We start from the raw sequence: 121,290 nt of genomic DNA, 5'->3' as shown, positions 1-121,290 counted from the left end.
TGATGGGTCTTGATAATACACACGCTGGTCAACAATTGCACCTTCTCCTTATTAGACGCAGAGGCCAACAGCTATAGCTACTGACAGTATTGAAAGTGCAGGTGGAGTTTTGTTTGCAGTTTTTGGTGTTTTCATCCAAGATTGCAAAAAGAACGTTCCCCAAATTATGCAAGTCGTGTATGAAAGGCATCATACGTACACAAGAGTTTCGGCTACTTTTGTCAATTCGCCCTTTAGGAACGCATAGAAACTTTCATAGAGATTTCTGGTACCGCTCTCTGGTATTTCACTGAGGACTTCGCCGGTATATGACTAGCAGGGTAGGTGTTAAGTTTGGGTTGCGTACAACCATTTTTTGGCTACTATTGTGGTATTTAAGGTGCTGTGTTAGTATATAATCTTCACAAAAATTTTAAAGCCGTTCATCAGGCTTAAATAATTATTAACTTATCCAAATTTTGTCATTACTGTTATTATTGTAGATTTCTTAAAAAACGTGTAGTTGATTTACCATAGAACCATTTCATTGCTGCAAAGATTCGCAGCCCGATGATTTGAAATACATATTCACTACCCTGCAAGACAGGTACCCTCGAATTCTTCGGTGAAATGCCAGGGAGCGGTACCCGCAGTTTCAATGAAAGTTTCTATGCCATTCTTAAGGGTGAATTGACAAAAGTGCACGAAACTCTTGTGTACGTGTGATCGTTCATCCCTTTCTTGCACATTACATTCATCATTTAGCACAACTCTTGCACAATTTGGGGAATGGTATTGGTACAATCACGGATGAAAGACCCAAAACTGCGAACCAAAACTGCGCGTGCACTTTCAGTACTGCGACCCACAAAAGCCCAGAAACTATACCCGCTATTTTCGGTTAGTTCTACCAAAATCCCAAATGAGAATTTAATAACAAAATCATTAATTACACTGTGATAGTTTTTTTCAAAAAAAAAAAAAGACAAGACCAAATTCGACGGTTTCCCCCTATTTCGGGTCCTACGAATCGAACTGCATCATTACTTTTTTGAGTTACAATCATGGTTTCATACAAAAATTTTTGTTGAAGTTTTTCATCAAAGTTGCCCAATGTAAGAGAAAGGCACATTTTTCTTCGGTCTCTAACTTATTTAATGTTGACTTTTTTGGTAAACTTTCTTTGGCAATGCTTCTCAGAATAAGTCCGTCATTAAGTTCTTAGATGACTGTAAACCCCAAAATCAATGGTTTTTGTGTCCTTATAGTCAATATGTCGAAAAAACTGAAATTTAATCCATTTTTTTAATGTTTTTTCCCTCTATCTCTATTCTCTGTAATCTATGCTTAAATTTTGAGGCAAGGCAAGAATTTAACGTTAACGTTAACGTTTTTGACTATCACAGTGTTATATTTCATATGTATTTAAAATATCATGCCATTTAGGTGTTTATTATTATATTTACTTTATAAATGTATTGTCGTACTACACTATATACATATGTAAACGTATTGAATATTTGAACAATTTTTGCTATCTGACAAAGGCTGGAGGAAGAGTGGCAAATGTCAAATACCCCGAGCGGCCTGGAAGTGTAAGCTGCGCACATTATGTGAGGACTATTTTGGTTTGTTTAGGAGAATTGGAAGATCTGTTCTTTCATTAATTTCATTAGTACTAGATTCGTCCATTTTCTGGGAGGAGGGTTTCTATAAAATATAAAGCAAAATTAGAATTTTAACAACATAAAAGTTGGTAATAATTACCTTATGTTTCAGGAATTCTAAATCTAGCACGGGCAACGTGCTGTCTTAACAGCCATACTCTTGCTGTTGTGTTTCCACTGAACTAATTTCGTTGAATCCATGTCATTATAAAGCGATACCACAACGTTATGATTCCTTAATACAAGGTGAAAATTAATTAAAAACGTCCTCCTAATTGCACATACAAGAAGTTTTTAAATTTCTATTATCACAAACATTCACTCAAATTTACCCTTTAATTTCTGTGTTTTAGCTGCTAATGGCACGGCCAACTGAGGTGCCGGTAAGTCCAAAAATACTGCAACTGCTTTGCCCTTTTAGCTCATTGGCAAAATCCAGTTGGCACACGTCGCGATGATAAACGGTTACAAAATCACCTAAATTCCTCGTGCCTTGCTTCCTTCCAATTCTCGCGCTTGTGTTGACCAAAATTTTTAATTGCACGTAAAAAAGTGACATTAAACCTAATATCTGGTGTGTAAATGATTTGTGTTCGATGTAGCAGCGTTTGCATCCATAGTTCTGGATTTGTTTGCAGCACATATTCAATTGCTTCGAAAGTTCTACGCTGCTACCATAAGTGACACCAATTTGGTTGCGTACCTTAAACGCGCCGTATGAGGTTTGAAATATCTGTATGGAAAATTAATTAGAATTTAAGGTAAGACAATATTATTATATTCAACAATTATTTACGTATTCAATGGTTTCGTCCTTGATGTTGACCATTGTTGGCGTAGCTTCTATTGCGTGCTTCGAATTGACAGTGCGATGAAGTATTACTGTATCACCCTCTTCAATTCCGTATTTTGGCTTTAGAAAACTTTTATTTTACGTTTTACTTATTTAAAAATGCGTGCTTTAATAATTTACACTTTAATTAGGCTGCAGATCACTGATTAAAAAAAACACGCAAAATAATACTTCACAAGCAGCCATGACTCAAAACAAAACTTGTTCAAGCACGAGAATTTTGGTTGTTTCTTTCTATCATTCTTGGTGCTGTACGAAAGAAGAGTTGAGGTAAATGTTTATGCACATTTTGCCCTTTGTTGCATATGTGTGTATATAGTGGTGTTATAAAAATTTCTTTGAATGTATTGGAGTTTCAGTACCCATGACTTGCTGGGTATACATACTATTAATTAGGATCAGGACATATTTTTCATTGAAAATTATAAATTTTTTAATTATTATAAAATTTGTACCAGCATTGGAGATGTAAATATATATTACACTTAGGATACATGTTTCTTGTACGTTAATGACATAGTCCTCAACGACGTTTTGAAAAATCCCTTTCCGTATGATCAGCTGAACTGCCTGATAGTTAGTTTCAATTGAAACTCTCGATTCAAGAGGTACGCCGCATTTGGTGTCTTTAGTAGGGTGTTTGCTATATTTTAGTAAATATGATGTTACGAGAGCTTAGCGAAACTCGAGTTACTGCCACGTAGTGATGGGCGAAGTAGTGATTTTTCAATATCAGTGAAAAGAGTGATAGGAATATGTAAAACAGTTTTAACCCATTAAGGACAGAACGCTTAAAATTTATGTAAAATATTGAAATTTGTAGGACATACTAATTTTGAGCTGCTAAATTAAAATCCGAAAAGAAAAAAACTAAATGTTCATATTGCGTGCCAGGAGCCTGTGACGTATACGTCACGTTGGTCCTCATACATTTCACTTAAATAAAAAAGGAACATTCATATTTCGAGATAAAGTAAGGAAGAGTAAAAAAAATTAGTTAACATTTATAAAATGATAGCGTTTGAAGCATTTAGTGCACAGGACCACATTGCATTTTCCACACATCGTTATGCACACTGTATTGCAATTATGACCTTGGCAACGTTGACGTTTATTATCAGGAACTACCTCCACAAAGTGATCGATGCCATCGTATCTTTCGTTTACACATTCAGCTTCACTTTTCGGTCTTCGAAAACCTCCAGGTGGCTTTCTAACGCAAAGGCTACCACAATAGTGTCTGGACGAAAATCAATTTGGGTCATGCCTGAACTGCTTTTTCGATGCAGAATCCAAGCATTTTGAATTGAAAGGTCTATAAGCCACGTAAATACAGACCACCACCATTTTTTCCCCTAGCGGCAATTCTGTAAGCATTTACTTTCTGATCCATTCGATCTGTACCTCCCATTGAAGCATTGTACATGGCTACCGCATATGTCCGGCGGACGTCGATTTTTCAGCGTTGTTCTCGTGAATATCGACAGACCTTGAACACTGGATTTTTTCCGTAAATCGTTGAAGCTACAGTAACAACAGAGTTGTCAGTCCATTTGGTTATGTATATTTCTGCACCTTCCAGTTTTATGCTCTCTATGTGTCCACGATGTTTCTTTTTTAAAGCCTTTTTATCAGGCAAAGGGCAAGACCTAGGAATCATAATTTCTCGCATTGTTCCAGTGCCATCGTAGCCCCGCTTTTTTGTCATTTAGATCATCAAGCATGAAAAACATTGGCCCAGGATTCTTTCCGTACATTTTTGGATATTCTTCTGGTATACGTGGATTAATGCAAATGGTACATCTCAAAATTTACGCCTTGGGGCGTATTGAGACACGCAACGGTTTTCCCCTAATAAACAATCAGTTTTTCCCTAATAAATCAATATATGTGCTACCAGGGTATTTGGAGCAACGTAACGTGTACGTCACAGCAATAAAAAACTTAATCAGACACTAGTAAAACACGATAACTTGTAAGTTTTTATTTCGCACTATTTGTCTACACATATTTTTTAGTAATACTACATACATTATTTTTTTTTAGTTGTACGCAAGTAAAATATATATATATACTTACTGTTTGGCCTTTGCCCATCTCGACATTTTTCTTGTTTTCGATATACACACAAAACCAAACTAACGCCAAAGCATCTGTTCACAAGCAAAACTTAACTGCAACTGACACAAACTTGATCGTACCGCTTAAGAAGAGATTATGTTTCATTTTATATTAAATTTGCATTAGCCATTTTTTTACGGCAAATAAAGAAGGGCTATGCTGTCGTGACGTCTACGTCACAGGGGCGAACGCAGGAGGGGGTTTTGGGGTGTTGAAACCCCCTAAAAGTAATTGAATTTTTAAATAATAGAATTTAATTCTACATAGTCATTTGAAAAATTGTAATTTGTTGTTTTCAAAGCAATCTTTCTGCCGACGATGTATAAATATGTAAAATAAATGAATACATTAGTCAATAACAGCGTTGCCGTTTTGATACAATTGTATCTTTTTTGATACTTTTTTTTCTAAATTTTGTGATTTGATACTTTTTTGTTCACAAAAGGCCTATTTTGATAATTTTCTGCTGATAGAATTTAATTTTTTTAAACTATGAGAATGTTAAACTAAAAACAAACCTATTGTATCTGGATAGTATTAAAAAGTTGTGGGAATGTAGGCCAATTAAAAAACCCACCCCAAAAACCCTTATAACTCTGTGGCTGCTGAACTGGATTTTTTTTTGATTTAAGGGGAATTGTGAGTCGAAAATGGACTTCTTTTGAAAATTAGTTCTGAACTGAAAAGTCACCAATAAGGTTTCTATTATTTTTTTTTCGGTTTATTGTTAATCATAATACCGGAAAAATAAAAACTCATTTATTATGACTTTCAGTTTTCGTTCCATGAGCAAACTGTTGTGAAATAAATTTAAATTAAAAGAAATTAAGCTATTTGCAAAAAAATACTTGAGTGTCTTAACTAAAATGTCTATATTTTTAATAAAAACAACCAGAAAAAACTGGTCTGAATTAGATACACAACTTTACTTATTATTTGTTTTTCAAAATTGAACAATCGTTTAAACTAATTTTTGAATCAGTTAAAACAATAGCCGCAGAATTAGATTTAGAAATCAAAATTCCCCGTTTGGCGAAACGGCAAACTAATCGCGATAATTATGAAGGCGAACCGGAAGAATATTACCGCAGATCAATTTATATACCGTTTTTAGATCATTTTTTGGTCCAAATCAATGAACGATTTTTAAAACATCGAGAGCTGCTATGCAAAATTGAAAACATTTTGCCAAATAAATGCATAAATCTTGATGTTATTGAGATGCAGGAGACTGTTCGTGTTTTAGAAAAGCAATGGTCCGCTGATGTAGAAGATCCCGATGATTTCGTTGCTGAATTTAGAATGTGGAAAAGGTTAAAAATCTTTTCTTCAGATTATATTTTCTAACTAAAATTTTGAATATATTTTCAGGAACTGGTTAAATCAAACAAAGAGATCCAAAACTTTTTTAGACGCGTTGAATTGTTGCGATGCAAAAATTTTCAAAACAGTGCATCGTTTTTTAAAGATTGGAGCAACAATCCCTACATCTGTCGCTTCAAGTGAACGCTCGTTTTCCTCACTTCGCAGGCTTAAAACATATTTAAGAAATAAAACTGGAAAAGCACGCCTGAACGGAATGGCTCTCTTGAATATCCATAGAGATATAGACGTGACGGAGGAAGAGATTTTAAATGTTATGACCCAAAATAAAAGAAGATTAGACTTCAATTTGTGAATAAAATAATGAAACATTGTCCAATCACATATATTTCGGCCTAGCAGTCACTGTTGCTATAAGTGATTTTTCAGTCACAGCGATAAAATCACCGGTAGTGAAATATCACTCATCACTACTGCCACGCTTTCTTTCAATCAGCCAAGCGATCCACCAATCCGCTTTACTTTTGTTATTGGTGACAGTCCATGATAATTGGACGCCATATTTACGACATTATTGTTGTACCACTCAGCAATGATTTCTTTTGAGACCTTATAAACCAGCTCACCCCTAGGATTCTTCTTTATTTCTTTGGCGTTCATGAGGTCACAGTTTCACTTCAGTTTTCCAGGCGATTTTACTTAAAAGTTCCAGTCCCTCCAATATTATTTTCATGCAAATATTTCAGTTAAGGGAAGTCAGTGAAAAAATTGCTGAGATACTTATACAATACTTTACGTTTAATTGGTTTCCTCGTTTAATTGAACGGTGTTATCGGGCAAAAAATATAGCATATGAAACCACATGTAAATTTTCTCGGATAATTGGACTCGGTTAATTGATTTTCCCGCTTAGTTGGTTCAAAATATATGTCATCAAAAATCATTTTCCTTTTAAATTTCTTCGGTTAATTCCACCTAATAATATTGTTGAAAAAACTAGTATTCTAATCAACACTGTTTAATTTTTTAATAATAAATTTGAATAACAAATATACATATATATATGTACATTCGTACATACATAAATAAATTCATGGATACCTATGTATGTATGTAAGTATAATACATAAAATTGTTATTGCATTTTTTCCTATAATGGTAAAAAATATTCAAATATTTGTATGCAGTCTCCTTTAAGGGGTTAGGTGCGTTTAAGAGGTTGAATATTGGAGTAGATATATTTACATTTTTTTTAATGTATACAATTATATATTTCATTCAGCATATTAAAGATACATATTTAAACAGTGTTTTGTGAAATTTATGTTTACAAATTCCGAAAGCTTAGCCGTTGGTACCTAATCTTCCATGAAGTGTCCAAAAAAAATATTTGTTGTTAATGAACGAAGGAAAAAAGGAAATATTAAAAACTGAATTCTTGATAGATTTTGAACAAAAAAACTAACTATTGTGGTAAAATTTTCGCCATATATTGACTCGAAAAATAGTTGTAATAAAGAGTGGAAATTTTTCAACAGAATCGCTTCATAACTTTTCAAGAAATCGTGTCCACTGACTTCGAAATTCGAGTTTTGAGATAAATCCGTTTAAAATTTTACATTCTTGAAATTTTAATCATACAGATTTCATGCTTTTGAATACTATTTTAATATTGTACTATTTAATAAGACAAAAAACTTTCAAATTTTGATACCCACGTAATCACTTAATTCACCAAATGGTCCAAATAAGCGTGATTCCTGTAATTGAACAAACTGTTCATTTAAACGGGATTCTTTTAATTGAACAAATTGTTCAATTAAGCGAATATCTGTTAATTGATTCCCTGGATAATTGAACGAAAATTTGTGCAAATTTTGATGTGCAATTAAGCGAAAAGTACTGTAGTTTGTATGGACCAAGATATTCTGGTAACCTGGAGTGAAATTCTAAGCGGCACCTTAACCATATTCAGATTGCACCTGGTACTATGTCTCCCAAAATACGGCACAATGGTTTCGTTAATTGAAATATGTATGTGATGATCTTGCTTTAACGAAATTGGCAGTATGAATGAGCATATCAAAGTAGTCGAACCTTAGCAATTTATCATTTTGTGGTAAAGCTGTACTGTGAAAAACTGTGTATGAAAGTAAGTATGTAGATGTATTTCAAAGAATCGATTCCGTCTCATGCTGGAAGATACAAATTCAATATGGGCATCCGACTTTTTTCCACACATCATTCTCATATATTTGGGCGTTAAATAATCGGTTAGTAATAATATTCTTTCTTTTTCCTTTCGAGGCGGTTCTTGATTTTGAAGCTGTTCTTCGTCTTCCATTTGCAAAAGTAGTTATACACCGCTCCCACGCAAAAATAAAAAGTAACGTTTGGAACAATTGAATAATTTGACAGATGACGTGTGGATCAGCAAAATAACAAATATACAGCCCTATTCTGTGCACTTGACAAAATAACAAAAAAGTTTTAAATTCAGATTTTTATCAAGTAAGAACTTTTTTGGTATTCTGTGACAATTTTGATAAAATAAAAAGCTTCAGTACGCATAGCTTTTCCCCACACGTGTGGGAAACAAAATAATGTAAACAGAAACAGCTGATTCTGTCCAATTATATTCGAATTGAATTTAAAAATTTATTTAAATTATTTTTTAACGTAAGTTGTCAAATACATTTCAATATTTGTTGCAAAATAGTTAATAATTTAACTTCAATTTCACAATAAATCCATTGCTTTTGGTCTAGACTTTTCTTAGGGTGCGCAAATATTCTATGATCCGAAGCTGGCACTATTTTTTCATGCAAAAGACCGTTATTTGGATGAGTGTTTGTTTTAACCGAGCCTTCTTCAGTGTGGCTTCGTTGATAAGTTTAGTTTATGATTGACCAAAGAGTTATCAGCCTATCTATCCGATTCTGATGTCGAGATATCGACTGAAGTCTTTCAGACCTGTTGCAAAGTATTTGGTTTGGTTTCACAACTCCATTTACTCTATATAGATGACAGGGTTATACCTAACCAAACAGGGAGTGTCGCGCGTAAATAAAGTTGATTGATAATCAAATGGCAGAGCCAATTCACTTTTCCATCCCAGATCCTCCATAGTCTTTTGCTCCCCCGCAAAGCCGTAGAATACTTCATAATATAATACATATACATATGTCCTTTATAGTATATTTAAAACTGTTTGGAATGCAATTTTGATTTAGTTGGTTGTTATGTTTAGCTTCAGAAAAGTTCCTTGGGGACTACGAAATCTAAACTTTGTTCTTTGTTGGCAAAAATTTGCTAAGTTGTAATCGCATGCAATATATAGAAAACAATTTCGTCAATGTTACCCTCATTATCCTCATTTTTTTATACAAAAAACGGAAAAATAAACTTCTTAATATACTATAAAAACGGCTCAATAACGCGAGCCATCCACATGTTCATATTTTTCCTCTTTGTATAAAACTAACGACAAAAGTAAAATATCTCCATTGCAACAAATTCACTTTCACAACTATCCACAGCGAGATATTTTATTTGTCAAGAGCATTTTACTTCTTAACAACTTATAAAGAAAAGAGCTTTTTATTTTAGACACAGAATACGAAATGCTTGACAAATTTCAATTTTTTACAAATTAGAAATTTGTTGAATTTGTAAAGTGCACAGAATAGGGCTGATAGTATATATACATAAATAGTACTGGCTGTTGACTTTATGGTAGTTGCATATGTTTCTTATTTCTTATTTTGTGAGTTGTAAAAAATCTCCAATCTCTGTCAACTACAGGTGATACTGGGAATTAACGGGTTCGAGATCAGCATACCGCAGGCATTATACCAACTGACTGACAGCAGAGAACTAACATATAATAATCAGAGAACGTAGAAACAGGGAGTTTATTGATTTTTTACAGAGCTGACAAAAGACGAGTAGGGAAAATACCTGTCTGTGAGAAAATTAATGAAGCGTATGGGATATTGAGAAAATTATACAATGATAATCCACGCCCAGGTGGTCCATAAACTGCACAATTCCACGATCTCCACGAAAATGTGCCATTTAACACCGTTTTAACGAAGTTACAGAATAGCAGGGTAAAGTGTATCGAGCTAAAGGAATAATAGGCGACTTTTCGTTTTTTTTTCCAAAATGTTCGTTTTTGTAGGTGAGGTAGCAAAGTGAATTTTAAACTTTTAACGGGTGATGTGATATACTATGTATGTACACATCGTCGCCACTATTGCACTATAACACACCCAAAATATATCTCTAGCGAGACATTTTTTGACCTCGGCACGTACTGTACCTGAGGGTGCTAGTATAAACTTTATAAGCGAATGGCTCATTTAGTACAATTTCAGTAGTTTTTAAGGAATATTGTTATGGTAACGCTTCTTTTAATCGTCTAAACACTTACAAACTCGATTTTTGGAAATAAGAAAAACTCACACGGAGTCATGTCTGGCGATCGGGCAATGTCTGGCGCATCGTTACAGTATTGTAATTGGTCCGGAATTGACGAACAAACAACAAAGTATGAGCATTTAACAAACGAAAATCGCCAAGCTCATAAAAACACGTTTAACATGAGCGGTTGCTACAGACAAAGTAAGCAATGAGTACAACTAAAATTTTATCAAACTACTTCTGGGATATATCAATATCTTGTCCAAACCCGTCAAATTTTAAATTTTGAAATTTCTGTTATTTTTTGAACACACTACGTAATCTTGTAATATTTATTTTATTGTATCAGATATTGAATTTGGGTATATGGGGACATGGTGTACCAGACTTTTAAAGTAAAGTAATGTAGTATGTAAAGTCAAAAGTAATGTAATATTTTAGCCGACTACGATTACACAGCAATCATTGGCACTGTTGGAATTTCATCAGCTCGTTTAAAATATATATCATCAACGTCCCCAGCTTTCCAGTACAGGTATATTACCGCCAATATACCGTTTGATGATTTTCGCCTTTCTAATTAATTTTGGGCCAAATATGACTGTCAATATGTGAGATTTAATTAAATTGATTTATGTATTACACTCTACTTTATGATATTAACGAGTCTTAATGACGCCAATGATCTAACAACAGTATTGAACGAAATCAATACCCATACAAACATGTTTTTTTAATATTTATCGTTAAGGATACTACCCTACTCTCCTTCATTGTCCAGCTTTTGCTAGACTGCGGCGGGAATATCTTGACAGAACAAGAGCAAGAACCAGCTGAAGTGTCCCTACTATAAATTAGTTACCTGCACAAATTCATGAAAGGTTCAAAGCGCTTTGTCGTTACTTGAGTGTTTTGGGCATCAATTTTGAGGAGTTTGCGGCATCACATTCCTTCCTTCGGCTGAGTGTTATGTATCGGTATTAGTGCAAGATATCTTAATAAAATTAAGCGAACATACTTATGAGTAGCATTATATAATGATATCAGTATATACATTCCCACAGTACAAATAATGATGAATATATGTGTATGTGTGTGTAGTGTATTTATGTGATTCCCATTGCACTATGGCCGAAATTGGAATTTTAGCGGCAAAAAATACTTCCTGGCAAGCTAGCTTCACCAAATTTGGTGTGTAGACTTCTAATGATAAAAAAATCGATTTGAGAACAAAATGGGCGGGTCACGCCCCTTTTTTTCAAAGTAGTGGAAAAACGTACTTCCTGGTACAAAAAAGCAACTTGAGAAAAAATTGAACGGTCCACGCCCTCTTTTTCCTACATCCAAAACCCAAATTGTCGCCAAAAATGCTTACCAAAACGCTGGCTTCATCAAATTTTGAAAACGGACTTCTTCTGACAAAAAAAGCTTTAGAAAAAGTGGGCGACCCGCGCCCACTATTAAAAAAATATTGAATGCTACCAAGAAATTAATTTATTTTTTAATTCATAAATTTATAATTTTAAAGAAGTTGTAAATGCTTATGGACTAATCTTAATCTTCGTTGTACACAATACTTCATCTTGATATTCAAGAATTCTTTTAGCTGTGTGGTCTAACAAATTTTGCAACGACACTTCGACAGAGCTTTCATTCGCTTTGATTTCATCCGGTCTACATTTCAATTTGCTTTCATAAACTTTATCATAAGTCGGATAAATACTACAATTGTGTTTTATGTTTAATTGCCGCATATTTGAGTACACCTTTTTAGTTAATCCGTTTTCTAACACAAACATTAGAGCTTCATCAGGTGATACTGGCGTAACTTCTTTATGGCTAGTATTAAGAACTTCTCGAATTTTGGATGGGCGATTTGGAGATGTAGCAACTTACTGTAGGACAAATTTCAAATCCGTTGCGTGGGATTTTTTGGCAGATATAGAGGCAGCATGAACTAATAATTGCGCATTGTTTCCTTGCTGGGAAGCTAATTCGGAAGCTAATCTCCTTTTATTTCTTTCGCAGCTATCATCATACGTCAGTTTTGGTCGCCCAATAGTATTAATCTTTTTCGGTATTACAAAAATTGTTTCTCCACTCAACCATTTCTTATTACATTTTCTAAATGCATTCTCATTTCTGGATTGTTTATTCCATTTAAGTTTAATAAAATTAGATAAGTTCCGGGCTTTAGTATATATCAATTTAATTAATTCACTGTCAATTTCGTATGAAATCTTTCCTTTTATGTAATTCGAAACATTCCTGTTGTTTCTCAACCAAAACTCAAATAGTTCAGAATTTTTGAACCTGAGTGTTTCTACAAAAGTATTAAAAATTCGTTTATTAGCAGTCAAATGCATACACTTTTACCATGACATAAAACTTGAGTTTTCTACAAACAATCACATGTAAATAGTTCCAATGACACTTCAAAACATTTTTAGTTTTACTCCACGAAAAACGATAAAACTCTTCACAATTTCACAAAAAAATACATACAAAAACCCACCAAAATAAGTACGAAATAAAAACATTTAGCAAACTATATTTGTATATAGTAAAATTACTCACCTCGAGTAATAGAACTCATATTTACAAAGTTTTTTTTACAAGAATATATTATTAAAAAACAGTTTTTAATTTTATAAAAATTTTGCTGCTTCACTTGTATTAACACGTACTAAAAAATTTGTAAACATTACCAGCTGTTTGTACATTAACAGGGTTGCCAACAGTAATTTTTTTTTTTAATTTATTCTTATCAATATGTTGGGTATTGAACACCATCAAAATAATTGCAAAAATTTAAATTTGAAAAATTGACTTTTTGCCGCTAAAATCGCAATTTCGGCCATAGTGCATTGTACAGCGTTCAGTAGCCATTTAAATAAATTTTGAACTTCAAAAGAACGGTCAGGGCTAAGCAGTGATAACTGAAAACTTGTCTTTCAGGTTTCTTTAAAAAAATTGATTAGAAGTGCATACAAAGTCAACAATTCGCGATTCTCATAGCGCACATTCCAATAATATTTAAGCGACCTTCGCTGAATTTTGCTATGGCACACTTGGAGATACGAAAATCGCTAATAATTCGATTCGTTAAAGAACTGACTCGAAAAGCAAATGTAGCAACTCACCGAACAAATCAAGTTATAAATTGCTTTACCACTACATAGTGATATGTACTACACGCCAAGCATTTCTCCACCAAAGAATAAATCAGTATATTTCATCAATTGGTATAAATCCAGCTACAACAAAGGGAAGAAAGTGAATTGAAATTCGAAGAATGTCCGCCAGAAGAAAGAAAATAAAATTTTGGTTGTAAGATGTAGGGTTACTTTCTTTTTACTTTTTATATAAGACTAGCAGACCGCTCCGGCTTCGCACGGGTTTAAACAAACATTTGAAAAGTTATAAGTTTTTACACACATATATACACTCTCCAGTACGTATGTATGTATGTACTTTCCCGTTTCTTGCGTGAAAGTTAAGATCTAGATTAAACTGCCTTGGTACTAAATTATGCCAAAGTACTAAATTATTCGCTTAAGAGCTATAAAAATGTAATTCAAAAATCATAAATAATCAATCAATAAATCATTTAATACTCGAGTCGCTACGCTGTTCGGATAGTTAAATATTACAATATATTATTTACAGAAAAAATTAAAATAAGATGGATTTAGTTCTGAAAAGAACTGAATATTAGTTCTGATCATTTTTCATTTCCATAAAATATTCAGAGTGGTTCCCGAAGATTCTTCAAAATCAGATTTAGATAGTTATCATTACTTTAATTATCATAAGTCTTGAAAAGTTTTTAGTTTAGTTTAATTAAATTTGACTTAATCGCCAAACGCATCTACTAAGAAGAAGAATTTAATATTAGTGTTAAGAATATTTTAAAGTGAATATGTTTCTGTTCCATGTGTAGAATTGGTGTTTTACAAATTGGAATTTGTTTAACGAGTCATTTATCGTTCAGCGGTTTTAAATAATTTTTGGTTTATATATTCTTCTTCTTGTTCATTTCAGGTATATCTTCTAATTTTGAATTGCATTTTATCACTGCTACCAGTTGGTAGTTTGTACGAGTTTCTGAATCTGCAATGGTCTCATAAATTGACAAGTACCTATTCCTTAATTTCGCCATTTTGTTCCAAATTATTTAAAAATTTTAAAATGAGCTTCTTAAATAACTCGATTGTAACATGATTGATTGATTGATTTTTAGAAATTCTCGCATATTGTTCATGCTAAACCGTAAGAAGTTCTAGATTCTACAAAAAAATGTTGCGGAAGAGCGGGTGCATGTAAATTGGAATAAAAAATGGACAATGGTCAATGTGCGTCGCATTGCCCACTTTTGGAGGAAACCCACAAAGCTACTCTACGAATTTTAACCAAATTCGGTGCATGAATTATAGGTTATGAATTCGGTTATCTTGACGTTTTACGGTTTAAATGAGCGAAAACAGATAACACAATTTTTAATTCCATCAAATTCTTTTACTTTACAATAAAATATAAAACTTTGTACAAACGGTGTACAATCGAAATTTGCTTATAAAATTTCAAATCTCGAGTTACTGATTATACTTGAGTTTAATGCCAAAAGTAAATAAAATAAGTCCAGATTCTATTATTTATTCTATTTGTGTACCTTAATTCATTCATCTCGGTATATGTATGTACATTGATTGATAACAAAAAGGTGAATGAATTATTATTTTCTTTGCGCGAGTAAAAAAAATGTTTCGGAATTTACATACATACATACATATGTATGTATGTCTGATTTTGAATATTAAATATTAAACGTAATACTTAGACGCAAGTTTATAAATATAATACACATTCATACATATGTATTTTTAAAAAAAATTGCTAGTATTCTACCTTGTCGATTAAAAATATTGATTCTACAATACATATTTCTCAATACAATTATATACATACACATGTATACTTATGTATATATCAGCATATATTTGTATGCAATTGTATGTTTTCAATTGTTTGATTAAGTTGCTCGTTTGTGGTACTGCATTCGTCATTATCAAGTCCATCGCGGCACGGCAATAGATGTCAAGAGCTACGCAGCTGTCGCACCAAGGCAAATACAAAACTTAAAACTAGGTTGAAGTTAAACATTAATGTGCGTGTATTAGAGTATCAGTTCCTCATTGACTGATAAGAAGCAAATCGAAATATAAACAGACTGTTATTTAGTAGCGAAATATTTCTCGAATAATTAATACTCCGCTAAAAAGTTTTTCTTTTGTTTATGTACTAAGTATCAGCATATGTATTTATATTGTTGAACGTTTATATATTTGTTTTAATGGAATATACATATGTATGTCTTGCGCATCGTATACATATGCACATACATAAGTGAATATTTATACACTAAATTTGCTTAAACATATGCATATCTATACACTTACTTACGGAGTTGCATGAGATGCTGAACACATGAGCTCACACTCAGTTACGTTTTAGAACTGGTCAATTGATTTACTACAATAAAAGCAAAGCAAATGCAACTTAGTTATAGATTATTTTAAATAAATTTGCTCTTGGTGCTTCGTGCTTTAACCGAGCAGCACAAAAATACCCATAATCGCTTTGATACTTACACTCATAACGGCAGTTTATACAGATCTTTGTTTCGAAAAGGTTTTAAAGTGAAAAGCTTGTGGATAGGAGTGAGTGCACCTGTTTTTTTGTGAATATTTCGCGCATCTGGTGCGAATATTGTTACGAGAAAGATATCAAAATATGTATAGTGATATGAAAATATTCGGTCAAGCATCCAGAAAAATCGAAGCACTTTTTTAATATTCTTTAAATTTAACGAGAATGTGGGTTTCAGTCTTAACATAAAGCAATTTACAAAAAAAGAAAAGAAAACAAGTAAGGAAAGGCTAAGTTCGGGTGCAACCGAACATTTTATACTCTCGCAATTTATGCTATATTTTTATTAAGATAACACACAATTTGACTTATATATTCGGTATAAAAATCAACATATATGGTATATAGGCTGAGGTAATTCCTGACCCGATTAAACATTTTCATCACCAACATACATTATATCTAAGATAATATGCTCATTTAATTTAGATAAGATATTTCATATATTACCCGATTTATAAGCTATTAAGCCCATTTGGAAAATCCTATAATTAGCTATATGAGAGCTAGGGGAAGTTATGATCTGATTTTAACCATTTCTGATACAGAGACACACTATTAGAAGAAAAATATTTCCTCTGAATTAAATTAAGATATCTGAGAGTTTTACCGATATTTTCGGTGAAAAATTACCATAACTTCTTCATATTCGATATCCGGAGCATTGAAAAGTTAGAGTTCACTATATTCATTGGTTCCTTATATATTTATATATATTACAAAGTGAAGGAATAATATGGAATTCAAAATTGAGTTATATGGAAAGTTGTAGTTGTGAACTGATCCATTTTCCACACGTGTCATCAGGGTGTCAAGAAAATGTTATATACCGAATTTCCTTGAAATCGGTCGAGTAGTTCCTGAGATATGGTTTTTGACTCATAAGTGGGCGATGCCACGCCCATTTTCCATTTTGTAAAAAAAAGCGCCTGCACTCACGCTTTCTGGTATTTATTCTGTAAAATTTAGTGTTTCTGATGTGTTTTGTTAGTGAGTTTTGTAATTTTCGCACTTTTAGTAATTTTCAACCTAATCTTTGTATGGGAGGTGGGCGTGGTTATTATCTGATTTCTTTCAGTTTTGGACAGTATTAGAAAGTGGCTAAAAGAAACGATTTTGCCCATCTGCGAAAGCAACCTTCCTATGGTGCCAAGAAACAAGTGTTCCAAGTTTCATCAAGATACCTTAATTTTTACTCAAGTTACAGCTTGCACAGACGGACGGACGGACAGACAGACATTCAGATTTTGACTCGCCTCATTGTCTTGATCACTTAGATATATATAACCCTATATCTAACTCGTTTAGTTTTGGGTGTTACAAACAACCGTTATGAGTAAGAATTGAGATATCTTGACGAAGCTTGGTAGTTGAAATCGGATAATAACCACAACCACCTCCCATACAAAGGTTAGGTTGAAAATTACTAAAAGTGGGTTAACTCACTAACGAAAAACGTCAGACACACTAAATTTTACAGAAGAAATAACAAAAAGAAGCTGCCCTCAGATTTTTTACAAAATGGAAGTATGGGTCAACAATCATATCTCAGGAACTATTTGACAGATTTCAATGAAATACGGTATATGATATTTCCTTGACACCTTGATGACACGTGTGGAAAATGGATGAAATCGGTTCACAACCAGGACAACTTCCCATACAACTCAATTTTGAATTCCATCTTTTCCTTCACTTTATAATATATACATAAGGAACCAATGAAGATAGCGGAATACAACTTTCCACAAATACTGTATATGATCTGTGGCACACTTGTGAAACAATTGTCAAAATCGTACTATAACTTTTCAATGCCCCGGATACCGAATATGAATAACTCAGTGCTTTATGGTAATTTTTCACCAAACATATCGGTAAATCTCTCAGATATCTTAATTTAATTCAGAGGAAATCTTTTTCTTGTCATAGTATGTCTCCGTACCAGAAATGGTTAAAATCGGGTCATAACTTCCCCTAGCTTTCATATACCTAAATAGCAGACCGCTCGGGCTTCGCACGGATTTAAAGAAACATTTCAAAAGTTAGAAGTTTTTGCACACTTATACACATTCTCCATACATACGTATGTGTAATGAGGAAAAAAAATGCTCAGAGTTCGACGCCCTAGTGCGAGCTTTTATATTTGTAATATTTTGTTCTTCAAGCCTCTGCACACGCTCCGTACTCGACTCTCAAGATCCTACATGGGAGGTTTTGAAATTTTGTTCAGCCAGCAGCTGCGAGCGCTCGTTACTCGACTCTCTGGCCCGCGATTGCGATGCGAAGAGAATGAATTTCAAGACGATTTTCAGTTTCAGATTAAGATTCTCCATCACGGAGCCTTTTTGATACCCTCAACTGTGAATTATTTCCAGAAAGTTGAGATTCTAGCAATAAATATAGCCTATGTTATTCGAGGTGAATGTAGCTTTCCAATGGTGAAAGAAGTTTTGAAATCGGTACAGTAGTTTTTGAGTTTATTCAATACAAACATACTTACAAATCTTTCCTCTTTGTAATAGTAGTATAGATTATAGGATTTTCAAAAATACGATGGGCTTAGTAGCTTATAAATCAGTTAATTTGTGAAATATCTTAGGCAAATTAAATGAGCATATAATCTTAGATATAATGTATGTTGGTAAAATCGGTTCATGAATTACGTCAGCCTATATACTTTATGCCGAATATATGGTTCAAATTGTGTGTTATCTTAATAGAAATATAGGATAAATTGCGAGAGTATAAAATGTTCGGTTGCACCTTAGCCTTTCCTTACTTGTTATTTCTGTAAATAATACCGGCATTTAAACTCCGTTATTCAAGTAAAAAATAAAGTGTAAAGTAAGACTGATGAAATCACATCCAGCAATTGAGTTTAGTATCTAACTTATGAATTAGAATTTTATATACGAGAAAATATTTTAAATCAAGTAATGCTGGTAGCGAACCAAGAACCCCTTAAACTTACTATTAATAACTTATTACAAATAAGGAAATAATATAATATGATACATGTCTTCCAGAATCCATTAAAATGCCATCCATTGAAATTAAGCACGATTTAGATCTTGACTCTGAATTACCAGAGCAATTTCAAAAGATCGCTATAGAACAGGGCGAATGTGAAGATACAAAACACCAGATTATAGATGATTTCCGTAAACATATCTTGGGTAGGTATTGTAAATATTTAAGACTACTTACTGATTTTTTCAATCATCTCAAGAACAAGACGGCTGCAGACCTCACCGAACGGATGATGTGTATTTGCAGAAATTTTTACGTGCGCGCTTTTGGCGTATTGATGACAGTTATCAATTGGTAATTAATATTTATATTATAATCTAACAGACCGTAGCATACATAAGTTAAAAACAGGACTCTCTAAGCAAATTAGTGCTAAATTGTAGTTTTAAAAAGAAACAAAATAATAGATTATTTTATGAAAGACTTTCAAATGTTTTTTTTATACTTCAGTGTTTTTAATATTTACTTTTACTTGGTTAATAAAATAGTTGTATAGTACAGAAAATACAAATAATATTCAAGTTCTTTACATCGTTATCCGGAATTTCTTTTTTGTGTGTTTTGAGAGCACTGGCTGTTCCGGTTTTACAGAACAAGATAAATATCAAAGTGTGTTCCAAAAAGTAAACTAAGTATATGACATTTAATTTTTCTTTACCCGAATTTGACACCTATGTTGCCATTGATTTAACTCTTACATTTATTCAAAAATTCAAAATTTTAAATTCAAAAGTAAACAAATTTTAAACCAAAGAAGAATATATTTTTTTAAATAAATAAAAGAAAATGCCGAATACTTTCTGCTTGTGCAAAACAACTCATGGAACTAATTTACCAATGTTTTGTGCTCCAACTGACAAATTGCAACAAATATATGATATGTATTCAAGTGGCTTCATATTGTTCAAGATACAAAAAGACGGGTTAATGTAAACAAATACATATATATATATATACAAATATTTTATTGTTAAACAAGAGTATGTCAAATACTTAGTTCACTTTGTTGAATACACTTAGATAAATACAAGTTTTCAAGAGGAATAAATTTTTGAAGACATTACTCAACCTCATTTCAATTCGCATCAGTTTTAACTTAAAGTTGAACTTCCCTAAGTCAAATTACCATAATCCACAAAAAAACTTCGAGTTAGAGAGACTTCATTGTAAAAATAAATACTTTATGTAGTATAAACATGAATTTTAGATAAATAAAAACCACACAAAAGTGTGTGATCTTCCCAGATAATCAAGCTCTAACTGTATATATTATTATTGTTTTTACTTTTCGCTTCTACTACTTTTGAATACATACAATTAGATGGTTAATTATTACAAATTTCGTGGACAAAATAAAACATATTATGAAAAGGTGCGACCGTTGGAACTGAAGAGTTTAGGCGATGAGGATATTATATCAGTAACACCATATCGAGACCAAACGGGACATCGTATTTTAATCTATCGTTTTGGCGCATGGAAACCGAATAAAATCAGCGTTGATGACATCTTTCGTGCGACTATCATTCTGCTAGAATTGGGATCTCTAGAGCCGATAGCACAAGTGGTTGGCGGTGTGGGCATATTTGACTTAAAAGATCTGAGTTTGAATCATATATTTCATTTAAGCCCAAGCGTGGCACAAAAGATGATTGCTTTGCTGGTGGTGAGAAAAAGAAAAAAATATAAAGAAAACGCTTTACAAAGTAGAAATGTAAATATTTTCTTATTTCAGACGTCAATGCCTGTGCGGACTGCAGCCTTGCATATTGTGAATCAAAATTGGGCATTTAATGCGGCTTACAATATTTTTAAACCATTCTTAAACTCTGCAATGAAAGAGCGTTTGTTCATACATGGTTCGGATATGAAGTCTCTTCATAAGCACATAAGCCCAGATCATTTACCTAAAAGGTAAACATCATAATCGGATCAAATCTTCTTCATTTAATCTTGGTATATTTTAGTTGATTCTATAGAAGAAGGATAGTCCTAACTATTCGAAATTCATTTAGAACTAGTTCTCTATAATGTAAAATGCAAAATGAAAAAATCCGGTAGGAATGCTTATTTAAAAGCTTACAACTTATAAATATATATATGTATGGATAATTCTTTTTGGCTGTCATCGATTGGCTAACTGCTATAGACAAGCCAATCGAACAAACTTTCCAAATTTCCATACGAACTGGCAGCACTGAAATCGAATTGTCTATACTTGGTCGCACTGAACTCTTCTACCACCGTCCATGTCTTACGTTTTTTGCAACAAATTTAATTTTTATTCAATAAATTTAATACAAAAATACTGACGATTTATCTTCGCCTGCCATTTTCAATTTCAAATTTGTGTATAACAATTTTTATTATTTTGACAATGATTTGTCCTTTGAGCCGTTCATAATAGTAAAATGGTTCTAAAATGTGTAAAACAAAACTTTAAGCACTCAGCAAGCGGCGATTGAAATTTTAATGAGGTATTCGCATACTATACTGCACGAATTCAACTAGATAACTTTGTTGTTACTTTCACATGTAAAATTTTTGACAGGCGAGCAGCGCCCAAAGATAGCGAGCAGAGAAGTGACCAATCGATGACAGCTTTTGTTTGTTGAAACTATTAGTACATTTTTCTTGCATATTTGTATATACTAAATACATATGTATATTTTGTTTTTCAATATTTAAAGGTACGGTGGTGTGCACGATGATTATCCTTATCAACTATGGCTGGACAATTTGACTGATAATGAGAGAGTACATATTGAGCTAGGTCAATTAGGATACATATTTTAACAGTTCTATTCTGTGCACTTGACAAAATAACAAAAAAGTTTAAAATTTTTTCAGATTTTTATCAAGTAAGAACGTTTTTGGTATTCTGTGACAATTTTGATAAAATAAAAAGCTTCAGTACGCATAGCTTTTCCCCACACGTGTGGGAAACAAAATAATGTAAACAGAAACAGCTGATTCTGTCCAATTATATTCGAATTGAATTGAAAAATTGATTTGAATTATTTTTTAACGTAAGTTTTCAAATACATTTCAATATTTGTTGCAAAATAGTTAATAATTTAACTTCAATTTCACAATAAATCCATTGCTTTTGGTCTAGACTTTTCTTAGGGTGCGCAAATATTCCATGCTCCGAATCAGGGAGTGCCGCGCGTAAATAAAGTTGATTGATAACCAAATGGCACAGCCTATATATTCACTTTTCCATCCCAGATCCTCCATAGTCTTTTGCTCCCTCGCAAAGCCGTTGAATACTTCATAATATAATACATATACATATGTCCTTTATAATATATTTAAAACTGTTTGGAATGCAAGTTTGATTTAGTTGGTTGTTATGTTTTGCTTCAGAAAAGTTCCTTGGGGACTACGAAATCTAAACTTTGTTCTTTGTTGGCAAAAATTTGCTAAGCTGTAATCGCATGCAATATATAGAAAACCATTTCGTCAATGTTACCCTCATTATCCTCATTTTTTTATACAAAAAACGGCAAAATAAACTTCTTAATATATTATAAAAACGGCTCAATAACGCGAGCCATCCACATGTTCATATTTTTCCTCTTTGTATAAAACTAACGACAAAAGTAAGATATCTCCATTGCAACAAATACACTTTCACAACTATCCACAGCGAGATATTTTATTTGTCAAGAGCATTTTACTTCTTAACAACTTATAAAGAAAAGAGCTTTTTATTTTAGACACAGAATACGAAATGCTTGATAAATTTAAATTTTTTACAAATTAGAAATTTGTTGAATTTGTAAAGTGCACAGAATAGGGCTGTAAGTGTACATTAAATGTTTTTCTACTGTTTATATATATATATATACATGTGTAATTTTACTTAATTTACAACTTTTATTTTCTGAAAGAATAAGACAACAATCAAATAAATTGCTACCACCTTCTTCTTCTTCTTGACTGGGGTAGACACCGCTTACGCGGTTATAGCCGAGTCCACAACAGCGCGACACGTATCCCTCCTTCTGGCAGTTTGGCGCCAATTGGTTATACCAAGCGAAGCCAGGTCCCTCTCCACCTGGTCCTTCCATCGGAGTGAAGGTCTCCCTCTTCCTCGGCTTCACCAGCGGGTACTGCATCGAATACTTTCAGAGCTGGAGCACTTTCATCCATTCGAACAACATGACCTAGCAGCGTAGCCGCTGTGTTTTTATTCGCTGGACTATGTCTATATCGTCGAATAACACATACAGCTCATCGTTCCATCGTCTGCGGTATTCGCCGTTGCCAATGTTTAAGGGACCATAAATCTTCCGCAAAACCTTTCTCTCGTCCACGCTTCTGCACCGTAAAGTAGGACGGGAATGATGAGAGACTTGTACGTGTTTGGTTTTTGTTCGTCGAGAGAGTACTTTACTTTTCAATTACCTACTTAGTCCATAGTAGCACCTGTTGGCAAGAGTGATTCTGCGTTGGATTTCCAGGCTGACATTGTTATTGCTGTTAATGCTGGTTCCCAGATAGACGAAATTATCTACAACTTCAAAGTTATGGTTGTCAACAGTGACGTGGGAGCCAAGACGCGAATGCGCTGACTGTTTGTTTGACGACAGACCCATACGCTTCGCTTCCTATCCGATCTGGAAAAAGCAGAACTAATGGCGCGGATATCGATATCATCAGCGTACGCCAGTAGCTGTACACTCTTATAGAAGATTGTACCTTCTCTATTTAGCTCTGCAGCTCGTATTATTTTCTCCAGCAATAGGTTAAAGAAATCACATAAGAGTGAGTCACCTTGTCTGAAACATCGTCTGGTATCGAACAGCTCGGAGAGGTCCTTCCCCATCCTGACGGAGCTTTTGGTGTTGCTCAACGTCAATTTACACAGCCGTATTAGTTTTGCAGGGATACCATATTCAGACATCGCGGCATAAAGGCAGCTCCTTTTCGTGCTGTCGAAAGCAGCTTTAAAGTCGACAAAGAGATGGTGTGTGTCGATCCTATTTTCACGGGTCTTCTCCAAGATTTGACGCATGGTGAATATCTGGTCTGTTGTTGATTTTCCAGGTCTAAAGCCACACTGATAAGGTCCAATCAGTTTGTTGACGGTGGGCTTTAGTCTTTCACACAGTACGCTCGACAGAACCTTATACGCGATGTTGTGGAGGCAATTGCCGCAAATTGTGGGGTCTCCCTTTTTGAGTACACAGAGATTCCAATCGTCAGGCATGCTTTCTTCCGACCATATTCTGCAAAGAAGCTGATGCATGCACCTTATCAGCTCTTCGCCGTATTTGAATAGCTCGGCCGGTAATCCATCGGCCGCCTTATTGTTCTTCAAGCGGGTAATTGCTATTCAAATTTCTTCACGGTTGGGCAATTAAACATCTGCTCCATCGCCGTCGATTGGGGAATCGGGTTCGCCATCTCCTGGTGTTGTACTTTCACTGCCATTCAGCAGGCTGGAGAAGGGTTCCCTCCACAAACACAGTATACTCTGGTCATCAACAACTAGATCACTTCTGGAGGTCCTACAGGAGTGTGCTCCGGTTTTGAAACCTTCAGTTAGTCGCCGGATCTTTTCGTAAAATTTTCGAGCATTACCCCTGTCGGCCAGCTTGTCAAGCTCTTCATACTCACGCATTTCGGCCTCTTTCTTTTTTTGTCTGCAAATGCGTCTCGATTCCCTCTTCAGCTCTCGGTATCTTTCCCATCCCGCTCGTGTTGCGGTCGATCGCAACATTGTGAGGTAGGCAGTCTGTTTTCTCTCCACTGCGAGACGACAATCCTCATCATACCAGCTGTTTTTTTACTTTTCCGAAAGCCAATGGTTTCGGTTGCAGCTGTACGTAAGGAGTTTGATATGCCATCCCACAGTTCCCTTATACCGAGATGCTGATGAGTGCTCTCAGAGAGCAGGATTCTTGATGTCGAACCTTCCTTATGTTTGTTGACTTGTGCACTTTTCTACACAGAGGCGGGTGCGTATCTTAGCTGCTACAAGATAGTGGTCCGAGTGGATGTTGGGACCACGAAGCGTAAACACTGGAGACATGTCGTCCATCTATCACAACATGATCAAACTGGTTGCGAGTGATTCGATCCGGGGACAGCCAAGTAGCTTGATGGATTTTCTTATGCTGGAATCTAGTACTACAGAGGACCATATTTCGGGCCCCGGCGAAGTCGGTCAGCCTCAGACCATTTGGCGATGTTTCGTCATGGAGGCTGAATTTTCCGACTGTTGTGTCAAAGACACCTTCTTTACCCACCCTAGCGTTGAAATCGCCAAGCACGATTTTGACATCGTGGCGGGGGCAGCGCTCATAGGTACGTTCTAGGCGCTCATAGAAGATATCTTTGATCACTTCGTCCATCTCTTCCATCGGGGCGTTGGCGCAAATTAGCGATATGTTGCATAACCTCGCTTTGACGGGGATTGTGGCTAGACGTTCATCCACCGGAGTGAATGCCAGGACTCGGCGACGGAGTATCTCTCCCACCACGAATCCCACACCGAATTTGCGCCACCTACCTTTTTACTAATAATAATTATGGGCAAATATTTTCAGGGGTTGTCAAAACTATGTTATTATACAATTTTTCCATTGAATTTATAATTTATTATTCAGCAAAATCGGGAATAGGTTGCGATCATATATTATTTGGTATGATATTAACTTATAATATAGTACATATAATATACAAAAATTTGAAATTAATTAGTTTTTATCAAAGAAACGATATTTTTTAACGATATTATATTGGTAGAATCGAAGACGAAAGACATTTGAGAGACCATTCTAATCCCCTGTCTTCATCGGATTCCCCGTGAGTTTTGCTAAAACCTTTCTATTTGTCGACTTATGTCGATGTTTGCTTTTTGCTTCAGGTTTGTTTCCAGCTTTCGGTGAAGTAAGCATGCAAGAAATCTATAATATAACAAGTAAGGAAGGGCTAAGTTCGGGTGTAACCGAACATTTTTTACTCTCGCAATTTATTTATTTAACTTTATTTATATTATATAATACACAATTTGACCCACATATTCGTCATATATATTGTATAAAGTCCATTGAAAGTTGGAAACCATAATATTAGGTTAGAAGCACCGAGGTCCTCGTGTTCGATGTATGGGGCCTTAAAAACCTATGGTCCGATTTCGGCGATTTTTAGAATGGGGCTGCCACACTATTAACATAGTATTTATGCAAAGTTCTGCCCCGATATCTTCTCTAGTGCTTACTTTATATATTGTAAAGTAAACGATTCAGATTGTCTTCAAAGTTCTGGTATATAGGAAGCGATTTGGCCTATTTTCATAATATATCATTGGGATATAAGGAAACTATTACAAACCAAGTTTCATTAAAATCGGTCGAGTAGTTCCTGAGATATGGTTTTTGACCCATAAGTGGGCGACGCCACGCCCATTTTCCATTTTGTAAAAAAATCTGAGTGCAGCTTTCATCTGCCATTTCTTATGTGAAATTTAGTGTTTCCGACGTTTTTCGTTAGTGAGTTAAACCACTTTTAGTAATTTTCAACCTAACTTTTGTATGGGAGGTGGGCGTGTTTATGATCCGATTTCTTTCATTTTTGGACTGTATTAGGAAGTGGCTTTTTAGGTGCTACCTTACACAGTCCAAAAATGTTGAAAACTACTAAAAGTGGGTTAACTCACTTGTCATTGTTGCTTTGTTAAAATATGAGGGTTGAGGTAATTCCTGAACCGATTTCACTCATTTTCAACGCCCAGTTGTAATGGGAATAGGGGCAACTTGGCACCTGGTAGTAAGCAGACAAACGGCAATTCGGCCTTGAAATTACTCCTAAATTGCAAATCAACGAAACACCAGTCTGCAAAATCACCAAAAAAAGAGCTATAAAGAAGATTTTCCTGATATTCAAGTCGCTGGAGGTACTGCACAGGACTTTAAAAGATTCACGCGACAACGAAAATATTTTTGGTGAAGCCATGATTCTGTTGGCAGGTGATTTTCGCCAGACTATTCCTGGATCAACTGTTGCTGACGAACTAAACACATTCCTAAAATCATCTAATTTGTGGCGACACATAAAGAATCGCCAATTAACAAATAACAGACGAGTGTTTTTCCAACAATATCATACTGCGATTGTAGAAATAGTTGAAAATGGTAGCGACGCAGTTGACACCTCGATGGATTAATAACATTTTTAACGGGTTTCTGTCACTTCATGGCCTCGAAAGAGGAGCTTATTCATCGTGTTTTTCCTGACATGAAACCATAATATAATAAACATAAATGGCTGATTGAATGACCTGTGTTGGTGGTAAAAAAACAAGGATCTCTTTGATCTTAATGCGACAATTTAGAATATCGTTAAAGGAGAATTGACACAGCTACAAACCAGGATGACGTATTCAACTATCCCACAGACTATTTTAAAATGCTGGACTATCCCCACTCACTTGCAATTAAAAGTAGTGTGAGTTGTCATCATGCTGCGTAACATAAATCAGCATCAAACTTTGCAAAAGAACAAGACTGGCTGGGAAGAAGGTAATCAATATCGTCACCAAAGCCAAGATAAAGCCAACTATGAAATGTGGTCATTTGTTACTTTCTCCAATATACGATTAAAAAATAAAAGTTTTACAAATTATGATGATTTACGCTTAACACAGATCTACAATAATGTCTATCAATCATTTTAAAATTTATCGGCTATAACGTTTTCGTCTTTATGCGTAAGAATTTTTTCTCTGCATCGAAAGATTTACTAATTTAATGTATACCTTAGCCACAAAAACGTGTGGCCGGGTCTGCTAGTACTTAATAAAATCATGCTTTTAGTCAGAGAAGCGTTTATACGTAATTAAATAAAATTGGCAATAAGTCTTAGTTTTTTTGCTGAAGGTTCGTTTCAACGATAACGCTCTAGGTAGAAGCACATTATTACAATTTGTATACCCAATGGTTAATATTTTGTGTCCTAAGTGGATTAAGATTCAAATGTTAGAAGAGGATCCCATAAAAGCAAAGCAGGTAGTGGGTTTGCTGCTCTTGAAGTAATGATGCGAAAATTCCACAGATCCTGAGAAAACATTTCTCACTATTTGTTAATGCTCATTGATGTATAATATTATTTATATTTTTTTTTATTAAATACGAACATTGTAATAAATTTACTCCAACAAACCGTTGATTTAAATTTAAAATTGCTATCGTTTAACTTGCCGAATATAAATCGGGAAAATTAGAACGATTTCGATTTCCAGAAGAGGGCGACAAAATGATTTCCTTACGTTCGAAAAAACAAAAACGGAGCGATTTACAGATTTACGATTTGAAAATACGATTTACAGAACATGCCGAATAATACTAAAATCTTTTTTTTTTCAATATTTCTTTATTTATTGAATCTGTTTTGTTTAAAGCCTAACAATAAGTATTAAAATCTTAAATCTATTTACAACTAAGTAAGCTCAAGAATGTGTTTGAGCTTTTTGGCAGAACGTTGCTCTTTAGTAGACATGTAGATCTCTTCTTTTTAAAAGAGTTTGATTGGAATGTACCAAGGCGTTTGCCAATGGGTTTGGATGTTCACGAAGTTTAGAAATATATTTCTTTCTGCTGTCCTCTATTTCCTTCTTTACCATAGGAATATCAAGATCCTTATGGATATTTTCATTACGCATGTACCATGGTGAACCCGTTATTGTTCTAAGCATTTTAGATTGGAATCTCTGAATTATATCAATGTTGGTTGCACAGGTCGTACCCCACAGTTGAATACCATACATCCAAATCGGTTTTATGATTGCATTGTATAACAGGACTTTGTTGTCTAGGCTAAGTTTAGAATTTTTGTTTAGAAGCCAATTTAAATTGGCTGCTCTTAACTTCATGCAAGTTACTTTACTCGCTATGTGTTTCCGCCACGTAAGCCTTCGATCTAGGTGAATCCCAAGATAAGTTACTTCATTCGCTTGGGGTACTAATACATTGTTTATTTTAACTGTCCGACATGTTTCTGGCCTTCGAGAAAATGTAGCATGCTTGCATTTTTGCTCATTAATTTTTATACGCCAGTTGGCTAGCCATTCTTCGACACAAGTTAAGTGCTCCTCTAATACTCTTGATGCTCTAATGGGGCATTTGTTTCGGCTTACTATGGCTGTGTCATCCGCAAAAGTGGATGGCAATTCGTTATTAGCTATTGGAATGTCTGCTGTATATATTATGTACAGAGTGGGGCCTAATACACTGCCCTGAGGTACACCGGCCCTTATTCCTCGTTCTTCTGATATAAAATCTGCTACTTTAACCGTAAATTTCCTATTTCTTAAATATGACTCCAATGTTTTATGCAATTCGTAAGGTAAAACGTTTTTGATTTTCCATAAAAGGCCTTTATGCCAGACCTTATCGAACGCCTGAGCTACATCGAGAAAAATAGCTGAACAGTACTCTCTGTGCTCGAATGCTTTCCTGATTTCGTTTGTAATTCTATTCACTTGCTCTACTGTGCCATGTTTAGCACGAAAACCGAATTGATGGGTTGGTATTATATTATTTTCGTGGAGGAAAGGAGACATTTTTGATAGTAAAACTTTTTCGAATATTTTGGAAAGACATGGTAAGAGACTTATTGGTCTGTAGGAAGATGGTTGTGTTAAGTCTTTTCCAGGTTTATCTATCATGATGATCTGCGACTTTTTCCACGAAATTGGATTGTACCCGAAACCAAGAATTGCATTAAAGAGCAAAGAGAGCACTGATATAGCAATATTTGGCAACTCAATTAACATTTTTGGAGTAATATTATCGTGTCCTGAAGACTTTTTCGGATTTAGCTCTTTTAGGATCTTGATAATTTCATAAGTAGACGTCCTAATAGACACGCTTGACTCGTTTGCAATATTGGACAAAGTTGGCAACTTAAAGTTGTTTTTTGATCCATTGGGTTGAAATACCTTTTCTAGGTGATTTGCAAAGCAATTTGCCTTTTCCTCATTACTGCGCGCCCAATTACCATTCGACTGTCTTATAGGCATCTTGGAATCTACTGGAGGCTTAAAATACTTTTGTGCTTTCCAAAGGGAGTTTTTCTTGCTAGAATTTGGACACAGGTGCTTGATATAATTTTCAGTATTGTATTCTTCATCGCGTTTAAGTGCTTTTTTTAACTTACGTGCAGCCGATTTCAGTTGACGCAGAGTTGAAGGGGAACGACTTAACTGCCATTCACGTCTCGCTTGCCTTTTCTCAATTACAAGCTTTTCTATTTCATTATTAGTCATGTTTCTAAAAACCTTAACTTTTCTTTTAGGTGTTGCCAAGACAGCTGCATTTGTTATTACATCATTGAATTCCATTACGCTTTCATCAATATCTCTTCCTATACTTATTTTTAAATCGATATTAATGTGGCTACTGATATATTTTCTATATTTCAACCAGTTAGTTTTAAAAGATGTTAGAGATACTTTTGGCTCAACTATCATGGGCTGTTCGCATAACTTTATTAGTACAGGAGAATGATCTGAAGATAAGTCTGTACATGTATCTGCTGTTATTAGCGATCTATCTATATTTTTGACTACAGCAAAATCTATTAAGTCTGGTATTTTGTTTCTATCACTGGGCCTGTATGTCGGCTTACCAGGAGATATTATATCAAGGTTATTGTGCTTATTTATAATAGTGTAGTACAGCTGTCGTCCTTTCGGATTAATAAGACGTGAGCCCCAGTACATGTGTTTTGCATTATAATCACCACCTGCTAGAAATCTTGGACCTAGCGTTCCAAAAAAATCTTTAAATTCGCAGTCTGTAATTTTAAAACGAGGTGGACAGTATATAGCCGTCAGATTGAGGTCAGAACCTCGATTTTTATTATTGATATTGTTGTAGCTTGTAGCTGCGCTGTAGCATGTGGTTCTAAAGTATGGTGGTTTAGCCGATTTCTAACCAATACTGCTGTTCCACCGTGCGCCTTTCCATCTGGATGATTTGTAACATGAAGTCTATATCCCGCTATAAAGAAATTGTTTTATTTGTTAAATGAGTTTCTGATATCAGCATAACATCTATGTTTTTTCAGTCAGAAATCGTATTAACTCCAGTTTGTGTTGGTTTACACCGTTGGCATTCCATATACAAATATTTAGTATTCTCATTTTTTAGATAATAAGGTTTGTAACATTTGATTTTGAGATTTGATCAAATCTTGGATCATATTTTGCATCGTAGACATGAATTGTGTCATACATTGAGTCAGATTTAGAATCATATTTTCAATACCTCCACTTGGTGGATTTTGCGGTTGTTGCATTTGCACAGCGTTGCCTTTTACCACATTTGCATAGCTTCCCTGGACAAGGATATCCTTAGAATTACCAGGTTTCGAACTCTGGTCTGTAATTACTACATTTTCGTTACGAGGGATATTCAACATTTGGTTACGACGAGCTTGAATTCCCAGTGACAATTTTGATTTCAAGTCTTTATATACAGGGCAGCCCCTGTAGTTAGCAGTATAATCTAAAATCTATTCAGATATATGTATGCGAAAAAAAATGTACCAAAAGAGAAGACATATAATATTTTGTTTAAATGGGGCGAAAGTATATTGGATCTAGACCGATTTCATTATAATATTTCATTGGAGCTAGGCCAAATTAACACTGGAGAACATGTTATCACACAATTTCATTAATACCCCTGACAGACGGCGGCGTTAATTCGGATAAACTCCGTTTGCTAACTCCCATTTAATCCTCAAAATTTTAGAGAGTTAGTGGGAGTTCGCAGCATTTAGTTGGCAACATTGATAAACCTGGCCGATTTTAACCTATTGTGAATGAAAATATGCGATACTGACAGCTGTTTTTCAATTAAATGTAAACAAAAGCATAAGCATGCAATGAAATAGCTACTTTTTTCTAAAATGGATGTTCTAACAATAACGTATATGTATATGCATATTTTTTAGTAATTAGTAATTTTGTACTATTATTGCGGCTAACAACCGCAATATTTGCTTTTTATCAAATTTTATTTTACCAATATGAAAATATCTTTGTCAATCAGCTGTTTATGGGGGTTTATAACACGCTTTGCTGCCGTCTGTCACCTACATATGTGGAACTGATTAAAAGCGCAGTTAATCGGGGTTAACTCTGCCGTCTGTCTAGGCTATAAGATAAATCATTAGAATAACGGACATTGTAATAGTTATTATATGGGGTCGTTCGCAGACCAATTTTACCCATTTCCATACTATATTATATTAAAAATTAGAATTTTAGATAATTTAGTTAAAATATCTTATACCCCTGACAGACGGCGTCGTTAATTCGGGTTAACTGCTTTAATCGGGGTTAATTCGAGAGTTATCTCAGTTAACTCGGTTTGCTAACTCCCATTTAATCCTCAAAATTTCGTGGCATTTATCTATTGTGAATGAAAAAATGCAATACTGACAGCTGTGCTACGCATGCTAAATTTTTCTAAAATGTAAGTTTCAATAATAACGTATTTATGTATATTTTTTTAATAATTAGCCCTTTCAGACCGTGATGCATCAATTGTGCGGTCAAGTTTCAATGTCAAGATCTCTAGTATTTATGCACGTATGTTAAAAAGGCTGATATGCATCGATTGTGCTGATTTCGCTATTCGGTTTACCGTTATCCACGTGGTGATGAAATTCTTAAGTCATATTTCGATTTTTTCAAAGAGAGCTGCGGCAGTAAATTGTATTTAATATTATTAAAATATTATTAGTGAAAAAATAGTGAAGAGTGCATATTATAACTAAAAAAATAGTATCTTCTAATATTTAAAATGAATAGGAGTGATTCAATGCAAAGTAAGTATGTTTTAGCCGTACTTTTCAACAAGTGCATCAATTGTGCGTATCAGGTCTTAAGTAACTAAACACAAGTGCTTTTTCTTGCATTTCATTTCCACATGGTTCAAGCAGCTCACGACTTCCGGTTTTAGACCAAGTATCCTCTGGGTAGCCAACAGACATCCGTTTGAAGGCGAGCTAAAGTGAGAAGGCGAAGCCCGCTTATGCGGTTGTGCGTAGGGCTTGGGACCCATCACATCGGAAAATTCAGCCTCCATGACGAAACATCGCCAAACGGCCTGAGGCTGATCGACTTCGCTGGGGCCCGAAATATGGTCGTCTGTAGTACCAGATTCCAGCATAAGAAAATACATCAAGCTACTGATCGAAACACGCGGAACCAAATCGATCACGTTGTGATAGACGGAAGACATGTCTCCTGTGTTTTAGACGTGCGTACGCTCCGAGGACCAAATATAGACTCGGACCATTATCTGGTCGCAGCGAAGATACGCACCCGCCTCTGTGCAGCAAAGAATGCCCGTCAACAAACACAAGGAAGGTTCGACGTCGAAAAGCTGCAATCGCAACAGACAGCCACGAAATACTCTACTCGACTTGCACTCCTGCTCTCTGAGAGCACTCATCAGCATCTCGGTATAAGGGAACTGTGGAACGGCATCTCAAACTCACTGCGTACCGCTGCAGCCGAAACAATTGGTTTTCGGCAACGACAAAAAACAAGCTGGTACGATGAGGAGTGCCGTCTCGCAGCGGAGAGAAAACAGAATGCCTACCTCGCAACGTTGCAAACGACCACAACACGTGCGGGATGGGATAGATACCGAGAGCTGAAGAGGGAAGCGAGACGCATCTGCAGACAAAAAAAGAAAGAGGCCGAAATGCGTGAGTACGAAGAGCTTGAGAAGCTGGCAGACAGAGGGAATGCTCGAAAATTTTATGAAAAAATGAAGCGACTTAACGAAGGTTTCAAGACCGGAGCATCCTCATGTAGAGACCAAGGTGGTAATCTGGTAACCGATGTCCAGGGCATACTGGGATTATGGAGGGAACACTTCTCCGACCTGCTGAGTGGCAGTGAGAGTACAACACCAGGAGATGGCGAACCCAATCCCCCAATTGATGACGATGGAACAGAGGTTCCATTACCCGACCATGAAGAAATTCGAATAGCAATTACCCGCTTGAAGAACAACAAAGCAGCGGGGGCCGATAGATTACCGGCAGAACTATTCAAATACGGCGGCGAAGAACTGATAAGGTGCATGCATCAGCTTCTTTGCAGAATATGGTCGGAAGAAAGCATGCCTGACGATTGGAACCTCAGTGTGCTCTGCCCAATCCATAAAAAGGGAGATCCCACAATCTGCGCCAATTACCGTGGGATCAGCCTCCTAAATATCGCATAGGTTCTATCGAGCGTACTGTGTGAAAGACTAAAGCCCACCGTCAACGAACTGTTTGGACCTTATCAGTGTGGCTTTAGACCTGGAAAATCGACAACTGACCAGATAATCACCATGCGCCAAATCTTGGAAAAGACCCGTGAAAAGAGGATCGACACATACCACCTTTTTGTCGATTTTAAAGCTGCTTTCGACAGCACGATAAGGAGTTGCCTTTACGCCGCGATGTCTGAATTTGGTATCCCCGCAAAACTAATACGGCTGTGTAAATTGACGTTGAGCAACACCAAAAGCTCCGTCATGATTGGGAAGGACCTCTCAGAGCCGTTCGATACCAAACGAGGTTTCAGACAAGGTGACTCACTATCGTGCGACTTCCTTAACCTTATGCTGGAAAAAATTATAAGAGCTGCAGAGCTAAACCGAGAAGGTACAATCTTCTACAAGAGTGTACAGCTGCTGGCATACGCCGATGATATTGATATCATCGGAAGCAACAACCGCGCCGTTTGTTCTGCTTTTTCCCGCATGGATAAGGAGGCGAAGCGAATGGGTCTGGAGGTGAATGAGGACAAGACGAAATATCTCCTGTCATCAAACAAACAGTCGGCGCATTCGCGTCTTGGCTCCCACGTCACTGTTGACAGTCATAACTTCGAGGTCGTAGATAATTTCGTATACCTGGGAACCAGCATCAACAACACGAATAATGTCAGCCACGAAATCTAGCGCAGAATAACTCTTGCCAACAGGTGCTACTTTGGACTGAGTAGGCAATTGAACAGTAAAGTCCTCTCTCGACGAACCAAAATCAAGCTCTACAAGTCGCTTATCATTCCCGTCCTGCTTTACGGTGCAGAAGCTTGGACGATGTCAACATCAGATGAGACGACACTAGGAGTTTTCGAGAGGAAAATTTTGCGTAAGATTTATGGTCCTCAGAACATTGGCAACGGCGAATACCGCAGACGATGGAACGATGAGCTGTACGAGTTATACGACGACATTGACATAGTTCAGCGAATAAAAAGACAGCGGCTACGCTGGCTAGGTCATGTTGTCCGAATGGACGTAAACACTCCAGCCCTGAAAGTGTTCGATGCAGTACTCGCCGGAGGAAGCCGAGGAAGGGGAAGGCCTCCACTCCGTTGGAGGGACCAGGTGGAGAGCGACCTGGTTACACTTGGGATCTCCAACTGGCGCCGAACTGCGAAGGAGAGAGAGAGGTGGCGCACTATCGTCGATTCGGCTATAACCGGCTAAACGGTTGCAACGCCAATCACATACATACATACACATTTCAAAAAAATGCTTACAGATGATGATATTTTGGCAGTGACTTGGCGTGTTGCAATGCTTGGATGGAGTATCGTAATTTTTGTCGGGAAATTAGAATGCCACCAAAGGCTATACACGATTTGCTAAGTTTTCGGCTTGCGCTAGCAGAAGCTTTGGTAGCAGATCAAATTAAAATGAACGTGGAGTGGTGCTCTGGATCAGAATCAGGCGACGTTGATTTAACTCCACCATCTAAACGATACCGTCCAGCAGACCAGCCATGCCCTGAAAAGCGGCTAGATAGTATCAATCACTGGCCAGAAGAATCTGACCTAAAATCAGCCCGTATGTGCCGTCGAAAAGAGTGTAAGTCACGTACGCGCACGCGATGTATAAAGAATTGTTTCACTATTTATCACACGAAAAAATAAATAAAAAGTTTAAATAGTTAGCATATGTGGGTTTGTTTATTTCAAACGAAATCAGACCGAGATGCATCAAATGTGCGGGTCCTCGAAACCCTAGAAGGAAATTGAAACACAAAAATTTAGATGGCGAATATGTTTTTATATCACATAAAGACTGTATGTTTTTAAAATGGGGAAAAAAATTCAGTAGTTTAGTGTCAGGTCTGAAAGGGTTAGTGATTTTGTACTAGTTGTGCGGCTAACAGCCGCAATATTTCCTTTCTATCCAATTTTATTTCACCAAAATGGAAATATTATTGCCAATCAGCTGTTATGGGAGTTTATAACTCGCTTTCCTGCCGTCTGTCACCCTCAAAATTGGAACTGATTAAAAGCGCTGTTAATCCGAGTTAACTCTGCCGTCTGTCTAGCGTATTACATATTAATGAATATATTTGGTATAAAGGCAATCGGATGCTTGAAGATCCTTAGAGAATAACCGATGGTTTTCAGTAAAAATTCAGCCATAGGCTGAAAATTTATGTTCCGTTTTAGACCACTTTTAAATGAGCGGTTTAAACTCCGTCAATCCGATAAAGCTTATTCCGATACTCTCATTAGAGCTTCATTTAATTATATATCATATTAAACTTATGTATGTGTTTTTAGATTAAGTAATTTTTTCTGTAATAAAATTAGATATTAAAATATTTATTAAAGCTTTAGAAGAAGAAAAATATTATTATTAAAATGACCTCATCACTGGGTGTATTGGAAATATTTTCAACAGAACTAATCCTTCATCATATAATGGCATATATGTAGACATTGGAGTTGTCGCGCTATTATTGATTCGGCTATAGTCGCGTAAGAGGCGTCAATTTCATACACACATACAAATGAGGGCTAGTGGAAGTACTAAAAGTATTTTATAGTTTTTTGGCTAATGTAACTAAACTATAGACGTTCTATTTATTTCATTAAGATAAGACAGTGAAGTAAATCAATAATCCATATGATCCACAAATAGGTAGGCGAGATGAATATTGATAATTAATAAGAAAATGCAAACCTTTGTCGTGAACAAATATGTCTACTTCTTGTTATATATGATGATTTTAGAAATTCAATTCATTTCAAATTTACATGCTGGCGAACCCACTTAATGCACTAGCTGATGGATAATGGGAGCGTAGCAACATGCAACGGTCACGATCCAACCACAATGTTCGTCGTTTTAACATGATTTCGCGTTCCAGAGTGCTACGTGTTTGCATTAGGCCTGTTTTTATATTTTCTGCCGCATCCAACTCAGCCAACATAGCTGTGACACCGCTTTGTATTGTTGCCACCTCGTCGATGAGGTCTTGCTGTGCAAAATCACGACAATTCTCAACATTAGGCCGGTAGCTACGATTATCCATGCGGGTCTGAGCCACCTTCATAGCTGCATCAAAGCTTCGAACCGCACGATGCAATTGAACAATACGTGTCTCAGTATCGGCCAGCTTTTGGAGGCACTGGAAATGTTTAAAAAAAGCAACATTAGAAATATGATTGGAAATAATTAGTATTGACATTGTAATATGCTTACATCGCGCAGCTCATTTTCAAATCGTTGTAGATTTTCTTGAGTGCAATTTATGCGTGCAATAAATGCACGTTCCACCACATCTGCCTGGTTGCGTATATCACGCGCAGCATTCATCAAAATAGAATTGAGTGTTTGTCGTAATTTGACAGATTTTTGTCGACACTTCTCACATTCCTCCAGTGTTTCCTTACTGAAATGCTCCCAATATTGTTCGGATGCTTGTCTGCGGAAAGTAGTCATATACATATGGTGGTTAACGTGGTCATTTGAATGGGTTACTCACTCAGGTGGCTGGCGTATTGCACCTGGCCGAAACATTATTGTTTTCGAGAAGTTATTAAGTCCCACGTTAATTGTATCAATTTCATAGGCTTCCTTTTTGTCGCTCCAATCATATTCAAGACGTTGTCTTGCCGTACGATTTTCTACCTGCTGTTGCTCAAAATCTTCCAATGTTTTTTTAAGCTGCTGACGGATCTCTGCAATCAGCGCCAATTCATTAATAAGCTCTTCCTCAGGCGAGTCTCGAACTAATTCGGTATCGGGTCGTCCTGCACGCTTCTCTATACACTCTTTAGCTAAATTCACCAGAATAATGAGAATCATTAGACGAGTATAAATATGGCTGAAGTAATAATATTAAACATTTGGAAGATAGTGAGCTCACTATTGTGAGGATAAGGAATCTCTGAAATATTTACCGATATTTTCGGTAAAAAAATCATGTTCGGACTGATTTTGAAAATTTTTAGATGGGCTAAGCCACACTTTTAGCATTTTCCAAATAGATATAAATATATTGTACAAATTTTATTGAAATTGGTACAGTAGTTCCTAACATATGATTTTTGACTGAAAGGTGGCCGCCACCATGCACTCTTTCCATTTTTGAACCAAACTGAGTGCGGTCACTCTGTACTTTCTTTTCTATAAAATTTATATAAATAGTGAGTTGACACACTTTTTGTAGTTTTTATACTCTCGCATCATGTTGCAAAGAGAGTAATATAGTTTTGTTCACATAACGGTTGTATGTAACACCCAAAACTAAGCGAGTTAGATATATACAAAGTGATCAGGGTGACGAGTGGAGTTCAAATCCGGATGTCTGTCTGTCCGTCCGTCTGTGCAAGCTGTAACTTGTGTATAAATTAAGATATCTTGATGAAACTTGGTAAACGTGTTTTTTGGCACCATAGGAAGGTTGCTTTTGAAGATGGGCGAAATCGGACCACAGCCACGCCCACAAAATGTCGAGAAACGAAAACATATAAAGTGTCAAGATAATAAAGTTTATCAAGATAATAATGTGTTATGCGTTAGCTTGTCACTTATATAATAAAATCAAACGATTTTCTCCTGACAACCTTGTTAAAATGAGCACTCTTATTTTGATTTGTAAGCCTATAATTTTCGCCAAAATCTATTTGAATAGCTAGTTCAGTGGCATTTAAAGTGCGGTCATATGTAAATAAATAATGTAAACGTATCTATTTACACACTTTATCAATTTTATAAGACAAAAAATAATTTAAAATTTTTAAATTCGACACTCACGAAGTCGCACGTGATCAATTTTAAGTAGTTACCAGAATCACAAATCTTCTGATATTTGAAAAAAAAAAATGTATTTTAATTGTATAAAAATTAAAGGTTTATACCCAAAATTTAGCAAACTTTCTGCTTATATTTCCCAGTTATTTGCAATCGCATACTTTATTATGCATTTTATATCGCTCTTTAAACCCTTATAAAGGACCAAAAGTTAATGCATAATATGTTTCCTTAATAATTTAAGAAAAAACAAAATGCACTAGAAATATCGAAATAAAAAAGGAGCTCCTTGCGACTTGGCTTTCGTATATCCGTAATTGGTTATGCATTAATTTGCAATTAATTTAATATAAATAAATTTAAATATTTCCCTATGAAAATATGCTAACACTTTGTAATTCTAATAATGTTTAATATTTTGTCTGTGGTGGACCTTCTGGCGGAAATGCCCATATATAAAGTAAGCACTAGTGAGGATATCGGAACAGAACTTTGCATAAATACTGCATTTATAGTGTGGCACGCTCTTTCTAAAAATCGAAATCGGACCATAGGTTTTCAAGGCTCCATATATCGAACATGAGGACCTCAGTGCTTCTAATACATATTTTAACCAAAATATAGGTAAGTCTCTCAGATATTTTAAAGAAATTTGTAGGGAATATGTCTCGGTGCCAATAATGGGTGAAATTGGGTCATAACTTCACCTAGCTCCCATATACCAAATACTCGGGTTTCCAATGGACTTCATACCATATATATGACGAATATGTGGGTCAAATTGTGTGCTATATTAATAAAATTAAATAAATAAATTTCGAGAGTGTAAAATATTCGGTCACAACCGAACTCAGCCCTTTCTTACTTGTTATTATCCGATTTCATCCATTTACATATCATCTCATGTGGTATCAAAGGGAAAGGTGTCATATATGTGGTATCAAAAGGAAAGGTGTCATCAAGTATATATGTAATTATAGTATACTAGTTTGCATTATAGTGATCATATGTTCTGAATTTCAATTTGTGGTTTAGTTATAGCATTTTTTAGATTTTCACTTAACAGTACTTTATGGACAGGCCAGATCAAAATCGAACCATTAGATTTCGATCCAAAATATCAACCTTCTGAGGATGCCAATGAAAATGTGTATCAAGTTATCACTTGCACGGACAGATGGACGGACTCTACTCGTCAACCTCTATCTATCCCGTTTTGTTTTAGGTGTTATAGTTATTTTGTGAACAAAACTATTATATTCTTCTCAAGTTTCGTTTTGAGGGGAAAAATTATTCAGAAATTAAGCAGTTTTTACAATCAGACCTGTAGTTTTTTAATTGTTTATAGAACATTAAAATGTATTAAATTAAAATTTGATTTTTTTACTATTATCAGGTTATACTTTGCTTTACTTTGTTTTGATAACTTACCTATCGATTCAGGAACACCCAAAATAACTAATGATTTCTTCAATCGGATTCGTTCCTCTTCCAAAGTGCTGATTTCATCTGCCATACTTTTTATAGCCGTTTCCAGAGTAGTTTTCCACTTGCCCACCAGTTGGGCGCGTTGTGTCAAATTTTTGGTGGTTTCCGCTTGTGTCTTCTCGACCAACGCACTGATACGCATAAATGCCGTTTTCGAGCTGTACTGGTTTCTGTTAAACAAAAATGTTATTGGAATGTATGTAATTATTTAATAAAAAAATACTTGATAGCCTTGTCGAAAATATCATTGGTTTTTTGCAACGTCTCCTTGTTTTTTGCGCGCCACTCATTGGGACTGAAGCGTGTTATTGAATAACGGTCTACAACCGGTCGCGTACCCGTTAAACCCGCCATAGGACTCCAATCCACTTTTCCTGTTGCCCATGGGCCAATGGGACCCATCGGTTTGAGCAGATCTTTAGAAGGAAGCTCATCACCCGGTTGTGGAAGGTAACATGGAGGATTCTCAAATTCATCGGCCTTGGGATTGATAGTCAGCTATAAAAATGGGAACTTGTTTAATAAATTCCGCACTCATTATTGTCTCTTTTTTTTAATTTACGGCTATGTTCAATTCCTTATTTTCCTGCGGGTGTACAGCTGTATCCATACGTTCACATTCATCGTTAGAGGTCAGCTTCTGTAGGGATTAAATTAACAAGTAAAAAAATAGTTTATCTATAGCTTAACATACGTTATCCGCCTGCTCCACAAACTGATTATTGCATGGGTCAACTTCCATTTTGAATTAAAATAATAGATTTATACACATATACACAAATAAAACAAATGAATTTACAATTTCACTTTGACAAATTTTTTTTCTTTACACAGTAAATTTTGACACTAAACAATTTTTTATTTGGTAACTATGCACATAACCCCATTTCCAGTAGTATCTCCAAGCAACAAAACCTATGCAAATAAATAAATAATAAATATATATACATATATATATATATATATATATATATATGGCGTAGAAACCGCTGTAAGCGATTATAGCCGAATCCACCAGAGTGCGCCACTCGTTCCTCCTTTTTGCTTTTTGGCGCCAACTGGAAACACCAAGTGAAGCCAGGTCACTTTGCACTTGGTCTTTCCACCGGAGTGGAGGTCGTCCTCTTCCACGGCTTCCTCCAGCGGGTACTGCATCGAACACTTTCAGAACTGGGGTGTTTTCATCCATTCGTACAACATGACCTAGCCAGCGTAGACGCTGTCTTTTTATTCGCTGAACTATGTTAATGTCGTCGTATAAATCGTAGAGCTCATCGTTCCATCGTCTGCGGTATTCGCCGTTGCCAATGTTCAGAGGACCATAAATCTTACGCAAAACCTTTCTCTCGAAAACCCCAAGAGTCGTCTCATCGGATGTTGTCATCGTCCACGCTTCGGCGCCATACATCAGGACGGGAATAATGAGCGACTTGTAGACTTTGATTTTTGTTCGTCGAGAGAGGACTTTACTTTGCAATTGCCTACTCAGTCCAAAGTAACATATATGTATAAATATACACATAAATATAAACCTCAGATCGCGAAGGAAATATTTAAAAATAAGTAAGTAAGGAAGGCTAAGTGCGCATGTAACCATTTTGCAATTTATACCCTCGCAATTAATTTATTTAATTATATACAAAATATAAAGTCCTCTAAGATAAAGAAAATCATTATATATATTATTGAAGCTTGGGTAATTCCTGTAGGGATTTTTGCTACGTATTTTTACTAGCAAGCTCCAGTATATCTAAGAATTTTAGTTCACTTAAGCCCACCGGAAGTTTGAAAATACGTACTAAAAATAAAATTTCCATCAGACGGAATTAAAAACTGTGTTATATGGCATGTAGGCGTTTTCGCCAATTTCCTAATAATATTTGAATATCGTTTTTGACTCATAAGTGGACAGTGACACGTCCATTTAAAAATTTTTATACCAATGTGAGAGTAGCCCTTCTATATCATCTTCACCATTAAACTTGGTTTTCTGGTGTTTTTCGTTAGTGAGTTAACGCACTGTTATTAGTTTCAACTTAACATTTGTATGGGAGGTGGACGTGGTTATGATGATGAGACAATCGTAAACAGAAGAGTATGGAAGAAAACCTTAATATTTAAATTTTGCTAAGTTGGTTCTATCTCAATTAGATCTAAGGTTGTAAATATGAATCCAAAGTGTCTAAAACGTGCTTGGCGATCTACCATTAAAAGGAATGCATCTAATTTTATTTCAAAAATACAAATTCTGGGAAGGTGGAATGAAAATAAAAATAGTAATGCACATAGATTATTATTCATATGATGATACTCAACTTAAAAATCGACTTTTTTGAGTTGTGAAAATATTCATGTAAATGAGCGATATGTATGTATCCATTTGTCTATGGTAATTCATTGTGAAAATCATCTTAATTCGAAGTGTCAATCTTAGTAAAAATCACATTTCACATGTATTCTAAAACATTTTTAATTTAGAATGTGGTCCAAGATGTGCTTTACATCAGCCTGAACATAAAGTCTTAATAAGTATTCTTCATATTTTGGAAAAATTTAATTGTAAATGGAAACACCACTTCTGGTTTCTTTTGGAGCACGCTATGTATGTAATCGTAAAGGAAATCTACTATTTCGGGATGGTTGTGTAGATAACACTGTGCACTCTCTAATGTCAGTTTCTTCTTCTTTTGGTAATGCTTGAATAATAAGTTGTCGGCCTTCCACATCAATTCCAATTTTGGTAAAATTCGTTCTTTCGGTTTTGGTGGCAAACGTATCGCATGCAATAAATAGTTATACCTGGGCCAAAAGTGCAAAACTATTTTTCCATTGGATGTAAAGTACGTTTCCGACGTCTCTTCAGCCACTTCATTAAAGTATTTGAAATTCTTAACAACGATAACGTTAGCAAAGTTCCGATAGAATATGCGCACTTTTTTACGTTCTTTTTCCACAGTGATTACTCCATGCAGAACTTTTCCTGAATTTAAAACATCAACATTTCGTAAAATATTTTAATTATCAAAGTAAGAAAAATGCTATTGATACTGTAAGTACATAAATTGAAAACTGACGTGTTTAAAGTAATAATTTATTTAATTAGTTTTATTAATATAACACACAATTTTACTCATAAATTCGGCATATATATGTTATAAAGTCCGTTGTAGGTGTGGTTGTGAACCGATTTGGACTATTTTCATAAAATATCATTCGGAAGCCAAGAAGATATTATGAACCGAATTTCATTGAAATTGGTCGAGAAGTTTCGGAGATATGGTTTTTGACCCATAAGAGGGCGGAACCACGCCCATATACAATTTTGTATAATATTTTGAGTTCAGCTCTTCTGTACCATTTTTATAATGAAATTTAAGGTTTTTTGTTGTTTTCCTTACTGAATTAAAGCATTTTTGGTAGTTTTCAACATAACCTCTGTATGGGAGGTAGGCGTGGTTATAATCTGATTTCCTCCATTTTTAGACTGTATAAGGAAATGTCTAAACAAAATGACGCCTGAGACTTTGGTTGATATAGCTTTAATAGTTTACGAGATATGCACAAAATACTTAGTAAGGGGCGGGTTCACGCCCACATACCCAAAAAAATTACATCCAAATATGCCTCTTCTTGGTACGATCCCTTATGTCAAATTTTATATCTATATTTATGGCTTAGTTATGGCACTTTATATGTTTTCGGTTTTCGCTATTTTTTGGGCATGAAACTGGTATGATTTCGCCCAACCGTCTCATGGTGCCAAGGAATATGTGTACCAAATTTCATTAAGATATCTCCATTTTTACTCAAGTTAGATGGACGGACAGACATCCGGATTTCAAATCTACTCGTCACCCTGATCACTTTGGTATATATAGCCTAGATATAGGGTTACTCGTTTATTTTTAGGTGTTACAAACAACCGTTACGTGGACAAAACTATTACACTCTCTTAGCAACTGTTAGAATTGCAGTACTTTTAATTACATCACTGCTTTCTATAATTGTGAATATTCACAATTAACAAACAAAAATTACTCTTCTATTACAATCTCTATTACAACGAAATATGTGCTTTTTCTTTGAATTTGAATTATATGTAAATGACGAGTTGTGTGCGCAAGTTTGAATAAAGTGTTCTCGTAATATAAATTTAGCTATCATTATTTTTAATAAGAAAAAACAACAGGTTATGGACCCAGAGTACGCCTTAGCCAGCAATAGCCAAACACAGTACAGTTCCATGAAAAAAGTAAAACGGAACATTGTTCCCTTTAGCGGCGAAAAGTACTCCATCTGGAAGTTTCGAGTGAGAGCACTTTTGGCTGAGATATACGCTTTAAAGGTTATAGACGAAACTACGCCGGATGAGCCTGATGATGCCTGGTTAAAAACCGAAAGGAACGCGAAAAGTTTAATTATTGAATTTTTAAGTGACTCTTTTCTTGGCTTTGCAAGCAACGAAAGTACAGCTAAACAAATTTTCACAAATTTGGATGCGATATATGAAAGAAAAAGTTTAGCAACGCAGTTAGCTGTTCGAAAAAGGTTATTATCGTTAAAATTCAAAAGTGAATCACAGCTACTGATTCATTTTAATTTTTTTGATGACTTGATAACTGAGCTGTTGGCTTCGGGGGCTAAGATTGACGAGATGGATAAAGTATCACATTTACTACTTACTTTACCATCGTCTTATGATGGTGTTATTGCAGCGATTGAAACGTTATCAGAAGACAAATTAACTTTAGCTTTTGTAAAAAATCGATTACTCGATCATGAAACAAAAATAAGAAGTGCTGATAGAGATACGAGTGTAAAAGTGTTACAAGCCGTAGGAAAATTTTCACAAAACGTTAACAAAGTTACACCATACAATTTTAAAAACAAATACAATTAGAAATATTTCAAAAACAGTTTTAAAAAGAAGTTAAAGTGCCACCATTGTGGAAAAATAGGTCACATAAAAAAGGACTGCTATACGTATAAAAAAAGTATAAATAAACAAGGTTCGGAAGTAGGCAAAACAGTTCAAATTGTAAAGATAATAATGTCTCATTTATCTTAGATTCTGGTGCTTCTGACCACTTGATAAACGATGACAGCATGTTTATTGAGTATGTTGAATTAGATCCGCCAGTGGAAATCGCAGTCGCAAAGTGCGGTGAATATGTTTACGCCACAAAGAAAGGCAGAGAACTTAGAACATACTTAAGTTCTCTGCTTCTCTATAGCTACTGTGATCGAACTCAAATTACTTAACTGCAATAGCGATTTTAAATCACCGATATTTACAAAAATTGATCACTAGTAGGAAAACCTACGGTTTGTGAAATTTTGCTGGAATTCTGCACTGAAATCTGGAGACTACTACAACCATCCTGTTTCAAAATGTTTCCACTAAATAGAGAAATCCTAAGAGAATTGGTGACTGGTTTCGAGGTTCAGGGATTCCCTCAATGCTTAGGAGCAATTGGTAAATATTAGTTATAAATTTATAAATAAAAGCTTTCTTCCACTAAACTCTCGGCGTTGTAGCTAACATATGGTGCAGAGAACTGCAAAAATCACTATTTTCTTGTTTTACTCATACGCGAACTTTTTCATTCAACTCAACTCACTGAAAAAAACAGAGTAATGAGTAAAAATCAACTCAATTTGCCGTACACATCATTCTTTGGATTTTGAGTCCTCGGTTCAAAATTTCTCACTCAATTCAACACACTGAACAAAAGTCAGCGTTCAATAAAATGAGCCTGTGTTGACGAAAGCATCATTCGGTTCAATTTGAGTTGATCGATTATGAGTAAACAATTAGCGACAAGACGACACGATGTGAGCGTTACGACTGCATGTACCGTAACAATTTCTATGCAGTTGTTGTTGTAGCTTGCCTTGTTCTTCTTCTCACATTTCATCTGTGCAGAAAAAGTGCCGCTTGCTGCGCGTATGAGTAAAATCATACTAGTTGATTTTTGCGAGTTGAGTGTTGTTCTTGTTCAAAACAATGATTGTTGAACCGAATGAGCAAGCGCCCGAAATCATTATATTGAACACGAGCCGAACAAACTCGGAGTGAAACAAAAAATCGCACACACACGAGTGAATTTAAAATCAACAACGAAAATGTGAGCTTAGGCAAGTTTGATCGGCTGATCCGAACAGTGTGATTATTCGGCTGTTGAGCGCGTACGAATGTTTTCCATTCAGCAAATGCCGTTCTCTGATATGGTGTTAGTACAGCGCTCATTTTCTGGTATAAAGGCCACTGTGAGGGGGAATCGCCAGTTGAACCGACTGTAAAACATGATATATGTATGTATTAAAAATACTCCATTTTTTATGAAATTTGATTACTTACCTAAATCTTTGCGACAGATACGCATCTTTGTTTTAATTTTGGCCGTTATGCACGGCACACCTTTTTGCTGCAACTCCACTGCCATTTCTTCTAAAATGTGGCTATTTTTTCTGGGCCCGCGAATAGCACACACCTTATTTTGCCACAATTTAATTAGGAGCGCTTCCTCTCTCTCACCCCACGAATTTCTTTTTTTTTGTACTTTTGTTGTTTCTCCATTCTTTTTTAAAATGTAAACAAATATTAACTCACAATTTGAGGATGGCAAAATATGTCTTCCAATTATATTCACTAAACTAGAGCAGACATCGATTATAATGAGTGGAATGAAAGTTTTCAAGAAGTTTTCAGCGAAAACTGTGATTTTGTTTGACAGATTTTGCATGGATGGAAACACAAGTTTTCGAACGAAAACCCATTTTTATGCTCTCGCAACAAAAGTTGCTAAAGAGAGTATTATAGTTTTGTTCACATAACAGTTGTTTGTAACACCCAAAACTAAACGAGTTAGATATAGGGTTATATGTATATACCAAAGTGATCAGGGTGAAGAGTGGAGTTCAAATCCGAATGTCTGTCTGTCCGTCCGTCCGTCCGTCTGTGCAAGCTGTAACTTGAGTAAAAATTAAGATATCTTGATGAAACTTGGCTCACTTATTTCTTGGCACCATAGGAAGGTTGCTTTCGAAAATGAGAAAAATCGAACCACTGCCACACATAAAGTGCCATAACTAAGCCATAAATAAAGCTATAGAAATAAAATTTGGTATGGAGGATCGCACTATGAAGGGGCATATTTGGATGTAATTTTTTTGGGAAAGTGGGTGTGGCCCCGCCCCCAAAACGCTTTTTTGTTTATATCTCGCAGACCAATAGAGCTATATAAACCAAACTTTCTGCAGTCGTTTTTTTCAGCCATGTCCTTATACAGTCCAAAAATGACAGATAATAACTACGCCCACCTCCCATACAAAGGTTAGGTTGAAAGTTATTAAAAGTGGGTTAACTCACTAACCAAAAACGTCAGAAACACTAAATTTCACATAAGAAATGGCAGATGGATGCTACACTCAGATTTTTTTACAAAATGGAAAATGGGCGTGGCGTCGCCCACTTATGGGTCAAAAACCATATCTCAGGAACTACCCGACCGATTTCAATGAAACTTGGTTTGTAATAGTTTCCTTACATGCCAATGATATGTTGTGAAAATAGGCCAAATCGCTTCACAACCGCGCCTACTTCCTATATACCAGAACTTTGAAGACTATCTGAATCGCTTACTTTACAATATATAAAGTAAGCACTAGTGAAGATATCGGTGCAGAGCTTTGCACAAATACTATGTTTATAGTGTGGCAGCCCCATTCTAAAAATCGCCGAAATCGGACCATAGGTTTTTATGGCCCCATATATCGAACACGAGGGCCACGGTGCTTCTAACCTAATATTATGGTTTCCAACTTTCAATGGACTTTATGCACTATATATGACGAATATGTGGGTCACATTGTGTATTACATAATATAAATAAAGTTAAATATATAAATTGCGAGAGTATAAAATGTTCGGTTACACCCGAACTTAGCCCTTCCTTACTTGTTTTCAATGAAAACATGTTTTCAATGTCGACCGAACGTAGTATTAGTCTGAAATACAATGTTTTTAATGTTATACCGTGTTATACCATACCATTTTGACATCATACGTTGTACCATTTTTAATACATTAAAACAAAATATTTTTCTAATTCAAAAAAATTCCATTATCATGGACTTTTATTTAATTAATACTGATACATATATGTTTGATTAACATTAATCATAAAAAAGCTTAGAAACTAAAAAAAAATAATAATATTTGCTCTGGCATTACAACTCCCTCGTAGTCTATTTGAGTCAATATATGTATATAGACAGCTCCATCTGAAGCTTCAACTTGTGGCGCTTGTGTTTCATTTGCCTGTGCTTCTTGGACCACTCTATTAACATCAGCAATGATACGTTTTTTAAATACATCGGCTGTTATGGTGTCAGAAAATGCGAAGTTTTTAAATCGAGGATCCAAGAATGATTGATAGAGTGTTGTTTTTTTCCGAATTGTCCAATCGGTCATTAAGACCTTTTAATAACTCCAAAGTCACTTCTTTCACTGGATTTACGTAGGAATAGGATTTTGTCCACCTAGTAAATAAATTTCGCAGGCCATTTACAATTGGAATAACCTTTGATCCAGTGCTTTTTGACCGCTTATCATCATTACTAGTTAAACTTCCTTTAACAATTAAGTATGCGCAAAACAACCCGAGTGGCGTAGTTTGAGCTCATTTTATATGGCACTCTTGATATTGCTTGCGTTATCAGTCACCGCTAACATTATTTTGTCAAACACACCCCTCTCCGTCGTTACTTTTTGTATTTGCTCTGTTAAATTTTTTGAAGAACATTTTGGACTGTACTGGAATTATTCTTTTTTACACCACATGCCGACTAGGCATTTCATATCCAGGATTTAGCCCTTTTACAAATTGGAGAAATTAGCTGTCCTCAACAATGCTTAACAACTACGTACTTTTCGCTTTATTGCACATCAAAATATGCACAAATTTCATTCAATTAACCGGGGAATGAATTAACAGATACTCGCTTAATTGAACAGTTTGTTCAATTACAGGAATCACTCTTATTTGGACCACCTGCTGAATTAAGGGATTAGGGATTCAAAATTTGAATTCTTTTGTCTTATTAAATAGTACAATATTAAAATATTATCCAAAATCATGAAATAGATACGATTAAAATTTCAGAGATAGAAGGAAAGTCAGACCACGTCAAAATTTTTTTTTTTCAATATTTCTTTATTTATTGAATCTGCTTTTACTTTAAGCCTAACAATAAGTAATAACATCTTAAAACTATTTAAAAAACTAGACAAGCTCAAACAAGTGATTGAGCTGTATTGGTGAAACGTTGCTCTTTAGTACGCAGGCATATCCCTTCTTTTTAGGCGTGTTTGATCGCAGGAATGTACTAAGGCATTAGCCAATGGGTTTGGGTGATCACGGAGTTTAGATATATATTTCAATCTGCTATCCTCTACTGCTTTCTTCACCATAGGGATACCAAGATCTTTATGGATATTTTCATTGCGAATGTACCATGGTGAGCACGTGATTGATCTAAGCATTTTCGATTGGAACCTTTGTATTATATCAATATTAGTTGCACAGGTCGTACCCCACAGTTGAATGCCATACATCCAAATCGGCTTTATGACCGCATTGTATAAAAGCACTTTGTTGTCTAGGCTAAGTTTAGAGTTTTTATTTAAAGGCACTTTTGTTCATTCACATTTATACGCCAGTTGGCTAGCCATTCTTCGACAGATCTTAAGTGCTCCGATAATATTCTTGATGCTATAATGTGGCATTTGTTACGGCTCACTAAAGCTGTGTCATCCGCGAAAGTTGATGTCAAAACATTATTAGTTGTTGGAAGATCAGCAGTATATATGATGTACAGAGTTGGGCCTAAAACACTGCCTTGTGGTACACCAGCCCTTATTTGTCGTTCATCAGATATGAAGTCTCCCACTTTAACCGTAAATTGTCTATATTTTAAATAAGACTCCAATATTTTATACAATTACAAAGGTAGAATGTTTTTAATCTTATATAAAAGCCCTTCATGCCACACCTTATCAAATGCCTGAGCTACGTCTAGAAATATAGCTGAACAGTACTCTCTGTGCTCGAATGCTTTTCTTATTTCGTTAGTTATTCTATTTACTTGTTCTATTGTATTATGTTTTGCACGAAACCCGAATTGGTGCGTTGGTATTATATTATTTTCGTGGAGGAAAGGAGACATCTTTGATAGCAGCACCTTTTCAAATATTTTCGAAAGGCAGGGTAGAAGACTGATTGGTCTGTATGAAGACGGCTGTGTCAAGTCTTTCCCAGGTTTATCTATCAGGATAATCTGCGACTTTTTCCACGAAATTGGATAGTATCCGAAACTTAGAATTGCATTGAAGAGCAAAGAGAGCACCTCTACAGCAATATTTGGTAACTCAATTAGCAATTTTGGGGTGATGTTATCATGTCCTGGCGACTTTTTTGGATTAAGTTCTTTTATGATGCCAATAATTTCAGAAGGTGAAGACTTAAAGGACTCGGGCGACTCATTTGCTGTGTTAGGCAAGATTGACAATTTAAAGTTATTCTTTGGGCAATTTGGTTGAAATACCTTTTCTAGGTGATTTGCAAAACAAGTAGCCTTTTCCTCGTCACTTCGAGCCCAATTTCCCCCCAAGTCTCGTATAGGCATGTTGGAGTCGACTGGTGGCTTCATGGACTTTTGGGCTTTCCAAAGTGAATTTTGCAGCTTCTTTATATATATTTCATTGCTGAGTTCTTCCTCGCGTTTAAGCGCTTTTTTTAATTTGCGTACAGCAGATTTCAATTGAAGCTGAGTGGAAGGGGAGCGATTTATCTGCCATTCTCGTCTAGCACGCCTTTTTTCATTTACAAGCTGTTCTATTTCTCTATTACTGATTTTCCTGAGACCACGTGGCTTATAGCTTTTCTTTGGTGTTGCTAAGACCGCTGCGTTAATAATTATATCATTGAGTTCCCTTATAGTTTCGTCAATATCTCCTTCTTTATTTATTTTGTATTCAATATTAATGTGGCTACTCACGTATTTTTTGTATTTTAGCCAGTTCGTTTTGTGAGATGTTAGGCCCACTTTCTTTTCAATAAATATGGGTTGTTCACATAACTTTATTAGTATAGGAGATCAGAAGATAGGTCAGTACATGTATCTACTGATATGTGCGATTTATCTATATTTTTGATTACTGCAAAATCAATTAAATCTGGTATTTTTTACGATCAGTAGGCCAATATGTCGGCTTACCCGGGGATATTATATCAAGGTTATTGCGCCTATTTATAATAGTATGATACAGCTGTCGCCCTTTCGGATTAATAAGTCGTGAGCCCCAATACATATGTTTTGCATTGTAATCTCCACCAGCTAGAAATCTATGACCTAGCGTTTCAAAAAAGTCTTTAAATTCACTCTCTGTAATTTTAAAACGAGGTGGACAGTATATAGCCGTCAGGTTTAAGTCTCCGCAACGATTTTTTATAGATATTGTTGTAGCTTGTAACTGCGCTGTAGCATGAGATTCTAATGCGTTGTGGCTTAATCGTTTTCTAACTAACACTGCTGTTCCACCATGTGCCTTTCCATCTGGGTGATTTGTAACATAGAGTCTATACTCCGGTATAAAGAAATTATTTTTATTTGTAAGATGGGTTTCTGACAACAGCATTACATCTACATTATTTTCATTCAGAAATCTAATAAGCTCCAATTTATGTTGGTTAACACCATTAGCATTCCATATACAAATGTTAAGTACGCTCATTTTTTACTTAAAAAAGTTTGCAACATTTGGTTTTGGGCTTTGATTACCTCTTGAATCATATTTTGCATTGTTGACATAAATTGTGTCATACATTGGGTAAGGTTTAAAATCATTGTTTCAATGCTTCCATTTGGTTGGTTTTGGGGCAATTGCATTTGTGTTGTGTTGCCTTTTACCATGTTTGCATAGCTCCATTGTACAGCATTATTTTTAAGAATACATTGTTTTGAAATATGGACAGGGTTTAGCAATAATTTCGTTGGAAGGAATATTTATCATTTGATTACGGCGTGATTGAATTCCAACAGTCAATTTAGTTTTTAAGTCTTTGTATACCGGGCAACCCCTATAGTTTGCAGAGTGATTTCCACCACAATTACTACATTTTTTTTATTTAAATCCTCTTTTTTAAGAGTACATTTTGATGTAGGATGCGGATCACCACACACCACACAGACACTGCGTAGAGTGCAATATGCTTTCGTGTGCCCATACTCTTGGCAGTTGGTGCATTGGACCGGACCATTTCTTTTATGTGGTTTATGTCGACGGTGATTCTGCGATGGAGCAAATATTTTAACTTGTAAATTGGATGTGTTTCATTTTTCTTTAGTTGTTCATTATTTGGCATCAATTCTATTTTGTACATTGGCTGAGGTACTTTGTTTCTGTTAAATATATTTACTACTGATTTAATACTAAAACCACCTTCTTCAAGAGCTTCTTTAACGTCGTTAGAGTTTACCGACGACTCTATACCTTTTATAACTACAAAAAAACAATTGGTACGAGTAGTAATTCTTGTTATTATTTGATAAGAATTTCACTACATCCATGAAACTTTTTTCAGTGTACGTTTGTATTTTCGTTTCATCTATGTTACCTTTTTTTAAAGGCACTATATGAAAATTGTTCGTGCCTATTAAATTGCTCAATTTGGAAACAAGCAAGTTCGTTTTGTGAGATGTTAGGCCCACTTTCTTTTCAATAAATATGGGTTGTTCACATAACTTTATTAGTATAGGAAAGTGATCAGAAGATAGGTCAGTACATGTATCTACTGATATGTGCGATTTATCTATATTTTTGATTACTGCAAAATCAATTAAATCTGGTATTTTTTTACGATCAGTAGGCCAATATGTCGGCTTACCCGGGGATATTATATCAAGGTTATTGCGCCTATTTATAATAGTATGATACAGCTGTCGTCCTTTCGGATTAATAAGTCGTGAGCCCCAATACATATGTTTTGCATTGTAATCTCCACCAGCTAGAAATCTATGACCTAGCGTTTCAAAAAAGTCTTTAAATTCACTCTCTGTAATTTTAAAACGAGGTGGACAGTATATAGCCGTCAGGTTTAAGTCTCCGCAACGATTTTTTATAGATATTGTTGTAGCTTGTAACTGCGCTGTAGCATGAGATTCTAATGCGTTGTGGCTTAATCGTTTTCTAACTAACACTGCTGTTCCACCATGTGCCTTTCCATCTGGGTGATTTGTAACATAGAGTCTATACTCCGGTATAAAGAAATTATTTTTATTTGTAAGATGGGTTTCTGACAACAGCATTACATCTACATTATTTTCATTCAGAAATCTAATAAGCTCCAATTTATGTTGGTTAACACCATTAGCATTCCATATACAAATGTTAAGTACGCTCATTTTTTACTTAAAAAAGTTTGCAACATTTGGTTTTGGGCTTTGATTACCTCTTGAATCATATTTTGCATTGTTGACATAAATTGTGTCATACATTGGGTAAGGTTTAAAATCATTGTTTCAATGCTTCCATTTGGTTGGTTTTGGGGCAATTGCATTTGTGTTGTGTTGCCTTTTACCATGTTTGCATAGCTCCATTGTACAGCATTATTTTTAAGAATACATTGTTTTGAAATATGGACAGGGTTTTCAATAATTTCGTTGGAAGGAATATTTATCATTTAATTACGGCGTGATTGAATTCCAACAGTCAATTTAGTTTTTAAGTCTTTGTATACCGGGCAACCCCTATAGTTTGCAGAGTGATTTCCACCACAATTACTACATTTTTTTATTTAAATCCTCTTTTTTAAGAGTACATTTTGATGTAGGATGCAGATCACCACACACCATACAGACACTGCGTAGAGTGCAATATGCTTTCGTGTGCCCATACTCTTGGCAGTTGGTGCATTGGACCGGACCATTTCTTTTATGTGGTTTATGTCGACGGTGATTCTGCGATGGAGCAAATATTTTAACTTGTAAATTGGATGTGTTTCATTTTTCTTTAGTTGTTCATTATTTGGCATCAATTCTATTTTGTACATTGGCTGAGGTACTTTGTTTCTGTTAAATATATTTACTACTGATTTAATACTAAAACCACCTTCTTCAAGAGCTTCTTTAACGTCGTTAGAGTTTACCGACGACTCTATACCTTTTATAACTACCACTAGACCTTTAGAGCTTTTCAATTGGTACGAGTAGTAATTCTTGTTATTATTTGATAAGAATTTCACTACATCCATGAGACTTTTTTCAGTGTACGTTTGTATTTTCGTTTCATCTATGTTACCTTTTTTTAAAGGCACTATATGAAAATTGTTCGTGCCTATTAAATTGCTCATTTTGGAGACAAGCGCATTTGAGCTACGCTCACGCAAATAGATTGGAGGAGGTTTGGCATTCACTGCTGCAGTAGTACCCTTCGCATCGTCGTTAGGTTCTTTGCTCAGTAAGGCAAATCTATTGCCAATTAAAATGTCTGGCTTTTTACCATTTGGCGTGCCTGCTTGAAATTTTTTGTTATTGACCGCTGATTTTATTGGACTAGATTTCCTTTTTGTGTTTATGTAGCGGTCAATACCAGTCTGAATAGATGGTCCTTTCTTGCATTGTACATTCTCACCTTCTTTTTTGTTATCCTTCGTTAACCGAGTGCTTGTTGGTACCTGCATACTTGTCGCTATCAGCGCATTTGTTGTTGCGCGATTGCTGTTTACTTCTGCTTCTGCCGACTGCGTCCTTTGCATCGATTCCAATTCAGCTGATCGCTGCGATGACTCATCACCGCCGTTGCTTTTTTTGTTGGCAGGAGTTGTTTTTGTTGGTTCCACAAAACTGAAGTAGGCATTTAAGGAATGCCTACGGCTTTGCTGGTGAGGCTGCGCAGCACTCATTATTGTTTGTTTGATTTTATTGTTTTTATATTTTTGTTTTGTGCACTATTTGTTTATGTTTTTTATGTAAATTTGTGTGCACTGTATTTTGATTTGGTTGTCTGTTGACAATTTAATCGATGCTATTTATGTTGATGTTTGTTTGCTTTTGTAACAAGAAAAAACAACAGATTTCACGGATCGAATTAAAAAGCACGTCCGTACACCTTGAATGTTTCGGATTTGATGTGACCACGTCAAAATGAATGTGAAACTTTAATCGGGTTTATCTCAAATTTTGAAGTCATCTTTATTACAACTATTTTTTTGAGTCAGTATATGGCGTAAATTTGACCACAAAAGTTAATTCTTTCGTTCAAAATCTATCAAAAATTCAATTTTTAATATTTTCTTTTTTCCTTCGTTCATTAACAAGAAATATTTTTGGTTTGTTGATTTGGATGAACCAATAATGATTTATGACGCCCACGGCAAGAATCTTTTTTTTAGCCACTTCATGGAAGATGAGGTACCAACGGCTGAGCTTTCCGAATTTGTAAATATTATTTTCACAATATGTATCTTTAATATGCTGAATAAAATATTAGGATGTATCTCCCTGGCAACCTAATATATGATTGTATATATTAACAAAAATTTTTAAATATACTCATGTTTTCAACCTCTGAAACTCACCTAGCTCCTTAAAGGATAATGCATATGGATGTGCACTTAAAGTCTTTCAAATATTTGAATATTTTTTATCCTTAAAGGAAAAAATGCAATAACTATAGGTATTATGTACTATGTAATCTATGTATTTATTAATGTACAAACATACATATATATATATTTGTTTTTGAAATTTATTATTAAAAAATTATACAATGTTGATTAGAAGATTAGTTTTTTTCAACAATATTATTTGGTGGAATTAACCGAGGAAATTTAAAAGAAAATTTATTTTTGATGACATATATTTTGAACCAACTAAGCGGGAAAACCAATTAACCGAGTCCAATTATCCGAGAAAATTTACGTGTGCTTTCATATGTTATATTTTATGCCCGATAACTCCGTTCAATTATACGGGGAAACCAATTAACCATAGGGTCAATTAAACGAAAAGTACTGTATAAATCTTTAATAAACCGTACTGGCAACGTGTCATCAATCTCTTTTATCTACCTTAGCAGAAATTTTCATATTGCTCATTTCGGATATTATTTTATTTTGCCGCAGAATAGGTTCTGAAATTAATTTAAATATCTTAACTAAAATTCGAGGACTAATTTTTGAAATCTTACCGAGTCGTACATTTGTATCACCAAGTTGTGCATCTGATTGTATTGTCTGGTTCACTGTTACTCTCTGCACTGTCACTGTTCCTTGAAGCTTTACAGTTTAATGCCGATTTTGCATATGCTTCTTTAAATTTGAATTCGTGGTTTTATTCGAAACATTTTTTTTTTTGCAAATTTTATATTTTGCATGAATTTCACTTATTTGGTCAAAAAATTGGCTACAATTCACTTCTTTTTTATTAGATGCCATTTTCAGATTTTTTTTGTAATACTGTGGAACTTCTCTAACTCGAATCATTATAATACACAAAACAACTTCGAGTTAGAGAGAAAGTAAGAGTTGTAGAAATTTTCATGAAAACATAAATTTTTCAAAAAGGTATATCTATCTTTTAAGGTATCTATATTTTAGATTTACCCAAAGTTTAAGTTATTTACATCGCAAAAAGTTGTATATAACTACATTAAAAAGTGTATTCTGTAATTTTGTTTCTTGCACTTTGCTATTGTTTGGCTCTTGACGTCTGTATCTCATGTCTTTGTTACACGATTTATGAAATCTATAAGTGTAATATCATATATCCTTTAAAATTGTTCTTTGATAGTAAAATTTTAAGTTTTGTATTATGCCCTGGTCGAAAAGTTCGATTTATGGAACGAAATTTGTATGAAATTTGACTTCTATTGCCAATTTATGAGTTCGAGTTATGGAGAACTTCGACTTATATAAGTTTGAGTTATGGAAGCAAATTTGTATGAAATTTGATTTCTTAATGCTATTGCCATTTCAAAAGTTCGAGTTATGCAGATCTTCGACTTCTAGAAGTTCGAGTTATGGAAGTTCCACTGTATTAACCTATGCCACTATTATCAAGAGGAAAGATTTGTATGTATGTTTGTAATAAATTAACACAAAAACTACTGTGCCGATTTCACCATTGGAAAGCTACATTCACCCCGAGTAACATAGGCTATATTGCAAGAATCTCAACTTTCTGGAAATAGTTCCCAGGTGAGGGTATCAAAAAGACTCCGTGATGGAAAATCTTAATCTGAAACTGAAAATCGTCTTGCAAGTCATTCTCTTCGCATTGCAATCGCGTGCCAGCGAGTAACGAGCGCTCGCAGCTGCTTGCGGAATAAAATATCAAAACCTCCCAAGTACGCCCTTGAGAATCCAGTACGGAGCGTGTGCAGCGACTTGAAGAACAAAATATTGGAAATATACAAGCTCGCACTAGGGCTTCGAACTCTAAGCGTTCCCAATGCCTTCATAAGCGGAGAGAAAGATAACAGACACCAAAGACTAGAGGGCGTAATCAAATTTTAACTCGTTGCAAATAAAATATATTTCATGATCGCACTTTACTTTTTTAAAATGAAACCACGTAAGATACAGTATGTATGGGCTAATGGGTATAAGTGTTTAAAAACTTATAACTATTAAAATGTTTGTTTAAACCCGTGCGAAGCCGGAGCGGTCTGCTAGTAATATATACATATGCATATAAAAAATGTTCACTCGATTCACCGAATCAAACTTTGTATCTGAAGAATTTTTTAAATTAACCGTTGAATACTATTCAAATGAATAAATGCACAGTGAACAACCTAATATTACATTTTCTATATTTAGCTCGAATAAATAAAAATCACCGCATACAACTTCTGTTAAATAGTTGGTATTGGTGAATGATTTTATTGACAGTAAAATAGTGGCTTGTAGAAAATCACCAATCACTAGTGGTCCTCATTTAACGTCGCAATTATATTAAAATGGCAAATTGGCAATATGGCATTATAAGTTAAATGAGCGCTCTGTGGCAATATTGCTAACAGTCTGATATTTTATCATAAAACTTTTGTGCTGTTGGTTTCTGAAACAAAATCGTGAAATATAAAATGAGTTAATAACACATAAATATTTAATATTACCTCAAATTATTTTTTAATCTTATATTTTAAACTAAATAAACGCTTCGAATTATCAGCTGATTGTGAATTGCGTAAACTTGCTATGGTTGCCACTGAAAATAGTCTCGCATATCTGCAAGATTGTCGTAAAATAAAATGCATGTAAAAATTAATAACTCTTTTACGATATTGGGATATTGCCATACGTTTGCGACGTTAAATGAGTACCACTACTGATATTACGGCATATCAGTCACTGTCGCTATCAGTGATTTTTCAATCACAGCGATAAAATAACTGGTATTACAATATCGCTCATCGCTAGTAACAAGTAAGGATTGCTTGTTATAATTTTAAATCATTCATATTCCCCTTTTTTAAATAAATTATGAAATTTTTACAATATCGGTGAAACCTTAGATCAAGAATATATTTATATGCAGCGATAATGTTATATGGAGCGATAATGTATAGAGAAAAAATAGTTTTCTTGTTTTTTAACGGAATAGCTATGAAAAGTTGCTTTTTAATAAATAAAACAAACATACAAAATATCAAACAGCTGGCTTAATGTTTTGAGATGGCACAGTTAAGTCGAAAATTAAAAAAAAAATTACATTTAAACATTTATTAAGAAAAATATTCTCTTATACACGAGACACACATGTGGTAAAAATACCATGATAAAAGTATTATAGTATTATGTTCACTACGTACATTGACACATATCGATTTGTAGTAAACCCAAATACTTGTATTTGTTTCACAAGCATTCGATATTTCAAAAAGTTATAAACAATAAATATTTACATACATACATGCATATATGAAATGGAGAAAGTAAGATTTAATAATGCAAAATAAGACAAAAACACGTATTTTCTCCACAAAAAACACAGAAGTAGTTAAAGTAAATCTCAAAATTGTGTCACAATATATAGCGATACACGGCGTTTTTGAAAGAAAAGATATCTGAAAAATTTCTTATATTCCTTTTTATTTATTTATTTTTCATTTCAATCATATTGACAAAAAATTTGAGTTCTTAGGTAGTGAAATACCAAAAAAAAAATGCTGATATTGTTATACCTAAGGCAGACATATGGTTTCGGTACTACGATGTGTACTACAATAAAAGCTCAAGAAACCATATACATACCAGCATGTAGTATTGTACTATGTTTACATCCATCAGCTGTTACAAATAAATTCAAGCAAAATATAATTATGAATAACAGGCAGGAAAATTGATCGTGACTTAGTTACAACTCCAAGCAATCTTAAAAAATTATTGTCCATTATAATTATTACATATTACATACGTATTACATATTTTTCACATCAAATTTTGTTTTTTGATTTCAATTTATTTTGAATTTAATTTAAATTCTGTATGTCAAAATGTCAGAAAACATATGATTATGGCAGAAGAGCTTAAAGCTTCGGAGTGTTCAATGCAATCCATTGTAGTACATTTCACAACACTACAAAATTTCAATGGTTTCTAGAACTCTATTGTAGTACGGAACACCATTTGCTTTCCAGTGATACACATATGGTTTCCGAAGCATACTACAATATATACTACATGTCTGTCTCAGGTATTACGAGCAAAATACTACATTGCTCAAATGGTAAAGTGCTGGTATTTGGTGACACACATTTGGTTTTCGTACCTACATGTACGAGCAAACTTTTTTCTGTTCTGGTGGTTCTGTACCAACTTGATTAAGCGCTCCACGGCCTGGGTGTGGCATGTACCAACACCGTTTTTGACAATGTCTTTCAAGGTTCCATCAACGACTTAGGTTAATGGTTTAGCTCCGTTAATGCACGAGGAATTACATTTTATTATAAACCACATTCTTCAATAATCTTGCATAACATATAATCATATATGGCCCAACGTTGCCCATAGGCAACTTATGAGATTAAAAAATCCTCACTTAATACACAGACGATTTACAACAGTGGTCGGCACGAGAGGAATTGTGATTGTGTAAGTGATCACGAAGTAATGAATATCCAGTGAGAACTCTGTAGCCTAACATTTTAAGAATGTTTTTAATTTATTCATAAAACATGCATTTTTGGGCTTATTTATTAATTTTAATTATTTTATTATTAAAACAAATATATCTAAAAGTCTTAACTTTACTGTCTTTAAACAGCTTAAAAACTTAAATATAATACATAACATCAAAACAGTAAGGCATTTCGCACAGGGCACTTAAACAAAGTGTCACAGCCATGCTTGTTCGACAACGACTGAATGATAGAGCGTAAGCGTACGTGCGATGTGAAGTCTGCACAATTGTGCCAAGCAGTGCCGACCATTGATTTACAAACAAACTTGATTTCCAACAAATATTATACAATAAATTTCAAATATAGACTCGGACCATTATCTAGTAGCAGCAAAAAACGTGTCAACAAACACAAGGAAGGTTCGACGTCGAAAAGCTGCAATCGCAACAGACAGCCACGAAATACTCTACTCGACTTGCACTCCTGCGATCTGAGAGCACTCATCAGCATCTCGGTATAAGGGGACTGTGGAACGGCATCTCAAACTCACTGCGTATAGCTGCAGCCAAAACCACTCGGCAACGACAAAAAACAAGCTGGTACGATGAGGATTGCCGTCTCGCAGCGGAGAGAAAACAGTCTGCCTACCTCGCAACGTGGCAAACGACCTCAACACGTGCGGGATGGGATAAATACCGAGAACTGAAGAGGGAATTGAGACGCATCTGCAGACAAAAAAGAAAGAGGCCGAAATGCGTGAGTACGAAGAGCTTGAGAAGCTGGCAGACAGAGGTAATACTCGTAACGAAGGTTTCAAGACCGGAGGATCCTCATGTAGAGACCAAGGTGGTAATCTGGTAACCGATGTCCAGGCCATACTGGGATTATGGAGGGAACACTTCTCCGACCTGCTGAATGGCAGTGATAGTACATCACCAGGAGATGGCGAACCCAATTCCCCAATCGATGACGATGGAACAAATCTTCCATTATCCGACCATGAAGAAATTCGAATAGCAATTACCCGCCTGAAGAACAACAAAGCGGCGGGGGCCGATAGATTATCGGCCGAGCTATTCAAATACGGCGACGAAGAACTGATAAGGTTCATGCCTTAACTTCTTTGCAAAATATGGTCGGAAGAAAGCATGCCTGACGATTGAAATCTCAGTGTGCTCTGCCCAATCCATAAAAAGGGAGATCCCACAATCTGTGCCAATTACCGTGGGATAATCCTCCTAAATATCGCCTATAAAGTTCTATCGAGCGTACTGTGTGAAAGACTAAAGCCCACCGTCAACAAACTGATTGGACCTTATCAGTGTGGCTTTAGACCTGGAAAATTCACAACTGACCAGATATTCACCATGCGTCAAATCTTGGAGAAGACCCGTGAAAAGAGGATCGACACACACCACCTTTTTGTCGATTTTAAAGCAGCTTTCGACAGCACGAAAAGGAGCTGCCTTTACAACGCGATGTCTGAATTTGGTATCCCCGCAAAACTAATACGGCTATGTAAGTTGACGTTGAGCAACACCAAAAGCTCTGTCATGATTGGGAAGGACCTCTCCGAGCCGTTCGATACCAAACGAGGTTTCAGACAAGGTGACTCACTATCGTGTGACTTCTTTAACTTGATGCTGGAAAAAAATATACGAGCTGCAGAGCTAAATAGAGAATGTACAATCTTCTATAAGAGTGTACAGCTGCTGGCGTACGCCGATGATATTGATATCATCGGAAGCAACAACCGCGCCGTTTGTTCTGCTTTTTCCCGCATGGATAAGGAGGCGAAGCGAATGGATCTTGAGGTGAATGAGGACAAGACGAAATATCACCTGCTTATTATTCCTGTCCTGCTTTATGGTGCAGAAGCTTGGACGATGTCAATATCAGATGAGTTTTCGAGAAGAAAATTTTGCGCAAGATTTATGGTCCTCAGAACATTGGCAACGGCGAATACCGCAAACGATGGAACAGCTCATCGTTCCATCGTTTGCGGTATACGAGTTATACGACGACATTGGCATAGTTCAGCGAATAAAAAGACAGCGGCTACGCTGGCTAGGTCATGTTGTCCGAATGGACGAAATAACTCCTGAAAGTGTTCGGTGAGTACCCGCCGGAGGAAGCCGAGGAAGGGGAAGGCCTCCACTCCGTTGGAGGTGGAGAGCGACCTGGTTACACTTGGAAACTCCAACTGGCGCCGAACTGTGAAGGAAAGAGAGGAGTGGCACGCTCTCATCGATTCGGCTATAACCGGCTAAACGGTTCAACGCCAATTACATACATACATAATAATTGGATCGATTCTAACAAACGTTTGCAAATTTCCGTTCCGTTATTATCAACGATACGCCCGAAAAGCATTTAGGTGTGTATGTTTTCCGTTTAAAAGTAATAAAAGACGACGCAGTGGTAACTCATTTGAATGCAATTGACATATAAATCACCGTGATGGCCTATTGAATTCCTCCTCCATCAGACGAATAACACCACCTTTGAAACTTGTATGCACTAATGTTCCATCGCACCCAACAACAGCTAATCCACGGAGCTTTACGACTTAGATTTCAAATATAATAATTTAGTGTTTTTAATATTTTTAGCTGTCTCCGACTCACAGGTGAAATGGCCAAAATACTAGTGTCTTCTTAGATGAGATAAAATCACATAATGGTCTTCTATCTGTCATTATCTGTAAAATTTCCCAAGTTTATCAATACGAATCAAATCCTTATCCTTCGTTCCCTCAAAATACAAACAGTTTCTTGTAAAGTTGATCTGACCTAAGTATTTTCACGGCGCCAACGACTTTTAAGACAGAAGAAGCTATAATGGCAGCGGGTCTGTCGGAGACTCAAGTACGATCACACGTAAGGGCTAATGACGGTAATTTAATATCTTTTTTGCAGAGGTGGTGATAATTTTTTCTTAACCTGTTCTGGGTTTTTATACCCTGAACAGGGTATATTAAGTTTGTCAGGAAGTTTGTAACAACCAGAAGGAAGCGTCGGAGGTCCTATAAAGCATATATATAAATGATCAGTATGTTGAACTGAGTCGATTTAGCCATGTCCGTCTGTATGTCTGTCCGTCCGTCCGTCTGTCTGTATATATACCTTCTTCAGTTTTTAAGATATCGTTTTGAAATTTTGCAGATGTTATTTTCTCTTCAAGAAGCTGTTCATTTGTCGGAACTGCCGATATCGGACCACTATATCATATAGCATACAAACTGAACGATCGGAATTAAGGGCTTGTATGGAAAGCTTCCCCATTTTACTACATATCTTCACGAAATTTGGTGTGAGTTCAGTTCAGAGTTCAGAGTATGGAAAACTTCCGCAAAAATTGTTCATATCGGTTCACTATAGCATATAGCTGCCAAACAAACCGAACCATCGGAATCAATGGCTTGAATGGAAAATTTTCGCATTTGCCGTGGTATCTTCACGAAATTTGACATGGATTACTGCTAAAGGTAATAATATAATCTCCGAAGAAATTGATCAGTTCGGTTAACTATATAACCTTTATGTTTCTAGCAAACAACCCGGCTAAAAAGAATTAGTAAAATGTTTTCTTTTTTTTTACTTACTTTTTCTTACGTATTTAGATTTGCTTAAACACATAGTTACTAAAAGAAATGCACCTGTGAAGGGTATATTATCTTCGGTACAGCCGAAGTTAACTTTTTTTCTTGTTTTTGGTTAGGACTAGATGGTACTAGAAAACTATCACATCTAAACAAAGCATGAACTTATTGAACTAACTGATTTTTCTTGTGGTTAATTTTTACCTAAAACAGCAACTTTCTACAGGTAAGCCGAAACAAAAATCCAAAATTAATAAAAGTCGCTCCACCCTAACGCATATGGTCAATACATGTGAGAACAGTCTTTCGTCTATACATTCCCTTGTTCTCAGTTTTCTTAAAATGTGGTGTATTTTACCTTCTCGTTTTTTCAACATGTTTACTCTCGTGTCTATGTATTCCATTGTTCCCAGTTTCCTTCTCGACGTGGTGTATTCTCATGTTTTCTGCTTCGTTAACCTTTTCTGGAAATTATTTTTGCTACTTTCACAAACAGGGGTCGCTGTTGGTTATACATATGGGATTGACTCAGGGCTATTTCATTATATTTAAAAGGCAGAGGGCGCAGTAACCTTAAATAATTATTTAGGAGCAATTTTGAATTTCCAAAACTCAAACCGCATTACTACTATTTTATCAATAAACACAGCCAAATTTACAGCATAGACAACAACCCGCGGAGGTGCATTCCATTTAAATTCGATTTGTATTTGATTAAAAATTAATAAATATATATTTTATTTTGTATGGTAAATAGATATCAATCAGCGCTTTAATCGATCAACGACCGGTTAATAGATCATTTAAGTCTGAAGCTACATAGCTCGCGTATGCGAATAGAATGCGTATCGATGACTTCGACTACGTAAATTTCGAGCACCAACATAAATGCGCGTTTTAATCCGTTACCTCGAATTAAGCAACGGAAGGAATATATAAACTTCCTACCTCGTTTATTAAAATTCCATTGCCCCTTATCTTTAAAAATTACATTAAATACAGTGAAACTTCTCTAACTCGAAGAGACTTCGAGTTGTATCTCATGCTTTTTCTACATGATTTTTTTTTTATTCTCCTCCATATGATATAGAGGGACTCTTTCCAAATTGTGCCCCGATAGTAAAATTTTATATTTTGTATTATGCCTGGTCGAAAAGTTCGATTTATGGAAGGAGATTTGTATGAAATTTTACTTCTATTGCTAATTCAAGAGTTCGAGTTATGGAGAACTTTGAGTTAAGGAAGTTTGACTTATGGAAGGAAATTTGTATGAAATTTGATATCTAAACGCTATTGTTAATTCAGTTATGGAGATCTTCGAGTTATATGAGTTCGAGTTATTGAAGTTCCACTGTATTTGATAAATTTATTATTAACAAGTAAGGAAGTACTAAGTTCGGGTGTGACCGAACATTTTATACTCTCACAAAATATTTATTTAATTTTATTAACATTACACACAATTTGACCCACATATTTGTCATATATATGGTATATGGGAGCAAGGAGAAATTATGACTCGATTTCACAAATTTTTAGTACGGAGACATATTATTGTAAGAAAAATATGCCCTTTGACTTTCTTAAAAATATATGATACCTATATTTTGGTAAAAAATTTATTAGAAGCACTGAGGTCCTAATGTTCGACATATGGAACCTTGAAAACCTATGGTCCGATTTCGATTTTTAGAAGATTTAAACCCAGTTTTATTTCATTAATTCGCAAAAAAGTTTTATGTTCATACGTTAAAACATGTATTCTGAAATTTTTTGTTGCAGTTTGTAATCGTTCGGCTCTTGACGTTTGTATTCCATGCCTTTGTTAGATGAGTTAAGCAATCCATAAGTGTAATATCATACTTTTTGTTCGCCTCTATAAGATATAGATCTTCTAAAATTCCACCTCGATAGAAAAATTTCAAATTTTCTATTGCTCTGACCAAAAAGTTCGATTCATGGAAGGAAAGGAGTAATACCATATTTTTTATTCTCCTCCATATGATATAGAGGGACTCTTTCCAAATTGTGCCCCGATAGTAAAATTTTATATTTTGTATTATGCCTGGTCGAAAAGTTCGATTTATGGAAGGAGATTTGTATGAAATTTTACTTCTATTGCCACTTCAAGAGTTCAAGTTATGGCGAACTTCGAGTTATAGAAGTTTGAGTTATGGAAGCAAATTTGTATGAAATTTGATTTCTAAACGCTATTGCCAATTCAAGTGTTCGAGTTATGGAGATCTTCGAGTTATAGAAGTTCGAGTTATGGAAGTTCTACTGTATATATATTTGGCGTATGCACCGATTATGCGATTATAGGCGAATCTATTTGAGCGCGCTAGTCATCTCTCCTTTTTGCTGTTTGGCGTCAATTGGAAATTCCAATAGAAACCAGGTCACTTTTTACTTGGTTTTCCCATCGGAATGGAGGGCTTACTGTTCCTCTGCTTCCACCAGCGGGTACTGCATCGAACACTTTCCAAGCTGAAGCGCTTTCGTCATTCGTACAACATGACCTAGCTAACGTAGCCTCTGTCTTTTTATTCACTGAACTATGTCAGTGTCGTCGTATAAATTGTACAGCTCATCGCTCCATCGTTTGCGGTATTCACCGTTGCCAATGTTCTGAGGACCATAAATCTTGGGCAAAACCTTTTTCTCAAAAACTCCTAGTACCGTCTCATCGGATGTTGACATTGTCCTTCTGCACCATAAAGCAGAACGGGGATGATAAGGGACTTGTAGAGTTTGGTTTTGGTTCATTGAGAAAGAACTTTAACATTTAAATGTCTACTCAGTCCAAACTAGCATCTGTTGGTAAGAGCGATTCTGCGTTGGATTGCGAGGCTAATATTTTTGGTTTTGTTGATGCTGGTGTTGGCTGGAGGTGGCAAAGGGGTCATGTTCAGAAGCTCACACAAGAAAGTATCAAGACTCACGCAGCTCACGACTTCCGGTCCGGGTCTCATGATGAATAGTAACTCCCCTGGCAGTTTTTTTGGCAGGGGAAATACAGCATGGGAGAGACGTTTTCATTAAAAATTTAGTGATTTAATTGACTGAATTATTTTTTGGGTTAAATATTTATTTCACTTTAATTATCACAGTATTAGTAATTTAGGACAATAAAGGCAAATAAATTAAATTAATAGTATACGTTATATGAATTGCCAGGGGAGAGACAAAATCAGAATCCGAATCCAGTACACCGCACGGTCGGGGTGCAATAACTAAAAAACTACAGCACTCAAACGGATTTCGCGATTGTATTGTTAACTTCAGGCTGAAATGAGCCCATGAGCACTTTTTTCAATCCGATCGCCATTAAATTTATGTCGTACAAGCGAACAAAATTTGGCTGGGTAGATACATAAAAAAATCGGGACAAAAGTTAATTTCAAAAATATATGAAATAAACAAAATAATTTTGTTTTTTGTTTAACAATACTTAATTTCAATTATTTTACTTCCGATTGAACTTAGTTTAGGTTTAGCATCTCATACAAAAAATACAATAGAAAGTTAAATAAAAAGTAGCAAGGGGACAAGCCAGGGGAGATACTTTTTTAGACTTTGCAGTAAATTGTAATATTATTTAATACACAACATTAATATGATGTGATTCATTTAAAAAAATAGCAACATAAAGGACAAAAGCATTACTTTAAGCTGATTGCCGCACAAGTTACCTCTTATCGTAAAATCACCCATATATTAAATATAAATGTAGATTTTATTTTGTATGGTAAATCAGTCTTAAAAAGCATCCAATGCATCTATTGGTTCTTAATCAAAATTATATTGCATAACGGCAAATATTAAATTATCACATATGAAGCAGTCATATTATCTAGTTACCAGTAAAATTTATATTACAAATACGGCTGTCAGATAGAAGATATAAACCTTTTAAGATAAAATATATTATATTGAAATGCTCAATGTACAAGAGTGCCTAATTTTTTATAGCAGTGTGAGGCGAGAACGATAGGGTATATGTATAATAGTGATATCACAAGCTATAGAATTTTAGTTGCCATATATGTAAAAATGTAAGTTCTTAAATGGAAAGTGCTTGGATTGCGAAAAACCAAGTCTTTAAGGTGGACTCTAACAGGAAATAAGTAAATCGAAATCGGAAAGCTGGGAAAGATGAGCAGTTTTCTGAAATATTATGGAGCTTCAATGTTAGAAATTATCTGAATGCTTTATTTTGCCTTTTTCAGCTTATCTCCTTCAATTATTGGCCGCGGCTACGTCTCAGATGGACACGAATGACACGCGTGATGTTTTGTTCCAAGGCTTGAATCGAAGCGGGATTGCCCTCATAGACTTTAGACTTTACATACCCTACAGGAAAAAGTCTAACAATGTTATATCATTCGATGCCGAATCGACCTTTCAACGCCTTCGTGTACACTCTCAGCCACGACTGCTATATTTTCTTCACTGCGTGCTGGACGTGGTATATTCGGTCGAATATTATCTAATATGCTTAGTCTCAAGAAGGGTGATGGTGTTGCGAATATTACGCTCGCTCAGTAAGCCGATTATGTTGACTATAAGTTGAGCGAAGCGCGCGAAATACATTCTTTACAGAAATTGAATTATCGTAATAAAGTTGAACAATTTGTAAATTTTGTTCAGGTGTAAGTCTTTCATGATGAAATGCCAAACAATACTGAACAAAACATAACAGCTTGATACGACTCACGCGTGATCTATCCAAAAAAGACTATTCTCTAAATATTCCTCTACTTGGATCATCCGTTATATACATATAATATAAGCCCATGTGTACCCTATTTATTCATTGTATCAACAATTCTTAATACGAAAGCTACGTAAAACTTTTAAGTCACATTGTGATTAACGAAAGACATATTTCCATATAGCATTTTGAGTGCATAGGTTTTCGTATTTTTATACTCTCGCAACAAAAGTTGCTAAGAGAGTATTATAGTTTTGTTCACATAACGGTTGCTTGTAAATCATAAAACTAAACGAGTTAGATATAGGGTTATATATATCAAAATGATCAGGGTGACGAGGCGAGTCAAAATCCGAGTGCCTGTCTGTCCGTCCGCCCGTCCGGGCAACGGATAACTTGAGTAAAAATTGAGATATCTTGATGAAGCTTGGAACACATGTTCCTTGGGACCGTGAGAGGGTTGCTTTCGAAAATGGGCAAAATCGGTCCACTGCCACGCCCACAAAATGGCGAAAACCGAAAACTCATAACTAAGCCATAACAGCGTTTTTAGACAGAAGCAAATTGATCAATTTACCGGCCTATGCTCGATTTAAACGCTTATTGATATCGATTTGCCATACAAAATAAAATCTCCATTTATTTTAAATTGAATTTAAATCGACTTGAAAATCAAAAGCAACTCTGCGACAAGAACGTACGATATACGTTCTTTGTCTGTGATTGGCTGAATTTTTTGATAAAATAGCATTAATACTACTAGGCGGTAGATGGCGCTGCTGAAAAATAATAATCAGCGGATGAAATTACCAACTTCTTATGAAAAGCAAAAACAAAAATGTATAACAGCTGATCGTAAATCGAGTAACCGGCAGTATAAACGGCAAAAATGGGTTTCTCGATATAAATTTAAATTGATCAATTTATTTGGCTGTCTAAAAACGCTATAAATAAAGTTATAAAAGTAAAATTTGGAACAAAGGATCGCACTAGGAAGGGGGATATTTGGATGTAATTTTATTGGTATATATCTCGCAAACCAATTAAGCTATATAAACCAAACTTTCTGTAGTCGGTTCTCTTACGTACCCCACCACACACCATGAAAATAGTTGAAATCGGATAATAACCACGCCCACCTCCCATACAAAGGTTAGGTTCAAAATTACTAAAAATGTGTTATCTCACTAACGAAAAACGTCAGAAACACTAAATTTTACAGAAGAAATTGCAGAAGGATATTTTTACAAAATGGAAAGTGGGCGTGGCATCGCCCACTTATGTGTCAAAAACCATATCTCAGGAACTACTCGACCGATTCGAATGAAATTCGGTATATAATATTTTCTTAAACCCTGATGACACGTGTGGAAAATGGATGAAATCGGTTCACAACCACGTCAACTTCCCAAGTAACTCAATTTCGAACTCCATCTTATTCCTTCACTTCATAATATATACATAAGGAACCAATGAAGATAGCGAAATAAAACTATACACAAATACTGTGTATGATGTGTGGTATCACTTGTAAAATATTGTGGAAATCGGACTACAACTTTTCAAAGCCCTGAATATCGAATATGAAGAATTCAGTGCCCCATGGTAATTTTCCACCGAAATCTCTCAGGCATCATAATTTAATTCATAATATTTGTCTTCTAATAGTGTGTCTCTGTACCAGAAATGGTTAAAATCGGGTCATAACTTCCCCTAGCTCTCATATACCTAATTATAGGATTTTAAAATTGGGTCAAATTGTGTGTTATCTTAATAAAAATATATCAATAAAATCGAGAGTATAAAATGTTCGGTTGCACCCGAACTTAGCCTTGCCTTACTTGTTTAATAAATCTTTTCATAAAAATTGACGATTCTTAAACAGTTGGCTTAATCCGGAAGATGTATATGAGCTCCGAAGACAATGATCCCAATGACTGAAACGGATCAAACTAGCTGATACTTTAAAGACATCAAAGTAACGCATTAGATATAACGTTTATCATAAATATGATATGTAAAAGCTCAGTACAGCTTTGAATTCAAAAAAAAGTAGCACAAACAAAGCTTGACATCAAGGACCGATGAGCAACACCTACAATTTAACTTATTCTCAAGAAAAACATTTGATATGTGCGTGAATTAAGGTCGTATTCATCTAAATATGTGCAACAACGATGAATATTCAATTGTTTTTTCGTGTTCGATAGCTCTCATACGAATCCTGATGTCAGCTATAGCTCGAGAACATCGAGGGTATGGAAGGAAAACAACAGTACTTGTTGAACAAAATATAAAATGTGATACCCTTAAAATATGAACAATATTTCTATGCAGAAGGTTGCAAATGCAGGATCTCACACACTGGGATAACTCTCTTGACAACACATTTTTCAATGACATCAGCAATTTCACTAAGTCTTACATCTATAAGAAAAACAAATTTGCATACATACATGATATACTATATGTACAAATATCATTCTGCTTAAACTTGGTAAGGTTTAACCGCATATTTTTTATCGTTAATATAATGTTAACAAAGTATATGAACTCACCATAGAGGGTTAATGTATAGTACTCAAATTTGCCAACAAAATTATTGATTATCAAGTGTCGCATTAGCAGCTGTACACCACCGTCCATGATAAATACCGGCTCTCTGTCCTTGATATTAATTTCAGCTTTAAATTTTTGAGAATCCGCATTAATTTTTGTTTCTCGGATAACTGACAATATATTTTCTTTGTTACGTGCTTCCATATTTTTCTCCTAATGTGAATAAAAAGGTTCAATAAAACTTCTGTGACATGTGGATTTTGGTCAATTATTTCGAATTTAATAGGTATATTGTTTCAAGGACAGAGGAGTACAATTTATACGTCCTCTAGAGAAGGTTCATTATTATCTGTTGTTGTTGACCAAATTCAAAGAGCCACCGTTGCCTTTCTAGGCTAAGTATAATATATGACAGTGAACCTTCTCTTGGTAACTTATCTATACTACTATTACAAAGAGGAGAGATTTGTATGTATGTTTGTACTGAATAAGCTCAAAAACTACTGTGCCGATTTCAAAAATCACCATTCACCATTGGAAAGCTAGGTTCACCCTGAGTAACATTTATATTTATTGCTCGAATCTTAACTTTTTGGCAATAGTGCTCAGGTGAGGTTATCAAAAAGACTCCCTGATGGAGAATCTTAATCTGAAACTGAAAAAATGCTTGCAAGTCATTCTCTTCGCATCGGAATCCCGTGCGAAGCCGGAGCGGTCTGCTAGTATTATATATAAAGGAAAAAGTGGAACGAATTATAATAAATTTTGCACTTACAACTCGGGCTTTATCTATATAGTCAAATTCACTACGCTTCTCCACGATTAAAACAAATTTTTCATCATATTTCCCCCGTAAACAATGTCCGCACATGCTTTTGCCCTTGCCCTTCGTCATTTGACTGCGACTGAATACAACATAGCCATCATAGCTTTCCTCTATGCTAAGTTTCATGTAACCAACTTCTTTGAGCTCACTTTCTAGAAAGATTTTGCTTTCCTCAATTAGTTTGCAAGGTCCTGTTTTGACCTGTGATATATAGAGTTTTTCTTCGAAAAGTAAAGCCTGCTTTTCATTGTGCATTTCTTTAGCGGTAACGTCCCATTGACATTCTTTGAATTGCACTTCGGTGGGTTCGATTTGGGAGAGCAACGCAGAAATGATACTGTCCACACTTATTTCATCTTCCGGTCGCATAACAAATTTTTTCTGGCATGGTTTGTATTCCCATGCATCCTCCGGACGCGGTGCAGGAATATCTTCTAGTTTGCAGGGTTCAAATAAGCCAACATCTTCAAAAATAGATGAACAACTTTAGAACGATTCACCAATACTAAAATTATAATTTTACCCATTATTAAGTAACTGTTATGTACTTATATTTTTTCATAAAAATACGATTTTATTTGCCTAAATTGGTTATATTTTGAAAATAATACAGTTGATAATTGTTGAAAAATAAAATGAAGGTAAAAGTAAAAAAAAATTTGAGAAAATAATCAGATAAACAAGTTTTTTAAGCAATTCAAATTACTTGTAGTTCAAAAACTTTAGTGTTGGAGAATCCAAATGTAAGTTGAAATTATTTAATTGACCTGTAGAGTTTGGTCGGGAGAGTATGGATAATTTAATGCTTCAATAAATGGGGCTTAAAAACGAGTTCGAACAAGAATTTGTCCTTTCTTGTAAACCAACGTAACTGCTACTTTGGTTTACAATGATACAAATTGAATTTCTTGTTTTGATATAGCATTGTTTCTTACTTATGGATACAAACAACTTTGTTGTAAAGTAATAGCTTGAAAATTATTAGCTTACAAAGTTGACGCATGAAACAATGCATAGTCCATATCTCTCACGAATTTGAAACAATTAAAAGTTTTGCGCGCAATGTCTGACCTAGTTTAGACATTTCTTTCCATTAAAAAAAGGAAAGTTATACAGTAGTATTCCGAAATAACGAATATTCGTTTTAACGAAAACTGCTTATAACGAACAAGCAAATATGTTACATTTTTTATTGAGTACATTAAATAACGAACATCGGGGATTTGTAAGTACTCGGTTAAACGAACAACATGAAGAAGACATATAAAGAAAGAGGAAAAAATCAAATAACATCGAACCAGAATTAAAAATATAACTTGAAAAAGTTCAAAAGAAATATGCAAATTGAAAAAATTATGAATTTTATAAACAATCTTAAAATTTTTGGTTAGCACCAAATAGATGTATGTATGTCAGAATTGATCCATTTTGGGAGAATTTAGCTGATTTGTGTTGTTTTGTTATGGTTTTTCATTTTTTGACAAATAATTAATAAAACATAGGCCTGACAATTGATGTGTTCGTTATTTCGGAAAACTACTGTAGTTCTTTTATAATAAAATAATGACTAGTAGATCAGTTTCCAAACAAATAACCCTATTGTTAGAGATAAAATACAAATTAAAAAGCGATTACAAAAAATATATATACTAAAATAACAATACTATTAAGAAGTACAATAAAATATGACAAATATAAAAAATTTTGCATTTCAAGGGCAAATTATAAAAATTAAAGCAATGTTGTAAAACCAACATTAATTTCCAATACATATACTAGCATTTTATGAAAATATTTTTATACCCTGAACAGTATATTAAGTTTGTCACGAAGTTTGTAACAACCAAAAGGAAGCGTCGGAGGCCCTATAAAGTATATATATAAATGATCAGTAGGTTGAACAGAATCGATTTAGCCATGTCCGTCTGTCTGTCCGTCCGTCCGTCTGTCTGTATATATACGAACTAGTCCTTCAGTTTTTAAGATATCGTTTTGAAATTTTGCAGATGTTATTTTCTCTTCAAGAAGCTGCTCATTTGTCGGAACTGCCGATATCGGACCACTATATCATATAACTGCCATACAAACTGAACGATCGGAATCAAGGGCTTGTATGAAAAACTTCCGCATTTTACTACATATCCTCACGAAATTTGGTGTGAGTTATTGCTCATAGAAATAATTTCATCTCCGAAAAAATTGTTCATTGTATGGAAAATTTTCGCATTTGAAGTGGTATCTTCACAAAATTTGACATATATTACTGCTAAAGGTAATAATATAATCTCCGAAGAAATTGTTCAGTTCGGTTAACTATATAACCTTTTTTTTTTACTTACTTTTTCTTACATCTTTAGATTTGCTTAAATACATAGTTACTAAAAGAAATGCACCTGTGAAGGGTATATTAGCTTCGGTACAGCCGAAGTTAAGGTTTTTTTATTTAATATGTAATATTAAAGACACGATTGCCTCATTTGGTAATAATATATAAATTAACATTAAATTAGGCTTATCTTAGCAACAGCATTTTTGTGGGTGGTAACTATCACCTTTGACACCCTTTTGACATTTGACAAGCTGTCATTAACCATTATTTGGATTCAAGCATTGCGAAATCAGTCTGTGTGTAATGTTGAAAGCTAAATGTTCATTCAACCCCTAATGACAACATTGTACGTACTTAATATTAAAAATGCTTTACACACATATTAAAATGCTGGGGTGTAAATACCTTAGGCAAACACACTTTGAGGCTTGGTTGCAGCAACATTTTACTTTTCATATTAAAGGTCCCATTAGAATACTTTACATAGCATAATTCTCCCATCTGCTAATTTATATGTTATATATTCTTTGCTGAACTATTTTATTCAGATATTTTCGAAAGCTGTTTCTATCAATGATGCTATTAAGATCTCGAGTCCTAGATTCATTTAAAATCCAAAATATTGATTTTTTTGTAATTACCACTTCGGTGAAAATATTTTGCCTTGGCAGATAGATTTTCCAATGGTTATGACGCTTCCAATATAGTACACTACAAAGCTGACTACCGATTGCTATAACATGCTTATTATAGTTGTTTTGGGTTTGGTGTTTGCTGTTGCATTCAGTGTCGTATTAAGCCAGCGCGGGGGTTAGCAAATACTGTCCTTGGTTTGCTTTAAGAAAATCACACTCTATATTCATCAAAGTGAGATGATTAAGACGTTTTTGGCCCATCTTGTTCCCGAATCATTTTTAATACGTTTTAACGTTGAAAAAGAACGTTCAATACTGCAGGTAGTGATCATTAGAGACAAGTAAATGCGCAAGGCAATTTCTACTTTTGGAAAACACGATTCTAAGGACTTATTTAATAAAAGTTTATAAAATTGTAGTTCCGGAAGATCTTGTTTCTTGCTGTCAATACAGTATCGACATCTGTTTCAGCAGTTCAGCGAACTGCACTAGTTCGTCGCGTAGGCTGTTCTCCAAATCATCTTCCTAAGCACTGACCACAGTTGAGGCGTTTTTCAAAATCTCTTCTGTTTTAAGGTAATTTAGCTGTGGAAATACTCCAAAAACATCAGTAATTTTAGTAACGTTTAGTTAAAGCAGGCAGTACTTTTTCAATAATGACAATAAACACCTGAATTTCAAAACGATGTCCAGGTGTTTGATTCTCAGCAAAATCGTCGAGTGTAGTAGAGCTGGTGAAATGCTTCTACTTTGTATTCAGTAACTTCGCCTTGACGTTTGTTGCTGATAATCTTCACATCCGATCAAATGTTTGGCTTTTATCTCAATATCTGAAAATGTGGATCGCATTGCTTGGACGATCATAACGGGCGTATCCTGTATTAAGGTCGTGATCTAACTTATTCATCGTTGGAACTAGTTCGTATGCTTAATTACGGCACTCTGCTTTTTGTTCCACATTATATGTATCCAAAACAGTGGTCGGCACGAGAGGAATTGTGAGTGTGTAGGTGAGCACGAAAGAAATGATACCCAGTGGGAACTCTGCAACCTCATATTTTGAGAATATTTTTAATTTTTCCATAAAACATGCATGTCTTCATTTATTTATTTGAGTTATTTTATTATTAAAACAAATATATTAGATCATAAAAGCATTATCTTTGCTATCTTTAACCAGCTTAAAAGCTTTAATGATATAATATCAAACAACATTCATAACAGCAAGGCATATCGCGCAGGGCACTTATGCAAAGTGCCACAGTCATGCGCGATGTTCATTCGTTGATGGTTCGACAACGACTGAACGATATAGCGTAAGCATATGAAACTAGCTTGCTCCAAAACTTGCTTAATAGTGATAAAATCACATAAAAGCACCTTTGTATCATCAGTTCGGGCTGACCACTATAACCAGCTATTGTCCTATAACTAACTTATTTATACTTATCGTACTTATTTATTGCATTGAATCGTGCTTGCAGGCATTGTATTTTCCACTAAAGTTGATGGCATTATCGTAGCTTTGTCCACGACAATCTTTGATATCAATGTCAAATTCACTTAAGAAATCTAGAAAATTTGGAGCGAGTTGTTCAGTAGTATGATCTTCCATCTCCAAGAACTTAACGCATCTTTCCACTGCTCCAAATGGTAGAATATAGCTTTGTCCACGACAATCTTTGATGTCAATGTCAAATTCACTTAAGAAATCTAGAAAATTTGGAGCGAGTTGTTCAGTAGTATGATCTTCCATCTCCAAGAACTTAACGCATCTTTCCACTGCTCCAAATGGTAGAATATAGGACACTACCAGAGTCAATTAGTCTACATGCGACATATCTGGAGTATAATCCAACAAAAATGAGTAGAATTTGTATCTCATAATTTCGCAAATAATTTGATCCAGTATGCTTGATGCAATCAGATGAATGAATTCCTCTCTAGTGGTTTTTGATAAATATGTATAACGTATGTCTTTTTTATACTCGCGCAACAAAAGGTGCTAAGAGAGTATTATAGTTTTGTTCACATAACGGTTGTTTGCAAGTCCTAAAACTAAACGAGTTAGATATAAAGTCATATATACCAAAGTGATCAGGGTGAAGAGTAAAGTTCAAATCCGGATGTTTGTCTGTCCGTCCGTGCGTAACTTGAGTAAAAATTGAGATATCTTAATGAAACTTGGAACACCATAAGAAGGTTAAGTTCGAAGATGGACGGAATCGGACCACTGCCACGCCCACAAAATGGCAATAACCGAAAACACATAAAGAGCTATAACTAAGCCATCAATTAAGCTATGAACTAAAAATACAAATGATTGTTCTAGGAAGGGGCATATTTGGATGTAATTTTTTTAGGAAAGTGTGCGTGGCCCGCCTCCTACTAAGTTTTTTGTACATATGTTTCTCATAAGTTACTAAAGCTACATCAACGAAATTTTCAGGAGTCGTTTTTTTCAGGCATTTCTTTATGTCCAAAAATGGAGAAAATCGGATTATAAATACACCCACCTCCCACACTAAGGTTATGTTGAAAACTACTAAAAATGCTTTAATTCAGTAAGGAAAACCAACAGAAGTTTTAAATTTCATTATAAAGAAGGCACAGAAGAGCTGCATTCTAAATTGTAAACAAAATTTTAAATGGGCGTGGTTCTCCCCACTTATGGGTCAAAAACCATATCTCCGAAACTACTCGACCAATTTCAATGAAATTCGGTTTGTGATATTTCCCTTGCATCCCAATTATATGTTGTGAAAATAGGACAAATCGGTTCACATCCACGCCTACTTCCCATATACCAGAGCTTTGAAGCCAATCTGAATCGTTTACTTAACAATACATAAGGAAGCACCAGTGCAGATATCGGAATAGAACTTTGCACAAATACAGCATTTATAGTGTGGCATCGCTCATCTAAAAATCGCCAAAATCGGACCATAAGTATTCAAGACCTTAACATCGAATATGAGGACCATAGAGCTTCGAATAAATTTTTTAACGAAAATATAGGTGAATCTCTCAGATATTTTGAATAAATTCAGAGAGAATATTTTTCTTCTAATATAATGTCTCCGTGCCTAAAATACGTGGAATCGGGTCATAACTTCACCTAACTCCCATATACTTAATATTAGGATTTTCAAACTTTCAATGGACTTTATACCATATGTCTGCCGAATAGTGGGTCAAATTGTTTGTTATCTTAATAAAATTAATTAAATAAATTGCGAGAGTTTAAAATGTTCGGTTACACCCGAACTTAGCCCTTCTTTACTTGTTCTTTATTAGCATGACTTTGAAAATGTTGAGCCATAAAAGAGTCAAATTGGGCTATTAATTCTAATAAGCCTAAGTGATTCCCATTGTGGGGGGAACCAACGATTTCTACCCCCGAAACGCAAAACGGCGTTCTACTAAAGACTTTATTACTGCAATGATTTCGTTTCAGGAGTAGTCCGCACATTTTTATTTAGTTTCTAGATGCTTAGTTTTTCGTATGTGGTGCTCTTTTTGTTTTTAGTAAACGTTTGAAGCATGAATGATTAATTTTTCTAAAATATTTCTTGACTGTCTTCGTAAATTAGTAGGTATTATTTAGTAACATAAAAAAAGCTGTTTTAATCTGATCTGATTTTAGTGTATGGATAGTATTTTACCAATGTTGATCTGTATTATAAAAGATATATGTGTGTTGTCTATATGATTTACTTAGTTTATTTTCCGTTATGGCACAGAAGAAAATGGCAGCTAAAGCAAAATTCAGTGTCGAAACACGAGATTTATAGTAACATAACCAAATCTCTTTTTTTTTGTAGCAGAACTACTTATAAATGTCGGGGAACTGAATTTTTTCCCAGCAAGCCAAAATAATATTACCTATTAATAAGGCTTTTAAGATGTTTTAAAAATGTTTTTCGGGAGCTATGATAAAACCATCAATAATATAAATCGAATTAATGGACAAATGTATCCAATATGTCATTGGCACATTGACTATTAAGAATCGAACGTTTTTTGTATCATATGCGCCTTAAGTGGACTCAAGTAAAATAAAGAAAAAGCAGGCAGTTGTTTGGGTGACTCAAAGCTACTCGGCCGTATAATCAAAAATATGTAGTTTTTTCTACAAACACCTTTCCGCTCTTAACCAACCTCGCAACGTCGGAATATTAATTTGTATGTATGTACATATTATATGTACACCAAATTAAGAAATGTGAACGAGAAAGTTTTTTTTAATTTAATTTTGCAATCATTGCCGGATTTATGTCCTTTAAGTAACAATTTTGTATATTTGATTTGTATGATGTATGTATATTTATTTATGTATATACATGTGTATGTATATTGTTCACATAGTAAATATGCAAGTGACGAGCATATGCATTCCAATCACATCAAACTTCTAACATCATTGCGAAAAGAACAGTGATGCTAATATTACAAAAGTGTATTCTATATTATTGAGCTGGTGTGAGATTGACGGTTTTTAACAATTCAAAAACAAATACAAATTTAATACGAGTTTTATAGATACACTTGCTTACACGTATATACATATATATACATATACACTTCACGGTTAAGATTTGCTTTGCTTGTGTCCACTTAACATTATTAAAAAGGGTTAACAAGGTGAGCAAATATTTACTTTAGGCCAATTAAAATAATAATCTAAGTGGCAAAGTTGTGGTAGGTGGTAAACAAACGAGGTTTCGGGTAAGAGTTTAGTAAAAGTGCATTGCCAGCGTATTTATCATAGCGTGTTCAGCCATATAAAATTTGTATGTACATATGTATGTATGTATGTATATGCATATGCATTTATATTAGGAACGAAATCATAGTTATAATGATAGTAATGCCATATTAATCTGCATGCCACGGTCCTTGCCAAGGATGTGAACTCATTTTTTAGTTTGGAAGCTCTGATTATGGAGGTGACTGAGGTAGATGACGGAAGCTTATCCGCAATTCTATGCAACTCAGAGCACACAGTTCATTGTGCAACATAGAGATTATCTTGTAAATTACGTACGAGTTGATTTAAATGTGTGTGTGTTCAAGTGTAATTGTGGTTGTACGTACGGGTGTAGAGTGTGCGTTCCATTGTTTGGATTTTGCGTTTGTTTCTGTTATTTGCCAACATCCCTCATAAATTCTAACGGAGGCATTTCGTTAGCGTTGATTTTGCATGCACATAATTTCGTTGTAATGAATTTGTTGTTTGATTTCCGTTCATGCCACATGAACGAAAAATGAACCATTGACGAGTGTATTACAAGAGGAACAAGATATCTGCCAATATCAATAGCTTCTATAAGTGAGCGATTTAAATATTTACAGAAGCTTCAATGTGCTCAGCATATCATCAAAATGTACTCGGCTATATGAATGTGTGTATGTGTTTCGCAGGTTTTTATGTGCGTATCTCCAGCTGTGTGTTGGCTGGATATTTATCGTGCACTTGTTTATTCATTGTAGTGCATTGATTGAGTTTCCTCCTATGATGTACTCTTTCTCCAAACAGTCTCCACCTTCCATTTTTACCAGTGGAAGTAAAAGACATAAATAAAGCGTCGTTTCTAAAAAACTAAAGAGAAAACCTTTAACCTTTGTTTTAAGATACAATATTAATAAAACCAATACAAAAAAGCTCTTGAAAGTGTTTACCTCCATCCTTTTGGTATAAATTTCCCACCTTTTTGGTTTTAAAGTTACGTCTTGAGGAAGGAATCATCTAACATCCTGAAAATACAAGATGTAATGAAAATTATAACAAATAAGGAAAGGCCCCAATTTGGATTCATCAAGTCGAACTGAGCGTCAATCAAAGGCGATATTCAATGCCAAAACATTAGTTAGACAGCAGTTTAACAGAGATATCCCTCTACCGGGACGCATTGGAAATTGATTCTGGTTTACACCTAGTATAATGCGTTAACGTGTTGAACTTTTTAAAAACAAAGTAGTAATCAAGAAAAGATTTTCTCTGCAAACGAGGAGTAATAGTTGTAATTTGTTGATATCAGCTTATTTTCTTGGAAAGTTGGTCGGAGTTCCACTAGGGACGTCCTCAAACAGAACGAAATTGTTGTCAAGATATGCATTTAAAATGTTCAATAAATGAAATAAACTCTCGGAACACAGGTGCGGATGAATACCGGGGTTAATAAAAATATCTTAAATACGAAAACGGAGAACTTTAAAAATTTTTTGAAGACATATCCGCGACCAATAAGCGGTCAAGTACTACTAAGGAGGTTATATAGACAAAGCTTCTGGTTCGGCTTCTTAATGGGACCTTCATCAGCAGTTTTCTGGACATAAAAAGGTTTTACTGGACATACACTTCCCGGAAATTATTACCAAAAGTCGCGCCAAACAGATCATATTTACCTTTGACTCGCTTTTTTATTTGATTACATGTATGTAATTGGCGTAGGAACCGTTGTTCGATTATAGCTGAATCGATGATAGCGCGCCATTCTTCTCTTTTCCTCGCAATTCGGCGCAAGTTGAAATACTTAGTGAAACCAGGCCGCTCTCTACCTGATTTTTCACCGGTAGGTCGAACACTGCGTCGAACACTTTCAAGCTAAAGTACATTCATCAATTCGAACTCGTACAGCTCAAACCTCCATCGACTGCGGTATTCGCAAAACCTTTCTCTCGAAAATTCCTAGTGTCGTTTCATCGGATGTTGACATCGTCCAGGCTTCTGCACCATAAAGCAAAACGGGGATGATAAGGGACCTCTGGAGTCTCGTTTTGGTTCGTCGAGAGGACTTTAACATTCAATTATCCAATCAGTCCAAAGTAGCACCCGTTGGCAAGAGTAATTCTTCGTTTGATTTCAAGACTGACTGTATTGGTGTTGTTGATGCGGTTTCCAAGATAGACGAAATTATTTACAACTTCAAAGTTATGACTGTCAACAGTGACGTCGGAGCTCGATTAGTGGTGATAAAGCTAGACAAGCAGCAATTAAGGCAATGCCATCTTAAGATATCGAAAGGAATAAGCTTAGTAGAAAGAAATAATAGCTGTTGATTTTCCTTATTATATATATATATATTTACATTCAAAGAAAAGCACGTTGTTATAGAGATTGTAATAGAATAGTCATTTTTGTTTGTTAATTGTGAATGTTCACAAATATAGAAATCAGAGATGTAATTAAAAGTATTGCAATCTAACACGCACTAGATTCCAGCATAAGAAAATCCATTAAGCTACTTGGCTGTCCCCGGATCGAATCACTCGCAACCAGATTGATCATGTTGTGATAGATGGACGACATGTCTCCAGTGTTTTTGATGTGCGTACGCTTCGTGGTCCCAACATCGACTCGGACCACTATCTTGTAGCAGCTAGGATACGCACCCGCCTATGTGTAGAAAAGCGCACACGTCAACAAACACAAGGAAGGTTCGACATCGAGAAGCTGCAATCACAACCGACAGCCGAACGATTTTCTACTCGACTTGCACTCCTGCTCTCTTAGAGCACTATCAGCACCTCGGTATATGGGAGCTGTGGGCATATCAAACTCCTTACGTACAGCAGCAACCGAAACCATTGGCTTTTCGAAAAGTCAAAAAACAGCTGGTATGATGAGGATTGTCGTCTCGCAGTGGAGAGATAACAGACTGCCTCCTCGCAATGTTGCGATCGACCGCAACACGAGCGGGATGAGAAAGATACCGAGAGCTGAAGAGGGAAGCGAGACGCATTTGCAGACAAAAAAAGAAAGAGGCCGAAATGCGTGAGTATGAAGAACTTGACAAGTTGGCCGACAGGGGTATGACGAGTCGTGCACTGGAAATTACAATAAAATAGTCCAACATTTGGTGCAAGGTTTGGGGAAAACCCAGAAAACCCCAATCAGTCTATATTTAGTTAAAATTAAGATATACATTGGTTAATTAAATAGTTTTTGTTTCGTATTCAATTTGTCTCATCCACGGGTCCCATTTGACATCTCAATTTTAAGAAACGGTCTGTAGGTAAAGTTTTCGTCAAAATATCGGCCAACTGTTTATCTGTGGGAGTATGAGTATGTAGTCTAATTAGCTTATTTTCTATTTGTTCTCTAGAAAAATGTTCTTTTGTGACATAAAGGGTTATTAGCAATACATATACAACCTTGATTATCTTCACAAATTTTTATTGGTTCCAGCAAACTCAATCTTTACACTTTTTAAAAATGATATCAACCATAAAGCTTCCCTATCTTTTTCTATCAGTTTCACTTCCACCCCAATCAGAGTCAACAAAACCTATTAAAATATTTTTATAATCAGGTTTCTTATTATAAACTAACTTTAAATCGATAGTAACTTTAAAGTACGGGGAACCATTTTTAAACATATCCATAATTCTGCATTATTTTTGTTGGTATATCTACTTAAAATATTAATTGATGTACTTAAGTCTGGACGCATTAAACAGCCAATTAAATTACGGCATAGCGCATCACATCTGTCATATAAATTTAAAGCCTCATAATCGATTTTACTTGGAAGTGGAGTACTAACAGCTTTAGAGTCATTCATTTTATATTTATTCAATATATTTTTAATGTAAGCGGTTTGACTTAAGCACAACTGATTATTTTTATACTCTCGCAACAAAAGTTGCTATAGAGAGTATTATAGTTTTGTTCACATAACGGTTGGTTGTAAATACTAAAACTAAACGAGTTAGATATAGGGTTATATATAAAAAGGGATCAGGGTGACGAATAAAGTTCAAATCCGGATGTCTGTCTATCCGTCTGTCCGTCCGTGCAAGCTGTAACTTGAGTAAAAATTGAGATATCTTAATGAAACTTGGAACTCGTGTTCCTTGGCACCATAAGAAGGTTAAGTTCGAAGATGGGCGGAATCTAACCACTGCCACGCCCACAAAATGGCGATAACCAAAAACACATAAAGAGCTATAACTAAGCCATAAATAAAGTTATGAAATGGGTCAAAAACCATATCTCAAGAACTACTCGACAGATTTCAATGAAATTCGGTATATAATATTTTCTTGACACAATGATGACACTGGTTCACAACTACGACTACTTCCCATATAACTCAATTTTGAAAACTTCTGATTCGTTCACTTTATAATGTATACATAAGGAACCGATAAAGATAGCGAAATAAAACTTTACACAAATACTGTATTTGAGCTGTGACATCATTTGTGGAAAAATTGTCAAAATCGAACCATGACTTTTCAAGGGCCTTGATATCAAACATGAAGAACTCAGTGCCTAAGGATAATTTTTCACAGAAAATATAGGAAAATATATAATATAAATAAATAAAATGTTCGGTTGCACCCGAACTTAGCCTTTCCTTACTTGTTCTGTTCTATTTTAATTCCAATGAAATATCGAATCTCATATACATAAGTCAGTCATTCTAAATTTATTCATCAAATAACTTTTACATTCGTTCATAGTTTTAGTATTCGCTGTTGCAATAACCAAATCATCTACATATAGTACATAAATATGCTTCAATATATCCTCTTTGTCAAGAATATAAATGCAATGATCTACTGTCGAATTCACAAAACCTATTTCCTTTAATACGTTATCAAGAACATCAAACCAACATCTGGCAGCTTGACCGTATATGGCTTTACTTAATTTACAGACTTTGTATCACAGGATAATCCTGGAGGAATTATTATATAAATTTCCCCTTTTAACATACCGTTTCAAATTGTTGTTTTAATGTCTATGTGATGGACTTTAACATCAAATTGGTTGGACAAAGCCAATATAAAACGAAAACTCGAAATTCTAGCAACTGGGCCAAACGTTTCCTCGCCCGATTCCCTAATCGATACCGATGGAACAGATGTTCAATTACCCGACCATGAAGAAATTCGAATAGCAATTACTGGCCGAGCTATTCAAATACGGCGAAAAGCTGATAAGGTGCTTGCATCAGCTTCTTTGCAGAATGGCTTTAGATCTAGAAAATCCACAATTGACCAGATATGCACTATGCGCTAAAGCTTGGAGAAGACCCGTAAAAAGAGGATCGACATACACCATCTATTTGTCGACTTTAAAGCAGTTTTCGACAGCACGAAAAGGAGCTGCCTTTATGCCGCGATGTCTGAATTTGGTATCCCTGCAAAACTTATACGGCTGTGTAAGTTGACGTTGAGCAATACCAAAAGCTCCGTTATGATTGGGAAGGACCTCTCCGAGCCGTTCGATACCAATCGAGGTTTCAGACAAGGTGACTCCCTATCGTGTTACTTCTTTAACTTGATGCTGGAACAAATAATATGAGCTGCAGGGCTAAATAGAGAATGTACAATCTTCTATAAGAGAGTACAGCTGGATATTGATATCATCTTTATATTATAAGATATTATCTTTACTTTGATCATCCCAGAGTTTTGCATCTTTCTAAAAGAAAGTAAGTTTTCCGGAATATCACGGCAAAACAAAACATTCTCTAGAGTAATTGAATTTTGTAAATTGTTGTGTGGTTTCACTATGCCTTTATTCGCTGCGTTAACATATTCACCGCGCTTTGCGACTGCGATTTCTAATGAGACGGTGTTATCTTCACGTCTGTCTACATTTGAACTGTTTTTGTTACTTCCGAACCTTGTTTATTTATACTTTTTTCATACGTGTAGCATTCCTTTTTTATGTGGCCTATTTTTCCACAAAGGTGCCACTTTAACTTATTTTTAAAATTACTTTAGAAATATTTCTGATTGTATTTGTTTTTAAAATTGTGAACGTTTTGTGGAAGTGTTCCTACGGCTTGTAACACTTTTACACTCGTATCTCTATCATCACTTTTTGGTTTTGCTTCATGATCACAATTTCACAAAAGCCAATGTTAATTTCTCTTCAGATAACGTTTTAATCGCAGTTATAACACCATCATAAGACGATGGTAAAGTAAGTAGCCAATGTTAATTTCTCTTCAGATAACGTTTTAATCGCAGTTATAACACCATCATAAGACGATGGTAAAGTAAGTAGCAAATTTGATACAGTACTTTTCGTTTAATTGACCCTATGGTTAATTGGTTTCCCTGTTTAATTGAACGGTGTTAGCGGGCAAAAAATATAGCATATGAAACCACATGTAAATTTTCTCGGATAATTAGACTCGGTTAATTGATTTTCCCGCTTAGTTGGTTCAAAATATATGTTATCAAACATCATTTTTCTTTTAAATTTCCCCGGTTAACTCCACCAAATAATATTGTTGAAAAAATAATAACAAATATAAATTGATTCATAGATACCTATGTACGTAAGTATATAAAGTTGTAAATGCAGAAAAGATTAAAAACTGAATTCTTGATAGATTTTGAACAAAAAAAACGAATTGGTCAAATATTTGCTATATACTGATTCGAAAAACTAGTTGTAATAAAGATGTGTGGAAAATTTTCATCAGAATCGCTTCATAACTTTTCAAGAAATCGTGTCCACTGAACTCAAAATTCTAGTTTTGAGATAAATTCGTTTAAAGTTTTACATTCTTGAAATTTTAATCATATCGATTTCATACTTTTGGATAATATTTAAATATTGTACTATTTAATAAGACAAAAAATTTCAAATTTTGATTCCCACGTAATCGCTTAATTCACCAAATGGTCCAAATTCTTCAATTAAGCGAGTATCGGTTAATTGAACGAAAATTTGTGCACATTTTGATGTGCAATTAAGCGAAATGTACTGTACTTTATCCGTCTCGTCGATCTTAGCTCCCGAAGCCAACAGCACAGTTATCAAGTCATCAAAAAAGTTAAAATGAATTAAAATGAAAATGAATGAAAGCTGAGATTCACTTTAGAATTTTAACGATAATAACCTCTTTCGTACAGCCAAATGCGTTGCTAAACTTTTTCTTTCATATATCGTATCCAAATTTGTGAAGATGTGTTTAGCTGTACTTTCGTTGCTTGCAAGGCCAAGAAAAGAGACACTTAGAAATTCAATAATTCAACTTTTCGTCTATAACCATTAAGGCGTCTATCTCAGCCAAAAGTGCTCTCACTTGAAACTTCCAAATCGAGTACTTTACGCCGCTAAAGGGAACAATGCTTCGTTTAACTTTTTCCATAGTTCTGTACAGTGTTTGGCTATTGTTGGCCAAGACGTACACTGGGTCCATAACCTTCCTTGTTAAAAATAAAAATAGCCAAATTCCAAATTACGAGAACACTTTATTTTAACTTGCGCACACAACTCGTCATTTACATATAGTATATGGGTGATTTTACGATAAGAGGTAACTTGTGCGGCAATCAGCTTAAAGTATTGTTTTTACCCTTTATATTGCTATTTTTTTAAATGAATCACATCATACTAATGTAGTGTATTAAATAATATTACAATTTACTGCATAATTAAAACATTTTGTTCTGGAATTCCTTACAAAGTCTAAAAAAGTCTCTCCCCTGGCTTGTCCCGTTGCTACTTTTTATTTAACTTTCGGACAATACATATATTTTTTGTATGAGATGCTAAACCAAAACTAAGTTCAATCGGAAGTAAAATAATTAAAATTACGTATTGTTAAATAAAAAACAAAATTATTTTGTTTATTTCATATAATTTTTAAAATTAACTTTTGTACCGATCTTTTTATGTATCTACCCTACCAAATTTTGTTCCGCTTGTACGACTTAAATTCAAAGACGATCGCACTGAAAAAAGTACTCATGGGCTCATTTCAGCCTGAAGTTAACTACACTCGCGAAATCCGTTTGAGTGCTGTAGTTTTTTAGTTATTGCGCCCCGATCGTGTGGTGTACTGTATTCGCAAACTGATTGTGTCTCTCCCCTGGCAATTCATATAACGTATACTATTAATTTAATTTATTTGCCTTTATTGTCCCAAGTTACTAATACTGTGACACCCGGAACGGAAGTCGTGAGCTGCTTGAGCCTTGATACTTTCTTGCGTGATCTTCTGAACATGACCCCTTCCCCACCTCCAGCCATCACCAGCATCAACAAAACCAAATATATTTGCCTCGCAATCCAACACAGAATCGTTCTTACTAACAGATGCTACTTTGGACTGAGTGGACATTTAAATGTTAAAGTCCTCTCTCGATGAACCAAAACCAAACTCTACAAGTGCCTTATCATCCCCGTTCTGCTTTATGGTGCTGAAGTATGGACGATGTCAACATCCGATGAGACGGCACTAAATTTAAAATGACAGAGGCTGCGTCATGTTGTTCGAATGACGAAAGCGCTTCAGCTTGGAAAGTGTTCGATGAAGTACCTGCTGGTGGAAGCAGTGGAACAGTAAGCCCTCCATTCCGTAGGAAAAACCAGGTTAAAAGTGACCTGGTTTCTATTGGTATTTCCAATTCGCGCCAAACAGCAAAAAGGAGAGATGACTAGCGCATTCAAATAGATTCGCCAATAATCGCATATGCGGTGCATACGCCAAATATATACATATATATGCATGTATATATAAATAAGATCAGGTTGGTCAGACTCTCACTATGCCAAACCTTCTTTTGAAAGGGCAGAGGATACAATATTACGTCTTTAAAAAGTCAGAAATGTTTTTGAAAGATCTTAAGATTTTATATTTTATATTTGTTTCGTTTATTTATGATTAAGAATGAATTTATTGTTTTGTTATTTTAATTTTAGGGTTTATTCATCTAGGAAAGAGAGTACCTTTAATTTGTAATACTATTTTAAATTTATTGTTTGCTTTTGGTAAAATAATTATCTACCATAAACTTTACGTCTCTCCCCTGGCCGATGTATTTACCCTGGTCGTCGAAAAAGTAATAAAATATATATTAAGTATCTTGCCCTTACGTGAGAAGATAAATAAAAGGGACAAAAATCATAATATAGAGGTTTCATGAAAAAAATCCAAAGTTTTTCTTTGGCCGTTTTCTATATGCAATTGCAACCTCTTATCGTAGAATCACCCATATATTCAAATTCAAAGAAAAGCACAAATTTCTTTGTAATAGAAAAGTAATTTTTGTTTGTTAATTGTGAATATTCACAATTATATAAATCAGTGATTTAATTAAAAGTACTGCAATCTAACAATAGCCAACTCCTCCTCTCTTGGATCCCTAAAAGAGAAAAGGTTATGAAGGAAGTTAACATACAAAGTTGGTTGAAATAGGTAGTGCAGTTGAAATATGGGATTTAACATACAAGTGGACGGGGTCACATCAATTCTCTATCTTTATACAGATTCACATGCAGTCCTTCTGTACCATATTTATTGAAAAAGTGCGCATTCTGACGATTTATTTTAGTGAGTTATTGCACTTTGCTAGTTCATCCTAATCTTTATATGTATATACATATGTATGTATATACATAAGTCTATATATAACTCAAAAACAGAACTTCATCCATTTAGAGAACAAAATCTCATTAAATTAAGAAATATGTTCAATTTGAATATTGAACATTTTGCATCAGAGATGCTATGTCACACGACTACGAGGTGGAACCACCTCCGAACATGCTGAGTACGGTTATTTTGGAGCCGAGTCACTCTTTGATTTTATTAGAAGCGAAGGCCCTATTGGAACCCCATTAGACACCGCTTTGCACTCTTTAGTACCGTGGATGAAGGAAGCTGTCATAAATAAGAACTACGCGATAGGCCTTTAATCGAATGCCATACATTAGTAAAGCAAAGTGCGGATATTTTACGAGGGCTGCTATATATATTTCTGGCCTAATAATGAAAATAGGAATATTTATCAACGAAAATGGTTTTATTGTTTTTCAAAATATTCTCCATCAAGATTTATACACTTTTGCATGCGCTCAAACCAATTTTCGAAGCACTTTTTTGACCCTTTTTTTGAGCGATTGTCAAATTGTGCGAGATCAAACGAGAACAAACCTTTTTTACGGCCAGGTGTTCATGCAATATCGAATGTATGCTGGTGGGAGAAATGCATAGGCATGCCTCTATCTTAAAGTATGTTACATGACGGTCTTTCATTATCAGTTCACGTACGGCATCGATGTTTTCTGGCACAACGGCTGTTTTTGGACGACCTTCACGGAATTCGTCTTTGAGCGAACGTCGGCCACGATTGAATTCGTTGTACCAGTTTTTCACAGTGCTATAGGATGGTGTTTCATAGCCATACAAAGATTTTAGTTCATCGATGCACTCTTGTCGCGATAATCCACGTCGAAAGTTGTGAAAAATGATCGCACGAAAATGTTCACGAGTTAATTCCATTTTTTGGCCGATATGAATTTTTTAATTCCCTGTAAATAAAACAATTCACGATTAAATGACAAAACGTTCTGAGTTATGCTAAAAAGTGTCAAACTTTCCAATGGAAATGTCAGATTGCACCTGGCAACACTTAGTGTTGCCTAGGCCAGAAATATATATAGCAGCCCTCGTATATTATTTCATTCTTTGTTATTTATTTTTTTTTTTAGTTTATTATTTCTTGACAAAGTTTTTTGTAAAGATCTAACAGATTCATGAAAGTATCAAAAATTTGAAAGGCTTTTGTATTAGTGTTGCAATATTATATTATAAAGTGCACATCATAATAGAAGATAAATCGTTTCCACGACCAAGGAGACTAAGGAATGTCAACTTTTTGATGAATACTGTTTACATTTCGATTATTTCTGAGTACTATGTATTTATATGAGTCATTAGATTTAAATAATATTTGTCCTTTAAAAATATATACGCGTACTTAATGTAAATACGAACACCGGTAAAAACGCATTAATTTTGGCATGTCAACTAAATATATGGTATACTGTATAAAATAAAAAGTTAGTACCAAATGAGAAAATGCTGTGAAACAGTTGTTGACTGAAATAGTGACTAATATTTACTGAACAATATGTGTAATGCAATAAATATTCATGCAGAAGCACCTACATGAATATGTGTACATATGTAATACATATAAATAAGTTCGTTTATATGTGCCTATTTTAAAGAAATCGAATCAACTTCTGATTTATACCCCACGAATACTAAATCATTTGACCCTGATTCTTTTGACACTTTGCAAAGTACTTCTGTTTCAGGCTTCTTTTGCAGGGAGCTTCTTTTTGTTTTAACTAGGCAGGATATTGTCACTTGCTGACCCTTCCTTCATAGCTAGTGCCCATAAATATTTGCGCAGTAAATTTTGTAATCTTGTTCTTCTTATCTCCAAATGTCGATTTCTAATATCAGTTGAAGCAGTTTGTCGTCTTTCGCCCCACTTTCGCAAAACAAAACACCGCAAAAGATGCCACAGCAACGTTTAAATGCTTTCAAGCATACATACAAACATATGGTACTAGCGCATCTTTTAGCAGTACGCTAAACTGCTCGTAATTCACTGTGCTTGTTACGGTCAAAGACGTAAAAGTTTATGCTTTAAGCATACCGTCTCTCAAACTGGCTTAACTACTATGCCACCGCAATCCCCTTTCACTTTCCGCATTATTGGCAATTGAACTATAAAAGCCCCACAGCAGCTTCCGATTGAGGGCGCAGTTGATATTCAATAAAAAATTTGTTCCGCTCAAAATGGACACTGCATTTCCGCCGGCGTAATGCTACAACGCCAATAACAAAATAAAAAAGCAAGCGATTAAAACTAGAGGGGCGAACTTAAATCAGATAAAAAGATGTTCCAATGGTCTGCCGGACCATGTGTGACCATACATCCCAGATATTTTGTCTTTCTTATTGTCTATATGTGTTTGTATGCGACTACATAAATCGCCAAATTGATATTTTTTGCATTTCATATGACATTCCACACTCAATTACACACCATGATAGCGCTAACACCGGCATTCGCCATAAATTTCCCGGCACAAATAATAAAAAACATCGTATGTTAGTACACAAAATGGTTAAAAAAAAATGTAGATAGTACATATATTTCACGCTCTTTGTATGCAAAGAACGGAACAAAGGCGGGGAAAGGGGGATTCAAGATGAGCTGTTACGAGAACTCAATTCGGCCAATCCCTTTCTGTAAAATATGCTGTAATTCAAAGACAAATTCAAAAACATTATAATATGAGAAAAATACGATCTGAGTAGCAGTTTCAATATTCAAACAGTAAAGAATTCATTTCTCCGACAGCACCTCTTTGATAGTCTAATTACTTATAATTTAATTGTTTACACTCTCGCAACAAAAGTTGCTAAGTTATATAACTTCAATTATAACTTGAGTAAAAATTAAGATATCTTGACGAAACTTGGTACACATGTTCCTTGGGCCCGTTAGGAGGTTGGTATTGAAAAGGGGCGAAATCGGACCATTGCCACGTCCACAAATGCTAAAGCTAGAAAAGTAAAATATAAATAGTATAAATGATTGCACTAGGAAGAGGCATATCTGGATGTAATTTTTTTTGAAAAAAGGCGTGGGACCGCCTCTAAGGAAGTTTTATGTGAATATCTCGCAAACCAATAAAACTAATTAAACCAAACTTTCTGCAGTCGTTTCTCTTAAGTACCCCATTACACACTATAAAAATTGCCCATTTATGGGTCTAGAACCATCTCAGGAACTACTCGACCGATTTCAATGAAAGAGGAAGATGGGCGAAATCGGTTTACAATCACGACTACTTTCCATATAACTCAATTTTGAATTCCATCTGATTCCTTCACATTGTAATGTATACATAAGGAACCAATGAAGATAGCGAAATAAAACTTTACACAAATACTGCATATTATCTGTGGCTTAACTTGCGATAAAAATGTGGGGTATCGAACATGATGAACGCAGCGCTTAAGGGTAATTTTTAACCGAAAATATGGGCAAATCTCTCGGATAATTTAATGTAATTTAGAGGAAATTTGTTTCTTCTAATAGTGTGTCTCTGTTCCAAAGAAAAAATACGGTGGGATTTATACCGCATATATTGGTTAATATGTGAAATATCTTAATTTATTATCTTGTGCGTGGCTTATCAAATTTTTCGATAATGGATACAAAAGAAGAGAAACTTATTATAAATCAAAAACCTCGCAAAACAATAGTCAGTATAATAAGATGTCCTAAAATTGATGTTCAGTTCGATAAAGGCCCAAGGTGCCGTAGTAACCTATCGAGTTCCGTACTTGAAAAACCACAGGTAATTAAAAATATTACCCTTCGTTTTTTGTTCGAATTTTGAAACTAATCCCTTTAATCTCCATATAAAAATTTTATGAAATGGCAAGCCTTAATGTGCTGCCTATGAATAATTTTTAATGTTTAAGATTCTCAACCTGCTCAATCAAAATACATAAATACATACAGGCATGCCTTTTAAAAAGTTTCTTTACAGTTTCAGCTATTTAAACATAATTTAGTTTTATACCCCTTGAATCTTTTTCAAACTACGCCCCACGCTATTTAATAGTACATGTAGTGTGTATACCCAGCATCAAACTAATCAGGAAATATATCATTTTACAAAAATAAATTTAATTAGACAGTAGCGTTTCCGGGTGTTCCGGGTTTTCATTATCGCAGTTCAGCTACTCCTTAATATTCTCTTCATCACACCTTTCACCAATTCTTAGAATTTTCATTTCTTCTTTTATTTAATTGAAACCGTCGTGCGGTTCAATTGAAGAATTAGATATAATTAAATTGGCAAATAGAGCCGAGACGAATGCGTTCGGATAATTGATGTTTGGATAATCGAGTTTCCACTGTATGAGAATTGTTCTCGCGAAGGACATCACCATATAAAATATTTGTGTTGTTTGCATAGAAAATGCAAGTTTAACTGCTGACCAGTTTGGCTTGCGTTCCATACTAGTTGTAAAGTAATTGATAACTGCTTGAATTGACCACAGGGATGTATATGTACCGCATGTAATCTTAAATCTACAAAAATATGTATGTACGTATTGACATTGGAACCGTTTGAGAATGCCAAGCTTCAATAGTGCAATATGTACATACAAGTGAACACTCACAATATTTTATGTTTATAATACCCAACCAATGCTTCTCGGTATCATTGTCCTTGGCGGGCTGGTCTTTCAGCATTATTTGGACACTACTGATAAGTGTTGTTGTTATCGTTGGCCATTTTTACATATCATTTTTGGCATTCGGTCATTTGCTATTGCTGTGGTTGACGTTTTTGTGGTCTATATAAGAAATTTAATGTTATTATGTGCGGAAAGGAAGTCTCATAAAAATCATATGCTGTCTATATTCTGGTTTTCCTTTGTGTTTTTATAGCTGCATATTAGTTTTGTACAAAGAAGGATGCATTTATTGTAAATATTGTTGTTTTTTCACCAGATCTCGATATCTAATATATGTATGCTTAAATGAATACGGTTTTTGTTAGAATACGGTCAGCGCCCGATTTTACGCAGGTATGTTTTGATCTGCATTAACCAAGAAATATTAAATTTTCTTAAACTGTATTTTTACATGACCTCGTGAAAGAGATCAATTATGGTAAATAATCTGCAATTGAACTTACCATATTGCTGTGTCGCTAATGATGGACTTGTCTCACAATGCTGAGTTCGCTGAGCGAGATGTTTACAATTTACAATAGCATATACGTAGTATCATCACTTTTGTCTCGGATATATATAATACGTATATTTATCTATAAATTAATTATTTTACATTAACATATATATATCTCATTCTTGCCTTCAAAAAAGATTTATTTTGTTCTATTAATCGGATTCTTCAAGGGCTCTTGGTATATATTCCGTGCGGCAGATATAGTAGTTTGAATGGAAATATCGGGTTCAATTTTTATCGAATCACGCTTGTAGATAATTCTAGTAAGCTCAACAAATCCTCAAGCCATTAACATTAATAAGTGATAGTCTAACGGCATCAAATCGCACGACCGAGGCGGCCAATTGACTGGGTCATTTCGTGAGATAACACGCTCACCAAACATGGTTTTCAATAATTCGACTATGACATTCGCTGTGTGGCTTGTGGTCCGGTCCTGTCGGAACCACATATTGTCTATATCTAGTCCATATCATCCAATTCGGGCCAAAAATAATCGGTAGCGATTCCCATTCACAGTAACGTGCCGGTTTTGATCATCATGGAAGAAGTACGGCCGTAATGACGCCGATGTAAACCGTCAAACCGTAATTATTTCGGAAACCATTCAGCCAGAAATGAGCCTAATCACAGTAAATTTGAATAATTTCGACTCGTTGTTTTATATTATATTTTTCCATGATGGACTGGCAAACCTTACTGAAGAGAAATGTCAAAAGAGCGTGGAAAAATATGACGTCGTTTGCTGTCCCCATCGGTCTAATTTTGTAGCGTCCCTTTTGAATACCCATTTAGTTGTAATATTTCTATGGATACTTTTTCTTTGGAAAGTGGTCGTGTTCTCGCTCCCAAAAAGAAACTGGATATGGTTCAACCAGTCCCCCACGACCCTGATCCTGCATTGCTACAGGTTCTGTTAAAATGGCTTTGTACATACACCAAATATTTTACCCTCAATTTACATAAGGCCTACCCTGAATGAGGTGAAGCGCCCCATACCATGATCATCGCCTGACATATGGTCTACCATCATTCACGAATTCATTAAACGTTGATTGACCACTCCATAACACCAGATCTCAGAATTTGGAGTCCTTTTACTAGTACACCCTTGCAAACCTATCCTTCGTTTGCTGTTTCTTCATAAAACTCTTTCTTCGTACAACTCACCCATTTAGGAAATTTTCGTGTGAATGCTGTGTGCTAATACACTTACACCATGCCAATGCTCCATTTGAGCTCTAATTTCAGCTGAAGTTATTAAAGATTCAATCTTGCTCATTCGTGGAAATTACCTATCGAGGCAAGGTATTATTGTCGGTTCTTAACGGAGCACATTTTCAAAAATCTTATGTTTCCTTTCACTTTTAAAATTTTTTTATCGCTCAGATCGTGATTGCTACGCTTTCGTTACCATGGCTTACATTAGATTTCTAATTTTTCTGAAAATGATCTTTGTAATTTCGACACATATAACGGACATGTTTTTCAATCCAATATAAAAGTGTAAAGCTACAAATAATGATCACTATCAGATATCTCAATTAGAATGATAGGATTAAAAATAGCATTTCGTGAATTGCTGTCGGAAATGAATTCATTATATTCAGTTGCTCTGATAGTCTATTGATTCACCAAATCGATTTTAAATATTAATAAATTTTCTTTGAGTCATATGTACTTTTATAATTAAGTGAATTTAAATAATTATTTATGTCTGTTTTTTTAAGAATTTATACAGAAAGGCGCTGTTGCGATAGGTCTAGGTTGTCTTAAATACGATACTTACTGTTATACTTAGCTAAAGTTTCGAAAAGTGTAGTCCGTTAACTTAATTACCAATAAAAATAAAACATCAATGCGTCGTCAATTCACAAATATACATACAAAACTGGAATATTTTAGTACAAGAGAGAAGAATGGAGGACGCCAGTGACAGAGGTGGGTCACTTACCGCCTTCAATTTGTCCTTACCTTTGCCGCAAAACACCATAACATATACCGCAATGTAGCGCCTAATACCAAACCAAACTAAATAAATGGAGCGTGCAAGGATAATTCGATTGTGTTCAATTTAATTTTTACAAGCTTCGATTGATACGTTCCATGTATTTGAGTATGTATGTGAATATGTTTGATTGTCTCCATGTTCGTTGTCTTTGTTGTCGCCGTCCCCTTTTCATTTCATTTCATTTTATTTTATTTATTCTGATTATTTTTATACGCTTGAACATGGCCACATATCTCGACATACTGGTATGCATGACGTTTTTACTCACATATGTATGTGCATATGTTTACGTATTAGAGGTTATGTCATTTCCTGATTGTTCGGCATTCTGCACTTGTATGTGGCATTCCTGAATATATACGCTGTCGTATGTGTGTTTGTGTATATGGTAGGCGCCTGAGTTTTCCTGTATATACGTGCTCCCACATTGAAACACAAACACAAAGCTTTAATCTTGTCCGAGATACGAATTAATTTGTTGTTGTTTGCAACATCTCCATCCATATTTGATTTACCGGTTAATATGAACAGTTGGTTTAGTGTTTCAACGGAAGGGGCATAGGAATGTGTTCATTTATTTGAACTGAATTGTAGCGAATCGAACTGAGTCAATTGAAGATATTTGTTACACCCTTAAGACGATTAACCCCCCCCCCCCCCCAAATATCTTAATGTTTGTGACTACCCCGCAGTAAAATTTCAAACTAATCCGGAGTTATTCTAACTAAGTTTACATGCTGAATTCTTTGAAGAAACCGTTAATGAACATTACACTTTTTTTAAATATTTATCTATTTTTTCAAGCTTACGGATTATGTTAATAAAACTAAGACCGCAAAACTTTCAATTAATTTGGATAAAAACTTGTTAATTATATGTATATTATTTATTATTTTATTACTGTTTAATAATTTTCGTGAACTGTTATGAGAGTGCAACATTTCGGATCGAAGTGTGACAATTAGATGTTCTCGTATTGGTATTCATAGAGATTATTGGGAAACTGTTTCCTTATTCCCTCTGGTTTGCAGCAGCGACAAATATCGTTATAGTGCAGATATATTTTCAAAGCATGTTCTCCAAATGGCCAATGCCCAGTTATGGTAGTTGTAAGTCCGTATATAATTTTCTGGATATTTAATAAGTCTTTAGTTCTAATCCTTAGTCCAGCTTTGTTATTTTGCATTTGGTTTGTGTAAAGCTCTCTCTTGATCGTTCCTGACGGGCATGGTATTTTCTCTGCTGGGAAATCAGCTAGTGTGGCTCCTGTCTTTGTCAACTCGTCTGCTTTTCCGTTTCCAAAAATGTCCATGTGGTTGGAATCTCAGATTATGGACAGGATAAATATGATAGTTTGTAACTAGTTGAATTTATCACTGGGTATGTGCAGCAATATGCTAATACACTAGTAGAAAAAGTATATGAGAATATACATATGTATGTACGATAACATGTAATGTGGTGGTTTTTCTTAAATTTTTTAACGAATAAAAGAAATTAATTAAGTAGATTAACTTTTTGCCACAATATTTTTAATAAAACAACTAATTATGTATCTAAACATTTTGCAGTAATATACAATAATATTTCGATTTTCAATCCATTTTTATGTTTCCAGTAATCCAAACTTGTGCTTTCCAAACTGATTGATCTAGTCGTAGGCAGTTCTCTAACTCAATACCGGTCAAGCAAAAGAGTATCCCAATTATGGCCGGATTTTCTAGATATATTGGGCCTAATCATTGAATCCGCAGCGAATTCGATTTCGATACGATATGGATTTTCGACCGAAAATTTTCTTTTAATTATTGATTCCGTCGATAAACTGCTTTACCACAACTACTTTATCAACCTTTATCGACAAATGCGACAAATTTGATAAAATGTCTGTGGTTTTTGCTTTGTTAAAAAAAATTAAAACTGACCTTTAACTATTGTGAAATTTCTTCCAAAAAATAGTTAATTAGCCTGAGCACTTTCTTTCGCTATATCGATTTTAAACATCTTTAATTTATTTTTGTTAGTCTGTTTTTGGCTCTTGTCTCTAAAATACCCATTTCAAATATAATTTAGTCCGTCATCAGCAATTGTTTACATAAAAACTTCCAATGGTTTACTTCTTTTACATTTCCGCAACTCACTCATCAGCGGATAGATTTCCACCAAAATTTTCGATTTTGCGGATTCAATGATTTTGTAATTACCGACATCTATTAGCCGCGGAATGTATTTTTTCGAGTCGGTAAGCGAGTTCTACATATGTGATCGTAAATTTTATTTTCGATACGGTTTCAATTCCGACGTAAAATTATATTATTATATAACAAGTAGAAGCATCACTATCCTCTTGCCATCACTTAGTTCACTATATTTCCGAGAATTTGAGGTTTTTAACTTTAGTCAGCATATATGTAAGTAATTATGATGCATAAGCAAATATGCTTTATTGTAAAACATATGTAATAAGTAAAATAAGTAATTATGCTTTCTAAGCAAAAACACCATTGTACTATTAACTCGAATTATATTATAAATAATAAATTGTAAATTTAGTCTGACTTAACAATTTAAACCAACTGGTATTTTGTAGTCCGCAAATTTGGTTAATATTTTTACAAAACGCTTGAACACCAACTACTTTTGAAATTGGCGCACTCAGTAGGATCCTTTTAGAAAGTAAAGTAAATTAAAGGATGTAGTGATACGAACCGTGTTCGAAATACAGCAAAAAAAAAAACAAAATTCGAGTTTTAGAAATTTTTATTATAACATAAATTTTCCAAAAAGTGGTAAAATAAAGATTTACCCACAGTTTTAGTTATTTCATTCGAAAAAAATTTTATGTACATACGTTAAAACATGTATTCTGTAATTTTGTTTGTTGAATTTTGCTTTTTTTTGGCTCTTGACGTCTGTATCTCATGCCTTTTTTGCAAGATTTATGAAATCCATAAGTGCAATATCAAATTTTTGTTCGCCTCCATATCAATATAAGGACTCCTTTAAAATTGTTCCTTGATAGTAAAATTTTAAATTTTGTATTATTTATTATTTGTCGAAAAGTTCGATTTATGGAAGGAAATTTGTATGAAATTTGACTTCTATTGCCAATTCAAGACTTCGAGTTATGGAGAACTTCGAGTTATGGAAGCAAATTTGTATGAAATTTCATTCTAAACGCTATTGCCCATTTAAGTGTTCGAGTTATGGAGATCTTCGAGTTATAGAAGTTCGTGTTATGGAAGTTCCACTGTATACTTTCGCGTAAATATGTAGGTATTATCTCTTTATAATTCCCAAAAATTGACCACCCCTCCAGAATACAACAAAATATACACATTAAAAGTTCATCACAAAACAAAAATAGACACCAGCAAAGGTGTAGTGAACATTTATTGTGTGTGTGAACATTTTTTTTTAATTGTGCAGTGAACACTAACAGAATAACACAATACATATATATAAAGCGAAAATTAAAATATATGTGTACATATATATGTACGTATAAAGTTGAAGTGGACTCCACTGCACAGTGGTTGCGCCCATAGGACAAAATTCAAAAAAATCATAACAAAAATTTGCGAAAAGTTACCAAATCGTCTCTAAAATACCCAAGCTTCTTCATGGCAAACCGGTTTTTACTGCAAATCTAACGGGACAATCTAAAAATAGAATGCAAAGCGTGATCAACTGTTCAATTTTGCAGCGAAACTGCGCTAAGTTAGCTTTTCGTGAAAACAAAATTGAATTTCAAAGTGGTCAAACTTTTGCTAGAGAGGTCCGAATTTGATTATTTAAAATGATTTTTATTGTTGCAGGTATTTACTTTAATAAATTCATCTTGTGAAATTAATTTTATCGATTTATTATTTGTTGTGTATTTTTGATTGATTATACTTTTTTTGTGTATTTTTTTAACGTAATTTTCATGTTTAAATATATTCATAGCCTGCAACTTACTATGATAGATGGTAAAGTGTGCAATGCGTTAAGCAATACGTCGTCTATGAAATGCTTTATATGCGGTGCAAAACCCACCGAAATGAATGATTTAGAAAAATGTCTTACAAAAAAGTTGAGATGAAGTATTTTGAATTCGGTTTATCACCACTTCATTCTTACATACGCTTTTTTGAGTACTTTTTGCACATTTCATACACATTGGAAATAAAAATGTGGCAAGCAAGATCAGCAGAACAAAAGCTTAAAGTACTGCAAAGGTAAGAACAAGTCCAAGAGGAATTTCGCGATAAAATGGGAATAATTGTTGATAAACCAAGAGACGGAGGCAGAGGAAATTCCAACGATGGGAATACAGCCAGGAAATTTTTTAGTAACCCGAGTTTAACATCTGCTATTACAGGTGAGTGGAGGATGGGATCATGTGTAGAAGTTCACGCAAGTGAGGAAAGTTTTTGATTGTCACTCACTTGGGAGTGGCCAGAAACGATTCTTCTCCACATGGTTCAAGCAGCTCACGACTTCCGGTTTTAGACCAAGTATCCTCTGGGTAGCCAACAGACATCCGTTTGAAGGCGAGCTAAAGTGAGAAGGCGAAGCCCGCTTATGCGGTTGTGCGTAGGGTTTGGGACCCACCACATAAAAACACCCCCCAATGAAAAATCTACGAAAGCCTCGGATGAGACACCCCCCTTTTGATGACGACCCCTGCAAACGTTTTAAGGATAATGATATAAGGGCATGCACCTGGAATGTCCGGACCCTTAATTGGGAAGGTGCCTCTGCCCAGCTGGTTGATGTCCTCATACGACTTAAGGCTGACATCACCGCCATCCAAGAAGTGCGATGGACGGGACAAGGACGGAAGAAGGTGGGTCCTTGTGACATCTACTACAGCGGCCATATAAAGGAGCGCAAATTTGGTGTTGGATTTGTGGTGGGAGAGAGACTCCGTCGCAGAGTCCTGGCATTCACCCCGGTGGATGAACGTCTAGCCACAATCCGCATCAAAGCGAGGTTCTTCAACATATCGCTGATTTGCGCCCACGCCCCAACGGAAGAGAAGGACGATGTGACCAAAGATGCTTTCTATGAGCGCCTAGAACGCACCTATGAGCGCTGCCCCCGCCACGATGTAAAAGTCGTGCTTGGTGATTTTAACGCCAGGGTGGGTAAAGAAGGTGTCTTTGGCACAACAGTCGGAAAATTCAGCCTCCATGACGAAACATCGCCAAACGGCCTGAGGCTGATCGACTTCGCTGGGGCCCGAAATATGGTCGTCTGTAGTACCAGATTCCAGCATAAGAAAATACATCAAGCTACTTGGCTGTCTCCTGATCGAAACACGCGGAACCAAATCGATCACGTTGTGATAGACGGAAGACATGTCTCCTGTGTTTTAGACGTGCGTACGCTCCGAGGACCAAATATAGACTCGGACCATTATCTGGTCGCAGCGAAGATACGCACCCGCCTCTGTGCAGCAAAGAATGCCCGTCAACAAACACAAGGAAGGTTCGACGTCGAAAAGCTGCAATCGCAACAGACAGCCACGAAATACTCTACTCGACTTGCACTCCTGCTCTCTGAGAGCACTCATCAGCATCTCGGTATAAGGGAACTGTGGAACGGCATCTCAAACTCACTGCGTACCGCTGCAGCCGAAACAATTGGTTTTCGGCAACGACAAAAAACAAGCTGGTACGATGAGGAGTGCCGTCTCGCAGCGGAGAGAAAACAGACTGCCTACCTCGCAACATTGCAAACGACCACAACACGTGCGGGATGGGATAGATACCGAGAGCTGAAGAGGGAAGCGAGACGCATTTGCAGACAAAAAAAGAAAGAGGCCGAAATGCGTGAGTACGAAGAGCTTGAGAAGCTGGCAGACAGAGGGAATGCTCGAAAATTTTATGAAAAAATGAAGCGACTTAACGAAGGTTTCAAGACCGGAGCATCCTCATGTAGAGACCAAGGTGGTAATCTGGTAACCGATGTCCAGGGCATACTGGGATTATGGAGGGAACACTTCTCCGACCTGCTGAATGGCAGTGAGAGTACAACACCAGGAGATGGCGAACCCGATCCCCCAATCGATGACGATGGAACAGATGTTCCATTACCCGACCATGAAGAAATTCGAATAGCAATTACCCGCTTGAAGAACAACAAAGCAGCGGGGGCCGATAGATTACCGGCAGAACTATTCAAATACGGCGGCGAAGAACTGATAAGGTGCATGCATCAGCTTCTTTGCAGAATATGGTCGGAAGAAAGCATGCCTGACGATTGGAATCTCAGTGTGCTCTGCCCAATCCATAAAAAGGGAGATCCCACAATCTGCGCCAATTACCGTGGGACTAAAGCCCACCGTCAACAAACTGATTGGACCTTATCAGTGTGGCTTTAGACCTGGAAAATCGATAACTGACCAGATATTCACCATGCGCCAAATCTTGGAGAAGACCCGTGAAAAGAGGATCGACACACACCACCTTTTTGTCGATTTTAAAGCTGCTTTCGACAGCACGAAAAGGAGCTGCCTTTATGCCGCGATGTCTGAATTTGGTATCCCCGCAAAGCTAATACGGCTGTGTAAGTTGACGTTGAGCAACACCAAAAGCTCCGTCATGGTTGGGAAGGACCTCTCCGAGCCGTTCGATACCAAACGAGGTTTCAGACAAGGTGACTCACTATCGTGCGACTTCTTTAACCTGATGCTGGAAAAAATTATAAGAGCTGCAGAGCTAAACCGAGAAGGTACAATCTTCTACAAGAGTGTACAGCTTCTGGCGTACGCCGATGATATTGATATCATCGGAAGCAACAACCGCGCCGTTTGTTCTGCTTTTTCCCGCATGGATAAGGAGGCGAAGCGAATGGGTCTGGAGGTGAATGAGGACAAGACGAAATATCTCCTGTCATCAAACAAACAGTCGGCGCATTCGCGTCTTGGCTCCCACGTAACTGTTGACAGTCATAACTTCGAGGTCGTAGATAATTTCGTATACCTGGGAACCAGCATCAACAACACGAACAATGTCAGCCTCGAAATCCAGCGCAGAATAACTCTTGCCAACAGGTGCTACTTTGGACTGAGTAGGCAATTGAACAGTAAAGTCCTCTCTCGACGAACCAAAATCAAGCTCTACAAGTCACTTATCATTCCCGTCCTGCTTTACGGTGCAGAAGCTTGGACGATGTCAACATCAGATGAGACGACACTAGGAGTTTTCGAGAGGAAAATTTTGCGCAAGATTTATGGTCCTCAGAACATTGGCAACGGCGAATACCGCAGACTATGGAACGATGACCTGTACGAGTTATACGACGACATTGACATAGTTCAGCGAATAAAAAGACAGCGGCTACGCTGGCTAGGTCATGTTGTCCGAATGGACGAAAACACTCCAGCCCTGAAAGTGTTCGATGCAGTACCCGCCGGAGGAAGCCGAGGAAGGGGAAGGCCTCCACTCCGTTGGAGGGACCAGGTGGAGAGCGACCTGGTTACACTTGGGATCTCCAACTGGCGCCGAACTGCAAAGGAGAGAGACAGGTGGCGCACTATCGTCGATTCGGCTATAACCGGCTAAACGGTTGCAACGCCAATCACATACATACATTACAGGCATTGATGAATCAGTTATAACCCGATGCGCAACGATATTGCAAACTTTAGCCTCAGGATATTCTATTAATGCTAAAAAATTTGAAAGCTATGCATTGGATACTGCTAAGCAGTTGATAAAACTATATCCATGTTACTATCTTCCAGCAACAGTGCATAATTTTTAATTCACGGTGCGAAGGCGATAGAGCACGCTTTGTTGTCGATTAGAGAGCTCTTAGAGGAAGCTGAGGAGTCCAACAACAAAGAAATAAAGAAGTGCCGGTTGCTACATACTTGGAAGATGTCTCGCATATTGACAAATACGGATTTAATCAATACACTTCTTTTGCGTTCAGACCCATTTATAACAGGTCAGAGAAAACTACCAAAGAGGGACAAATCTAAATTTTTGTCATCTACATTTGATTTATTAGAAGATATTTGTTAACCTTAAAAATAAAAAAATAAAATTCATTTAAATACATGCCAGTAATGAAATTTTAGCACTGCAACTCTACTGGAAGTATTTTTGCGCACCATCGCCTTATACGCCTTGCTACGGTGCTATGGGAGCTATAAGATATAGTCGTCCGATGCAGCCAATTTTTTTACTATATGTTCAAAATATTTTTTTAGATTTTTGGAGGAAAGTTTATAACGATATCTCAACGGGAAATATTTATGGCCGCGGCTCCATACAAGCCCGACCACTGTGAACTGAGAATAAAGTGCAGTGAACACTAATAACAAATTTAACAAAACAGGGAAAGTGAAGCGACAAGAACAATACGACCAAAGAAGGACGATGGAAAACGAGCATACTCAGATGGCAGCAGTGGACTTAGCATACTTGGAACTGAGGAATCAGACAGAAGAAAATAGCGGAAATTTCCTATTAAAAACAGTAAACGATCCACCAACATTCAAGGGAACTGGGGGAATACTAGCTATCAACAGTTAATGATAACGGAAAAATTGGATTCATAGACTTACGGATTAGAAATCAGGAAATACCAAAAGACAACAATATTAATGAAATGATCTACAATATTATCTTAATGAAAATAGAAAATAAATAAATAATACAAAGAGAGTTATTAGATACAAGGAATAAATTAATGCCACTTATGCCAGTTAAAAGTAGAAAAAAAAGAGTTTTAGTTAATGCAATTAGCAGCATGTCAAAATGGCTTTTTGGAAGAATGGACGAAAGCGGCAAACAAACTACAGAAACACATCTTTTACGAACAAATGACTCATTTAACGAACAAATTAAAATTAATTATTATTTTGCATCAGCTATTGAACATGTAAAAGAAATTGTTAAAAGTGATAGATTAAAATTAGAAAAAGAACTTAATTCAGTAAATAAATTTATACATGAAGAATATAAACAAAAAGTATACCTATGTAGATCAATACACAAAAATTCAATTATTAAAAAGTAAAATAGAACATATGAGAAATTGTCGTACACGCTAATTATGGGATAATACACCCGAATATTTTAGCTAATGAAGAAATTATAAAATGTAATATCGATTATAATAAGTTTAAATTCTACAATTGGAACAGTATTTGTAAATAATACATTTCTAATATTTGGAATAAAATTACCGAAAAATTTTGAAAATGTAAAAATAAGAAAAATCCTCCCAATACCTAACAGAGAAAATAATGAAATAGATGCAAAAATATATGAAATATTTACCTATAAAAATAAAACATTAATATCTGAAGATAATAAATCATTAGAACAAATGAAAATAAGCAAACATTGTATTTTAAGAAATAATTGTAATCTTATAAAATGTAAAGAACTAGAAATAATACAAATGAATATAAAAACATTTTTTTATTAAAAATTATATAAATTTAAAGATTGTTATCAATTATTATACATGTTATCAACTATTATTTTCCAAATTTTGTCGAAGAAATAAAAGGAAATATTGTACCTTTGAAATATAAAGTTTTTCAAAATTTTACAAAAAAAATTAAAAAAAAAATAAATAAAAAAAAAAAATAAAAATAAATAAAATATAATAAAAAAAAAAATTAATAAATTTCTTGATCGTCACATTGTAACTATTTGCAAGAAGGGCCTTTCCAAGTGGTCGGAGGCGATAGCAGCAATAATTGGAATCGAATAGTTCCTGGCTTCCGTTATTACGATCAAAAACTTTTAATATGAGGTTTGATTTGAAATCATGTAGATTTGACAGGAGCAAAAATGTGGAGAAATAGAGAATTACTAAATCGGACGTGGAAATTCTTTCCCTATGCGCGATGTACACTTCTTTCACAACCATTTGAAAAGGTCCTTTCTGCTAATACAGTACTTTTCGTTTAATTGACCCTATGGTTAATGGTTCCTCGTTTAATTGAACGGTGTTATCGGACAAAACATATATCGTCTGAAAGCACATGTAAATTTTCTCGGATAATTGGACTCGCGTAATTGATTTTCCCGCTTAGTTGGTTCATAATATATGTCATCAAAAATCATTTTCATTTTAAATTTCCCCGTTTAATTTTACAAAATAATATTGTTTAACAAACTAATCTTCTAATCAACACTAGAATTTTTTAATAATAAATTTGAATAACAAATATAAATAGTATATATGTATATAAATATATTCATATACTTTAAATATTTGTTTAATACTTTAAATGAATACAGTTTCCTTTAAGGGGTTAGGTGGGTTTAAGGGGTTGAAAACATTAGTATATTTACAATTTTTTTAATGTATATAATCATATATTTCATTCAGCATATTTAAACAGTATTTTGTGAAATTTATATAATTTTTTATATAAATTCCGAAAGCTTAGCCGTTGGTAACTCATCTTCCATAAAGAGTCCAAAAAAAGGTTCTTGCCGTGGACATCGTAACTCATTATTGGTTCATCCAAATCAAAAAACCAAAAATATTTATTGTTAATGAACGAAGGAAAAAATAAAATATTAAAAATTGAATTTTGGATAGATTTTGGACTAAAAAACTAACTTTTGTGGTCAAATTTTCGCCATATACTGACTAAAAAAAATGTAATAAAAATGTGTGGAAATTTTTCAACAAAATCAATTTATACCTTTTCAAGAAATCGTGTCCACGACTTCAAAATTCGAGTTTTGAGATAAACCCGCTTAATTTTTTACATTCTTGAAATTTTAATCATATGGATTTCATAATTCGGGATAATACAGTGGAGCTTCCATAACTCGAACTTCTATAACTCGAAGATCTCCATAACTCGAACTTTTGAACTGGCAATAGCGTATAGAAATCAAATTTAATACAAATTTCCTTCCATAACTCAAACCTCTCTAACTCGAAGTTCTCCATAACTTGAACTCTTGAATTGGCAATAGAAGTCAAATTTCATACAAATTTCCTTCCATAAATCAAACTTTTTGACCAGGGCATAATAAAAAATTTAAAATTTTACTATCGAGGCAGAATTTTAAATGAGTCCCTCTATATTGTATGGAGATTAACAAAAAATATAGATTTCATAAATCATGTAACAATGGAATGGGATACAGACGTCAAGAGCCAAACAATAACAAAGTACAACCAACAAAATTTCAGAATACACGTTTTAACGTTTTTATGCGAAGTAAATAAATAAAGCTGTGTGTAAACCTACATTTTACGCTTTTTTGAATAATTTTATGTTTTAATGAAAATTCTATAACTCGAAGTCTCTCTAACTCGAAGTTTTTTTTGTGGATTATGGAGATTCGAGTTAGAGAAGTTCCACTGTATTTTAATATTGTAATAAGACAAAAAGCTTTCAAATTTTGATTCACCAAATGGTCCAAATAAGCGCGATTCCTGTAATTGAACAAACTGTTCATTTAAACGGGACTCTTTTAATTGAAAAAATTGCTCAATTAAGCGGGTACAGTAGTTTTCCGAAATAACGAATATTTGTTTTAACGAAAACCGAGTAGTTTTCCGAAATAACCAATATACGTTTCAACGAAAACCGCTTATAACGAATAAGCAAATTTGTTACATTGAGTACAGTAAAAGCTCCTTATTCGCGCTTCCTCTATTCGCATTTTCACTATTCGCGTATTAAAATAATGAGACCCAATTTCTATATTCGCCCAATTAATGGACTAATAAAAAAGTAAAATAGATCTTATTACAAGAAAATTTTAAATATTCCACTATTTTCGCAATATTTTTGAACTTTATTTCCATATAGAAGGGGCTCACATGGAACTGAACACAACCTATTGAAGAAGAGGCTTCAACAAGCACTGGAAACGTGACATTCAATTTCAAAAATCTTAGTGAAGGTTTAAAAATGGCAAATGAGCTCTGCGATTTCTTTATGAACATTGATCCGTCTATGGAACGAAGTCTAATTTTTAAGAGACAAATTGCTAATACAACTGCTGTGTATCAGTCTGAATTGAAGGAGCTTTTGAAAACTGCTAAGCAAGAAAAAACTACAAAATTCTTCTAACCATTGCCTAAGCCTTAAGATAATTAGTTGAAATGTTCAAAAACTTCAATTAAATCATTTTTTTATATACCTATTTGTTTTTTTTTGTCCCGTATTCACGGTTTCTGTATGCGCGGCATATTTATGGAACATATACCCCGCCAATAAAGTGCTTTTATTGTACCTTAAATAACGAACATCGGGGATTTGTAAGTACTCGGTTTAACGAACAACATGAAAATGACATATGAAGAAAGAGAAAAAATCAAATAACATCGAACCATAATTAAAAATAAAACTTGAAAAAAATTCAAAAGAAATGTGCAAATTAAAAAAATGTTGAATTTTATAAAAAAGCTTAAAATTATTGATCAGCACCTCATAGAAGCATACATGTCGGAATTGATCAATTTTGGAAGAATTTGTTGGACTTAAATTATTTTGTTATGGTTTTTCATTTTTTAACAAATAATTAATAAAACAATTTATTAAACTGCAATTTACGGATATTTAACTAACTTTGATTGAAAAACACAACTCTATGTGAGTACTCGAATTAACGAAAAATTCGATGTAAAGAACAAGCCTGACAATTAATGTGTTCGTTATTTCGGAAAACTACTGTATCTGTTATTTGATTCCCCGGTTAATTGAACGAAAATGTGTGCAAATTTTGATGTGCAATTAAGCGAAAAGTACTGTAGTTGCAATGCGACGATCAAGAAATTTATTCATTTTTTGTCGGCGAGTGTAACTACTAGATTTTCACGTTAAAGCATTTATGAAACCTTTCCCTTGATTTCCCAATATCCAGAAGTAATTTTCCGTGCATTCTGAGCTGGGAACTTGTAGTGTTTCTTCAAATGAGCAGTATGACTTGCGATCCATCCAGTTTGTCGAAAAAATTAGTAAACCAATCCGGAATGATGGTGGATATATTTTCTATTAACTAAATAATGTTAGATATATAACAAAACATTTCTATCATAATTTATTTTTCGATAGTGAACGTCTCATCAAAAGTGTACCTATTATTTTGAGCAGGGGGATTTCGATCCTTATTTATTTGATTCGCTTTATTTAAACGTGAAGTTTTTTTTTAATTTACTTGTAGATATAGAATAGAATTGCGTTCCCACATTTCACTAAAAGTTAAATAAAAATTATTTTTAATGTGTTTGCTTGCAAAATTTTGGTGTACCTATTATTTTGAGCAGGTGTAAATCAAATATAGAAAACAATTTTAAATTGAAAATAAACACAAATTGTGAATATTAACAAGTAAGGAAGGGTTAAGTTCGGTTGAGACAAAACATATTACTCTCGCAATTTATTTATTTAATTTTAATAATATAATACACAATTTGACCCACAAATTACGTATATGGGTGCTAAGTGAAGTTATGACCCGATTTTTATAATAATTCGTGAACTTCGTCCATCTTCGATTTCCCATACTCGAATCGATGAGAGCGCGCTAATCCTCTCTTTCCTTCGCAGTTCGGCGCCAGTTGGAGGTTCCAAGTGTAACCAGGTCGCTCTCCACCTGGTCCCTTCAACGGAGTGGAGGCCTTCCCCTTCCTCGGCTTCCTCCGGCGGGTACTGCATCGAACACTTTCAGGGCTGGAGTGTTTTCGTCCATTCGGACAACATGACCTAGCCAGCGTAGCCGCTGTCTTTTTATTCACTGAACTATGTCAATGTCGTATAAATCGTACGACGCTCATCGTTCCATCGTCTGCGGTATTCGCCGTTGCCAAAGTTTAGAGGACCATAAATCTTGCGCAAAACCTTTCTCTCAAAAACTCCAAGAGTCGTCTCATCGGATGTTGTCATAGTTCACGCTTCGGCGCCACACATCAGGACGGGAATAATGAGCGATTTGTAGAGTTTGATTTTGGTTCGTCGAGAGAGGACTTTACTTTTCAATTGCCTACTCAGTCCAAAGTAGCACCGGTTGGCAAGAGTGATTCTGCGTTGGATTTCGACGCTGACATTGTTGGCGTTGTTAACGCTGGTTCTCAAGTAGACGAAACTATCTACGACTTCAAAGTTATGAATGTCAACAGTGACGTGGGAGCCAAGACGCGAGAGCACTGACTGTTTGATGACGGGAGATATTTCGTCTTGTCCGCATTCACTACCAGACCCATACGCTTCGCTTCCTTATCCTGTCTAGAAAAAGCAGAACAAACCGCGCGGTTGTTGCTTCCGATGATATCAATACCATCGGCGTACGCCAGCAGCTGTACACTCTTATAGAAAAATTCTTTATTTAGCTCTGCAGCTCGTATTATTTTTTCCAGCAATAGATTGAAGAAGTCCCACGATAGTGAGTCACCCTGTATGAAACCTCGTTTGGGATTGAACGGCTCGGAGAGGTCCTTCCCGATCCTGACGGAGTTTTTGGTGTTGCTCAAAATCAGTTTACTTAGCCGTATTAGTTTTGAGGGGATACCACATCTGATAAGGTCCAATCAGTTCGTCGACGGTGGGTGTTCTGATTTCTGAACAGTTCTTAACGGCTACAGTTGTAGATAAGATATTTTTGTAAACTATACATATACAGATAGACATTGAAATGCATTTATCAATTGCCCATTTCTAACAACACTAGAAATACATGTTCGGGTATATTGAATAGAGATTGTAGTACAATACAAATACTGCAATACGAATATTACACTGCTTATTGTAAAGGATCACAATTGATCCTAAATTATCTAACAGATAAGAGATTGTTATGTTATTCTGTCGCCGTTGAGAACATTTAAGATTAAATTATGTGTACATAATGCAGATATATACAGTAGATTAGGATTAAGATATGTACATGTATAATACAACTATATGTGTGTGCCACATACATGAATTAGGCTAAGACTATTCTATAAATAAAGGAGCTCTGGGCAACCAGAGCTCGAGTACTATTTTGAAACCGAACCTCAACGCGTCTTATTAAACAGTGGGCTTTAGTCTTTCACTCAATACGCTCGACAGGACCTTATATGCAATGTTGAGGAGACTTATACCATGGTAATTGTCGCAGATTGTGTAGGCTCCCTTTTTATGGATTGGGCAAAGCACACTGAGATTCCAATCGTCGGGCATGCTTTTATTCCGACCATATTCTACAAAGAAGCTGATTCATGCACCTTATCAGTTCTTCGTCGCCGGATTTGAATAGCTCGGGCGGTAACCCATTGGCCGCCGCCATTTTGTTGTTCTTCAAGCGGGTAATTGCTATTAGAATTTCTTCATGCTCGGATAATTGAACATCTATTCCATCGTCATCGATTGGAGTATCGGGTTCGCCATCTCCTGGTGTTGTACTTTCACTGCCATTCAGCAGGTCGAAGAAGTGTTCCCTCTATAATCCCAGTATGCTGTGGACATCCGTTACCAGATTTACTCCTCCTACATGATAATGCTCCGGTCTTGAAACCTTACACCAGGTTGCCTCATCTTTTCATACAATTTTCCAGCATTAGCCATGTCGGTCAGCTTTTCAAGCTTTTCATACTCACGCAGTGGTCGAAATTCTTTCTTTTTACGTCTGCAAATGCGTCTCATTTCCCTCTTCAGCTCTCGATATCTATCCCACCCGAAAGTGTTGTGGTCGATCGTAACGTTGCGATGTAGGCAGTATGTTTTCTCTCCACTGCGAAACGACTATTCCCATTGCACCAACTGCATTTTTGGCGTTGCCGTAGACCAATTGTTTCCTCTGCAGCGGTATGCAATGCATTTGAAATGCCGTTCCACAGCTCCCTTATATCGAGATGGTGATGAGTGCTCTCAGAGGCAGGAGTGCAAATCGAGTAGATAATTTTGTGGCTGTCTGTTGCGATTGCAGCTTTTCGATGTCGAGCTTTCCTTGTGTTTGTTGGCGGGCGTTCTTTGCTGTTACCAGATAATGGTCCGAGTCAATATTTGGTCCTCGGAGCGTACGCGCGTTTAAAACACAGGAGACATGTCGATTTGATTGGGCGTGTTTCGATTAGGGGACTGCCACGTTGCTTGATTAATTTTTTTGTGCTGGAATCTGGTACTACAGACAACCATATTTCGGGCCCCAGCGAAGTCGATCAGCCTCAGGCCGTTTGGATTATATTACATTTTCCAAATAAATTGGCCAACAAATACTATACTTATTTGAACTACATGTTTGCTATTTTTATTCTATTTGCAATATATATGTATGCAGTTATGTGTGTCTAATATTATAATATGGACTCAACCGGTTCTATAATTTCAGATTTGTGTAATTAAAATTGGAGAATAACATTTGGTACCCCAAATGAAAAATTACATCATTAATTTTTTATGCTATTAAACTGCGAATCACATGTTATGGTTACTGAGATATATGTACCTACAAATTTGCTAAAGTAGAAAGAAAAGAGAGTAGAAAATTTCAATTATTAAAAAAAAGTATTCATTTTAGCAAATATTACATAATTATTATATTACTGCAGCAGATATTTACTTCTTCTTGACTGTCGTAGACACCGCTTACGCGGTTATAGCCGAGTCCACAACAGCGCGCCACGCATCTCTCCTTTTGGCAGTTTGGCGCCAATTGGTAATACTAAGTGAAGACAGGTCCTTCTCCACCTGGTCCTTCCATCGGAGTGGAGGTCTCCCTCTTCCTCAGCTTCCAACAGCGGGTACTGCATCGAAAACTTTCAGAGCTGGAGCACTTTCGTCCATTCGCTTTTTTATTCGCTGGACTATGTCGATGTCGTCGAATTCTCTCGAAAACTCCTAGTGCCGTCTCATCGGATGTTGACACCGTCCACGCTTCTGCACCATAAAGTAGGACGGGAAACAACAACAACAACAACAACAACGGGAGTGATGAGGGACTTGTTGAGTTTAGTTTTTGTTAGTCGAGGGAAGACTTTACTTTTCAATTGCCTACTCAGTCCATAGTAGCACCTGTTGGCAAGAGTGATTCTGCGTTGGATTTCCAGGCTGACATTGTTATTGCTGGTTCCCAGGTAGACGAAATTATCTACAACTTCAAAGTTATGACTGTCAACAGCGACGTGGGAGCCAAGACGCGAATGCGCTGACTGTTTGTTTGACGACAGGAGATATTTCGTCTTGTCCTCGTTCACCACCAGACCCATTCGCTTCGCTTCCTTATCCATGCGGGAAAAAGCAGAACTAACGGCGCGGGTGTTGTTTCCAATGATATCGATATCATCGGCGTATGCCAGTAGCTGTACTCTTATAAAAAATTGTACCTTCTCTGTTTTGCTCTGCGGATCGAACTACTTTTTTCCAGCATCAGGTAAAGAAGTCACACGATAGCGAGTCACCTTGTCTGAAACCTCGTTTGGTATCGAACGGCTCGGAGAGGTCCTTCCCAATCCTGACGGAGCTTTTGGTGTTGCTCAACGTCAGCTTAAACAGCCGTATTAGTTTTGCGGGGATATCAAATTCAGACATCGCGGCATAAAGGCAGCGGGTAATTGCTATTCTAATTTCTTCACGGTCGGACAATGGAACATCTGTTCCATCGTCGTCGATTGGGGAATCGGGTTCGCCATTTCCTGGTGTTGTACTTTCACTGCCATTCAGCAGGCTGGAGAAGTGTTCCCTCCACAAACACAATATACTCTGGTCATCAACAACTAGATCACCTCTGGGCGTCCTACAGGAGTGTGCTCCGGTCTTGAAACCTTCAGTTAGTCGCCGGTTCTTTTCGTAAAATTTTCGAGCATTACCCCTGTCGGCCAGCTTGTCAAGCTCTTCATACTCACGCATTTCGGCTCTTTCTTTTTTTGTCTGCAAATGCGTCTCGCTTCCCTCTTCAGCTCTCGGTGTCTTTCCCATCCCGCTCGTGTTGCGGCCGATCGCAACATTGCGAGGTAGGCAGTCTGTTTTCTCTCCACTGCGAGACGACAATCCTCAACATACCAGCTGTTTTTTGACTTTTCCGAAAGCCAATGCTTTCGGTTGCAGCTGTACGTAAGGAGTTTGATATGCCGTCCCACAGATACCGAGATGCTGGTGAGTGCTCTCAGAGAGCAGGAGTGCAAGTCGAGTAGAAAATCGTTCGGCTGTCGGTTGTGATTGCAGCTTCTTGATGTCGAACCTTCCTTGTGTTTGTTGACTTGTGAGGTTTTCTACACAGAGGCGGGTACGTATCTTAGCTGCTACAAGATAGTGGTCCGAGTCGATGTTGGAACCACGAAGCGTACGCACATCAAAAACACTGGAGACATGTCGTCCATCTATCACAACATGATCGATCTGGTTGCGAGTGATTCGATCCGGGGACAAGTAGCTTGATGGACTTTCTTATACTGGAATCTAGTACTACAGACGACCATATTTCGGGCTCCGGCGAAGTCGATCAGCCTCAGACCGTTTGGCGATGTTTCGTCATGGAGGCTGAATTTTCCGACTGTTGTGCCAAAGACACCTTCTTTACCCACCCTAGCGTTGAAATCGCCAAGCATGATTTTGACATCGTGGCCGGGGCAGGGCTCATAGGTACGTTCTAGGCGCTCATAGAAGGTATCTTTGATCACTTCGTCCTTCTCTTCCGTCGGGGCGTGGGCGCAAATCAGCGATATGTTGAAGAACCTCGCTTTGATGCGGATTGATGCGCTCCTTTATATGGCCGCTGTAGTAGATGTCACAAGGACCCACCTTCTTCCGTCCTTGTCACGTCCATCGCCTTTCTTGGATTGCGGTGATGTCAGCCTTTACTCTTACGAGGCAGATATTCACTGCCGTTGAAAAATACTTAAGAACGTTGACAGTCATATATGCGCGTTTTTTATCAAGTACGGCATCAATATGCTGTTATTAAAATGCATTCATTCGGATGTACTCTATGAAGTATTTGAGTAACATTTTTGAATTTTCATATGGAATTTTGATACGGAAAAAAATTCTTGGTAGCGCCATCGCAACAAAAGCATCGCAACGTAGGTCGTGGACTCAAAATCAGTTGGCCCAGATGATAGAAAGTACACGCGGCTGTCAATATGTGTATGCTTCGTCTCCTAGTTCGTCCCAACTACCAAACTACTACAATTTGTAAAGTGCGGTGGGGGGCTAAATGTAATATCTTTGAAACTACTTAAAAATATACTTAGTATGCAAAATATTACAAATATGGATAGCATGGACTCCTATTCCTATCGAACGATATAGAAGTTTATTATAAGCAGAGCAAAGGCGCAGTGTATCAGTAATAAAGCAAAGAGGATTTGCTACAAAATATTAATACTCAATCCTGACTTTGCACTTGTAATTTTTAGTTTTAAATATTATTTTGCTTCGGTCTTAAGTATTTTTCCCAACTGAATTAATTTTTCCTTGTGGAAAGTTTTCTAAGACAGCACATATTGGTGCTTCAGTTTCTGAAATAAAAATTTTTATCCAAGGAATTTAAGCGTTTTTATTAAAAATAGTCTGTAATAGCAAGAATTCAACATTATTCTTAAGTATTCTTACATGACCATTCAAATTGCATGCATATGTATTTCTTTGTGTTGTCACAATCAGTTCATACATACATATATGTATATATACACTATGTCCGACATTCTCATAATCCATTAATTAAGGTTTATCAATTGGGAAATTATCAAATATGTTCATATTTGCGGCACAACTTTAAGTTTTCTTGTTTCAGCTAGAATAATACTTGTGTAACTAAACATATTGTTATTCTTACTTTTCCTCCAGTCCAGTTCAGACCAGAGACCATTTATACAGTTTTCAGATATAAATCAATAGTTTTCAATTAGTATACGTTTGTGCTTCAACAACCGTTACAAATACTTATATGTATACATACATATGTATGTATGTGTGAATTTAAATCTTTTGGAGATTTTGCCACAAATGTAGGTTCTGCCAATTAAAATATCGTATATGCACATTTATATGTATACTCGTACATACATATGTATATTTGCATATGAAAGTATGAAATACGAGTACTTCCAACATTTCCCTTCTTTACGTAATCAATGGGCGTGAAAATACCCATCCTTACTAAAACCACAATTGGTAGACGAGGTTTTGAGGTTAAAAAGTGTCCATCGTACTATTGCTTGCTCTCCTTCATGCTTGTGTACGCACCTGCCCCTGCTGCACCTTTAAGATTTTCACAACCCGTTGCAACCACTCTGATAAAATATTTTTATCTGATACGTTCAAACGGAGAACGACAACAAATAGGCGGAGCTGCGCAAAATATTTACACTCAGCCGAGCGCTCGTTGGATATCCGTCTATGTAATGTAATCGTCTTTACCGTTTTATGGACGGTGATTCAAAACGCCCACTTTTCTACTACAACAACAACGTTAAACATAGCTTTGAAAATAAAACCCACACATAGAAACACAACGGGAAACCACCACCAACGCCAAAAAATGAAATATACGCTTACAGCACGACCTCAATACAATACGAAATACGTGAGAAGCCCTTACAGTCGTTGCTCGTCTATGTACTGATTACATATGCACACTTATACACATGCAATCGGTTGGTCGAGAACTTTATTTAGCGATTGAGCTTATTCGTAGCATACTCTCCCACAGAAATGTCGCTAAATATTTTTATAAAAAGCAGACAGCGCACAGTGTACGGAATATCGGAAAACTCGGTGTAAAATACACTAAATTGCAATACATACATATACATATGTATTTCTTACTCTCATTCACTCTTGAAATTATTGAAAATTATTCTTATTAAAAGATTTTAATCTATACTACTATTATAAAGAGGAAAGATTTGTATGTATGTTTGTAATAAATTAACACAAAAACTACTGTGCCAATTTCAAAAATTCTTTCACCATTGGAAAGCTACATTCACCCCGAGTAACATAGGCTATATATTTTGCTAGAATCTCAACTTTATGGGAATAGTTACCAGGTGAGGGTATCAATAAGACTCCGTGATGGAGAATCTTAATCTGAAACTGAAGATCGTCTTGCAAGTCATTCTCTTCGCATCGCAATCGCGTGTCAGAGGGTCGAGTATGGAGCGGTGTACACCGGCTTGAAGAACAAAATAATAGAAATATACAAGCTCGCTTCATAATCAGGGAGAAAGACAGCGGACACCAAAGTCGCAATCAAGTTTTAGCTAATTACAAATAAAATATAAGGATTTTATATTATTTTTCTTACAACTATTTTTTTGAGCCAAAATATGTAGAAAATTTGACCAAAAAGTGAATTTTTTGGTTAAAACTCTGTCAAAAATTCAAATTTCAATTTTTTCTTGTTTTCTTCGTTCATTAACTAGATTTAACATCGAAATATTTTTGGTTTATTGTTTTTAGATGAACCAATCATGAGTTACGATGTCCACCGCAAGACCTTTTTTTTTAGACTCGTCATGGGAATTTGTAAATAAAAATTTCACAAAATTCTATTTAAATGTGTATCTTTGATATGACGAATTGTTTAAATGAGATACATGATTGTATATGTATATTAAAAAATGTAAAAAAATAACCTATTTTTCTGCATCTGAAATCCACCTAACCCCTTAATTAATTGTTTTCCGCAACTTTCCAAAAATTGGTATACATCTCATTAGTTCGATTTCAATCAGAAAGTTTTAGTGTGAAACCGACTACTAAGAAGTTTCACCACAATACTAGTTTTGTAGAAAATCTGTTTATGTGCGTTTGATGTTAACCTCCGTTTAACAAGTGTTAAAAGTGTCAAAATATTTTTATAGAAATAAATAATAAATAAATTAAGCTTGTTCACCTTTAGCGCAATAAATATTAAATTTTGCTCTCCATAGAGTATTACAGCGAAATATCAAAGCTTTATTCATTTGAGCGCGCATAGAGCTTTATTATATATATCATATACATATTGTACATACATATGTATATATGTATGTATGTTATACATTGCAGCAATGTTGCAGCGTATTTTAGTTAGTTTCGACAATTTTTTATTAACAATAAAATCGAGCTGAATGTTCGACCCACTGTATTCATGCTTTTCGGGAGCCAAAACTTACAGGCGACATTACGAGTACCACACACTTGTGCTAAATAACACAAACACTGCCCTCAGACAGCTCAGTTTGTAATCATCTAACGTTGACTCCACGAAGGGTGTCGTTGTTTTTCAATTCGAATTTGGATACATCGCTCAACAAATTCGCACACATACAAGCAGCATTCCGTAGTGTACTCGTACAGTGCGCTAAGTTGGGTGGTGGTTTTTGAGTATATAGCATTGGTATTAACTATAAGCTCTTGTGCTACCGGCAAATTCAGCATCGGAATTGTTGGAGCAGCATTCCAGTATGACGCGCGTTGCCATCCACAACGAGGCGACGCGACAAAGTACGACTTCCGACGATCCGCACACAGTTAAACGGCTTGCTTTTCGCAGTCGGGAATATATACCTGTACAAAAAGTTTAGCTTAACCATTCCGCAACTATCGCGACGTACACCCTTCACAATATTTAGTAATTATCATCACATTACTGAAACTGGTTGACGCGGAACTCGCGAACGGAGTCGAATTCGACCGCGAAAGTGCTTCGCTTTGCAATAAAAAGAAATGTGCATAAAAGAATAATAGAAGGTGTAATAGATAACATATTGAATTTAGTGATTTAATACAAAATCGACAGCAAGGTTTTTAATAAATTTGTAAAATATCTAATATATTGAATAATTAATCGAAACAATAAATAGTGTAAATCTGTGCGTACATAGTATTTTCATTGACATATACATAATATATGAGTGTTGTACATATAAACAGCATCAATTAAAAAAGCAAAATAATAAAAAAAGTGTTTTGGTTAATAAACCAGCAATCTTATAACAGTGTGTGTGTGAATCAAAACTATCTCTAAATGAGAATGGAAGACCCAAACCTCGCCGAACAGTATGTGCAGGAATTCGTGCTCGATCACCTCGAGGACGGTTCTGCAACTGTTACAGCTATCGGAGTGAAACGTGAAGATCACAGTCCATCGGCAGCCACAAAAATCGCTTGGACAACTACAACAATCACGCCAGAAGAAGAGGAAGCAACTGATCCACCCGCCATCAAGATGCGACCCTTCCCACAAAGTTGGCACATTGACGATCGCCGGTTACAGCCATTGTCTCCACCACCTGAAATCTATACGCACGGACCTATGGCTGGACAGGCGATCCTTGTGAACACATCAGTGCCGGGTGGCGTGCCATCGACACCACCTGAGACACCACCAGTTATTAGCTCACCCAACGGCAGTACTTGTGCCCAAACGTATGCAACAATTACAAGTGCTCCGTATCCAACACATCGGCCACCAACCAGCGCTGGTCTAACACAAGAAATGATGTGGCTACCGAACTCAATGCGTTCAGATCCTCAGCCATTGGACTTACGACCGCTTGCATGCCCTACTCATGAGGAGGAGTGGGAGCGACAACGTGAATATATGCATGCCTCAGCGGCAGTGGCGGCCGCCAGTCATCATCATGGACACTTGGTGGCACAATCCCAACACCATCCGCATCACCATCATTTTCAACCACTAGAGCACTTAACACCCATAAATATGCATACTTCTTACCACAGCGCTATACCCAACGGCGCTACAAGTCTTGGCGGTGGCGTCAATGGCAGTCAGGCGCCATCTATCGCGCCAATTACCACCTCTGTTGTGCATCTCAACCGTCCTATGTCGGTCTGCTCAACGCGATCATCCACAAATTCACCGCGCACCTGCTCCAGACAATACAGCACTTCCAGTAATTTAGGTCTTGACGACTGTATAAGTGATGATCTGCTAACCACACTGAGCGTACGAGAATTAAATAAACGCCTGCATGGGTGCCCCCGTGAAGAAGTGGTACGGCTCAAAGCTAAACGTCGCACGCTGAAAAATCGTGGCTACGCACAAAGCTGCCGCTCCAAACGCCTACTACAACGACACGAGTTAGAGAAAACCAATCGACAGTTGAATCAGGATCTACATCGTTTGAAATTGGAATTTTCGCGTGTATGTCAAGAGCGCGATCATTTGAAACAACGTCTGCAAATGCGCACGAGTAGTGGTAGTGGTGGCGTAATTGCCGCTCTATCAAATTCTACCGATGGCAGTACACCAGGTGTGATC

General features: G+C 35.6%; 4 protein-coding genes across 8 annotated transcripts in view; 2 read left to right on the top strand and 2 right to left on the bottom strand.

Moving 5' to 3' along the window:
* Positions 1–11,844: 11,844 nt before the first annotated feature.
* Positions 11,845–71,837, bottom strand: LOC105219416 (tektin-4). Of its 3 annotated transcripts, XR_008470616.1 has the most exons (10): positions 41,386–41,565; positions 41,254–41,331; positions 40,915–41,189; positions 40,635–40,861; positions 37,933–38,227; positions 37,650–37,872; positions 37,128–37,575; positions 13,512–13,625; positions 12,946–13,457; positions 11,845–12,691 (listed from the first exon to the last, which is right to left on the bottom strand). XR_008470616.1 is itself a non-coding variant. In XM_029045039.2 (7 exons), exons 1-7 carry the CDS (start codon positions 71,756–71,758, stop codon positions 37,198–37,200), a joined length of 1,479 nt encoding a protein of 492 aa, XP_028900872.1. In that variant the 5' UTR covers positions 71,759–71,837; the 3' UTR covers positions 36,956–37,197. The 3 variants fall into 3 exon arrangements, 2 of the variants coding, with proteins under 2 accessions (XP_028900872.1, XP_011193838.1); XM_029045039.2 differs by lacking the exons at positions 11,845–12,691; positions 12,946–13,457; positions 13,512–13,625; positions 41,386–41,565 and adding an exon at positions 71,756–71,837 and having other exon boundaries at positions 36,956–37,575; XM_011195536.3 differs by lacking the exons at positions 11,845–12,691; positions 12,946–13,457; positions 13,512–13,625 and having other exon boundaries at positions 36,956–37,575; positions 41,386–41,564.
* On the top strand, positions 15,429–23,028 carry Ttpa_2 (alpha-tocopherol transfer protein). Of its 3 annotated transcripts, none has more exons than XM_054228091.1 (6): positions 15,429–15,535; positions 19,107–19,256; positions 19,310–19,404; positions 20,432–20,776; positions 20,846–21,024; positions 21,801–23,028. In XM_054228091.1, exons 2-6 carry the CDS (start codon positions 19,118–19,120, stop codon positions 21,904–21,906), a joined length of 864 nt encoding a protein of 287 aa, XP_054084066.1. In that variant the 5' UTR covers positions 15,429–15,535; positions 19,107–19,117; the 3' UTR covers positions 21,907–23,028. The 3 variants fall into 3 exon arrangements, with proteins under 3 accessions (XP_054084066.1, XP_011194038.2, XP_011194039.2); XM_011195736.3 differs by lacking the exon at positions 15,429–15,535 and adding an exon at positions 15,931–16,088; XM_011195737.3 differs by lacking the exon at positions 15,429–15,535 and adding an exon at positions 16,132–16,244.
* On the bottom strand, positions 43,144–73,265 carry LOC105219417 (ciliogenesis-associated TTC17-interacting protein). Its single transcript, XM_011195537.3, has 4 exons — positions 73,106–73,265; positions 72,532–73,046; positions 71,756–71,969; positions 43,144–43,671 (listed from the first exon to the last, which is right to left on the bottom strand). The coding sequence occupies exons 1-4, from the start codon at positions 73,107–73,109 to the stop codon at positions 43,214–43,216; spliced, it is 1,191 nt and encodes a 396-aa protein (XP_011193839.1). The 5' UTR covers positions 73,110–73,265; the 3' UTR covers positions 43,144–43,213.
* A 46,002-nt stretch (positions 73,266–119,267) lies between these two features.
* Positions 119,268–121,290, top strand: part of LOC105219418 (transcription factor Maf) — a 2,527-nt gene continuing 504 nt past the window's right edge. The window contains 1 exon segment of the mRNA XM_054227331.1: positions 119,268–121,290. This exon segment is cut by the window's right edge and continues 504 nt beyond it. Within this exon segment, the coding sequence (XP_054083306.1) occupies positions 120,034–121,290 (1,257 nt within the window). The 5' untranslated portion in view covers positions 119,268–120,033.

Source organism: Zeugodacus cucurbitae, chromosome 3, assembly GCF_028554725.1.
Source record: "Zeugodacus cucurbitae isolate PBARC_wt_2022May chromosome 3, idZeuCucr1.2, whole genome shotgun sequence".
NCBI lineage: Eukaryota > Metazoa > Arthropoda > Insecta > Diptera > Tephritidae > Zeugodacus > Zeugodacus cucurbitae.
Note: the sequence above shows the minus strand (reverse complement) of the source record. Positions and strands in the feature narration are given on the sequence as shown.

Bases quoted from the DNA above. Each gene is read 5' to 3' on its own strand.
- Ttpa_2 (XM_054228091.1), top strand. From the start codon at position 19,118: ATGCCATCCATTGAAATTAAGCACGATTTAGATCTTGACTCTGAATTA. The intron at 20,777-20,845 runs GTGAGAAAAAGA...TTCTTATTTCAG, and splicing joins AGATGATTGCTTTGCTGGTG to ACGTCAATGCCTGTGCGGAC. The intron at 21,025-21,800 runs GTAAACATCATA...CAATATTTAAAG, and splicing joins CCAGATCATTTACCTAAAAG to GTACGGTGGTGTGCACGATG.
- LOC105219416 (XM_011195536.3), bottom strand. From the start codon at position 41,433: ATGGAAGTTGACCCATGCAATAATCAGTTTGTGGAGCAGGCGGATAAC. The intron at 41,190-41,253 runs GTAAATTAAAAA...CCATTTTTATAG, and splicing joins ATAAGGAATTGAACATAGCC to CTGACTATCAATCCCAAGGC. The intron at 37,873-37,932 runs GTGAGTAACCCA...TACTTTCCGCAG, and splicing joins GCAATACGCCAGCCACCTGA to ACAAGCATCCGAACAATATT.
- LOC105219417 (XM_011195537.3), bottom strand. The intron at 71,970-72,531 runs GTAAGTGCAAAA...TATTCACATTAG, and splicing joins ATATAGATAAAGCCCGAGTT to GAGAAAAATATGGAAGCACG. The intron at 43,672-71,755 runs GTGAGTTCATAT...TTTTAAATTCAG, and splicing joins CTATACATTAACCCTCTATG to GAAAAGTTCTGCATGGAGTA.